Source organism: Sinohyriopsis cumingii, chromosome 5, assembly GCF_028554795.1.
Source record: "Sinohyriopsis cumingii isolate HCF-2022 chromosome 5, ASM2855479v2, whole genome shotgun sequence".
NCBI classification, from domain to species: domain Eukaryota; kingdom Metazoa; phylum Mollusca; class Bivalvia; order Unionida; family Unionidae; genus Sinohyriopsis; species Sinohyriopsis cumingii.
Window position 1 is genome coordinate 41797732 of NC_142965.1, and position 144179 is coordinate 41941910.

Sequence of the window (144179 nt, forward strand, 5' to 3'; positions counted from 1 at the left end):
AGTGAGGATCATTATCTTAAAATGAGGCAAAGACTGGTCTTTCTTTTCATAGATTTTCGCCCGTATCTTGCTACGAAGGTCCATGAGAGAGAGAGAGAGAGAGAGAGAGAGAGAGAGAGAGAGAGAGAAGGCCGTTGGGCATTTTCATATCTAATTTTTAAAAAAAATCGATTTTAGAACATTATAATAGGTTTCAGAAACAACAACAAAACATTAAATACATCACAGTATGTGTACCACGTAACCAATAAATTTAACGTATAATGGCGACAGGGTTTTCAACTTTGTATTATTGGTCATATAAACACTGTAGATAAATCCCAAGAAAAGTGCACACACACCGTTACGACGAACCATATTCTTGTAGGTTACTTGGTGGAAGTTTAATTTCAAGGTTTTCATCCTGTAAATTCTGTTTCTCTCTTAATCCAGATTTATGTGCATTTTGTCCCTTATGCATGAGAGGGGAAGGGGAACAGAAAGCAGAAAGGATTGCGATGAAATTGTTTATCATATTAGACTCATTTAGAAAACGGGGATTAGTAATAGTTTTGCTATCGTTATTGTCATACGTCACTAATGATTAATGAGTGGACAGCACTCATTTGCAAGGGAGCCGTTGCAAGATGTTTATCTATAAGGATTATTGCGCCATGGGCGGATCACGCTTTGATATACCAGTGGTGTTGGTATAGCACATTGTTTTATTCGAACACTCTATAAGCCATGTTATTTTTAAACTATGATATATATATATATATATATATATATATATATATATATATATATATATATATATATCTATATATCTATATATCTATATATGTATATATCTATATATATATCTATAGATGTATATATCTATATATGTATATATCTATATATATATATATATATATATATATATATATATATATATCTATAGATGTATATATCTATATATGTATATATCTATATATATATATATCTATAGATGTATATATGTATATATGTATATATATATATATATATATATATATATATATATATATATATATATATATATATATATATAGATGTATATATCTATATATGTATCTATCTATATATATATATATATATATATATATATATATATATATCTGTAGATGTATATATCTATATATATATCTATATATATATCTATAGATGTATATATCTATATATATATCTATAGATGTATATATCTATATATGTATCTATCTATATATATATATCTATAGATGTGTATATCTATATATGTATATATCTATATATATATATATATATATATATATATATATATATATATATATATATATATATATATATCTATATATATATACATATATACATATATATATATATATATATATATATATATATATATATATATATATATATATATATATATATATACATTCGGTTACAGTATGCAAGATTTAGATTCCCTACTGGAGAACGAAGATGTCTGGCTAGAAAGTACGTGTATTGGTTCCGAAACAAAGAGACTATAAAAACAGGCTGCCATGCCACGACTTATGTCACATGTAATTGAACAGATTCCGTGGAAGGAACTCAATGACCATATTCAAACCGTTAATCATTACCATCAATTATTACGAGAACTGTATCCGTTCAATTTGGGACGACGCATAGGGTGTGTCTTAGTGACTTGTTTTCTGGGATTTCGTTTACCAGCCGATTCTTTGTGGACTCTTTACGAACAGTACTTACCACCCCATTTAACATGAAAGTGGTGCCTTTAAATGTTCACGAGAGACTCCTTTTGCTCAAAGCCTTACGTTTTCATCTGCATACTTCCCGACCTCTACATGAAAAAAAGATTCGTCAACTTTTAGCTACCCAAGACGTGTATGACGATGTGTGTGTAGCTTGTGACTTACACCCCCACTGGACAGATGTCCGTGCCTGGAAAAAATGGGATTTTGAGGTTTTGATCCAAGAAGTGGCCCAGTATGCTCGAGAGTTGTGATCTTTCCTTTCAACGGTTAAGAAAAAAGTTACTTTTCAACCTGTGTTAGTGACAGTACCAGAAGAACCCGTCACCCAGGACAGGACTCTCGTGGACATGCCTGAAATACCCTTTCGGGAGGACACTTGTGTGACCTTACCCCCTATAGAACTGGTCAGAACATTACCCAAAACATGTTGTACAGACACTTGTGTTTATTCCACGTTGATGGTTATCATGTGCCTTTTATAATTGTACTTAAGCCTTTGGCTTTTATGTATTTTTGTCTTTCGTGTTCATGTTTAAAACATTCAATAAACGTGTCCTGCAAAAAAAGTATATAAACTCTTGTCTTGTCTGTTTTCGTGTCACAAGTGACATTCCTAACACTATGGCTACCTCTGCTGTCTCTGCTCCCTCTTCCTCTAGTGTCAAAGTCATCGACGAACACTTAGATCGTGCCAGTTGGGAGGCTTTGTATCTTCGCCATCCCTTTAACATGCTCATTGCTGGACCTAGTGGTTCAGGCAAAACCGAATTCGTCAAACGCTTGATCGAACATAAACATCATTTGATCGATCGACCACCTCAACGCATCGTGTGGTGTTACAAAGAGTGGCAATCGGCGTACGGCCTCTTGCGAGAAAGTCAAGGCGATTCCATCGTGTTTGTGGAAGGCATTCCTAAAGAAGAGGACGGCATCGTCTCTGACTCCCGTCAAACCCATTTGGTCATTTTCGACGACATGTTAGGAGAAGACGAAGAAGAAATTAAACTGGTTCACGCGCAAAGGGCATCATCGTAATGCCAATGTCGTTTACATTACTCAAAATTTGTTTCAACAAAGTAAAGCCCATCGCACCATCAGTCTCAATGCGCATTACGTGGTCTTGTTTAAAAGCCCTCGAGATAAATCGCAAGTGCAAGTCTTAGCCAAACAGTTGGGGACGCCTTGGCTGTCTCAGGCGTACGACGATGCCACTCAAACTCCACACGCCTATTTACTTGTCGATTTGAAACCTACGACCCCCGATGATTTGCGATTTCGTACCCACTTGTTTCACCACTGGTGCCAAGACGGAGGGCCTGTCCTGTACTCGTCTCCGTCCTCGACTTAACTTCACTCCACAAAAAAAATCTATAAAAGCCTCAGACCCTTTTCGTCTGTCTCACACAACATCAACATGACGTCCCTTCAGTCGCATCTTCCCGTCAAATTGATTCGTGCCTTGTATGGCATCAGTCGAGAAAAAAATCCACAAACACGAGCTCGTGTCTTAGAAGATAGTCTCAAAGAAGTCTTACGATGGTTCACGGTGACAGCACGTCAATTACTCCAAGGGATCATTCAGATTCCTCATCAAACCAAACGCTTTTTTGATCGAAACAAAGTCGCTTTGACCCAACTGGCCGATCCCCGCATCGACACTCAAACCAAAAAACAAATCATTTTGAAACCTGGAGGGAGCGGTACTCTAGGAGGGGTCATCATTCGCTCTCTCTTAAGATGGGATCCTAATGCCCCCAAAGTTCTCCCCAAGAAAAAAGTCAAACGAAGCTCCAAGAAGAAGAAAAAGACCAGGTCCCCAAGGAGACCCGTGTCTCCAAGAACTTCTCCAGTGGCGGGACCCTCCTCTTACCAGACACCACCCCGGAAAAAGAAAAGACGCCCCCAGAAAAAGAAACTGAGAAAAAGTCCCCAGAAAAAGAAAAGTCCACAGAAGAAAACTAGTCGCAAGAGAGGCATTTCGGTCAGGACGCAACCTTGCACTCGCAAACCACGACCTGCACAGGCGGTGACCGCGTCTCCGGCAGCCTCACGTTCATCCACTTCCCCGTTGATGACACCAAGAACTGAAGAGTACTTGGAGACGTTGATCACACCAAGAACTTCTCCGTTGATGACCCCAAGAACTTCCTCAGTGGCAGGACCCTCCAATTTAGTGGCAGTGGCTGCTGCTCACAAAGTACCTGCTCCCAAAATCAAAGTTCAAGAAAGATCGGGCATGTTACAAAGTTTACTGGATTTGTCCAAGCAAGAACTGGCTCGATTTAGTCCGTTACGTACCCCTGCACGACGTGTCATGCCTGTCCTGAAGTTGATACGACGTAAAGACAACCAGTGGCGACGCGTTCCAGTATAAAAAAGGCCTGTGACCAAGTAGGGTATCAGTGTTTTTGGTGCTGAAGACTCAAAAATGTCACCCTCCAGAAAACATCCCTCTTCTAAACAGCCCCAAGGAAAGAAAAGGAAAGGTCTGACTCCTCGTTTAGTCAAACATGGGGACATGTTATCTGTCCTGTCCAAAGCTTCTCCACCCCTACGAAAAAAACTCATTCAATCAGCCTCCAAAGAGGTCATCGATACCGTGTGCGAATGTTGTTTGAACGTCTTGAAAGGCACGATCGCTTTGTCCAAACACCAGAAACAATGCTTAGGCAAACATCGTCACGTTCTGCGCCAAATGGTTCGAAAGAAAATTCCCATTCGTCAAAAGAAGAAGATGTTGGTCCAACGTGGAGGCATTTTACCCCTCTTGTTAGGCCCCTTACTGAAAGGAGTCTTGGGAACCATGTTGGGAGGACTGTTGGGAGCAAGATAAAAGGCTCTCTGAAGTCCCAAGATCTCAGAATCGACCCCTGAAAACCCCATGGAAGGACGAAAACTAGCTTTAGTGCCTTACAAAGGATGGATGGAATACCATCGTTGGCAAGAACAACACACCCCGCATTTACCTCCCAATCCCCATTTGAGCGAGATGTCCTAGTTACAACACGAATTGCAGTCCTTGATGGATCGTCAAGATTTGTCCGAAACAGAAAAATCGCAAAAGTACGGTCAATTCTTTGCAACGACTGCAACTCTTTCACCAGAAAGCTTTAGACGAAACAGCTCTACCCACTCTGAAAGATTTTAAGACCTTGATGAAAAGTCAGCACCATCATCACTACCACCACCACCACTACTCCCATCCCCAGGGGTCACCAGAGATGCTACCCCACGAAAACCTGAGGACGAAGAAATGCGAGAAGTGTTTCAAACACCGTCAGCAGCTCCCATTTCAAGTAAGATTGCAGCATCCTTGTTGACCCCGTCCCTCACACCCCAACGAGAAGAAATGAAAGCTTGGGTTAAAAAGATGATGTCCACTCCTCCTTCGACACAAGTGAAAAAGAAAGAAGGGAAACCAGAAGTGAAAAAAGAAAAGAAGACCAAAGCCATTCCATTGCCACCTCCACCACCACTACCTTCGACTTCTACTCTCGTAGCCCAGCGGACACGTAAATCCGTTTCTAAACCACCCTTTCGTCCCACCCAAAGTAGTAGAGTGGGTGACTTATTAACACACAAACAAACAAAAAATAGAAAAGGTCTTAGCCAGCATTTACTACGATCCCTCCCATCCTGCAAGTTACGCAGGAGTTCAAAAATTGTATCGTGCTGCCAAAACTCAACTGAAAAGTCTCCGTTTACCTCAAGTGCAACAATAGTTACAAGAACAAGCTACCTACACTTTACACAAACCCATTCGACGCAAGTTTTCCAGAAGTCGCACCCGAGTGGAAGGCATCGATCATCAATGGCAAGCCGATTTAGCCGATGTCTCTCATTTGGCCAGCTACAATCGTGGCTACAAATATTTGTTTTGTGTCATCGACGTCTTTTCGAAATTTGCCTGGGTCGTGCCCTTGACTTCCAAATCGAACAGCGAGTTAGTGCGAACCCTGCAACGAGTGTTGAAACAAAGCGGTCGTCACCCTCTTCGATGGCAAACGGACAAAGGCACCGAATTTCTGAACCAAGCTTTCCAAAAAGAATTAAAGAAACGTGACATTCATTTTTTTACCACCGAGAATCCAGAAACCAAAGCTAGCATCGTGGAACGTTTTCAACGCACTTTGAAAGAACGCGTGTGGAAATATTTTACGCATCACCACACTCTGAAGTACATCGACATCTTACCGCACCTGGTGCAAGCGTACAACCAATCTTACCATCGAAGCATTGGACGTGCCCCGCAAGAAGTGACTCCCGACAACGAAGTGCTGGTGTTTGAGCGCCTGTTTAGTACGTCCCCGACGAGGGCTGTCCCCAAGAAAAGCGGAGAGTTGACCGTAGGACATTGGGTGCGCATTGGCAAAACCAAACGCACTTTCGACAAAGGTTACTTACCTAACTGAACGACCGAATTGTTTCGTGTCACTGGACGAGTGCATGGCCGTGATCCTGCCGTCTATAAATTGGAAGTGCTCAAAGGAACGTTTTATTTGCCCGAGTTACAACGTGTCACCAAAAAAGAAGACGACGTGTACGACATCGAAAGCATTCTCGAACGCAGAACCCGTAAAGTGGGCAAACGACGTGTCAAAGAAGTCAAATACGTTGGAAAGGATATCCACCCAGTTTTGATTCTTGGATCGACGCTTCGCAAGTCATCGACTATAAAAAGAAGTGACCATCATGCCCTTTCACACAGACGCAGCTACGTCGACCACTCCTGCACCCGGTTCTTCTCTGCAAGATTTACAAAAACAACCCTTGTGGGTGTGGTGTGGAGAGCATGTGCCTAAAACGCAAATCGTCTTTTTCTGCCAAATCTTCGTCGTGTATTGTGTCATCGGGGCAGCCATCGCCAATTTGAGTTTGCAACAAGGAGACAAACAATTGTGGACCATTTTATTGAGCAGTTGCATCGGTTACCTGCTTCCCAATCCCTACCTGAAATTCTCCTCGAACGGGAACCACGGGAACCTTGTGTCCAGTGCCAGTGTCAGTCACCACTCGAACAACAACAACCCCATTTTGGGCGGAGACATGCCTCTGACGTCCTGTAACCCCTCGGACAGCAACAGAACTCTGGAATTATGAGTCACCAAAACCAATTTTACTTAACCTTATCCAGTGACAGTTCCATGGAGGTGTTTCCCCACAACACGTTGTGCTGTTACACGGCCAAATTACCTCAGGCCATCCCATTAGATCACGAAGCACATTGGGATGTGGCTTTGGTGGAAATGATTTACCCAACACAAATCAAAAACATCACTGAAACTCAAAACAATTTTGAGGTCGAAATTCTGGACCAAACAGTGCAGCAAACCATGAAGACCACTCCTCAACATAAATCATTTCTTGCGAAGACCCCAATACCCCGTAGCAGCAGTGATACTTCTCCTCCTTTTTACGTTTATCACTTTAAAATTAACCCAGGCCATTATTTTAGTGGTCAACATCTGGTGGAGGCTATCGCTGACAAATTCTATGCAACATTTGACAAAGTTCTGACCAAACTAAATAAACGTGTCACCATTGAGTACCACAAACTGTCTCACCGTCCACTCATCAAATTTGAAAGTGAGGAAAAAAGTATACATATTAAATTTTGCCCTGAATTGTATGACATTTTGGGTGGAGACCTCAATATGGTCACGGATAAGGAGGCCAATTAAAAAAAATTAAAATGGCAGACATTGACAACAACGGGTATTTTGCGAGGTATTTTCGTTTCCCGGTAGAACTGAACCAGGGACTGAATTTGATCTTTGTGTACTCCGATGTGGTGGAGTACAACGTGGTGGGACACACCTCCGTGCCGTTACTGCGTGTCATTCCTTTCAAAGTAAATTCTGCCACGAACACTGACGAGGAAGGTGGAAACACTTATCACGTTCACCGCGAATTTGTACATCCTCATTATTTGCCTGTCAGCAAGTCGTATTTGGACACGGTCAACATTGCTATAAAAGGAGATTTGGGACAAAATATTCCATTCACCAAAGGAAAAGTCACGGTGAAACTCCATTTTCGAAAACGGTTCTCTAGCGACTCGTAAGTCATGTATCCAGTGTACCGAGGGGTTGCTCGACAGCGAGTTTAGGAGATATGTTGAAATCGGCCTTTCGTTCGGTGGCTCCGGTGTTGAGACCGATGGTGACACGCGGATTGCATGCCTTGAAAGATGCGGCACTGACGCATGGCAAAGAATTTCTCCAAAATGTCATCATCGACAAACAAAACCCTAAAGAAGCCTTCATGAGGGCAGGCAAAAATGTCTTGCTGCAAACGGACAAAGACCTTTTGGGCCGACGAGAAACACCTATGAATGCCCTGCACGCTACCGAGTCAGGCATTCAGCAAGGACAAGGCAGAAAGAGACGACGAAGAAAACACCCTTTCACCAGACTTCACACGTCTAAAGCTAGAAAGGCAAAGAAAAGAAGAACCGTTCGAGACTTAGACGTTTTTGATTATTGAGAAACAGCAACAAAAAAAAAAATGATGCACCGAGAGTCTTGCGCCTGTTTCAAGTCGGAACTGGATCTGTTTGCCATGCCCCCCACCATGATGACCATGCAAGAATCCCAATGGGTGGAATTTCACCCCGTCTCCTTATTGGCAGATTCCGCTCCCATCGAGTTTGAAATCAAAGGACAGCCCGAAGATTACATCGATCTGAATAGCAGTTACTTGTGCTTGAAAGTCAAAGTTCTAGATATGGATGATAGTGGAGTGGAAGACAGTGAGAATATAGCTCCCGTCAACAATTTCATGCATTCCTTGTTCAGCTCAGTGGACTTGTACTTGAATAACAAACTGGTCAGCAGCAGCATGGATATTTACCCTTACCGTGCCTACCTGGAAAATCTCTTGACGTACGGAATAGATGCCAAGAATACTCATCTCAATGCCTGTGTGCTATGGGAACCTGACGAAGCGAAGAAGTTTGACACAATAAGTAAAAACACGGCTTTGAGGAAAGACGAAGCAAAATCTAAAATAAGAAGAGTTTAGAACTGATGGATCGTTTGCATTTGGACATGTGGTTGCAAGAGAAATATTTGCTGAACGGGGTAAATGTCCGCTTGAGACTAAATCGCGGCAGTGCCGCTTTTCATTTGTTAGCTGATAGTACTGCCAAAAGCAAAATCGAGGAGGCCAAACTCTACGTACGACGCGTGGAAGTGTTACCTAAAGTGGGAAATGACATCAGTAACACGTTGAGCAGAACGACCGCCAAGTATCCCATACGACGCGTGGAAGTGAAAACGTTCACCATTCCCGCTAACCATCAATCCATGATCGAAGATCATCTGTTTCAAGGACAGTTACCCAAGCGTTTAATCCTTGGTATGGTCAACAATGAAGCCTTCAACGGAGACTTCGATAAAAATCCTTTCAACTTTCATCACTTCAACTTGAAGAAAATCGAAGTCATTCGCGATGGCAAGACCTTGTGTACCCGACCTTTCGAACCTGACTTTGGTGACGCAAAGATGAATTACTTGAGATCGTACTTATCCCTGTACGAAGCCACTGGACAGTTAGGGACCAACACCAGTCACGGCATTACGTACGAGGATTACGCAGGAGGCTATGCTTTGTGGGCATTTGATTTCACTCCAGACCAAGGCAGCGACGAGGGACATTTTCACCCTATAAAATCAGGCCAGATTCGTGTGGAACTTCAGTTTACAGAACCACTGAAAGAGACAGTGAACGTTATCCTGTATGCAGAATTCGATAATACCATAGAAATCAACAGTTTGAGAGAAGTCATTCTAGACTATTAGAAGCTATGGAAGACTGTTATCCCTCTTTACCTAGTGGAGAAACTTTGGACATGGAATGTGAGGAGACCGTGGAAAAAGAATCTCAAGACAAAGACGACGAAGTTATGATGAAGTCTAGATGGCCAGAACAAGAAGCGCATTTAGTCTCCTGTTTTGCCAAACACTTGGTCGAAAAAATGACGGAATTGATCAAAAAAGATTGCAATGGATGTCAAAACGATCATCCCAGTCAAATTCAACACGATAAATGCCTGATGCTGAGTCAAGAAGAAAACTTGGACGAGTATCTGGACGAAGCTTGGAGTCTCATCTCGGACGAAGTCGTGTTGCATCAGTGGTATAAAGACTTTCGTATCGAAGCTCTCCTGAATCAGAGTGAGGAGACGAAACGAAGAAACGGTTATTTGTCAGACATTTTGAAGGAAAATTGTCAGGATCGAATTGATGACTTATTATTACCTGTGAAGAAGAAGAAAAAAAAACATGGATACCTGGGAACTTTATTACCTTTGGAACCACAGTTCGTACACGGCTTCTTGGAATCCTGTCGTCTGTGCTAAAGATGAACTCCCTCATCGCAAACCTCAAGACCATCAAGCTTATGTGATCAACACGGACGACAGTCATCTCCCAGGAACCCACTGAGTAGCCGTCTACTTTCCTCAAGAAGGATGTGCGGAATATTTCGATTCGTACGGATTGCCTCCTTTGGAAGACGATATCATCGACTTTATGAGAAGAAATGCTCAGACCACCCGATTCAATAATGTGAAATTACAAGGCACAGATTCCTTGGTGTGTGGACAATATTGTGTGTATTTTCTGCATCATCGCAGCCTGGGCTATTCCTTAGAACATTTAGTGACTCATTTTGATCCTCGTTCTTCTTCTAGAAACGATGTGAAAGTAGATCAATGGTTTTGTGACCATTATGCTTATCTTTTGTCTCAAGCTAGGAAACATAGCGTCCATCAATGGCCTAATGACTTCCAACAATGGAAATCACAGTTTCATTCACAACGTTGTCAGCCCTGTTTAAAGTAGAGTGTTAGTTGAAAAAAATGTTTGATGTTATATTGTTGAATTATTACTAAAAATGTTAGAGTTGTTTGTTAGTGTAAAGTGATTTTGAATAAAAAAATGTTGTGTTTTGAAAAAAAAATGCCTTTGTCTTTTGTTTGGCTATAGGAATCTTGATTCATGCTCTTTGACTTCTTACTATCCCTCTCATGACACTCATTGAACGTTACGGCTCGAAAACCGTAGAGGGATGTTTTCCTTCACGTCCGCTCTTTGACTTTAAGAACCGGGGCAGTTTCCAGTATAACCATCCATTGTCGACTCATCCTCCTACGAAGATGTGCTCCAAACTAGCTAAGCTAAACGAAGCCTACGTGAATTTGCATAGGGTCAGACACAGTCTGATACCGAAGCCAGAAGAGATAGAGAATGTGAGAATGTTAAAAGTCACTGAAGACCTGATAGAAGAGCTCTTCAGAGAAGAAGTGAACATGGAGGAAGAAGAATGGACAGAGAAGTACAGACTTCAGAGACAGCAGCAACAGCAACAGCAGCAGCAGCAGCAGCAACCTAAACCTGACAGAGGCTTTGTCGATTATCGTATCGACACCAAAGAGTTCTTCTCTTTCTGAAGAAGCAGACCTATCGTCAGAAAGTCTATCCTCAGAGGACGTCGCATTCTTAGAAACTAAAAGATTGCCATAGCAAACAAAAAAAACAGCCCTTTTCAGGGCTACCCAATACTCTAGAAAAGAAATGACGATCGATTTGCCAATGTGTGTAGGCAGAGTAGTGTGAATATAAACACTGACTCTTTTGTGGTATGAGTGTATGTGTTTGTGTGAATAGTAGATCATGATCATATTTTTTTGGTGTTTGACGTGCGTGGAGAGTAGATTTGGGGTTTGATTGAATTGCTTTTGCGTATGTGAATAGTATATTGAAGTGATTAATGAAAATTTTTAAATTAGTAATGGGTAGTATAAAAAAGTGAGTGAGTGTTTCTTTTAGGTCCGCGCGTTGTTTGGTCATGATCTAGGTAATATCAATTTTGTTTTAGGGGATGTTTTCCTTCACGTCCGCGCTTTAACTATAAATTGAAAATCGCTAGGCAGTCTAGGTACCCTGTTCATTCGTTAACAAGACAATGAATAATAGAACTGTAAAGCTTCTAGAACTCCAGATGCACCTGGAATATGCCAGGCACATACTAAATGAACTGGCCGCGGAGGCCATTGTCGAAGAGGTGTTTTTGCATCATAGGAATAATATTGATGATCGCGCAAGGATTCATCTTTTCTAACTGGTTTATCCATATCGAATGCTACGTTGGATACACGTTGAAACATCTTATTGTAATTGTGTTGATTTAAATCATCGTCTAACACGAAGACCACTTCCTGCTATTAAACTCGAAGTTATATTTTTTTCTGTTTCTTTGGAGAAAGGCACACCAACCTGTTGATTTATTAATGCTGCTAGTTTTTGATTTGCAGCCTGATTTATTACTTTACTTACATCCGCAGGCATAACCTCTGTGCTTTGCAATTTTACTGGTTGCTGCTGAACCATTTTTCGCCGTCGTAACAATTGCATTATCCTGTCTTTAATTGACGAAAACGCCTTGCCAGCAACATCACTGATCGCGCCTGGAGCTTTCTCGCGAATAATATCAATGGCTTTTGCCGATAACTGTTTTGCAATTGGCCCCGCCTTTGGAGCTATTCTTGTAAATAATCCTTGAATAACATTTCCAAGTCCATCTCCGTAATACGCACTGTAGACAGGATATCGCGAATTTACCACCCTAACTCGTTGGGGCATGTGATGAGAGTCATGTATAATCATCTTATCTAATTATTATTTATCTAATCGCTGTAATCGTCAACGAGCTCATCAATAAATTCTCGGTAAATATCAGCCTCAATGATACCACCTTGAAATAATCGTTGGCAGATATCAACCGCTTCATTAATTATTTCTGGTGAGTTATTCCCAGCTCGTTTTCCTCCTATGAGAACTTCTAGCCGTTGCACATCATTAATGATATTGTTAGGACAATCAATGAAACCACTTCCTAAACCAGGATAGTCAATAAAACCACTTCCTAGACCTTTCCCCTTTTTTCCCTCCGCTGTGCGATAAGATTTATATCTTCTGACATCTTGCTTAAATCTTACGTAATCGGGATCATCCAAGTTAACATTTAAATTTCTAGAGGCGAAAAATAATGCAGCCGGCCAGCTTTCATCTGTTACTCTTTCAACGTCTTCAGGAATCATAAAATTGCGTCTGTAAGGATAATATAGTGCAGCAGTAGCAATTAACTTACTCCGATCATTACAAATATTAAGAGCCGCATTGGTAAACAACACTTCAGGTCGTTGTGGTAACATTATAACGCGAGGTTGGGTTGAGGTTGGGGTTGGTGTTGGGGTTGGGTTGGGTGTTGGAGTTGGGGTCGGGTTTGGGGTTGAAGTTGGGATTGAGGTTGTTGCGATGGTGGAGATGTCTGAAGTGATGTATAAGGAGGTGGTGGCGGTCGCTCAATATCTCTCATTTTACCTACCAATTCACTATATTCTTTATTGCTGACTTTTGGCTTGTCGAAATACGCGCGATATATTCACTTTATAAATTTGGAATTACTTACCTTATCATATCCTGGTTTTAAAACTATATCTTTTCGTCTTAATTTTTGTAGTATTAGGAAGGGTAAATCATCCTCAGCTGTTGATTTAATTTCATCAAGTGCATCTTTGTTAAATTTGTCAATTAGTTTAACATCTCTTTTTAATTTTGATTTTGGCGCGAGTTGTTCTTTCACGCCAGCGTTTTCAGTACGAATTTGTCCAGTATCTTCAAATATTTCTTCACCGGGTTAAGGTTGAGCTTCAGCTATTTTAGTTGGAAGATCTCGTAAAATTCTTTTTGTCTTTTTAGTTCTCGCTGATATTTTTCCAACTTACTCAGCGGTCTGCTTTAATACTGGAAAAATACCTCTTCTTCGCTCCTCTCCCCAATATCTTCCAATAAAGCTCTTTCAGTGACCGCAGCAGCTTTTTCAGTAGCTGTTGTAGTAGGTTTAAACAATTGTTCCGCACCTGTGGCGTATTCAACTTGTGCTTCTTGCCGAGTTTGTAATTTTTGTTTTACTGAATCTCTCACAGGAAGAAATTTTTTGGTTGCTTCTGATCGCTCTCGAGCTAGTCTAGCGGAATGCGCTTCTCCGATATTTGACATTATTTGTTTGCAGAATGTTTTAATTGAGCAGCAGGGGAGGGCGACGACAACGAGTTTGGTTCATTTTTTTTTAATCGAAGCGCCATTATTAGGTTTTTCAACCAGAAACCGTATTTAGACTAACTCAGGAGGACCTCCTGGGAGGTTTTTCCTTCTAAAGGTTCATCTTGAAACGTAGTCGACGGTTTATTTCTGGTTGAAATCCTTTTTTTTTTTTTGGAGGGTTTATTTTGACATTCGGAACCCTAAAAATTTTGTATGATTCCCCCCCCCCCCCCGCTGCTAAAAGTCTGCTGGTCTTAGCTCAGCATACCGTTTGTAGATAGCAAGTGGATCTCTCTCTATTTTTGTTTTCATACATCTTAGGATTAATATCCCTGATGTCCTTGACATTGTCTCCTGTTCTTGTTTTTGTCTGCCTTTCATTGAGTTCAAGATACGCGAGGCCATTCACATCTTTCTTTAGTGTAACATCCCCCCATTTCAGATTGTAATATTCAGTCACTCCCCTCAAACCAAAATGCACAGAGTTGTTAAACCACAATGTGTTAACAATGGCTTCAGGTGTTTCCATCCCCATTAGTTTTTTACTATACAAGGCATTTATTTCTTCATCTGTGATCGGTTGACTCCGATTGGGTTTATTTCCTTTTCCTTTACATTTTAAATCTTTTTGCTTAGCCAGAAGAGCTTCCCTTGTTAATGCAAAATTTGTGTCTGTTCCTCTCATGATTGTACTTGCATATTTCTTGATTTTAAGGAAGCGATCAATGGAGCTGATGATGCTTCTTAAGCTGTTCGGTTCAAACTCAGATCCATCTTTTCTCCTAACACTGAGTATACAACAAGCCAGATGCTGATCCAATTCAGATGGGTGTATCTTGTCTAAATTTCTGAATTCATTTTTTGACTGCAAGAATTCTGTCACTAGCCTTACATCAAAAAGTGTCTTGTTTAAAGTGTTTGCATTCTGCTTACTTTCTATAAATTTCAGTATATCATCAGGCTCATGGTGTACAAATCTGTCTTCCCTAACACAATGATCATTTTCATTTACAAATGTCTCAGCCATGTCTGTATCAAACTCTCCAATTAACTCACAGTTTAGTAGATTAAATGTTGCTTCATCATCTTGCTCTTTATCTGATGTCATTGTTTTCTTTTCTCCACAGAGTTACAGTGTTTGATTTTTGCCAGAGGGAGAGACTGGAAACAGCAGTGTTGACAGAAATGACAGCAGACGACACAGGGTGGAGCTCAATAATATTTATTTCCTGAATTGAGTATTGTTGTTGTTTTTTTTTTTATATAAAAATGTTAGTTTCTATAAAAAAAAATATTTTACAAGAAAATCATTATCTTTGTTATTTTTTTTTCCTTTTTAAATGTAATATTACAAGAAATTCATATCCATGTTTAGAGAGTATAATAGCTATAAAAACATCTTCATTATGCATATTCATACGCCATGGGCAAATCACAATTTGATATAACAATACTGTTGGTATATCAAGTTGCTTTATACCAACACTCCAAAGGCCATGTTATAAATAAATAAATAAATAAATAATATATATATATATATATATATATATATATATATATATATATATATATATATATATATATATATATATATATATCACATACTAATCTAGCAGGAATGAAGCCCATGCAGCGTCTCGAATACAGCCATCATATACCACAATTCTATCTTTGAATTAGTTTATAAGCAATAATTATTTGAACTAACCCAATTTATATAAATGACATAATTTAAGGCATAGCACAGTTATTTCTCCCTACGGGCTCAACTAATTTTTCCGAATCATTAAATCCAGGGCTTCATATGCATCATTTGTGGAAATCCCGGCCTCAAATATTGAAAGTTCAAATTATTAAGAGACATTAGCTTTTTAAATGTCTTTATTGCAAACATGTTCGTTCACTGTACGTCGTATTTGAGATATACAGTGAGCCACATAAAGAGGTACGGATCACAGAGCATAGAAGATAGTCCATTGCTGTTTTGATTAAGAAAAAGAAATAAGGTCTCACTGGACATTTTATCGGGTGAATTTTCATCCGACGATGACCAATTACAGAAAAATGAGAATAATTTTACACTGAAGATACAAATAAAAACAAACTAATGATTTTTGTAGAAAGCATACATGTGAGATTTTGACTGCAGTAATCAGGTTAATTCCTGATGCAACTGGTGGTTTTTATACTGAACCAACACTGCCACCAACCCCTAAATTTTACATTCATTTTTGACAAGAAATAGCTATTTTGAATATTTTTCTGTGACAAGGCAGCTAAAAGAATCAGTATGTGCCTTATGCATGAATAAAGTTCACTAGTACTATAACAAATTAGCAAACTTTTCATCACCCCTCAACCATCTAGATTTTTAGATATTTACCTCTGTAGCAGACACACATAAATACGTAAGCCAAGTCGACAGCTCATTTGCAGCCCACGTTACGCATTTGATCTCCAATGCAAATCTAACTGTGACAGGCAGTCACCAACAAGCCAACCTATTTCCAAGCCTAACTCAAAGTAAATCTGAACCACATTATAGATTTAGCTTATGTGTGAATTTATAAATGCTAGGCTTGTGATAATTAGGTTCATGCCTTCTACCTTAAAAATTAGGGGGGGGTGTCAAAATACGAAACTATCCAGTGAGACCTAAAGGTGGTGGGCAAGTCCTAAAATGTAAGTATGGGATGCTCATCGGTGGGGAGCGGTGGGAATTTCTTTTATCAGACATCAGTGTACCAGAGTAATGAGAAGAACGATGTGTTATTGTTTTTATTTAAAAAAAAAAAAATTGAGAATGCACAAGCATCTAGTCTTTCGGACAGCATGTACTTGAACATGATAACACCTTTCTTTAGCGCAAATGAATATGTTATGATTATTTTACAAAACCACTCTAGAGACACGGATTTGTCAGATTAACGTTTCTAATAATAGACCAGTAATTATAGCGTTGCCATGTATCTTCCATCAGCATAAAGTATTTCCTTCACGGCTGGTACTGTACTATGGGACGGCTGCCCATACTGTACAATGCGTCACAGTTTCATCAATTTAGTTTCTTATTTACTTCTGAGGGCTTTGCTGATACAGCTTTGCTTAGTGTTTTTTCTTCTTCTTTCTCTTTTTTATCTACTGCCTCACATCCATTGCAAAGTGGCTGGATGGAATGGGTGGTCTTAAGGTAAGTTTTATTATTTTTATATATAATTACATTAGGCGTGCATCAACCGGGAAGTAAACAGCAAAATAATGATTATATTTTAAAAAAATATGAAAACAACAAATCAAGTTTTAATGATATTTTGGCCCTGCTGCACGTATAAAATGATGTTTAAAATAAAATCATTCTTACATGTACCTACTATGCCAACGTATTCCAGGGTATGTTCTTCGAATCATTATCTAATTACAGCTAATCAATATAGTTGACCCATTGCCAATATTGTTTTTGGGTTTTTTTTGTTTTATTTTTTCATACACGTATGAGATTGTTCGTATTTGTCAATGTCTAATGTCTAAATATTATTTTTAGGTACGGTTTGAGCTTGGGGAGGTTTCATCTTGGAGACCAAGCATTTAATTATTTTTTTTCGGCGGGGGGGGGGGCGATGATTTAATGAATTTGGGGGGACTGGTACCGACCATTTAATGAGTTTTTGGGGGAGGGGGAGGAGAGGACTGTGACAGACCATTTGATGATTTTGTTTGGGAGAGTAGGGGTCTGGGACAGACCATTTAAAAATTTCAAGAGGGTTATAGTGATTTTTTATATTAAATTGTGGAAAAAACGAACTGTATATAACATGGAAAAACATAATATCTTCAAATGGAATAAACAAAAAGAACAACACATGTTTGCTGAAAAGAAGCTCCAGACCCCGTTCTCTTCATGTATTTAAATGGTCTGTCACTTATTGATGATCATGATAAATTCGCTCAAACAACGCGGAACCGTCTGATAAACTGATTGACGGAATATCATATTTTAGACACACCTTCTTACCATCTCACACATACAACATGCTATCACAAGAGAAAGGGTTAATGGGTTTGAAGTTTTACTTGTCACCAACACACACATATGCACAGTGGCGTCACTCGGGTTGGTGTCACCCAGTGCGGTAGCTCATGGTGTCACCCCCATGGTCCTCCTTCCGTAACAGACCATACAGAATCCTTAGTAATGTCATTTTGGTGTCACCCCCTTTGATGGTGTCACCCGGTGCAGTCCGCATCCCCCTAGCGACGCCACTGCTGTGCCTGCTGGTCATGTATTTAACTATGAACGGTTATCCGCTTATGAAATCCGACTAGACCGAGCAGTGTGTGCTCTGTAAAATTTGCAATTTTTCATTTTGGTGTCACCCCTCTGAGATGGTGTCACCCGGTGCGGTCCGCACCCCCCTAGCGACGCCACTACATATGCACAAACATACACAAATCATATAACACAAAGTTGTTTAGCAAATAGTTGTTCACAAATATTAATATATATAGGTCGAGTTAATAAACTGAAAAAAGAATGTGACAAATTTAGATTTTTTTTTTAAATTCACTGTGTACAAGTAGTACACATAGATACAGACAAATATATAGCTAAATACACCACTGAAAGTATATTGTTTTCAAAATCACCAGCATTTACTTTATTTTTCGCAGTGTTTATCTCTCTCATAATCATCATCTCCATCAACTCTAAATCTAGCGAGTATGTAGGTTTCTATTTTATCTAGATTATACCGCTCTAAAAATAGACGCTCAAAACTGTTTTGCTTCTAAGAGAAAATGTCTTGCTAAGCATTTAAACTATTTCATCCCATCGGAGACATCAGTAAATACGTTGATTATCGCACAAATTAATGTGCAAGCATGAAACAATTATTAAATCTACACTCTGCACCGAGATTACCATTAGGAAGGGTCACGTGACCATATAACTTGATTACTATTTTATACGAGGAAAAGACTATTTACATGTACATGAACGATTTTCTCGGAACTAGTATCATTAAACACAAGCTTCATTTGACGACTTTGCGACATTTTCAATCAAACAGAAAAAAGCTAAATAGAATTTTTTAAAAATTTATGGAGTCAAGAAGCTGAATTAAAATAACTTTCTAATATTATATGCTTTTCGGAAAAGGGTCTTACCACTTTTCCGGAAATTAAAGCATTGATATACATGATACTGAAAGCGAAAATAGAATTTCCAGGAAGTAAATCGCATTGCGTAATGCATGCTCAACACAGAACAAAATGTCTTCATACAACACCTACCCCGACAAACATGAGAGCTGGGGAGGGGGTAGACGAACATTAGGGGTGAAAGAAATGCGACCATCTCAATTACGATTCACGCATGACAGCATATCCTGTCGGTTTAAAGACGGGCGTACTTTGGAAGAGTCGTTTAGACAACTGTTGAACGGAGAAATCAGCTTGAAGGAGGTCCGTAGTTTGGTGGCCATGGAATTTAAAGGGTACTGGTTCGTGGTTAGAGGCAACCGCAGACTCTACATCATGAAAAAACTGGAGGAGATTGGAAATATATCAACCGTATCGGTCTTATTGCAAACTTTCGATCAGCAGGTATTTATCAAGTAAGTAAAATTGATATTTAAGGAGGTGGTAATTCTGAATCATCTATTCGTACACTCTCCTGTTTGTAACAACCCGAACCCACCCCCGATTTTAAAAACGAAAAGCAAATAGGTCATAAAAATGCACAAAACTATGTATTTCATTCATTGATTTATAATATCTAACATGACTGTCGCCAAGGGGTCACTAACACTTTTGCAAAGAAAACGGAAGCTGGCGATGTAAACAAGCAGACAAGACTGCTCACTGTCTAGTCCTAGTTTCCTCTGACCATGGTGAAACCCTACCATCAAACTCGGACTACTCACTGTCCTCGGGTTTGTAGAACAGTCCATTGCAGTAAAAATTGTGTCATCAGCTTTTAAATTCAATGTTTGCTTTTAATATTTCTTAAACAAATTGAACAAACAAAAAGAGGTAAAAAGTCTATCTGTTCCTATGACACTATAAATAAATAAATATACTCCGATGGAAAAAAAAAAACAACATATTTTGCAAAGCAACACCAATATCAGATAGGAAACTCAAGTTTATATGAAAAGTTACCAAAAACTAAAAAGTGAGTGCTTCATGTAAATTTCCCAAATTATAACAATGAACCACCCCATAACATCAATAATGACATATCCACATATAACTTTTCAACATTATACAATATTCTAAATGTATTGCTGATGCCGTTAGCTATGATGATATTCTCCCCAGTTCACCCACATGAGTTCGTTACACAGAAAATTAGAAGTAACCGTCCATGAATCAAGGGATTGAGGGTGGAGCTATTACATTTTAGACCCCCCCCCCCACCTCCATCTCTTGATTCATGGACGGATACTCCTAATTTTCTTTGTAACGAACCCCTATGATTTTACCTGGACAATGGGCAACCTAGTAGTTTATCCTATTCACTACCACCCCAAGTGTCCATTTTGAACAAGTTACACTGAAGCAAAATCAGCTTATATGTTTCAAATATCGATACAAACAGAAAACATGAGTTGCCTTCTGTTTGTATATGTATGGTTTGTAGCCATATCGTGAGATGTTATGAGTTTATTTTAACAAGTATGGCTGATAATGACGTCATTCGGGATATATCTATTTGCCCGTGAGTACAGTTCGTAAGGATTTTTGTGAGGATTGACTGTTTGCAAAAAAAGAGATCTAGTAAAATTGAGTTTTTCATATTTTTTTTTTTTGCTTCGTTTCACAACTGATAATGATGTGCTTTTTGACAAAGTTTTCTGTTCTGTATGATTCGATATGTAAACAAATATTTGTGGTTTTAACATTATTGAGATGTGTTTTCTTGAGAACTGGAGTTCATGACATTGCGTCAAATTGGGTAGCGTAAAATAGGGTGCGGGACGATATATGACGATACTGGGGGCTAAGGAAACCTTTAATGTGATAAAAAGTGCAAGGAACTTAGTCAATTCATTCTTTGATTTATAGTTTCTGACCTGACTGTGAGTAGAGTGGCCCTAACACCGTCATCTTACGCGCGTTTCATGCTTAACGGAAGTTTTCAGTGCAATAGACGGACATACTCGGATCCATTTCCAGTTTCTGGACAAGTCCATTTTTAGCATAGGGGTGTAATAAGGCTATATATGTACATACATAAGTCGTCTGCTTGCGATATTTACAATGTTGAATCAAGCAAAGGAAAATGACAACTACGCTTTCGTGTGGATTTAACAAGCGGTTTAATTTCTATGTTCATGTATGCAGAGGGATATAATTCTAAACTCTCAACGTTATGTAATTTACGCAATTATTCAGCATTTGCCGAACAGGATGAACTACGTCATTATATTGTCTGATCGAAATCAACTAGCCTATAGTGTACGCAATTTGGCGCCGTGTTAGTATGGAAAGTCCGTTAAGCATGAAATGGTGCAGGGGATCCAGCATTATTGCCATCATGGTCAAGTCAGATTAGAAATTATAAATCAATGATTCAATTTACTTAGTTCTATAGACTTTTTATCACATTAAACTTCTCATTTTTGAAATCGGTAGGGGGTACAAACAAACGGGGATGTAGAGTCAGACTTTAATCTTGGATTCGGCCATTGTGGGTATTAGAAAGCTTGCCAGTAGCCTCTCGTGGATCCTATTGTAACATTTATTTATAATTATTGATGAAATACTATGTAAAAGGCAATTTTGTATATTCATATGAAGTACGTAGAGTTTCTTATAATGAAATACAAGCGCTCAGATATCTATGTAGCATAACGCATCTACCATCTCCATCTTTAAACTCGCGCTCGGCAGTGATCGGCAGATCCCGGGAAGACTGAGCATAACCTAAATTTGCATAATTATATGCTATATATTGTGTACACAGAAGCTTATGACGTAGAAAACCACCATGCAGCCAACCGCGTATAATGTCAACAACGGTGAGTGTTTTCTTCTGTTTCTGATCCATTTCCTCTATTCTTTCTTTGAAATTTATTTGGAAGTACTTTTCATAGCTGTATTTAAATAGTTTATGTTGTACGAGGATGATTTCAAGATATGTGCTTTGTAAAGTGCTGCAACAAATCCACTGATTGTCTTAGAAAGTGACATTTCGACCACAGGCACAAGGGGTTCGTTGTGTTATAACTTATCTTCTTACAGGTTCCTAATTTTCTCTGTAACGATCCCATGTGCTTCAACCATGTAAGTGAATTTTATATATATATATATATATATATATATATATATATATATAATAGTCCTACAGATCAGAAGCTGGTGTATTTTTTACCAGCTAAACATGCAGCAACAAATGGAAGAGAAACAAGATTATGCGCTTAAGATGACACTACTATATATTATGTTTTACTTCAATATGTTAATACCTTACAAGTATACTGTATAGTATTCAGGTACAGCTTGCCTTAGGTAGGAAAGGAGTTATGAAAATCTGCAAATGGAGTTGGGAATCCAAGCCCAAAACTTCAATTAAATTACAACCTCAGGTATGTTAATTTGTGACTGTTTATTAGCAGTATATTCATATTAATATACTTATGGATACACCAGTTGTAAAAATATGAAATACTTAAAAATATCAAAATTCATTACAGAGACAACTGGCACACATTAGCATTTGTCATGCGTAATAGAGTAGATACACACCCTGTAATCCACTCAAACATGGAAACTTTGTAATTACCCAGACTGAAGAAATAAGCTTGCATCAGAGTTCAGAATGACCTTTGAAAAGGAGAGAAAGGACAAGGAATAGAGCAAGAACCAGAAAGAGAAGAGGAGGAAGATATGCCGTGCAGCCAGCAGAGCTGACTAAACTCTATACATACTTGAAACAAGGTAGGCAAGAATGATGGCAATTTTTATTTATATCATGTAAAACAACTATTGGTATATAATGAAATGTGTTCAATAATTTGCACAGATTCAAATATCTTTATGTCAGTAGTGTTTTGCACATATTAGTGAATGGATACTTCCATTGAAGGACTCTCTATTGTACGAAAATGTGCATCTTTGAACTGCTTTAATTTTGGTAGACACTCAATGCAAAACCACCACCCCCAATTTCATTTCATAACGACAATGTACACAGATGCCATATCATCAATGTCAACCTTTTCTGAAATCAAGTATAATACATGTCATCAATTTTGTCTTCATCATGAAGGACTACCCTGTTTATATGGTGCAAAAATGGTCTCCTTTTAAGCTGGGGATCGCTGTATTTAATTATGTAGGTCTGTTGGTCTAGCAATTCAAGCAGCCATACTTATCAAAATACACACAATGGTGTAAATAAATGCTTGTGCTCGAAATTTAATTTAATTCAGGTACCATCTAAATATAAACTTGCTAAACAAATTTAGGTCAGAAGTGTTGTGCACAAGTGGCATACAAACAAATATTTAACATTGTTAAGGTTGACTTTCCCTTTTTACAATCTAAGTAAAAAATGTAACATTTATAAAAAATACAAAATGATAAATAAAGCCATACCATCTTACTTTGGAGTCTAGCAACCATGCTAAGTATCCTCATTGCAGTTAAAATAACATGAACCAAAACTACGTCTGTGCAAAATATTTAAGTCTTGCAAAGTAATGACCACGCTTTTATTCTTTTGTTTTAAACTTGATGCTTGCCTTAAGGAATATTTCGAAAACCCCAAAATATGTTAAGATAATACTCCATACATAATATCATGATAAACATCAGGACTTAATGAGTCATAAAATGTATTACTTGCCAGAATTTAGAATAACATGAAGGCATACAAGAAAAATGAAATTCCTTCAGATTTTATATAGCAATTAGGGTAATAATTTGAATTGTCCATGCTGTTAGGCATGTAGTTTTCCACTTCTGAACAGGCGATTACCGTAAATGAGATAATAAGAATTTTACTTGATGCAATGAAAATTTTGTAATTTCTTTAATTCTCTCAAGAACTTGTGTCTATTCCTTTAGTATGTGAGTGCCTAAGCTAACTGTATATGGGCTACATTACACAGCTGCACATTACACACATGTAACAGCTGCACATTACACACATGTAACAGCTGCACATGAATGTGAAATTTTCCCTCTGTAAAGAAAATCAAAATATGCATACATTTACACAACTATAGTAGCTAATTTTACAACACAACATTTGCAACCACTGGGACATCTATTTCAAAGGTGGAGTTGCAAAGGTTGATACCTGATGTAATTGCATGAAGTTTTATATATTGAAGTTTCCATGGTATTGTGATTTTAGCTTTAAAGCTTTTTTGAACCACGTACGTACATGAATTTTGTATGCTTAATATCTAAAACAAATTTCAGATCATGCAAAATGTGGAGACAGACAAGCTGAGTGAACTTTCCCTACAGATTTTGCAGTTACACCCCAGCCTTGTCTTTTATGTGTTGGAGCCAGGTCCAAGGCATTGTGGTGGTTATCATCCAGCACCGGACATAGCATATATGGAAAATGTAGGGAGATGCCCCCGGACCTAAAAAAATGGTGTGATATGAGAAATGGCTCTGTACATCATTTCTGCTGGTAATGAATATAAAAATTAGCTTTTGTGTGGAATTTGTACTGTCTCTTAATGAGTTATTCAAAATGTGCTAAAGAGGGTAGTTAACATCAGAATTTTCAAGACTTTTTACAGACTAAATGAGACATTTTATCTGGCTGTTTCTTTGGAAACACTGGCAATGAATTTTGAAATTATCAGCCATCCAATAAAACTTACGGACATATGCAGATGTTAAGGATTATTTTTTTTTTTACATTTGATCCTCATCTAGTAGATCCTTTTCACTACCTGGTTTCAATGTAGATACTGCAATATGCTGAACAAATCTAAGCCGATGATGAGCTTTTTGTTGTGTAAATATCTTCATATGCAATCAGAGGTTTCTATTTAATCCAATTGTTTGAGTGTGACTTTTTAAAAAAGACTAAGACACAATTTCATAATGAGGGTCAAATATTCATTTCCAGAACATTCAACTTGTGAACATGATCAGGAATTTTAACTGCCAACTAATGAGAAATTAGATGAGCCAAAATTTCCTAAGGGGAAACTCATGACCGCAATTATCATCCCATAAAATTCATCAACAGGGTTAAATTTTACACCTTGAAAGGTCTTAAGGCCACAATAACGTGTTTACTCAAATTAAATTACCTCATCCGAAAGTAAAAAAACCCAGTGGGCAAAATTAGCTATTTAATATGCTGTTTACTCAATGTCCCCTACAATCTGTAATCATAAAAATTATTTGCCTAATATGGGCATACATACTTGGAGCTGCCCATCGTAACATAAACTGTAATTAATATCAGTTCCATTGGGATGGAACTCTCAGTGCTCATAGAAAAATAAAAACCTTATGCAATTTGAATCCCATATTGATCCATGTTTATTTTAAAAGGTAATGTGGTGACATAACATGAATAAAATTTGAATAAGGGCCTATCTCAATTATTGTTTTTATTTATTTATTCTTTTAACATTTTAGGAATAGCATATTACATTGGAATAATTTTTCAGGATTTTCAAGTTCTAATCTTAGATGGGGCTGTCCTTGCCATAGCCAATATGTATGGATGGGATGCTCCAGCCCTTCATGTTGTGGTTGATCTGATGAGTACTAATAGACATGCTTCCTATGGGCAGTTCATATTGTGGAAGCATGATAGGCTGGGGTGGGGTCTGGATAGAGGCCTGGCAGATATATGACAAGTATCCTAATGCTTTTGGACCGTACACTGGCTTCTTCCTGTGTTTAAGAATTTGTATATACAGTAAATGAATACAAGTGACATTTTTTGTCTTGTTGTAACTTTACATAATATTACCTCTTTATTGCATCATATTATAATGACTTCATTTAGTCTGTTTCTGCCTATAAACTATGTGAGCAACAAGGTCAGATATAATCCATATAGAATGTTTTCAGTGAGTGCAGATACCATGTTATACTTTGTTTTCAACTTTCGTTATTTATAGGATATTATGTAAAGTATAATCCGCCATAGGAGACACAATTTCATATTGTATGTAGCTAATGTCAAAATAAAACATTTTCACAAAAACTTAAGTTGATGGCAGTTCTTGAGGTGCCAGGTTTCTGCTAATTCTCCTGGGATCATCCTCCTCACTTTCTGTTGTCCATCTCATAAACTGCTTTGATGATACCTGTTTGAAAGAGAATATTATTTTGTTAACTTGTGTGACAGATATCCTCATGCTAACCAATAATGACTTTTCATTCAGTATTAGAGCAATATTCCTACAATATTCCACATTATTCTTACTTGCCAATTAGATTACTTCTTATAGACTACATACCTGCAAGATAGTGAGATGTATAAATATGGATAAAATTAATATTAACAGAAATCAGAAGACAAGGATTATGAAATATAACTTATTTATCATACACAAATATTATATCACTATACAGTTGCAAATGTTTACATTCATCTGTTCGAAATGCAAGGAAATAAATCTCCCCAAAAATTGTTCATAGCTACTGGCAGTCTTGCATTAAAACCAAATATTATTTGCAGTGTCTTTTGACTATTGTAACAAAACCACATTTTCCTCTTTTTTTTTGCAATTTTGAAGTAAGGCAGGTAAAATAAAGTGTGCATGAACAGCAACGTTCAAAACGAAAATAATCTAACAATTCCAAAGGCTTCATCGCAGGAATGACTGGCATTCATTACACTACTCTTACTCAGTTTACCAATAGCTTGCAATAGCTGACAGATATGATCGTCAAGGAGTCAACAAGAGTCAGTTGCTTCTTTTTACAGCTCTGTTCTGGGGATTATTCTTTGGGTAAGTTCACAGTTCAAAAAACAAATACATAAATGTTCTCTGAATGAATAGGTGTTCACTATACATATAAATTATTGTATGTACTTCATTACTGGGGGGGTGGGGTGCCCAAATGGTCTAAAGCGCTCTTCGTTACGATCACTGCCATCTCACCTCTGTCTGTGTAGGTTCAGGTCTTGGATTCAGCCAATGTGGGTATGTGAGAAAGCTTGCCAGTAGCTTCTCGTGGGTCGGTAGTTCTTTCCCATGTTCTTCCTCCACCATTAATACTGGCCACCATGTATAGCTTATCGTGTGCTGAAAAATGGCGTTAAACCCTACAACAACAACATCATTACTTAGGGTACAGTGTAAAATTGGACATCTTTTAATATTAACAACTTATTTAGCAATTTTGTCACAGAAAGTAAATTTAAAACATTAAAAGGACTCTAGGTTTCATACTCCATTCCAATCCTGGGTCAGCTACCTTGATGTCGCCTTAGGAATGGCACTTAGCTTTTGATTGGCTCAACATTATCAAGCAAGTTTTTGTGAAAGTGTTGTTAAAATACCAAACAATTTATGGACAAGCAAACGAAAAAACAAACTGACTTGTCCTCAACAAATTTACTTGAAAGTAATAAGTCAACAGCTGAAAATTTCTTAAGCATGAGGTCATGTACTTTCATTCCCTTTATTTAAGTCTCTGATTGATGGGTGTAATATGGGTTATAGGGTATACAGCTTGACCTTACTCCAGATGTGCACCTTAAAAAAACTGCTTGCTCCACTTGGTCATTTTCACTTTCTGAACTTCAGAGGTAAATTGTACAAAAAAGACCTGATAACTTTTTATCCATTTTATATATTTGGTAATTCATTCATTGCACTTTCAGAAGCTGGTATTGTCTAGTCTTCATTTATCCTTTTTTAATAGCTGCTAAAGATAGTGTACTTTGGACTAATTCAGGCTGATTTTTTGACCACAAGGGAGCAGTCATTTTAGTTAGCAGCGTGCTTAGATCATGTATCATTTCCACAAGTCCAAAGAAATGTCAAACACATTATATCAAAGTAGCATAGATGTTTGCCAGCATTCTCTCCACTGTGCATGTTTCAAATACAACTTCACCTTACATACATCACTCTCTCAAAAGTACATAACTTGTGAGTGCCCTCTTAATGAGCGCATAGTTATTATTGTACGCTTTAATTTTGATTTTATGACTGAAACATTTAAATTGCATGCATCAAAATGGTCCTTTTGAATAATTCTTCTTTATTTCCCCCAGCAGATCAGTATTTATTAGTGTCATAGTCTCGAACAAGCCTAGCCCCCCCCCCCCCCCCCCCCAATAAATAGTGAGCTTTATTAAAAATGCATATTACATTTTGTCAACAAAGCAACCAATGTTATGCTGAAAGACAGGAACATGATACTAGCCAGAATTATTCCTGAGATGTCAACAATAAATTTTACAGTTTGTAAAGGAATGGAACAGATGAGGTTGATAAAGGTCAGGGGTTAACATATTTGCTTATTGATTAATATGGATGAAAGTGAATTTGCTTTGACATCATTTATTTTTAATTTCATTGCAAATAAATGAAAAGAAACATTTTCACTATTTCTTTTACTTACTGCAACAGTTTTAAAGTTAAGTTGGCTTTATTCCTATATTCTAAGACTTATGATTTCTCCATAATTAAGGCCACTACTCATACAAACTTGCCTTAAGGCATATTATGTAAGCAAGAGCAAAATAATCATAATTGGCTTATTTTCAGGCATAACGTTAATGTTAATATACCATTGTGTTCAGAAAATCATACAAAGTGATATGAAGACAAGAAAAATAATTGCATAGATTTTTATATTTGTTTAAGGTGGCACTCTACAGTTTCATATTTTGCATAGGGTTAGGATTTTAAAGAAAAAGAATTTCCCGGGGTTTCCTCACTGGTTATACTGGCTTTTTAAAAAAGACCTTGTATATCTTAGGTATTGTTCAAAGAACCTTTAATTCCTTTTATTTTGGTGTATGATTGATGGGTATATTATGGGTTATAGAGTATACAGCTTGGCCTTACCCCAGATGTGCATCTTTCAAACACTACTAGTTCCACTTGGTCATTGTCACTTCCTGAACTTCAGAGGTAAATTGTAAAGAAAATGAGCCGATAACTTTCTTTACATTTTATGTATTTGGTATTTCATTCATTGCACTATCAGAAGCTGGTATTGTCCATTCTGATCAGTGCCTGTCAAATTTATGACATTTACTGAACATGATCTGCATAACTGGAACCAACTTTGCGAGACATCACAGATAGGCCAAGGATCTTATATAATCATTTTAGTATCTATCAAGTTAAATAATTTGTCCTGCCTATGTCAACATCAGTCAAAGATACTTTATTTTCCTTTCCATCTATGAGATAGCATATGCTGCTAAACAATGCAATACTATTGTTGTTGACAAATCCAACTTTAATACCAGCAAAGTAATAATCATTGTCCTGCTGTAAATGTCCATCATTTCCAAGAAGTCCTTACAAAGGAGAAATTACTGAGTGTCATGCACTTACAGTTCTATTCAGTTTTGTCTTGTTTTGTTAGGCTCCTTAGCGGCTATGAATAATACTGTACTGAATATTTCTTTTACTTCGGTTTATCATGACAGGCAGCTTCGTTTCAAACGTGGAATCGGGTACTTCTTTGAATATTGCCCTTGGATGTAATTATGCATTATCAGTTCTAATGCATTTTTGGTGAGATGACTTTGTTGGCTTCATCGCTCGTGTACAGGCCCCGTTCGCAACCTTAATCACTCCCTATTGCCACATTTGCAATCATTGTATCAGCATTGGCTTGCGCTCACTCGGTCAGACATTGTTATATGGCTTTGTTGGTAATTTTACTGACCAGTGCTAGCATTGCTGTTGTTGATGGAAGTTAATCTGGGACCTTCGGTTTCAATGGTGAAAGTGCAAACATTTTGATTCTACCCACGGCCCCGATTTCTTAATCTTTGTAGTCGATCAAGACTCGAGTGGATTGCTTGCAAACTCAGATCATTTCAACAGGTCCACATCAAAGCATTTGATGTCAGGGCGGCGAGAACTTTTGGGCTCATGGGAATAATCCGCCTACAACATCACTGGGTCCATTTCCATATTAAGTCAGGTAAACGGGTTTCTCGAGTTAATAACGCACACGAACACGTCCACATTGTGTTCATTATCAGGGCAATCTCTAATATAAAGTTGTATCGTCGGCCTGGTCCGCACGGGGAAATTAAGATGCATCAACTGTTCACTGCTGATTGTAAGATAAATGGGTGTCATGGGAGTAATTGAGGGTAAATCACCCCGAGGTGCGTTATGGGAGTACCAAAGTAAAATGAAACCCTGCGACACGACGCTTGATGAACCAGAAAAGTTCGCTTGGTAATTGCCGCTGGTGGCCTCACATGTTAAATTAATCTGAAGCGTTTATGTGATTCTGACAGTACCTAGCATGTTACTGAATCCAACTGGTAAGATTCGTCCAAGCTCTGAAATTTTATTAATAGCTATCCAAGAACTTTTCTTAGCAAAGACTTTCGGATGTCAGCCGCGTACTGTAGAGATTCCATTGCTACGGCAGAGCTAAGTGTAGAATCATATTCGCGTATACAGATTTTAGAATCCTACGTCGAATGTTTTCTCAGACTGAATTACTGTCGTGCGCGCACTAAAATAATTCATTGTTATGCCACTTTGCACCACTGTCCGACGAGAATACGAACAAGTCATCCATGTTGAGACCCTCGATTGGCCGCGATCGGATATGAGGCCAACAGTAAAAAAACGCGTCATCTTCTGGTTTCGATGACGAGACTGAAAACAGCAAGGCGACGCTATGGGCTGTATGTGCAACACATGATCATTCGCGCCATTGATCTCACGTTAAGTAGAAGGCGCCTCAGAATTAATTTGCTTCAAATGCTTGCTTGTTCGCGCGGGACATGTTCGTGTTCAAACCCGCGCAATACTTGCACGGTCCACCACTCAGGTCAATCCTGAGGAAAACATACGGGTCCCGGGTGACCTCTTTGTACATATTCCGAAACTAACTCCACAAAGCTTCGGCGGCCTGTCAGATCAAATGAATATTTGCAAGGCCATGTGCGTAAACACCACGAAATAACATCAAACATGTTGCAGTTGTGGCGTATCACTTTAAGTGGACTTGTCTTGGTGTTCAAGCATCAATGTCATACACAGCAAGATTATTGTGTCCAGGCCAAGGTCATCAATGGTGGAAAAAAAATCTTTGATGGATGACATTTATGTCTTCGACAGCGTAAGTGCTTCCTTAAAGTCCTTGACTACGTCATAACACAGATGATCGTCCGCGGATGGTACAGTCATGTTCAATTAATCTCACGTTAACCATCTCATGATGAGATACATCAGCAGTTGAATTTTCATATGTCTGCCCGTACCAATGATCAATGATCAAACCGAATTTGAAAGTACATCGCCGTGAATGAGCAGCCTTTCCTTTGCCAAAACAGACATGTCAGTATGATTTTTCTCAAAGTGGAGCTTTTAAAATCTTATTTCTTTTTTGATGTCTTGTAAAATGTCTATTGTTTCCGAATGGTTCACCATCTTGTCATAGTGTGTACAATGACTCATAAAAAAACAACTACCGCAAATCCAACTTGGTTTGTAACACGTTATGACAGTTGCAATTGCCAGAACTTGTGCTATGTGTCGAGAAAATAAATTTGCATTTGGTTTCGGTGATAAAACTTCCGCTGTAACAAAGTTGCAGTGAATATCATGGAGTAGATATACTGGTGTGGGACTGAATCACGGCTAGACATGTGACTGTATGATAATCAACGAAGCCGAAGAAGAACTTGTAAACTACGTCAACTGGATCATGGATAGACATGTGACTGTATGATAATCAACAAAACTGGAGAAAAACCTGTAAACTATGTCACTGTTGCATGTTACCTACATAATCGCGCGTACAGAGTATCAAATAATGTCCATGGGCGTCAACAGGCCGATATTAATTACATTCATGAGGTAATGCAATCATTGGCAGGCCATCTGCGAAAGAATCGTCAAATGGACTGTTAAAGGAGGTATGAAGGCTAGGAATGCACCCAGAGGGAAAGCCTCAATGTAACAACCTTCAGCGAACATGTTTGCGATATACTTCAGTCTGCACTGTTAAAGAAAGGGTAAATCAGATGTTGGAGAGGTAGCCAGAGCACCAAACGTTACTTTATATATTGCCAGAACGTGATTTGCCAAACAAGCATTGAGGCAGATTTACTTACCCACACCATAGAAAATTTCTTGTGGACTGTTCGGTGTGAGGACCCTAAACCACGTTCACCAGGCTGATCTTTTATGTCTCCCACATGATCAAGTACGTGGACGCACCAGCAAATATATGTTGTGCATGTTGCTAGCAGGTACAACGAAGCCGAGTTTCTAACATCGAAAGATTCAACAAGTATCAAAGGCGCTTATCACGGTATCTATGCAAATGGAGTGCTAACTTGGCCGCCACTTCTGCAGTTGGATCCAGGCAAAGACTTTTTTCTGAGCTGTTGCTGTGTTGCATGTGAAGCATAATGTGCGGTTTCATCGTGGACATGTCAGCATTCGTCATGTTCAAGCTATTGTGACAGGATTTAACCGTACACTTGCAGAAAGTGATTTCGCTATCACCACGCGGATGAAGATTTTCGTGAATCGTGAAGCGCAGTGTCACGAATGGCAAGGAATTGCGGCTTTGGTCAGTCATAGAAGTGTTGAATATTAAACTACACATTATATTGGGTTAAAACCCAATGTAGCGATTCGGCAGTTATCTCTATATTGGCCTTACTGCTGAAACCACCCACGTTAGACTCATTTAGAAACACTTTGTTTCTGTATCTGTATGCAACGGGTGTTAGAATGTGAAGAGTGTCGTGCAACTGATGCGATCTTGTCCGTTGATTCATTTACAATCCCAGACCGAATTCACATTCCATGACTACCAATGCGCTACCATTTGCAAGTTATTCTCGCGAATACACAATTACCGCAAAAGATTTATATTAGGATATGCTCGTGCCCGTACGCGTAAATGGTAACACTGTCAGGGAAAATCCACCGCTTGATGTCCAACGGAGACAATCTTACCGATACATACCCACATACCCATACTCATACAATGTTTCCGAGACCAAATATGATTTGTTTATTGTGTGAATTCCAATCGTTGCTGAAGACACTACACCAGCATATTGTGCTAGAGATCGTTTTGCTTAAGAACCCGAGGAACTCCTTTGGCCTTCTCATTGTTTTTATTATTCCACGATCATGCCAAGATCGAGTATCAGTCCCACTTATTCATCGATGGGCTTTCCCGCGTACTTGTCCTTAAGTTTTCCAAACCCACGGCCATATTACTAAACAATGAACGATCTTGTGGCTGCTTAATGGTTTCAAGTCCATTCATCAGTGATGTGTAGCACATATCTGCAGTGCGATCGTTGGTAGTTGCATACATTATCAGTGAATCTTAGTATTTTGATTATGTCGCCATACCGCGGCTTGATCCTATAGGAATAGTCGTTCATAAGGAACTGGGACAGATCCAGCACTGTTGATCAAAATCAGTGTGCAGTTATAACACACTCTTGGTTTTCAATAACACTGCACCTCAAGTCATTCCCGGTGATGTGCGGGATCGAGCCTGTACACAGGCATGACTGTATAACGAAACGTCTCAAAGATATCCGCGAGCTGCATGATGTCAGTTTTTAAATTGCAGTTCGTAGAAATCTAGCGTTTTAGAACTAAATTCAGAGCAAACATTGTTTGTGTGCACGTGATGTGTTTCTGAGAACCCATCCCAGTTGCGTCATGTATTCACAGCATCTTTAACATTACAGGTTCGGCACTACCGTATTGACGAGTATTGCCAAAGCGATCATGGTTATCACCTGGCGAGAGGTTGTTGACCAGTTTATTCAGGCTGAATTTCAGAAGCTGCAGTGAATCAATAAACTACAGCTGGCCCAGACGAAATGTTACATATTCTCCCATTTTGTTTGAAAATGAGCTCATTGCCTCATTTGATGCTGCGGCAAATCCTTTCATTATTCAATGACCGTCATTCCTACGCAGGTAATGAATGACAACCAGAATTTGTATTTTGGTGCGCCAAATTTTCATCTGCAGGTTGCATGCTTTATATGTGACTCCTCAGTATGAATCTGTCACGTGGTAGTGGTTGTAAACCTTCATATCCAAGGGCACCATTAGAGATCTAGCAATGAATGGCTTCAGGAAACTCACTCGTGTCATCCCAGTGTATAGTCCTTCCCGGGTGACTGTATCCCAATCAAGTTTTCCTACAGATTATATCAATAACATACCTAGTATTGTGTAGGTTTCAGTGTCAACACTACATATTGTATTATCAACAAGCCATCTAATGTCAGCACAATGTCTTTTATAGGGTTTCTGCTGTAGTTTATCTTAATCATCCCACTTTACGGGATTTTTTTAAAGACAACTTGTACGACAATTAACATGTACATCTTCTGTAAGGATTGCTATGAACACAGAACAATGTATTCATTTACAGCTATTTGGAAGCCGGAAATTTTATTTAAAATGAATCCTTAGACCGTGCCCTAAAAAGTTAAATTGTTGGTCCCCTAATATAATTGCAGTATACCATGGTACTATTGCGATGTGTTCAGAAATACTGCACTACCCAACTGTGGTGATCATAGGAGTATAGATAATGATATGTGCTATTTGTGTTTACATCTCCGTTGATAGCTTTATTTGATTTTTGTAAACATTGTAATTTTTTTTCATTCGTAGGGTAATCATTGTAATAATGTGACCCCAACCCGGTTCATCTTGTTACACCAGACTAGCTATTAATATAAGCGGAATAGAGAGAAGTGTTCTAGCTTAGATGGGCATGTTAAGTTGTTGGCGGTTAGAGAGGTTACTCATGATTGGCTAAGCGAAACGAAAGGTGTGTGTTCCATGATGAAATTCATGGTTTTAAGTAACTTCCTTGCGAAATTCTGCAGTCCAAGTTTTTCTATGGAAAGGGAAGCTGAGTCCGAGATCAGTACAATGTACTTTCTAATTTCAGTTGTCTGAGGGACGAGGTCTGGGAGAAGTTGTGGTTTAGTTTACTTAGGCAGTCTAGTTGATCAACTAGTAATGTCTTTTAACAAGCTGGCTTGAGAAGATCCTGGTTTGTTTTAATGGGATTGTAATATGCTATAAATTTGCAAGAGTTGGCAGCCTTGATAGCCTATTTGCTTGCTTGGTTGAACTTTATGTAGTTTTTGTTCATTGTTTGCATGTATTTCATTTTTAGGCAATCAGTGATGATGCTTTATCTTTAGTTGGATTCCGGATCTAGGGGATTATGTACATTGATTCAGAGTCAGATTTGCAGTCGTGCATGGGAATCATGAATCGGGTTGGTGGTTGATATTTGGGAGTAATCATTTTTGTTTTATGCCAGAGATTTACCATTTTTGATGACGATGGCAGTAATCGTCAACATGTGAGGGAGAGAGACAAAGAGACAGAAAGAGACCGCGTTAATTATACGGTTAAAAATCTAACTAATGAGTTCCCAAATGTTAATATTTTTATCAAGGTGTGAAGAATTTCTTTGGCTTTCTCGAGTTTACACACCAACTATTGTAAGCAATCTTAAATGTTGTGCTCTGTAATGTTGAGATGAAAGCCCAGCTTATTGACGGTTGGCTCCTAATATATCTTTCTGAGAGTATGGCGGGGAGGTGGTGATTGGGTAAAGAAGCATACGATGGGTCTATGTGCCTGGACGCCTTGTGGATGCCCAAAGGGTGAAACCCCAGGTACGTCCTGTATTTTAATCGTTTTCAGGGGATACTTGTAGCCATCTAGTTGTAATGAAAGTTTACTCAAGTACTCTAGGAAAGATTCCATTGTTGGGCGAAAGATGGGTGCACCGGTCCTCTTCCCCCTTTCTCAGAACCGTCCCTGGTATTAGTAATTCCCTTTGAAGCTCGTATATGAATTTACTTTGACTTACAAAAAGTGCAAGACAACTTACATGTTTTTATACATGTTTCATCTACTCTAAAATAGGCTGTGATGGCTTTTTATATATAAAAAAAACAAATGAAAAGGACAAATCACATTGTAATACTACCATATGTTGGCCGCATCCTTCGGATAGCTTTAAGATAAGACCTTCACCAGACGAAATAACAATCTGGTTTTTAATTATATGTCGAAATCTCGGTTGACCCATATTAAATATAAACATTACTGAGTTACATTTTTAATTAGTGTCCCACATTAAATATTAACATTTTTGGGTTGCATGTATAGCTAGTGTCCCACAATAAACATGAATATTCTTATTTATAACTAGTGCATCATATTAAATATAATGTTTCAGTTTCATTTATAACTATTTTCTCATATCAGATATGAACATTCCTGTGTGATATGTATAACTAGTGTCCCACTTAAATATGAACATTTCTTAGTTACATTTATAACTATTGCCCCACATTAAATATAAATATTCCAGGGGTGGTGTCTTACATCAAATATAAACATTCTTAAGTAAACGTGTATCGCAAGTGTCTCACATTAGATATGGACACTCATGAGTCACACTCATCAACGATGTTCAAGTATCCTATGGCCTTTGAAACTTTGTTTGAATTTTTTATTTTTTTTCGATATTAATAATATGAACATATAATCTATATCGGAAACAATATATCTGATTATGTTTCCATATCATCCTTAATGTGGACTTATTTTTTTAAATCCCAAAACCAACCTCTTATCATTACGTAAGCATTAGCATGGAAGTAAAATGTTCCAGAAAATTAACTAAGCAATACAGTTAGAAAGATTCAGTTATAACAGTTTGTTAAAAATGAGATTTTACCTTGTATCTGGGAGATTCAATCTACCATCCCACTGGAATACCTGGACATACAATAAGTGTTCCTTTGACCTGCTTAACGCATGTATACATACCTATACAAGCGAATGAACCTTTCCGTCGTGTGATTATACTTATGAAACCTGATATTTTATTTAACAATCTAATTATTAAATTGTACAAACACAGTACTACAACTCATGTACTCTCAGAGTAAGTGACACAATTTGGTATGAATCAAATCTGAGATTTGCATTAGGGATCAAAGATGGATTGATGAGGGAAGGCTTTTATCAAATTATCCAGGTCATATGTAAACGAACAAATAATAGAAGAATAACGTGGATAAAATTAAGAAAAGGTAGCGAACTAGTTAACCTTTAATTAATCATTTAGACTTTGGCTTATTTGAAAGTTACAAAGCAAATTGGAAATATTACTGGGACTTGAAGAAACGTTGATAATGAATGCAATATGTCATCGATAAAAATCAGTCACCAAATGATGATGGTCAGATAATTTGATAATGTACTAATCGTTAAATAGCGTGTTTTAATTCATCTGAACTAGAATATACTTTGTTTAAAAACAAGATGATTTATTTATATGACCTTGAAATATGTAGAGAGTGAATTCATATTTTTCAGCACATTGTCATTGGTCGTTACCTTACTTCCCAGTGGATCTTGTTCAGATCATATTAATACTGTTGTCAAATTTTCCTTTGAACCCGCCAGATACATCAAAATTTAAAGTTTACTTTTCCAAATAAAGTCTTAACAGGATTTACTTCAGCTTCCCTTTGGACAATACTAGACTAATTTGGACATGCTTGAATAGGGATCAGAGGTCTTGTCATCGCGTACTATTAACGACTATGAAACATAAAAAAATGTACAACTCGATGCAGCTGTAGTTGTTTACAGTTTACCAAAGTAAGGCAATAGTGAAACAGTTGTGGAAAGAAGGAATAAAAATGAGCATTTGTAACCTTCAATACCATTATCATTGCCAATGAGTTACTTCAAACTTGTACACAAGGTACATCTACTTATCGTGTACGAACCTATGACAATCGTGTTTCATAGGAGTGATAACAAAAAAATCGGCCTCCATCCGCGGCAAGCGGTTTGAAGGCAGTATTTTCAATAATAATCTCTTCCAAGCTAACTTAATTACTGATCCATCTAGCTCGTTTGTGTATCAAATCAACTGCTGTTGTCCAGTCGGACACTTCTAGGTATCCAGTCGAAAACTACTATCCAATCTGAAACTTCTGGGTATCCAATCAAAAGCTATTATCCAATCAGAAACGGCTGGGTATCCAATTGGAAAATTCTGGATATCCAATTGGAAACTATTATCCAATCGAAAAATTCTGGGTATCCAATCATAAACTTTTATCCAGTCGGAAACTTCTGAGTATCCAATCAAAAGTTGTTAGCCGATCAGAAACTTCTGGGTATCAAATCGAAAACTTTTATCCATTCTGAAGCTACTGGGTATCAATTCAAAAATAATTATCTAGTCGGAAACTTTTGGGTATCCAATCTGAAATTATTTACCATTTTTAAGCGCAGATTAGTATTATGTCAACCTCACTTTCCTGTGTAACAACTTTGACTTATAATCTCTCTTTTTGAAAACTAATATGACGCCATTAGACCACCTTGATTGAATAAGAAACACAGGAATTCGTTATAAAATACTAAGAGGTTTACTGGAAAATATGCTAGTTTGTATGATCATTATTGCCTTTTCTCGCATTGTTGTAATCTTAATTTCATTTAATTAATCTCCCCAATTAACACGTTCTTAGGTTTTAAGTTTAATCTTCCCTCAAATCTGTATTATCTCTTCATAGTCTACTTCTGAAATAATCCTTATTGATAAAGAATTAATAGAACTGACTAGCCACACTGGCCAAAATATATCACTCACCTCTCTCTCTCTCTCGTTAATGTTTATATGTTGAGTATATGTTTGCATAAATACCTCTCTTGTTTATATATTCGCATTTGCATAATTAAGAGGACAAGGAAATTGAAGAACATTTTTCCACTCCTTTTGTCGTAAGCAATGTTACCATTTTAGGCAATATAGAATGTAGAAATGGAAAACTTTGATATGTATGTAGCCTCGTAATGACCAGATAAGTTGGTGGGGGAATGAAATTGTTATCAGTCTTTATTTATATATATATATATATATATATATATATATATATATATATGGCCATGAACTGAGTAACAGAGAAAAGCAAAACCTACAAGTTTTGTAAATTTTAACAAACAATTTAATTATCAAAAATATAAATGACAAATCTCCTAGGAAATTAACTAATCCTAATAGATTTCACAGAAAATCCTAAATGAATGAAAGTTCTTTATACATTTCAAAACCAGAAATGTACTGGTTCTCCAGAAACCATGACGTTATCAAGATGTCGTTGTCAATAATATCTTCGAACAAGTTACAACAGTTCCAGAATTTTATTATAGTCTAAATAACAAACACTCAGTTTCTACTAAACAGTCCAAATAAATGTTTTTCGTCTCAAATAATATCTAAGTATAACATAACACACGTCTGGAGACGGACAACAGGAATACAAGAAATGTGAATGGCTCCAAAACTGAAACGAAACTGATTGCTCATTTCTCTCTTTATAGACACTGTTTATTGCGACTTTCGCAATGGACCTCACATTACAGAATATACTACTCATTTTGCGTCAACTTTCCTATTCATGTGACCTAGTCCCTTTCCTATTCATGTGACCTAGTCCCTTTCCTATTCATGTGACCTAGTCCCTTTCCTATTCATGTGACCTAGTCCCTTTCCTATTCATGTGACCTAGTCCAACCCTATGGGAAGTTACTGAATCCTTCTAGAAACGTCGAAACCCCATCAGTCCACAAGAAATTAAGCCAAAGGCGCCATTTAAGTTTTATTATTAATATTATTATTAATAATTGTCAACACATAGGTAAGCATCTTATTTATATATCCTATGCAATAATATGATCTTGCCAGATTCAGGTCATGTAGGCAAAACTAATTAAAGATATTCCGTATAAATTTACTGCTATGAATTAAAATAAAAGATTTAAAAAAATAGATAAACTCATGTACAATTAGTTACAAAAATATAGATATACGTAACTACATATATCCTGGTGGAGAGTGACAGAACCAAAGATGCAAATATATACTAAGTAAAATGGAAAGTTCTACCGTGGGATCCTACAGGAGACTGTGATATTGACATAATTTACAAATATGAAATAATATTATCATGCAGGTGAGAGAAGTTTTAATTAATTAATTGATTTGCGTGTGTGTGTACACACTTCAGATATCCAGACTGGGGCATACAAAAAGATTATAGTAATGGGCATGACTTCAATACTTTTTGAGGTCCGTTGAGAGTCAGTTCTATTTTACTTACGATAATATCAGCACATGTTATTTTGTTTAAATAAAATCATGTTTCCAATTGTCATGTTATGATCTTGTGCTTTATTTTAAATGATTGTAGACTTTTGCATTGGAATGAAAGCAATTTATATTTAACCATTCAATTTTAGACAGTTTTCGACGAAAAACATGGGACTAAGCCTTAAAGTCCGAGGTGATCCATATATTGAGCAGACGCTGAACCGAATAGTTTCTGAGTGGCGCAGGTATAGTGGAAGCGGAGGCTTAAACAGAGCGAGTCGACTAGGTATCTTTGATTCAAGACCTTTTTTTATTTTGAACTCTGATTTAAGTAATAGTCTTTATTAGTTTGAACTCAGTTTGAGGTAATACCTTTTTAAGTTTGAACTCTGCTTCAAGTAAGACCATTTTAGTTTGATCTCCCTGATTCAAGTAAGATCCTTTTTAGTTTGAACTCTCTGCTTCAAGTAAGATCTATTTTGGTATGAACTCTCTGGATCAGGTAAGAACGTTTTGTAGTTTGAACTTTCTATTTGAAGTAGGGCCTTTTTATTATGAACTCTATGTTTCAAGTAAGAGCATTTTGTAGTTCAAACTCTCTGATCTAAGTGAGACCTCCATTGTTTGAACTCAGGTTCGAGTAAGATCATTTTTAGTTTGAACTCTGATGTATAACCTTTTTAGTTTGGACTTTCTGGTTCAAATAAGGCAATTTTAAATTGAGTAAAACCATGTTTAGTTTTAACTCTGGTTCAATTATGCCATTTTTTACTTTGAACTTTCTGGTTCAAATAGGACCTTTTTTTAGTATGAACTCCTTGATTCAATGAAGACCTTTCTTGGTTTAGACTGTCAGGTTCAAGTAAGACCTTTTTAGCTAGACCTTTCTGGTTCAAATAAGATCTTTTTTAGTTTGAAATCTCTTATGAAGAAGGACCTTTTTAAGTTATAAGACCTTTTTTGTTGAACTCTTTGGTTCAAGTAAAGCTTTTTCGTTTTAACTCTGGTTCAGGTCACATCTTTTTCAGTTTGAACTTTATGGTTCAATTAAGTCCTTTTTCAGTTTGAACTAAATTTATGGTTCAAGTAAGGCCTTTTTCAGTTTGAACTTTATGGTTCAAGTAAGACCTCTTTAGTTTAATATCTGGTTCAGAGTACAGCTTTTATAGTTGAACTCTCAGGTTCAAGTTTGACCTCTTTTAACTTATTTTTTTTAAGTCTAGGTTCACAATGAGCTAAGTAACTCAGAACATGGTGTGAGCTGAAGTTCATACTATTTCAATTTTAAAGACATTCCTTTAGTTCGGCAGTAATTTGGAAACTCTGAAATTTCCATAATGCCCATATGTTTCAAGTTTACTAAGGTTTACTATAATAACCTTTACTTGTTTTAGTAGAGACACTAGAAAATTATCATCAGCTCTAATCAAACTTCCACCTGTTGCGGCACCTAGTCAGCATTCTGAAATTCATGCTGGTGGTGTGCGAAAAAGGCCAAAACTGGGATGGTTAACCACTGTTAAAAAACATTGAACCGATACATTTTTTTATTGTTTACCGCTTTTAGACGGCACGTTATTGCTTATAAGAAGCAGTTAAGGGCCTTTACATAGGCGAACCTGGCTAAAACTAAGGGTTTATCATTATTTTTGGTGAATACCAATATATTGCTAACTCAGATTACTGCTTTTCAACGGCATTAAACTGGTATCTTCGAGATACACACCATCCAATCAGATATATCTTATTTCGATTACTGCAGAAATGGATGTAGAAATCATTGAAATAAATCAGATAAAAGAAAATATAGATATATTTATGTTGTAAAGGCAGAGGTGGATAAGCAGATCCATAAATAGTTAAATCAATAGATTAGCGAAAGAAAGAAAGGAAACAAATTAACAAACATTTACTTTAAACGACCATAACATATGTCCACTCAACAGTAAGGCTGATTTTTTTTTTAAAAAGAACAAAGCAAAACAAAACAAAAAACAATTCACACGTAGATGTTAAGGTTGTGTCATGTGGCACATTTTAGCTACTGAAGTACTGAAGCAGTTTGATAACGTTATGGCTTGACATACCAGTATTCTAAATCCTCGCCTTTTAAATAACCATTGAATGTGTAATGTTGGGTAATATATCTGAATACCCATAATACACCAGGTTCATAATCTCACGAGGAATAGCATTATGTGCTTGATTAACTCTATGGTCGGTCCGGTTTCTGTAATAATATTTGTATTTTATGAAGCTTTCTATATCTTTGTGTTATTTATTTTTTTCTGCAGAATATGGGGAGGGGGGTGAAGAAGAATAATAAGTAGTACATGGAGGAAACCTTTCAAATTCCGAATGCTTTTCCCGTTTTATGACAGAGAAAACAGATCTCGATATTGATCTCAAGTACTGTATTATATAAAATGATTATTATTAGTATTAGGTAAACTTAATCTTCTATTGATCAATATGCCATGTCATCGTACCTGCAAGTCTGTTTCTTTCTTACCTTCTCTGCAAAAGCTGTCTTCCTTGTTGGTATTTACTATGACTAAAAACGTGAATTTGTCTTCGCTGTAGTAAAGGTTTCCTCCTTATTAATTTTTTTTTTATTACTTATTCCTGAACCCATTTATTACATTTCTGATGCAGAGTATGCAATTCTATAATTCTGTAAAAGAAGAGAATAAAGACTTGATACAAATTCATATGTAATGCTGTACTTTAAGCGCTCTAAAAAGCGATAAATTTCCACAATACAAGTCAACCGCTTTTTAATAGGTATTAAATGATACATTATGTGAGTTTTCTGGTAATTCAGCGATACACAGTGTTCAGACAGTGATTGGCCAGTACTTTTTTGGTTAATTACAGTGTATTAATAGTAAAGAACTATTTAAGGTATGTAAAGCTCTTTATGAAAGTACTGAACCGCTGTCTGAATATAATTTATCCAGTATCTATTATTTTACACTAAACTGTCTAATGCTATTAATTTGCAATTCAGCGCTTTTTTGGTTATTCAGAGCTTTTAAATAGGAGTTCATCACTTACAAATAACAGTTCATTCTTACAAATTAGCGGTTCACTGGTATATTTGACAAACTACTGGCTAAGCCCTATCTAAAAGCGGTTCACTACGTTAAAATAGCATTGAACCGGTGTCTTTAAAATGGTTCACTACGTTAAAATAATGTTGAACCAGTGTCTTTAAAATGGTTCACTACGCTTAAAATAGCATTGAACCGGTGTCTTTAAAATGGTTTACTACATTAAAAAAGCGTTGAACCGGTGTCTTTAAAATGGTTCACTACGTTAAAATAGCGTTGAACCAGTGTCATTAAAATTATTCACTACGTTAGAATAGCGTTGAACTGGTGTCTTTAAAATGGTTAAAACTCTAGCCATTCAGATAACTGGTTGCATGCATTGCTTCAATTGATGTCAAAAACAGACAATAGCTCCAAAAGGATCCATTATTGCTTACATTCAGTGGCAATGGTAGACAGACATGTGCATCAACCAATTCATACATAAAGTAAGAACAAAAGATGAAAAGAAAGCAAATTAAATAAATAAGAGTGTCAGTGAAAAAGTAGATTCTTTTGAACATACTTTTACTTGCTACCTCATTCTCAATCAGTTAGAAGATTATATATATATATATATATATATATATATATATATATAAATGAATAAACTGACAAGGAACAGTGCATAACTGTTTCAGGGATGTAAAGTTTTGCAAACACAATGGTTTTTGTGTTTTATTTGTATATCTTCTCTACATTTTGTATTTGCCTTTGAAAAAGACTCATTATGAGTTGAAAGCACTCGGGCTAGTTAGATACTAGTTTTGCACTATTTGTTGTCAGTTTCTTGCATTTATCGTAATCAATCCCCGACACACGTGAGCCCTTGCTGGATCCAGTGCACTAGAAAGGACTGTTATTTGCCGTATGATTTGTATTCTTTTTATACGTGTGTGTGTGTGTGTTTGTTTGTGTAGAGAGAGAGAGAGAGAGAGCGAGATATTGAAAAATGAAGAAAGTTAATCAATAAATAAAGAAATAATTCATTGTATTTATGACGACAACAACAGAACTTGAACGACAATTACAAAACATGTAAATATAAACATGAAATGGAACTTAAATTGCTTTGTTTAAAAAAATGTACCACATGTAACTAATCGTCTCAGGAGAAAATAATGCTTGCCTTTGCAGCCTTTGCAGCAGATTACAGTTACCTAGGACAACAATCAACCATCCCTAATCAACAAGTCCGATCAACTGCAAGTAATCCGTCAACAATTGTCCGTCAAACTCGAGTCAGTACCCCTGAACCTGCCAAGGATACCAGCTCTTCAAAAGGTATTATGCATTACGTTCTCACATTTACAACGGTATTACGACTTTATTGCTTTAAACTAAGTAGCAGAAAAAGCAAAACCAGCAAGTTTAGTTAAATTCAATAAGTAATTTATTTCCCTTGAATATACAAAGTGAAAATTTAAAAGGAACTTTAATTATTGTGAGCTAAATCCATAATAGTCCTAAACGTTCTATCCTAAATCCGAAAGTTTAAAGTGTTCCAAATAAATTCCAGTTGTGTTATAAATTAGTTCCAATACTGAATGTGCTGTTCTTTTCTGAAGAAAAAAAAAACTCGTTATCTTAATGGAAAAATTCTCCAAACTGTAAACTAAATTCGTTTCTAGAATCTTCTAAGGTCTGAATCGAGGCTGTGTCTAGAACGCAAACCCATGGAAACATGTTTAGAAATGACATTAGTCCGGTAGGCCGAAACTATTTCTCTCAATTACATCACAATGATACGCATGACAGACATTCAGTTTTTATTTTTACATGTTCGTAATGGGCAAAACTTCGACATTTTAAAACCATTTTTATTGAAATTTTCTTTACATACGTACTAGTTCAGTTTGGTGTGTCGAACAAATTTTTTTAATTTTGTATGATGTAGTACGTAATTGTGCAGGTGTAGTTTTCCTGGCATGCTAATGTATAGGCGTTGTTGTCCTGTTATGCTAATGAGTAGGCGTGGTTGTCTTTGATCTAGCCTTTGATTATTTCTTTCATCAAAAAACAGTTTACACCAAGACGTTAGATATATTATGGTTGAATCTAGCTAGTAACAATTTATAGCTTTCAGATAACATGCATAATTTATAGGGTAGTTTCTGATAACTTGTAACATCATGTGGTAAAAATATTTCTGATACTATTTCACACTACATGATAATATCACAGTCTATTACACTAAATATTTTATGGTAACATCTCTGATAGCTTGTAACAATATATGGTAACACCTCTTTCAGATAACACATACCATTATATGGTAATATTTATAATAGCATGTAAGATTTTACGGTAATATCTCTTATAACATGTAACAATATATGGTAACATCTCTTTTTTGGCAACATGTGACAGACCAATTCAGTAGACTTGAAACCAATTTCTTCATGTTTTAAACTTCATTCTCTCTCTCACAATTTGGCTTTGAAATACAGTTATTTATACGTGTATAAAGCAAACTTGATTTCCCTTGGGTATAAAGCCATGTTATGCAGTATGTCATTTTTCTCTTTTCTCATAAAGTTGTGTTTTGTGCCTAGATATGACAACTATCGTCTCCTGTGTTGTTAGCCATTGTACTTAGATTTTAAAGGTTTCCACCACAACATTGTTTGATATTGTAGATAGTGCTTAAAAACTCTACTTGTATCAATCATTGGGACTGGCTGCAAGATGGCATCCCATCACTATCACATAATGATGATCTCCTGTACTGCGAAATACCGTTAAAGGCTAGTTTGATTGCGTTGAAGCACTTGCTATACTCTTACCTTGAGGTTATTGATATTTGCAAATTTTTCGTCTGCCTCTCCATCCATCAGTATTTGAGCTCAATATTTCATTTCTGTGAAATAACTCCACCATGGATCGATCATTACCAAACTTTGTAAGTTGTTTTTATTTTTTGTGGGGGGTGAGGGGATGGAAAAAGTCTCTGATTTAGCGGTGAAAAGATCAAATTCACGGTAACAGGGACCGAAAGAAGGAACTAAAAACTTTTCAAATGGAGTTTGCATTCGAGATAAGAAAAACATCTAATGATTTGGGTTTCCAAAACTAGGTCACATTAACTCAATGAAGATACATTTTCTGCATGACATCTTTATTGCTTTCAAGCCTATTTTGACCAAACTTTGTAGATTGCTTGCATTTAAGACAAGGAAGTGAACAGGGGACCAAAGGCCGCGTTAACTGAAAGAAACAATTTTTTTGTTGTTGCTCAAACTACTTACGTTCTTTATCGACAAAACTTTGTAGATGGCTCGTATTTAAGATATGAAACATACATTTTGAAGGTGAAGTTAAGATAGTGAAGGTCACGGTTAGAATTACTCAAAAAAAAAAAGAAAACCATTTACACCAGATAACTGGAGCCCTATGCCACAAACTTTGAACAAATTTATGGTTGACTTGCAGTCGAGACAGAAAAAGGCACCTATATATTTTGGGGTCAATAGGTCAAAGGCGAAATATATAATTTTGACCTTATATATACACCATACCTGTCTCCTTAAACCAATTGTCTCCTCAATTTTCTACTTTGTCAATACAAAATGAGCGTGTCTGAATGACTGTTCCCATAATTGTCTTGAATTGAACATGGAAAAGCTGTTACATAGTGACCTACCCTTAAGTACATCTTGGCATGGTATAGGCTTTGTATTAACGACAGAAGTATGAAATGACAGGAAGAAAAAGTTCAAGTGTTAAGATAACTATATAAATTTAAACCTACCTTTCTCCCGACGTAGGCCGTTATGTTAGTGTTGCAGGGTGCGTAGTTGTTCCTTGTGCAGTTGGATATAATAAACAAACAAGCATGTGTCCATTCGATCCAGAATCAAACACAAAATGTGTTATCTGTGCTACATTTCACTGTTGGACTCTAGTCCAACATACCTATCCGACCTCACCCATGTGTACACACCAACAAGATACTTACGCTCCTCTTCTGACAATCGTATACTCATTATTCCCAATATGAAAACAAAGTCATATGGACAACGTTCGTTTGCATACCAGGGCCCAGCAACGTGGAATGAATTGCCCAATGAACTTAGACACAAAGACACAGTGATCCCATCCAAGAGTGCTCTCAAAACTCACTTATTTCAACTGCAAGAACAAACTTAAAGACCTAATAATGTTTCCTACCTTAAATATTATCAGCATGATTTTTATGTTTTCAAATTAAATGGTGTTTGTTTTTGTAACCATATCATTATATGTTTTTTTATCTTATAGGTGTTGTCTAATGTTGTAAAGCACTTAGAGCTTCTAAAGATTAGGCGCTGTACAAAGTCCTCATTATTATTATTATTATTATTATGTATATCCTTGTAAAAAAAAACTGTTTTAGCGTATAACTGTTAAGTTGACCTTCAGTCTACTGACCGTTATCATCATGTATATTTTTACTAGTGTCCAACCAATGAAAAGGCAGCAGAAATCGCGTGCACTGTACAAGTAAATGATCAATCCTATTCTTTTCAAAGCTGCACATGCTGCGACTCGGCCCATTTAATTTCTTTTTCGAGTGCACCTTGTAGCTAATATGCATGCATCAACACAAATGTTCGCCTGAACTTGAGATGTAGGTTACTTTTGGGGTCCAAGGAGTAAATTTTGCTATGTTCTCAGTACCAGACCTTTCTTATGAAACATTGTAAAACTAATTAACAGACAATTTGTGTATCTTTTTTCATAGGACTAGCACTTATTTTATAGGGCTTTCTGTGTAAAAATTTGATTTTAAAACTATGTAAACATGACCTTTTTAACTGGGTCTTATATTTTGTACGCATAGATAAATTAGGTTCTTTATTTTGTATGAATAAATTATATAGGCCTTTTTTGTGCGCATAGATAAATTAGGACTTTATTTTGTACGCATAGATAAATTAGGCCTTTATTTTGTATGTATAGGTAAATTAGGTCCTTTTTTGTACGCATATGTAAATTTGGCCTTTTATTTTGTGTGCATAGATAAATTAGGCCTTTATTTTCTACACATAAAATATGCCTTTTATGTTGTACTCACATATAATTTAATCTTTTTGTGTGCATAGAAAAAGTCCTTGCACAAGGCTCTTTGTTCAAATGCAAGAAGCCCTTCAAAAAAGGATGCAAGATGAATCTGTTGAAATAGGATGACTAGAATTTAAAAACATATTTTTCATTGCCTCTCCCCCCGCTGTCTCTCTCTTCATTTATTTATATCCACTGTTTGTAATTTTATAAATAAATATATGACTTTCTAAATAGCTGAATTGTATCTATTTTCAGAAGATGGGAGCTGGTGCGTTATTTTGTAAGTGGAAGGCAGCGTAAAGAGACTGAAATGACTTATGCTCAGTCATGATAATGACAAGTCGACCGAGCCAAATTTCAATATCACCAGGGATGAAACCAGGCATCTTTTCAAATTGACTAGTTGGTTATGTGAGTTTACGTGTATTACCTGGCTTTCTTATCACTACATTGTAATGAATCCTATTAATATATATATATAGAGAGAGAGAGAGAGAGAGCAATGACAGTAATGATTACATTGTTTAAATTAATCGTTACAACTGACTCTTCATGGATCTTCGGGTATGTCATTCACTTGTCAAATTGATATTGTTGGGTTTATGAAACTTGTCTCTTCTTTCTTTTGCAATAATGAAATCTCATTTAATTTGATGTTGTACATTTTCTACTATAATCGTGTTATTACTTACACTGAGAGCAAACCAAAGTTAAAATACGAATAAAGACGACAATAAATAGCTCAGTTTGCTCATTGTTGTTCTATGTACACCAGTACACGGTGCGCCACACTGATAAATGTACAGATAATTAATTACCGCTTTATTTACTACATACATCATTCACAGTTCTGAGGAGGCTGTGATGAACCATAGGAGTTTTATATTTTCTCGAACTTAAATGATAACTTAATAGGGGCAAAAACAGTCAACAAGAAATAGTTAAAATATTTGCCAAATACTATAAACACATATACACCCCAGATAACAAGCCAGTCTTGAAATATATAGTGCAAATAGAAACCATGCTCTGCTAAAAACTTTACTGAAATAACAGATCTCACAAAAGAACATAAGTTACACAAAAACATGACAACTTTTTGTGTACAAAGTATTTGAAAATTATATATATATCCCAATATTTTTTTGCTATGTAAAATTCCTATGACGTATGACTAAAGACCAATATCATAATGTTACGCCGCACGATAACTACCTTGCAGGTTAAATGGAATTATCCATGTCCAGAGTTTGTAATCAATGTTGAGACATTTATGAAATTGGGATTTGATGTGACTTGGCTCCAAAACCTTTCAAACTCTGACCAAAATACTCAATTTATCCCAAATCCTGCATTCCCATATAATCCCACTCTGGCCAAAATACTCATTTTATTTCAAAACTTTTTAAACTCTGGCCAAAATACTCAATTTATTCCAAAACCTTTTAAACTCTGGCCAAAATACTCAGTTTATCCCAAATCCTGCATTCCCATATTATCCCACTCTGGCCAAAATACTCAGTTTATTCCAAAACCTTTTAAACTCTGGCCAAAATACTCAGTTTATCCCAAATCCTGCATTCCCATATTATCCCATTAAAATGTTGAGATATTTTGGGAAGAAAATTGACCCCATTTTTTGTGTGTGCTAATTTTACCTTTGTCTCTTCTTGGAGACCATAGACAAATCACCTTTTTTAAAATCTCATTAGACGTTTTTAAAGTTGATTAAATCTCTGTAGATCTATACTTAGTACTTCAATAACACACTGTCATTTTTTCAGTTGATTCCTTGTTTGTCAAATGTATAAAATTAATTTTGAAATGCAGTTATAATTTTATTCTTTTATTGTTTATCAATAAAATAGTTTTTCTTTTCAAATGGATTCTCTTTTTCCTCAGTCAGCATTGGGCGCATACATGAAGAAAAAAATGAGTCAAAGAGTAGCGTCGGGCCTGTGCAGGATTGTTATATATTTATATACGTCTGTCCACCGAAGGCTATATCTAACATCAAATTATGAACTATCCCCAGAGGACTAGTGATTTTCATGAAAAATTATACACAATTCCCCATTGCTTTAACATACTAATCACATTTACTTTTGAATGGTATAATTTTGGGTACACATCCCGTACAGAAATTTCTCATGGATTCCATATGGAATACTTGTGGAATCCGTATGGAGGAGATATGGACTGAAAAACTTATGGAATCAGACAATTTATTTCATATCAATTCCATAAGTTGTTGTTGTTGTTGTAGGGTTTAACGCCATTTTTCAGCACGCAATAGGCTATACATGGCGGCCAGTATTAATGGTGGAGGAAGAAACCGGGAAATCCCCGGAAAGAACCACCGACCCTCGAGAAGCTACTGGCAAGCTTTCTCACATATCCACATTGGCAATTCCATAAGTACTTCACAGCAAGTGAAATTCCATATGGAATAAAGTTGCAATTTTAATCCATAAGCACTTTTTCCATATGGAAAGCAGGCTCATGTATTATAGCATCATGGAAAATACTCTCTGAAGAATTAATAACCTAAACTATCTGATTCAAATAGAAATATTGGTGGGAGTTAGAGTACATGTATATGTCAGTGTAGCTGATGTGGAAGGATGAATATATACTCATATAAATTTGAAGAAACACATGTATGTCAGTTTTCTTTAATTTATTTCCACAGATGTTTAAAAACAAAGACATGACCAAAAAAGTAGAGAAAATGTAAACATGATCAGAAAATTAATATCTGGTAGTACAAGCATAGATGAATCTTTGGACTTAGAAAATTTGGTGCAAGGTGGATTTTGGGCTTGATTTGATGTTTATTCTGAAAAGTAATTTTGTTGGCTTCCTATTAAAATATGCTCTACAAAAATCATACCCTAGTGAAAATGTGACTTAAATTTCAGCAAAATCAATGAACATTTATTGACATTCACTCAAATGTCCTTTTTCACTAAAATTATGGTATTTTAGGAGATTTTACCAAAATTTCTGAAAATATCAGTGAAATTTTGTGATTGAAATTTCACTGACTCTGCCAAAATTTCTAAAAATATCAGTGGGAATTTGTGATTGAAATTTCACTGAAAGTTTGTCAAAAATTCTAAAAATATAGTGATATTTTGTGATTGTAATATCACTGACATTTTAGTAAAAAATATCAATAAGATATAATAAAATTTATTTTTTGTTTCTTGTACAATTTGAATGATTTTCAGCAGCATTTATATTCCATGTTTCTGATAGCTGTAATTGTGTTATTTATTTTGGGCACAATAACTTCTTTCCACATATTTCTGTATTATATTTCATTATCAAATTTTGTTATTGTTGTTGTATTTTTTTTAACTTAAACTGGATTTAACTGCCCTCAAACAAGTTTTCTTATTTTCTGTTTAAATCAGAATTTCGTTTTTATGGATTTATCACTATTTTATTAAGTGCAGTCTTTATTGAAAATACAAAATAACGTTGAAAAATGGGAACCAACACAAAGTAATAAAAGAAAACAGCAACAAAATAAACAAACAAACAAGATAAACAAAATAGAATGAAATTCTCAAAAGATATTTTTTCCATCATTAGAATGTATGTTGTTTGTGCAAAAAGAAACACATACCTGAAAAAAGCGGCTACGTGTTGTAACAGTGTTCTCTCGATTGATCCATTGCGATGGCTATAATGCAAGATTTGATCCTTTTGTGTCTGTAAGTCTTCGCAAAATTCACAGGATTGTAAACACATGTCGTGCTTCAGTAAGCATCAGACGCAATCATATTGCTTCAATATGGAAATACCTTTTGAAATATTTTAGAGGACTTTCTCTACTGACATGTAAGGTCGATAGTGTTGAATTATTTTATACTTGTTGCCAGATTTATTATCTATGGACGAAACAGATATAATTGTATCTTCGAAGTAAATGACTAGCAACACGCTTTATACAAAGCGTGTTTGCAGTTGATCAAAGAAGAATGATACACGTTTTTTTACTTCTTCTACACTGTCTAATCATTTTATAACTGCTGCAACATTTCGTGCATTAGTCGTGGCAATGATACTATTATATCGACGTCGATGTTTGTGTGTGCTTGCGAGTGCGTGTGTGCGTTGGGTAGCTTTTCTTGAGAACTAGTCTTCCTATACTATTGTAAAAAATATAGTTTAAAATTCAAGAATGTACTTTGGGTGGAGTTTCACAAAGTTTTGGTAAATGCGTTCTCTCAACTGCAAACGTATATTCCAAATGTACTTCTAAACTGCATTTACTTTAATGTCTTTTCAATGATAGTGATACATGTGCCAAAGGGAGTTCACGTGTAAACATTTTTCAACAAACTGAGTCACTAACTCGCACACGAAATGTCGTGAAGAAGTATCATCGTCGGACAGTACTTTTCCTGAAAGTAGTTTACAATTCTCTAAATCTTTAAGAGTTTTACTGACCTCATTGCAATGAATTCGGTGCAGCACTGCTACACTGTATTGTTGAAGTCATGGCATTGAAAGTCTTATAATGGTTACAAGGACTATGCTATTGAGAATGCTGTTGTTTGTTTTTTTTACTTGAATCTCTATAAAAAGTGGTAAAGGCGTTCTCTAAGCTCTTTAGGATACCACGAAGCTTTTCTCCTAATACAACTAGTAATGCCTATTACGATCACTCCTCATCCTTCGTTCATTTCCACTTGTTCTGAGCCAGTGCCTTGTATGGATTAATACCATTTCCAAAGTGTGTCTTTTCTTCGAGTGTGTGACTCCTGAAGGGTTAACAACACGCTTAATGTTTTTAAAAACTCTGTGAAATATGAAAAAGATCCAATAGTTATGTTTGAGGAAAGTAAATTTCGTATCATTTTTCGTTGCAGTGATGAGGTGAAATGTATGGTACAAGTCATAGTCGGTGGAAGAGTTTTATGTTTGATTAGATCTTCGTATTGGCAGAACGGTTCTATGTCAGTGTGTTCTTTGTTGGAAATAAGGTATATTTACAGATTGAAGAGTACAGAGGACACTCATCGATTATTTTATTTCTTCTCTTTGAGATTCATATGGCTTGTAGAACTGGCGTGCCACACTGGACCGTCCTCCAAGCAAACTAACGCAAGGATTGAAAGGTTCGATGTCTACCACATCATAGTCTTCCAGGACCCGTCGAAATTCTGAATCCGCTTTAAAATAAAAATAGGAATTGTGTTCCCACATGGTCATCAATGTATACGGTTTTTTCAGTGCTCGCTCAGGATAACGCGTGGAACATATATGCCATTAAATTCGTACATGATCTGTGTTTTCCATTTCATGAATATCGACGGACCAATTTTCTTTTCTCCACCATTTATGACATTGTAGCTACTTGTCTTGGTCAGACACAGCTACTCCAGGCAACTCAAAGCTTTGGTAGAAGCTTCCTTCTATTTACCGGTACACGAGCTTGAGGAATAACTGTCGAAATATTCTACAACATCATCGTAGAATGTCTACATCAGACCAAAATTAATTCTGCATTTCTTCTTGAATATCAAAAGAGTGTGATAAGTGAGCTTAGCACCAGGACTCTCACTGCTCCACTAGCATATCTCCTGGGTCGTAGTAGTGTGCTTGATCTTGATTTTCTTTTGCATTCAAATATATAGTTACATTAAGTTCATGCAAATTAGGTCCAGTTAATAAAAAGATACCTGCAAGATATAGTTTATCTAAGGTAACTTCATATTACTTGAATCTGTGAATTTAGTGTTTCCTAACTATTGGTACACGTATGTAAAAACAATGTAAATAAGCATGTCTGACGAGTCCAGTTTCGAACATAACCATGCACATCGTGTTTTCAAGAGCTCAACGCCTTAGTCTTTGGAATGGCACGCGCTGAGATTAGTGACATGGACCGTTTATAATAATAGTTACGGTGTTTTAAATGGCATTTAACCCATGTCCTATGCACGTGTTTGGTTGTCTGTTTAGTTATATACTAGTTGATTATACTCTAGTTGAGATAATTACTCAAGAGAAAAGATACAAACCATTGTGTTGAGCTCAGAAATCTACCAATGCCTAACCCAAGACGACTCGTAATGCGTGATCTAAAATCTTACAAGGTAATCGGGTCGATCTACATGGGTTATAAGGGACTAAAGCTGACAATTCTATTACCTCAATTTTATTGATGTTTAAAGCTGCAATCTTAAGAAAAAAAGGAAATTTTGTGATGGTAGAGGTTTCCTTGTTTACTATAGGTATGACCTAAAGTTAAAACTGTATTCAAGGTGAATGAGAATTCGTAGAGTTCCACCTCAACAAACGCTTGAGACGTTTACTATGCATCTGCTAGAAAACAGGGATACTATATTAAGCCTTACATTTTTTAAACCAATTTTGGAAATTTGTGTTTAACTTGTCTTCTCAACTACATTATTTTAAGTACGCAGAAATGTCAAACCCTTTTATTGAGTCACTTATATTTGTTTACCGATGTCATAGAAACCAGACTTTCAGTATTAAAGACTGACATGTCTCCCTTCGCTCTCTTTTCATGGTAAATACAACTGTTACTAATAACCGAAATTTCTTTTGGCGTAAGAGAAGCGATTGGAATCACATCACATCGAAAATATTTAGACAGTTCCATGTTTCAAAGTAACTGGAAGAAAAAAAATCACTCTCAGAAATTTTTGAAGGTTAGTTGGGTATAATTTTGTTGTTAATCATCCAGTGTAATTTTGTTTGGGTTTTCAGACTTGTATATACTTTTGACAGTAGAATAAATCCTTTCCACTAAGTTTTTTAGACGATTTGCTTCCCATTTTACACTGAGGGTGGACAACAAGGCAGTTGCTTCTATACAACGTTATCAAGGTTTACCATCTTCAAGAATACTTGCTGAGGCTACATCAGTTACAACTCTCTCTCTCTCTCTCTCTCTCTTTTGGTAGTCTCTCGAGCCAAGTAAATACAAGTTGTGCGATCTCATTGACGGTGGACGCGCATGTGGCTACGGAGTCCAAATTCCGATGTACACAGGTGGGGCATGGGACACCGGTGGTTGTGGGTGGCTGGGATACAGCTATGTGACATTTCTCATGAGCTGCAGCAAGACGCTAGCGGTGGTCAACCTCGAAGGTGGGCGCAGACAACTCTTTGAATTTAATTTGCTAAATGGTACGTAGTAAATGCTTTCGTCCTACGAGTTCGAACGTACAGTGCTTATAACTCAGTTAAAAGTTAATACTCATCTCGATAATATCGCAATTTGCATTCTTAAAATGAGACAAGCAGTTTTAGAATGGCATTGCTCCACTTAAGAGACCAAAATTTTTATTTTGCCCCTCTTCGTTCTGTCGTTGGTGAAAAACTCAACCAGTTGCACTCATGGCTTCACCGTTAGTGGCAATATTAGGCTCTCACCCACTCAATGAAGTTTATCCCTTATTCGAGCAAATATATTGACTAGTTATTAGTCTTACTGGCTTTAACTGGACATGTGTCAGTTGATCTGGGATTTGACGCATTATATCTATATTAACGAAGTCTGCCTCAATCTGATCATTTGCGTGACTAACATAAACCCATCTTTATTTGAAACATTATTGGTCTGTTTGTGTAATAACATGTAAACTAGTATGTCTTTAAATTCAGGATATTTAATGGCACTTAAAATTGGTTTGCTATCTTAACACTTCAACAAGCACTGACAACTCATCTTATTTATAAAAAATTAGGTCATAACCGTACGCTACGTCATGTCATGCCTATGATGTGAATGAAAGTTACACTCTGGCGTAAACATGGGTTTTACCTTTCTAGGTGATAAAGCTTATGAATTGTATCGAAAGCCCTGTATGTACGAGAAGTTTACATCTGACTTGTTGCACATGTACAAAGTAGGCGTACTTCATGTATCAAACTTTTCTACTTACGTGTTGAAGTTGGCAACCTTAATTTAATAAAATATATACATTTATACCTGTCTAGGTGAGGCTTAAATTGTATGAAGCTATGAAGATCGTTTATCAATTAAATGGTTAATATTGACTGAAATATTACCAATCAAAACGTTATTTATCTCAGCGATTTACCAGCCGAGATGTAAAAATCAATTTTCATATCAATTAAACATGATAGTGTTAGATAATGAGTTTGATGGTGAAAGCGCTCAGAGCATCAATATAGTGTTAGATAATAAGTGAGATGGCAAAAGCGCACAGAGCGTCAGTCCTGTACGCCATGGTTAAGCGATCTGAACAAAGTTTGAGCTTAAATGCTTTGCATATAGGATTGTCACCTTAGTACCCACGGCAAGCTGCATACAAATTAGCTGAAATTCTTGCGCGCAAAGATTATTATCCCAATATAAATAAAATAAAATACATATAGCTGAAATATGGTGAAAGTTTACACAGAATGTTGTGTTCGCTAAAATAAGACAACAAAATATAATACACCTTACGTATCAGAAAAAAGGACACGGAGTAACGTTTTTGAAAAAGAAGATATTTATAGGGTCGGTGGATTGCACAAATTTATCATTCTGGTCCTCAACGTCATCATTATTACAACCGCCACCACCACCACGGCCATCAATACATTTTATTTAATTTCTATTATATTGTCTTTTGTGGCTATTGTATCGTACGTATTGGTCTTCAATGCCTCGTCTAATGATCTGCGGGTTCCTTACTATGTTGAATACTCAGATAAATTGGGTTGAACACTTGCAAGGCAGCGTTGACAAGGAAGTTAAGTGTGTGTCCTGCAGATTGCTAATATGATATATACGTTGTGGCATTTGTTATAACACCGCTTTATTAAACATGTTTCCATATAATATTGAAAATTATTAAATTACCCAATGAATATTTCCCTTGAATTTAACCTGGTTATTTGATGCCGATATAATATCAATTCTAAAAATACTGTCACCAATTTTAAGTGTTTCAAGTATCTTGTTTAGTTTAAAGACGTTGAATGTTTTTAATATTCATTTTGTTATTGTCTTGGGATTGATTCAGTTAGGTTTGACATACTGTTATCCCAAATGAAAGATCCTGCAGATGGAGTATAGGTCACACTTTAATAACAAAAACGTTTCCTCCCAGGAAAACGTTATAAATATGTCAAATATTTCTCTTTAAAACATGTTCTATCTGTTTTCGTGACACAACCTGCTTTAATGTGTTAATTTTAACTTATATTTTTTGGCACGATTCAGCTCTTGTTCATATCTTTGGTATCCACGGATGAAAATGTGTTCTCCTTTCATGCACCACCCTTCAATTACGTATAAGGCATTTTTGCAATATACCTCGCATAAGATATTAAAGTGGTACAAGAAAATGTTTGTCACTTATTCAGGTAAACTAGAAGTTTAATGCATGATGGCATTAGTCATACGCTTTCTTCAGCAGTAGGATCCCTCACTCAGTACACCATGCCGTCCCTTCTCCCGACCCACACCATCTTCAGGGGATGAATAAAACTTCGTAATCGTTGTGTACATTTGTGTACGAATCTGAATCATATCATAACGTTTCTCTATTTTAAACGGTGAGGACGACTTGGGCGATGTTAGAAATGTCCTGAAATGACAACATTTTATACAGAATAGCACGTAGTTAAAAATGCCCTCCACCTCCTTCAACCCCATCAGCAGCAGAGGGGGTGAACAGACCTTTGTCTGAAAAGCGTCGAAACGTCGAAAATAAGCCTTCCTACGAACGATCGAAAAGTAAAAAGCGTCAACGTATTACTCTGTCGTTGGTGATTTTTTCTGCAAATTACGCCTTAATTGAGGTCTGCTGCTATTAATCTATCCAAATATTTTATCAAGTCCAATACGATATCTTGTTCTAGGATCGTACAAATTTATTGTTATAAACCCGTGCAGAGTAGTTTGCGCTCGTGAAAAGAAGTTTCTGAATTTAATTAACTCCATGTCACCGCTGCACCAGGTTTGATGAATATTTCGCAACGTTTGTGTGTCTACGCCATTAAACACAACCAAAATATTACAGTTATCTCTGATCACTTTTGGTATTTGTGTGTATCATTGAGTAACATAAATAACATCGGTATTTTTATGTCTACCACGGGAAAAAATCCTAGCTGGATTTGACTGTTTATCTAGCATCACATCATCATACACAACTAAATTATTAATAAATCCGTCTAAAACATCAACGGACGGTGCTTCATCAATATCTGTTATAAACTCTATAACATAATTATCTTCGTCTGGTAATCTTGCATTTTCGTTAAAATCTTTAAGTACTTCATAACATCGTTGATCATCAGTGGATGGTGCTACCAAATACAACTTATCCCATTTCAACCATCTCATTATCAGATTAAGTAATAACTGCGTCTTACCTGATCCAGATGGTCCTATGATAATCATTCTGATGGAATTCGGTAGCGCAGGATGGTGTTTAACTGGCTCTCGCTGCCGAGTTGCTGAGAAATCAATTATATCCATATATATTATAACATGAATTTATATTGTTTACGCTGTAAAGTTAAAACTCCAACCGCTGATTTAGCTACGGTTATAACAAAAAATAAAAAAATAGCGTATGGTGGAAAATGTTCTGTGTGCGGTAGAAAGAAATTTTCGCTTTTACCTAATAAGCGCAGTGGTGATAGTGCTAATTTGATGTCAAAGTTTCCAGGTACTCCGTGGGCTAAATACAGCAGAGAAAAACACCTACCAGGATATAATTATTGTGGTCCTGGTACTCGACTCGATATCAGGCTTGATAATCAGGATCAACCAAAACCAGGCGAGGAACCAATAAACGCTATTGATCGAGCTTGTCATGCTCATGATGTTGTGTATAAAAGCAATGATCTACAACGTAGGCATGTTGCAGATGTGAAATTAATTCATGCGTTAAATGCTATTAAAAATAAAAATATCAAAGAAAAATTAGCTAATTGGTTAGTAAGATCCGCGATGAAGGGTAAATTAGCACTAGGGGCTGGTAATATATAAATGTAATCGATTTATTATTCACCAATTGGATACTGGAAGGGTAAAGCAGCAATTAGTAAACTCGCTGATGCAGCAGCAGTTAAACATTCTACTGCTGAAACGTGGTTGTCCAGGCAGGCAATATGGCAAATTTATCTACCGCGTCCTAAGCAAATTCGATTTGCACATTTCAGTGTCAGTGTTCCTAATGAAGTTCATCAAGCTGATATTCTGTTTTTACCATATGATACGGTACGTAGAAAAACATACAAATACGCGCTAACTGTTGTTGATGTTACAAGTAGATATAAAGATGCAGAACCGTTAACGACTAAAACAGCTGCTGAGGTAGCCGATGCGTTTAAACGAATTTATCAACGAGGACCATTACGATGGCCACAGCTGCTACAGGTTGATCCTGGCAGGGAATTTCTTGGTCCAGTATCATCGTTGATGAAACAACATAATACCAAAATACGACGAGGGCATACTGCAATTCATCGTGATCAGGCAATTGTTGAGCGATTTAATCGAACACTTGCTGAGCGGTTATTTGGATATCAATACGCGAAGGAATTTCTTCAGGATACGAGATCTCGTGAATGGGTGGCAAGATTACCAAATGTGATAGCAGCGTTAAATAATGAGATTACTCGAACGACCAACATGAAACCTATTAATGCAATTGCAAGCGCGCACATACCTACACAACGACGTGATCTTTCAGCACAGCCAGTGTTAGGTAATATCAGTGTAAGGTATTTATATGAGCCCGGCGAACTCGAAGGTGGTAAAAAAAGAGCGACTGATCCTATTTGGAGTGTTACCACACATAAGATATCCACCGTAACTAGATCCTCAGGTAGACCCGCAATCTACAGACTAGATTCGGCTGCTCCTCAACGCGGATTTGTACGTGAACAATTACAAGTAATTCCTAAGGACACACAATTACCACCCAAATCATTTAACTAGCACCACGGCGTCGATTACATTCAAGACAGGTCAACATGATATTTTCTCGTGTATGACCAAGATTGTTATTTTTTCTATCTATGGTAAATTGTCTTGGATCATTTTTCAGATACTGCCATAACATTATACAATTACAACTTGCACAATGATTATTCTGTTGTTGTTTTAGCGCAATGACAACGTCAGTGTCAAGATCAAATTCTCGATTATTTTTTTTATCACACTGTTTATAACCAGCTAGTTTTTTTCTTATTATATCGCTTTGACATTCGTCAAAGCCTCGATGATCGAGGTCATCATTGATTGACGAGTCCATGACGATTCGTCTCAATTGAGATATTTTTCTAACTCGAGACACTGCAAGATAAACCAAGTTCGACCATTCGATACGATCATCAACGATCCAAACAACTGTATCAGTAATAGTTAATCCCTGAGATGAATGAATCGTCATCGCGTATCCAAGCGTCCACGGGGATTTATCGGCACGTAGAGCATCTTCAACAACATCAACATCAACTGCAACAATATCATTCAATACAAGATTCTGTTTCCTTGACTCGGTGTGTCCTGGTATATCAACGTCGATATTTTGCCGTATCTGCTGGTCGATAACATAACGGAACTGACAACGTTGGAAACTTTTCTCATTGTAACTGAAACAACTCCCGTTGAAGTGTATCACGAACTATCTTTCTACTTGCAACTATCAAATCGTTTGGTCTCCACGTTTGTAGAAAGTCTTTCCTGGGTGTTTCTGAAGTTATCTCGCGCATTACTTCACATTGAATTTTATTCGGTTGTAGTCTGATTAATTTTTTAAATTCCTTCAACGCTGCATCAAGTGCTCTATGATCATCAGTTATTTCTTCAGCGTGGTCAACGAAATTTTTCAGCCATCCATGTGGAGATGGTTCAGCTACAGGTGGTGGTTGACCGTGATCGCCGCACATTATCACGGCAGTATTTCTTGTTAACAACCAATCAAGAAATGTTTTTAGTGTTTCTAGCGGTACAGTGCATATTTCATCCCATATTATAATCCTTGGAATGTATTTCTCGCCCATCCTTAAAGATGTCCATGTATCACCCTTCCATCGAAAAAAGCTGTGATAAGTACAGGAATTAACACCGCGTTGTTTCATCTCTCGCGCGAGTCTATGTATAGGTGTTAGCACGATCATATCTGAATTCTGAAATAGTTCGATAGCTCGAGTGGTTTTACCAGAACCCCAGGTCCGTTTAGATAAACCGTTTTGTGTCTAGTTATTGGATCGTATACCGATGGTAACAACGAAGTTGTCAACGTTTGATATTTTTCACAGTAAATATCTTTAACCGCAACAGCAGCGGATTCGGAATAATCGAGCATATATTCCTTTTTTATTCTCCACGAACCCCACGATGCATACGTGCCTATGTTTAATTTTTCTAACAGTATTGAATGTTTTTTACTTATATAAAACGAATCAGTGGCAACTCTGACGGCATGCGTAGAAACCTTATTTATCATCGATAATAGATTTATTGAAACATACGCGAGCATCGATGATCTTAAATGAGTATACTGAGGTGACTCACCGTCCATGTAGCTCACAATGGTACCTAGTTTATTTCCATTTGACAAGAAAACTGTTTCTCGACTTATAAACGTGTTCTTGTTCGTTGTATCAGCGATTATAAAATCTAACTCAGCGTCGTCCATGATCAATCTTGTACAATATCGTCTGTGATCATATGCTCCTCCTTGGGTAAATTTGCCAATTATTTTTCTACCAAGATCCTTCAAATCGGTTTCATCCGAATGTGGTAACCAAACTTCGGTTTGTTTTCGATATGATATAATTGCTTCGCTGATCGTCAGCGATATTAACATCGTGCAATCAAGCATATACCGTAATAATACTATTGGTGTCCACATTTTTTCTGATAAATGTTTTCCAAACCAAACATAACAAATTGCATGGAGTCCTTTAGACATTTCGAATGACTCGATACGAGCAAATCCAGTCAGGTCAAAATCCGGTAATGGTCCATTTATCGATACTCGCGTCATTTCGTGCGTCGGATGACCGAATCGCTCAAAATACACAGAACAATCTCCGTATCCAAGAAAACTTCCGGGATAACACGCGACCATATCAACTGAAATAACATCTCTTTGATTGTATTTAGTATTCCATAGTCCGCCGTGTCCATATTCGACACAACTCAGTATTATGTCATTGAGAAAATCAAACCCAGTTGGTTTCCACGAATTTTTCTTTCTAGCAAAATGAGCCGCAACTGACGGAACAGTAAAACAGTTGCTCAATAATTCGTCAGTGTCATCAGTATATTGCAGTGCAAGAGTTTTCATTTTCTCGTGAAGAGGATTTGTTCGATAAATAACGCCATTTGGTCTCACAAACTGATCAAATTGATTTTTTTCTTCCACGCAAGACTGAAATAACCATACTGACACAGGATCGTTTTTACTTATTTCGTTAATAAAATCAAACATGTCTCCGGGATAACATTTAACAGTTCGATCTCGTGGAAATATTGTTACTGCGTTAGTCCACGCGTGTGCGTTATGATCAATAATTTCGATCGAAGCTCCTTTTGATCTATATTTTGATTCATACAAAATCTCTCCTGTTATCGTCGCTACGGTTATTGGAAATTTTAATTTTTTTCCTAACTCAGCGACATCTTTAATAGACGCACCGGTATCTTTAACCATTTCTCCCCACGTGTTTATTATTTTACGTCTTTTATCCGTTAGACCGTTTCCACGAGTCGAAACGGTAAAATGTTCTGTTATTCGTTCAGCCACACAATTTATTTTTGAAAATTTCATCGGGGCTAGTTTATCAACGCTAGGTTTTTCATTTATCACATAGATTCCATAAATAACAGCGGTCACAGGATATGCTCGTTCATAATACGGTTTGTCATTGCCAGTCAATAGACCTGGTTTGGAATCTTTACTTAGTACGACAGTTTTTTTATTACCGTGGACAGGATCATATTTGTCACGGATAATCCAATCATCTGTTTCTGTCAACACGACGAATTTTATTCTGAATAGATATTTGCGATTATCAAGATAGTTGATGATAATTGCTGCTCGTTTGTCGTTCATCATAGCGTTAATGATATTTTTGTCGCGTATAATCTTGAACGTTGACCAGACATGAGATGCACCATCTGTGTGAAATTCTTTCTTGGCGTCGTGAATTTTATTAATCAAACCCTTGTTTTTTGGATCAACCAAATCTTGCATCAGTAGGTTAGGAGATATTCTGTCGAGGTTGAATTTATCCACGCTCCAGGGCTTTATTCGGGATAATCTATCGAATTCGTTCATACTATATTTCAGACAAGTATTTAAATTAAAATATTATGTATACAATGTCTCAATGCAGATGGCTCATGGTGGGTTCATTGACTCGTTGTAATAAATCCTGTAAAAAGGAATTCTGCGGACAACACATGCAGTGCGTTAACCGTGGAAGCTTAGGACCAATACCATGTCTGCGATGTGGTACTGGAGTGCGAGGAAAAACAGAATTATGTGGAAAGTGCGGTGGTAAACGATACAGAGAGCTTAAAAGATATTATGACAAAAAAATAATAATAGTGAAAATGCTATAAAATCCGTGGAGGATTATCTAAGTTTTCAGACAAACAATGATTTAAACAAATAATATTATCATATATGGAGCAAAATGAATTTGTCCAACATCCTACAATAACAAACTACGAATCAAATATTGATGGTATGATCAGAAATTGTCAATTGAAAAAATGAGTTGGTTTTATTAATAAGCATGGTTATCTCATATTTACTGTTGGGAAGAAACATTATCGCTGTCATCGTTTCACATATGAGTGTTTCAACGGATTGATCAAAGACGGTCTTGTGATCGATCACATTGACGGGAACCCTCAGAACAATAAATTATCCAATCTTCGAGCTGTCACACAAAGCGAGAACTCTGCATGTGGTAATACTGGAAGATGTAAGACAGTTTCTAGAAGGGTGATCAAGGCTACAAATACAGAAACCGGTGAAGAGATTATATTTCGATCGATGTATGCAGCTGACAAATACTTTGATATTAATACACGTTCAGTACAATTTGTCGCGAAAAATATATACAGATCTGCTTTCTCAAAAGTATATAAACAGAAAATCACCTTTCAATATTGCTAATGAGATAAACTATCATTATTACCTTAAATTATATTTATTATTTGGAGTCGCTGTATGTCCCCCTTATACTACTGAATTTTTAATTATGCAAAAGGGAGATTACTTTGTAATATATAGTTCTCTTCGTAAATTTCCGATTTTTATGGTCGTAATTGGTTAGTTTAACCATTTACGTCGTAATTAATTACTCGTAGAAGTATATTTATGGTTTCTAACTTACAAAATAGAAAAATAAACGTATTTCCCATCATACAATATAGCGAGTTATTTTTAAACCTGTTATGAGAAATCGAGGCACAACACGCTGTTTTTAATGCAGATATTTACAATCTTACAGAAATATTTTAACCGATCTGCAGGTGGTGGTGCCGTGCTAATACAAAACACGCTGTTAGTGCAAGATCTTGGCAGAAACCGCTGTTTTTAATGCACAAGTATTCATGACCACTGTTTATAATGCAGAAATTTACAATCTATTCAGAACCGCTGTTTTAATACAGAAATTTACAATCTATTCAGAAATACAGAAATTTGCAATCTATTTATAACCACTGTTTTAATACAGAAATTTACAATCTATACAGAAATTTACAATCTATACAGAAATTTACAATCTATTCAGAAATGCTGTAGCTATATATTAACTTCCAAAACATATAGTGTTAGATGAATTCGATAGCTCAATCGGTATCGTATTGGACTGTGACGCTCGCGGTCCAGGATCGAATCCCATGACTAACAATTGGTCGGGTGGTTACGCATATTAGCGATTTTTATAATTAATTGGGGCTCCGCCAGCCCCTCTCCGCTCTCAGAACACCCACCCACATATCAACTGGTGGTTGATACATGTTTTTGTATTACCACGGGCTGATTATTGGGGTGGGTGGTTCTGTTGAGCGGAGAAAATGACCTCATTCATTCATTTCATCTCATTATATTTCATTTCATTCATTCATTACATACTTAAAGACGCATTCATAATATATGTTTGTGCCGTCCTCCTTCTTGGGCCTCTAGACCGTTGTTTGACGGGTTAGAGGCTCTCGTAGAGAGAATATTTCGTGTGCCTGATGAACTTGATAGAATGCGATGGCAAGCTATGAGTTCTTGGTTGTACTGTCCTTAATTAAGATTTCATTCATTCATTGCATACTTAAAGACTCATTCATAATATATGTTTGTGCCGTCCCTGAAACATCCCGACGAACTCGCTAAGGGTTCTATAGGGATAATTTTTTTTATTTTAAATATATATATACTAAATAATGAACCATGAAAATATCAATGATGTAATTGTTGCTATTAAAAAATTGGAAAAAGATGAAATTAATATATCCGATGCACTAAATTCTGAAAAAATAGTTTCTGATTTTGAAATTTTACAAGAACGTAAAAACCAAGGAATACACATACTATCATCTGAATACAAGTTCATGAAACGGATTCAGGTGGCGATGTTTCAGTCGCTAGCTACCGTGGAAGATAATCAGGTGAAGGAATTCGTTCCTCTCTCTGCCACAGTAGAAAGAATTAGATCGCTGTTATCTCACGAGTACGAGGAAAAGAAAACAATTAGTACTTGCATAAGACTATTAAGAAAAATTATGTTAGCGAATAACCTAGTTGGTGAAATGATCCAAAGTAATTCTGATGAAAATGAAAATGACTGCCTGAACACGTAGATCTTTGATCAGAAATGTTATATTTATTCTAAAATATTTTATTTATTTCTCAATTATTATATTTTTCTGAATTATTATTTATTTTGTACTTTTGATGGGTTAGATGGTACTCAGATTTATGCAAATCAATCAATTTTGTAATTTTGATGGGTTAGTTGGTACTCAGATTTATGCAAATCAATTTTGTAATTTTGATGGGTTAGTTGGTACATAGATTTATGTAAAATGATCAAATTTGTAATTTTGATGGGTTAGTTGGTGCTCAGATTTATTTCTGAATTGTTGTTTATTTCTGAATTATTATTTATTTCTGAATTCGATGGGTTAGTTGTACTCAGATTTATGTAAAATGATCAAATTTGTAATTTTGATGGAGCAGCAGGGGGGGCGAATCCGACATTTTGTCCAATCGTTATTTTGCTTAATTATTACTTTCTGCAACTCAACGATCTAGTGTCGTCAGCGCCTGGTAAAAAAAAAACGATGTCGTCGTCGAGGGGATCGTCCGAACGTCATTTGGTTTAATTAACACCTTCTGCGCGCCGATCCCAGCGTCGTCAGCGTCCGGTAAGCACAGCGACGACCGCGTCGATGTCATCGCCCCCCCTGCTGCTAAGTGGTTATTTACAATGAAAATTATTTACAACTAACCGAATATTTGGTCAAGTCCGATACGATATCGTGTCCGAGGATCATGTAAATTTATCGTTACAAATCCATGTGGGGTCGACTGAGCATGACTAAAAAAGTTTCGAAAAACATTAAAGTCCATGTCACCGCCGCACCATGTCTGCCAAATATTTCGTAGCGTGTGTGTATCAACGCCGTTGAACACAGCAAGAATATTACAGTTATCTCTGATTACTTTTGGAATCTGAGTGTATCGTTGAGTGACATATCTCACGTCAGTGTTTTTATGCCTGCCTCTGGAAAATATCCTAGCTGGGTTTTTTTGATTGTCTAACATAACATCATCGTACACGACTAGATTGTTAACGCCGCCATCAATATCATCGATACCCGGTGCATCATTGATATCCGTAATAAACTCAATAACATTTTTTTTTAGCGATCGCTGATGCATTCTCGTTGAAATCTTTCAACACCTCGTAGCATCGTTGATCATCTACGCTAGGAGCAACCAAATACAACTTATCCCACTTCATCCATCTCATTATTAAATTGAGTAACAATTGCGTCTTGCCGGATCCAGATGGTCCGATGATAATTATCCGGATCGAGTTTGGTAACGCTGCAACATGCTTAACTGGTTCTCTTGTTTTAGTCGCTGAAAAGTCAATTATATTCATGTCTCTATACATAAATTATGGATCTATATTGTGTGAAGTGTAGAGTGCGTACTGGCACAAATGATATGACAACCGTTACAACAAGAAATAATAGATCGGCGCTTACTGGCAAGTGTGCACAATGCGGTACAAAGAAATTTAGATTTATTTCTATTAAACCCGGAGATGTTTTAAAAAAAAGCGAGGAGGTGATATTGCAGCCAAGTTATCAAAACTCCCCGGAACCCCGTGGGCAAAGTATCCAGGAGAAAAGCACCTTCCAGGATATAGCTACTGTGGCCCCGGAACACGATTAGATATCAGACTCGATGATCAAAATCAACCCCGACCCGGTGAGTATCCAATAAACGCTATCGATAAGGCGTGTCATGCTCATGATGTTGCTTACAAAAGTAGCGATCTGCAACAGCGTCATATCGCGGACGTAAAATTAATTCACGCGCTAAATGCTATTCCTGATAAATCCTTCAAAGAAAAATTGGCTTCATGGTTAGTAAAATCGGCTATGAAAGGTAAATTAATGATTGGAAGCGGAGCTTCTCGCGCTGGTAATTGAAAACGCTAGCGTTTATAATAACAACATGGAATCCATCTATTATTCTCCGAGAGGATACTGGAAGGGGAAGGCCGCAATTGGTAAGCTTGCAAGCGCTGCAAAGGTAACGAGGGCCGTTGCGGCTAATTGGTTATCCAAACAGGCTATATGGCAAATCTATCTACCACCGCCTAAACAAATCAACTTTTCGCGCTTTGATGTCGGCGTGCCTAATGAAGTTCATCAGGCTGATATACTATTTTTGCCGCATGACAACGGTTACAAATACGCGCTAACTGTAGTTGATGTTGCGAGTCGATACAAACAAGCGGAGCCGTTAAAAACAAAGTCAGCAACTGAAGTAGCCGGTGCGTTTGAAAGAATTTATCGAAGAGGTCCTCTGCGCTGGCCAAATCTGTTACAAGTTGATCCTGGTAGTGAATTTCGCGGCGCTGTTTTATCAACGCTGAAACATCATAGCGTCGCGGTACGACGAGGTCATACTGCGCTACATCGTGATCAGGCAATTGTTGAACGATTCAATCGGACTCTTGCTGAACGGTTATTTGGATATCAATACGCGAAGGAATTCATCCAAGAAAAACGATCTCGTGAATGGGTCAAAAGGTTACCAGGCGTAATTGCAGCGTTAAATAACGAGATTACCCGAGCAATTAACATGAAGCCCAGCGACGCGATTAAATACGAGTATATACCCGGAAGATCAAAAATAGATAGCGTTTCCAAGCCTATTCTCGGCGATGTCACCGTGAGATATCTGTATGAACCAGGAGAGCTTGAAGGCGGTAAAAAAAGAGCTACTGATCCTATTTGGAGTGTTACCACACATAACGTATCAACGATAACACGATCAACTGGTAGACCACCGATCTATAGACTGGATTCAACTGCTCCTCGGCGCGGGTTTACACGCGAGCAACTACAAGTGATACCTGACGATACTCAATTACCCCCGCGTGGTCTTAACTAGCGCCGTTGCGTCTATTGCACTCAAGACATGTCAACCTCACATTGTTTTTGACATGACCGAGACTGTTATCGATCCTGTCCACGGTAAATTGGCGAGCGTCTTTATCCGAATAACGCCAGCGCATTACACAATTGCAACTCGCGCAGTGATTATTCTGTTGTTGTCGTAACGCAATTATTAATTCGGCATCAATATCAAAACGCCGATGTTTTTTTTTATCCTTTTGGCGGTAACCCGAGAGTTTTCTATCAATGACGCTTGCATCGATGATGTCGTTGTCATTGGTGACTCCGTCACTGACTTCGTCAACAACAATTCTTCGAAGCTGATTTATCCTCCGTACTCGGGACACTGCAAGATAGACTAGATTCGACCATTCGATGCGATTATCAACTATCCAAACAATTGTGTCCGTGATGGTTAGTCCCTGCGAGGAATGTATTGTTGTTGCGTATCCTAGCGTCCACGGGGATTTATCTGCACGTAGCGCGTCCTCGACGACGCTGATATCGACAAGCACGATATCATTCAGCACGAGAATTTGTTTTTTTGTCGGGATTTCAACTTCAATGTTCTGCCGCCGTGTGTCCGCGGGTCTATAACATAACGGCACTGGACGCGTTGGAAACTTTTCCTTATGCAACGTAAACAACTTCCGCTGAAGTGTGTCTCTGACTATCTTTCTGCTCGCTACAATCAAATCGTTTGGTCTCCATGTTTCCCAGAATTCATTTAACGGCGTTTCCGGAATCACCTCGCGGATTATTTCACATTGAATTCTATCCGGCTGTAATCTGATTAATTTTTTAGCCTCGCGCAGTTGTTCATCAAGTGCCCGGTAATCAGTATCGGTTTCTTCATAATAGTCCACAAAACCCTTTAACCAATCATGTGGACCCTCGCCGACAAATGGTGGTGGTTGGCCATGGTCGCCACACATGATCACCGCTGTATTCGCGAGCAGCAACCAATCAAGAAACATTTGTAAAACATCTAACGAAACAGTACATATTTCGTCCCAGATGATAACTTCAGGAATAAATTTTTCCCCCATTCGATCAGGAGTCCACTCACCGCCGCTGTATCGAAAAAAGCTGTGATAAGTAACGGCGTCAACATTTCGTTGTTTTATTTCTCGCGCTAGTCTATGGGTCGGTGTAAGCACGATTATACTTGCCCGCGTTCGAAATAATTCAATTGCCCGAGTCGTCTTTCCTGACCCGCCACAGCCGCTTAAATAAACCGTCTTGTGTCTACAAATTGGATCAGAACACGGTGCTGCATTAGACCATTCCGATAATTTATCACCGCGTAGGTAATTGTTTTCAACGGTGACATCTGCTGACGGGGAATAATCGCGTCGTATTTCATTTTTAATTCTCCATGTACCCCAACTCTCGTCCGGACTAGTAAACCCGGCTACGTTTTCCTTATACGCTACGTCAACATAAAACGAATCAACGGCTACTCTAACCGCGGTGACAGGAAATCTATTTATCATCGAGAATAAATTGATAGCGGCGTAACCCAGCATAGACGCCCTCAAATGTGGATACGCGGGGCTGTCTCCATCGCTGTAGGAAACAACTGTACCCAACCTTGTTCCATTGGACAAGAAAGCTGTTTCGCAGTTCACGTATCTATTTTTCGCCACTGCGTCCTTGATTACGAAATCATATTCTGCGTCATCTATAATCAGCCGTGAGCAATATCGTTTGTAGTCGCAGTTTTTTCCACCTTGTGTGAACTTACCGATTATTCTTCTACCGAGATCTTTTGCCTCGTGGTTTCGTTGGTTGAATATTCTCCTGGACCATTCGACGATATATTCCTCGTCGGCATCGATGTGTTTTCTGGATTCGTCAATTATGCTATCTAGACGCTCCGGTTCTGGTAACCAGACTTAAGTCTGCGCCCGGTATGATATAATCGCGTCACTGACAATCAACGAAACTAGCATTTTACAATCAATCATATACCGTAGCAGCGCTATTGGCAGCCACTTCTTTTCAGCCATGTGTCTACCGATCCAAATATAACAACAGCGATGAAGTCCTCCCGCGAACTCAAATGATACTACGCGAGCGAATCCGGGTAAATCAAAATCGGGCAGTGGTCCATTAATAGCAACACGGGTCATTTCATGTCTGGGGTGTCCAAATCGTCTAAAGTACTCAGCGGCGGATCCATACCCGAGAAAACTCGCTGGATAACAGGCAACCATATCAACGGAAATCATAGCGTCGCGGTTGTATTCAGTGTTCCATAGTCCACCGTGATAGTATTCCAAACAACTGGATTGTACATCCGATAGAAATTCCCTGCGCGTTGGACTCCACGCATTTTTCCTCGCTGCAACATGAACTACAACCGATGGAATCGTAAAACAATTTGTTAGCAGTTGTTCATCATGCTCTTCAAATTCTATGGCGGTTTTTTTCATCCTGTTGTCAAATGCTTCAGTGCGATATAATTCACCGTTTGGTCTTACAAACTGATCAAAGGTCTCAGCGCTGCGAAGTAACCACACTGATACAGGGTCGTTTTTACACAAATAAGCGATAGCATCAAATAGTTTCCTCTCCGCGAGAAACCCGTTCTCTCCCAGGAATTCCCCCGGGATATACTTTACCGTTCTATCCCGTGGAAACACTGTGATCGCGGGCGTCCATGCGTGTTCGTTATGATCAATAATTTTGATTGGGGCCCCATTTGATTTGTACTTTGATTCGTATAATACTTCACCGGTTATCGTTGTAACGGTTATTGGAAATCTCAACAACGTTTCTAATCTCGCTATGTCGCTGATGGTTGCTCCGCGCTCTTTTACGGTTAGTTCCCACTGGTTGATTTTGCTACGTCGTAAATCAGTCAATTTGTTTCCTCGACACGCATTTGTAAAATGCTCTATTACTCGTTCCGCTACACAATTTATCCCCGTTGACTGTTTCATCGGTTTCAGTTTTTCGATATCAGGTTTCTTATTTAACGGGTATATTCCATAAACAACTGCTGTTTCAGGATACGCTCGTTCATAGTATGGTCTGTCAATTCCGGTTAACAAACCCGGCTTGGAGTTTTGGCTGACAATGACTGTTTTCTTGTCGCTGAGAACTGGTTCAAATTTATCACGTATGATCCAATCACCTGATTCCACCCGGACAATGAATTTTACTCTGAAGAAATACCTTTTACCGTCAAGTTGTGATATTATCGTTGCTGCGCGGTTGTCGTTCATGGTAGCATCAACAACGCCATCAATTCGAAATGTTGACCAACTATGAGATGCGCCATCACGCTTGAATTCATCGATACAATCGCGTATTTTACTCAACAGGGTTCTATCGTTTATTAACGCTTTTGGTGCGTCCTTGAGGACTCTATCGAGATTGAACTTAATATTTTTCCAGGGTTTAATTGCTGATAATCTCTCGAACTCATCCATATAATTAAAACAAGTATTTAAATGAAAGAATATAGTATAATGAATCACTGCAAATGGTTGATGATTGGGTCGACAACCCCGTGCAATAAATCATGTAGAGGCGAATTCTGCGGGTACCATTTACAAAGCGTTCGTAATGGTTCTCTTGGCCCCCTCCCGTGCTTGGTTTGTCACGTCGGTGTAAGAGGAAAATCGCAGTTGTGTATTAATTGTGGCGGAAAGCGATACAGGGAACTAAAACGCTATTATGACAAGCGAATTAAAAACGTCGTCATTGACCCTACCGCTGACTTCGTCATCAAAACCCCCCAGGACTACGTTGAAAGATTCATAATTAAACCAAATAATAAATTAGACAAGTAGTATTATTATACAAATGGACCAAGAATTTCAGCCGCATCCTGTGCTCGTCAATTACGAGGCATCTCGCGACGGCATTGTTAGAAATCGTAGACTGAAGAAGCCGGTTGGATGGAAAAACAATCACGGGTATTTAATGTTTGGTGCCGGAAAGAAGAAGTATCTTGTTCACAGGGTGGTATATGAAGCGTTTAAGGGGCCAATCGAGGATGGTTTCGTTATTGATCATATTAATAATAATAAGACTGATAATTCTCTTATAAACTTGCAAGCTATCTCTCAGAGTGAAAACAATAAAAAAGGCCAAACCGGTAAATACCCAAAGAAAGCAAGGGGCGTCAAATCGTTTGATACAACAACTCACGAAGAAAAAACATTTCAGTCGATGAATGAAGCCAGTAGATACTTTGACATTTGTAGAACCTCAGTTCGAGATGTTGCAGAGAATATAACTAAAACAGCGATCTCAAAAAAGACGGGCCACAGAATTCGATTTTTATATATAGATACGAAGTCACCGGCGCCCATGGCGCTGACGAAGTCGCCATGACAATAAATTGTCCATTCCGGAAGAAAACGAATTATTAAACACCTTCGGAATTGATACACGGGGGTTTCATTTTTTTTTATTTAAAAATAAGATGTTTTATAAGAATAATGAATATCGAAGACATCAATAATATATTAGCCGAGATTTCAAAATTAAAAAATCAAGGAATTGAATTATCTGATGGTCTCGACAGCGAAAAAATATTATCCGATTATGAGATTATTAACGAACAATCGAAACGGGGGCGTTTTACCCTGGCCCGCGAGTACTTTTTTATAAAACGATTACAACATACGATTAATGAAAACTTGTACCACAATGACGCAAATGCATTCATTGGACTATTCACTGCCGTTGAAATAATACGAAAAAAACTTGGACGTGTTTATGAACGACGCCGGGAGATTTCTAGCAAGATCAAAAACATTAGAAGGATTATAGACGAAAACTCCGGCGAGAAATTAGAAATTGCTTCGCAATTGCAATAATGGTAGGTGAATCACTCACTACTCGGCTAGCCAGAGAGCGGCTAGCAGCGCTTAAAAAGTTCATACCGTTACGAGACAGGGTCCGAGAGCAACTTCAAACGCGGCAGCAACTACAAACCGATTTTACTGTTGGAAGCGAACAACTCTTTGCCCCGGTAACTAAAGCGACCAAAGATGTTACGGCGGCAACTGTACCCGTTCTCGATGCGCTTGAAAAGATAGCGGCGGAGACAAAAAAAACAAAAAGGTCTTTAGCTACAACACGGAGGCCACCACCACTCGCTATAACCGAACCACAAGGACCTTATGTTACAATGGCCGACGAAGAAGAACTAGGTGCTACCGCAAGAGAACCAGAAGAAGAAATACCGGAAGAAACATCGGAAGAAACATCGGAAGAAAAAAAGAGAGAGGGGGATATACCCAGTAATATACTCAAGAAGGGCACAATAGATCAAATCAGGGCCTTCAGCGATGAAGAATTAATTGATTTTGCCGCCAACAATTTTGCTAAGAATTTACGAGATAGGCATATCAATAGCGGCTACGAGAAAAATATAAAGTCGTTAAGGGGTTGGACAAGAATAGTGTATTTAGCGAGTAAATACAAGGATGCATTACTACGTGGTGATGGCCCCGATTACGACGCATTCCACAATAAAGTCAAAAGTAGAATACCAAAAAAAGGAAAAGGATACTCTGTTGGTAAAGAATCCTACGGCGTTACCTGTCCTAACAGTGTTCTCAGTGATATATCACGGCTAGAGGTACTAATCGGAGGAAAACGAGCCGGAAATAACTCTCCGGAAATAATCAATGAGGCCGCTGATATTTGCAAGCGGTTATTTACGGGCGGTATCATGGACGTTAGTGCGTATCGAACGCTCATAGACGAACTCGTGGATGATTAAAAAAATTATCGTTTTGTTAATTCTGACCGTTTTTGGTCGTTTTTGGTCGTTTTTTGACAATTTTTGACAATTTTTGACCGTTTTTGGTCGTTTTTTGACAATTTTTGACCGTTTTTCGAGGGCAAAAACCCCAGGAAATCATTTAGAGAAAATCGATGTTTTTGCTGAAAAATCGAAAAAAAACGACTATAGGCAACAAAAAACGACCAAAAATGACTAGAAATCAGGAAAAAACCGGAAAAAAACCGGATTTTTATCGAGGGCAAAAACCCCAGGAAATTTTGATAAAATTTATTCCGGTTTTCCACACGGCGGTGGGGGGGGGGAGGGTGATGATCACAATCACTAATTGGAAAACCGGTGTTTTTATAATAAAGATGATTATACACTACAACCACGATAAACCAGTACTCGTCTACGTGGTAAACTCGCGATTGCCTGTTTACCGCGCGTACTATGGAGATGGTCTCGGTAGCACCATTGCGGGGTTATTTACAAGAATGGCTCCAAAAGTAGCGCCGTTAGCCAAACAATTAGGAATGAAGGCTATTGATGTTATTCGTGATAAGGGTATTAGTGCTATTGGAGACGTTGCCGGAAAGGCGCTTTCAGCCGCGCGGGACAAACTAATGTCGTTGGTGAGAAGAAAAAAGCAAAAACCACCGGTGATGCCATCAACGACAGTGATGCCTGCAAATGTCAGTAAAGTAATAAATAACGCCGTGGAAGAAAAACTAGAGTCGTTGGGGGCTCAGTCGTCCACCAACGCGCCCATGAACGCAATAGCAGGGCAGTGGTCTTAAACAGAATTCAAAGAAAATCGCAATTGAAAACATCAACATGATAAATAATAAAATGTTTGCGCGAACCGCTGATCCCGCGTTTGATATGGATGCCCCAGTGCGCAGGGATGATTCTGTCCGCGATTATCAATATTATTCTTATTATGCAGCGCAACCTGACCTACGATCGCGAATTGAACTTCAAGTCCAAGATACCAGTAGATACTTTCTGCCATGTGAAGCGTTTATCGAAATTGAGGGAGAACTCGTGACAAATGCTGCCGATAATGCACCATACGCAGATGACGATCATGTTCGAGTTGGTTTCGTCAACAACGGTATCATGGCGTTATTTGAGAGCGCCAGATATCTTATTGACGGGCGAGAAATTGAGTCAATAGAACGCGAGGTTGATGTTGCAACAACGATAATTGGGTTAGCGAGATACTCGGACGATTATACGAGATCGGCGGGTCCATCTATGATGTTTGCGAAGGACACCACCGATAACGCTGATCATTTTCAGTACGTTAACGTGCTGGCGAAAAAAGATACCGCAGGTGATCAGGCTGAAGCAGCCAATCCAGACCGCAGAGCAAAACCGGACACTGATTTCACTGTTATGAAAAGTATTAACAGTGATTTCAATCTAGGATTCGCAGCACGAGTAGGGATGTTGCAAAGACCACGCCGACAGTTTTCATGCGCGATTCCACTCCATCACATATTTGGATTCTGCAGAAATGTCAGAAAAGTTATCTATGGGGCTAAGCATACAATCGCGCTAACGCGAAGGGGCGATGATAACAATGCAATATGGCATGCTGCTGGCGTCGCTGCCGGTAAGGTTGTTTTAACTAAAATGGCATTGTGGATGCCGGTGCTGACTCCATCAGTTACCACGGAAGCACGATTGTTAGCATTTATGGAACAGGGAGGAAAATCGTTGTTGAGTTGGCTAGCGGTAACAACTGATGCTAAAGAGGATAACGTCGCCGATACGTTTACATGGCACTTGGCATCAAAACAGGGTGTTTCAGCCCCGCGTCATATATTTATAGCACTACAGAATAGGGAACGATTGGGTAATCAAGAACGCAGCCATATGATATTTGATCAATTAGGAGTCAGGGATGTTTCGCTGAGAATAAACGGACAACAGGAACCATCCGAGGATATACAGCTTAATTACGGCGACAACCATATCGCACGTGTGTACCATCGATTGCTGTCATATATGGGTCGTGATCAAAACGTCGACACTGGTTTGCAAATATCACAACTTGATTTTAAAAAGCTGTATCCGATTTATTATTTTTCGTTGGAACATCTTGATTTAACGAGACAATCCGTCGTTGATATACACTTCAGAGCTCGTATAGCCCCGGCTGGTGCCAATTATAGAGCGGTTGCTGTCATTCTCAGCGATAAATCAATGCTGTTGGAAGGTGTTGGTGGACGAATGAGAATCATTGATGCACCAGTGGAAAACATGTAATTGAAAGCACAAACACGTTTACAATAAAATGTCGTATAGTGTCGTCAGTGTAGAGTTGACTGATGGTCAAGTCAAGAAATTACGATCAAAGTCGGCTAAACAATGCGGAACCACAATAACGCTGAAGCCGTCGCAGATGGCGGGTGGTAATCATAAGATATCGTTGACGACGCGTCAAATAAAACATTTCAATAATGCGATGAAGAATAAAAAGGGTGTTCAGATAGATTTCTCGGCCGCAGCGATCAAAGACATGGAAAAGACCGGTGGGATATTTCCGTTGTTAGCCGCGATTCCGGCATTGATTGCCGCGGCGGCCCCAGCAGTGGCTAAGGCGGCTGCGTTAGGGGCCGTTGGTACCGCGGCGGAGATGGCATTGAAGAAGGCAACCGGGAAAGGCTATAAAAAAAAACGATCCGTGGCCGGAAAGGGTCTAAGACTACCGGGAACCCCGTATTCATGGTACTCGGGAAAGGGTCTAAGACTACCGGGAACCGTTTATTGACCCGGGGGTCAATGACTCCTATGTCTAATTTTGATTTAATAGACGCCGCAAACGCGCTAGCGATAAAAAACTTCAGAGGTGTTTTTATGAGGGATCAATTACCGGCGGCGCCAAGGAATATTGAAACAGGCATAATTAACCTCGATGGGTCCTCCGGAGCGGGGACTCATTGGGCTGCGTACGCGATTGATCCGCGTGCGATCGTCTATTTTGATTCATACGGGTTAGCTCCGCCGAACGAGTTCATGCGGTATGTCCGGGCGTGTTCAGCCCGGGTTTTTTATTCCACGCTGCCAACACAGCGATTAAGCGACCCACCGATATGTGGCCGTGAGGTATTGAACGTACTCGCGGCGATTTCATCATCGCGAAAACCACCTCATGTGGTTGTAAACGAATACACTAGTGGGGTCGTAGAAGCTCAACGGATTTTAGAGAATAACATTTACAATAATAATGATTGATATCTGGGGACGACCGGTTTCGGCGCTGAAAGAATCCACGGAAACGCTCGCCACCGATGACATAAAAAAACTAATTGAGGATGAAATCGCTGATACGTTGAATCTAACAAGTGTTGACCCGGAAGAAATAGTTGTATTTCAAGACCGCCAGGGTAAATTGAAATCCAGTAATGTGTCGCTGAATGACGTTTTAATACGACTACATGATACCTCCGAGGGCAATATCGCGCTGTATACCAGAGACGGACGACTCAAACCGGGTGAACATATATCGGCGGTAATGTATAGGATAACATTAAGCCAAGACAATTTTATAAGGTTGAATGGATTGGTGACCGAACTTGACGCGCAGGTGAAAAAATATGCCACCGATATACAACTCACTACCGCTAGTTTTTTTGGGGCCCCGACGGTAACCGAACCGAATCTTGCAACAATAAAAAATACTATTTCGGAGTTTACAACGCTGTCGGGTCAATTTTACACGTTGCGAAAAAATTTTAACAGGGTCGATAACAACTTTGATAAATTCTTTGGTAAAAAAAATACCAAGCTGGATGAGATTACAACAACTATAAATGATATCACTGCGTATGGACAGGAAATAAAAACAATCAAAACCGAGGTTGAAGCGAACAAAGAGAATATAGACGCGCATACAGGGGAAATAGGAACGCTCAAAACCGAGGTTGAAGCGAACACAGGGAGTATAGACGCGCATGTAAGGGAAATAGTAGCGCTCAGAACCGAGGTTGAAGCGAACAAAGGGAATATAGACGAGCATGCAGGGGAAATAGTAACGCTCAAAGCCGTGGTTGAAGCGAACACGGGGCATATAGACACGCAGATAAGGAAAATAAATACACTCGCTGTTAATACTGCAGTGAGCAAACAAAATATCGACGGGCACACACAGGAAATAAATACACTCATTACTAAGGTTACAGCGAACAAAAAAAGTATAGACGGGCATACACAGGAAATAGGAACAATCAGAACTGATGTTGAAGCGATTAAAGACGGACTGCCGAGAGTAGCAGAGCAATTCGAAAAAATAAAAATCCCTCATGAGAACATCATCAACATAGTATACACAATTCGGCATGGATCATTCGATTGGACTCCTACACAGAATACAGTAGATATCACCGCAACTGTTAAGGGCATTTATCGATTGACATTGATTTCGGCGATGCAGTTTAGTATATCATCGTCGAGTTCATCTGGGTTTAACAATACAGTGTCAACAATCATTGACAAGAATACAATTGAACGGTTTGTAATTAAGGCCGTTGATAGCAGTCTATTTAGGACAAACATCACATGGTATGTGGAATTTGTAGCGGATCTAAGTAATTAAAAACACTAGCTCTTTTAAAATAAAAATGACCACCAGGGTAATTGAATCAGAGGTATCACCGACGTCACATCAATATCGATTCGATACCGCAAAAGAGTTCTCCGCGAATTTGAAAACGCTTTCCGAACAATACCGCGCAAAAATAAAAAAATACCGCAGAAAAATAACCACCATCGACGCGGTCGTGTACTCGGTATCGGGTATAGTAGCCGGTACCGGTGTTATTTTATCCACGGTAACCACGATAGCCCCGATTGCTGTTCCAATCGCTATCTCCGCGATGACAACAATTGCTGGAGTTGCCAACGCAATCACTAAAAAGATATCATCGTGTTTTCAGAAAAAGCTCGACGAGTATACAGTAAAACATCAAATAGTATCCGACGCGTACTCGAAATTATCCGGGTTGATCTCATTATCGATTGATAATTTGTTCATATCCGATGTTGAATTCTCCACGATGGTCCAGTTGTATAGCTCCGCGATGTCAAAAATCGAAGATTTTTAACTGGAAGCCGGAACCACCTGGTTGTTGAAATTAGACACTAAAAACAACGAATAATAATAATGTCGCTGAACCCCGAAGGGTCTCAATTACTTCAGCGGATCGCGGAGAACACCACTCCGGTACAAACAAATATGATATCGATAACGTCAACGAAACCCGAATTCAGTGTGAACTTCCCATCGCCGGTTCCAGTAAAGGAAATAGCGCTGGCAAAATTGCGAGTATATCACAGTTGGCCTAATATCCGAGCGGACGCATTTAACGGACAACAACCTAATAACTCGCTGGTTTTTGCGTGGACAAATAAGCCCGATGGGACCCCAGACTGGAATGAGGTTACAATACCAACTGGGTCATACCAAATAGAACAAATCAATGGAGAATTTCAGCGCAGGATAAAATCGATCACAGGAAAGGAATCAAAAATAGCTATTACGGTTCATGAACCGACGTTATCGTCGACGATTGAAATAAGCACACCGGGGTATATGGTTGATATTTATAACAGTTCAATAAGAACCATACTAGGATGGCCTAAGAATCCACCCGCGGACTTGCACACGAATGAGAAATCGTATCATGAGATTACCCCCCGGTATCTAGATAATTTATCTATTATAAAAAAACACGTTATCACCCAGTTGGTTTTTATTTCAACACAGGAATATCATGCAGTGGTATTTTCAGCATAAGAAAACTACTGAATCGGTCGCCATATTAACATTTATTTTAAGTAATATCACTGATATGTTTGCCGAGATTAATCATTATTACCAATTACAACTAGAACAGCTACGGGAAACAAAAGAACGAAAACACGTTGAGGTGTTAAATCAACTTATATCAGACATGGAATATATCAATGAACGAGTCGTTAAAATGATATCCGATAACAGCGATGGTAGTAAACAAAAATTCCTAACCGAGTATAATATCACAGAAGCCGATTTACCCGATTTCAAGTTTCCAGGATACAACGCGCCAGAACTAAGAAAGTCTCTTAATGATTTTCTCGGTCCATCAACTTATATCCTCAAACACGATAACGGAGATGGTGGTAGGCATATTGCTCCATACAACGTAAATATTGCATCGGTGATAGCGATTAATCTAGTGTGTGATGTTATCGAAGGGAGTTACCAGGTGGATACCAAGCAATCAAATCAAGCTCAACAGGGGTATATCCTTTATTCGTTTTCACCAACAGCCCCTCCGGGATTTTTAATCATTGAGAGTCCGATTAATCCGGTCTATATGCGATGCCATAATCGGTTTTTAACGAGAATTAATTTTAGAATTACCGATCAGTCAAATAACCTAATTGATCTGCAAGAGGAGGAGTTAGTGATCACTCTGTTTGTAAGATCATAGCAGCAGGGGGGGCGATGACATCGACGCGGTCGTCGCTGTGCTTACCGGACGCTGACGACGCTGGGATCGGCGCGCAGAAGGTGTTAATTAAACCAAATGACGTCCGGACGATCCCCTCGACGACGACGTCGTTTTTTTTTTACCAGGCGCTGACGACACTAGATCGTTGAGTTGCAGAAAGTAATAATTAAGCAAAATAACGATTGGACAAAATGTCGGATTCGCCCCCCCTGCTGCTGATGGGTTAGTTGGTACTCAGATTTATGTAAAATGATCAAATTTGTAATTTTGATGGGTTAGTTGGTACGCAGATTTATTTCTGAATTATTATTTATTTCTGAATTATTATTTATTTCTGAATTATTATTTATTTCTGAATTTGATGGGTTAGTTGGTACTCAGATTTATGCAAATCAATCAAATTTATAATTTTGATGGGTTAGTTGGTACTCAGATTTATGCAAATCAATCAAATTTATAATTTTGATGGGTTAGTTGGTACTCAGATTTATGTGAAATGATAAAATTTATAATTTTGATGGGTTAGTTGGTACTCAGATTTATGTGAAATGATCAAATTTATAATTTTGATGGGTTAGTTGGTACTCAGATTTATGTGAAATGATCAAATTTTCAGAAAAAAAAAATATTTCAAAAAAGATGAATTTTTCAACACAATTACCTCATCAGATATATTTTGCACCAATATTTATTATTTTTTTAAGTTGATCGACTTTAATACAGGAGTGTGCATAATTTAGAATCTGATCTCTATTACAAATGATCTCGATAATATGTTCTCGACGGAGTTCATCTAACTGTTCTTGTGTTAATAAGAAATCCTCGTTTCCGTGTTCATCAATAACTAAATTAACGTTAAATTGCTCTGTGTTTTGTGAAAACGCTGTTCTGACGGCGTTTTCAAGTGCTTCTTTGTCATGTATAAAAACCCTCACGTGCTGGTACATTATATAATATTTACTGGATCTTTAAAATCAAAGATCTACGATTTCACATGCAGATTTATTACAAGCTCTTCTCCACGTAGGTCAATTAAGCGATTAAGGTGGTCTGTGAGTTTGAAATTTATTCGTGACAAATACTGATTATGTGTGCGTAGATAAACAGGATTGGTTGGTACTTGCACGATCAAATCGCCAGGGGGAACTTGTGGTGTGAACGTGTATAGGATGTATCCCTGTTGAGCCTGATTTGATTTTCCAAGATCTATTTGATAACTGCCTTCGATTACGTCACAAACTAGATTAACCGCGATTGTCGACGTTATATTAACGATTCCCGGAGATACGTGTCTGCCGCCGCCGAGTGGATCATTATTATATCTAAGAACAGTATTTTAGAAAAGAACTCATCAATGACATCATTGACAGATTTTCTTAATCCATTTGGATTATAATCAGGGAACTTAAACGTTACAATGTCAGCTTCGGGTATTTTGTATTTGGTTGCGAAAAACCTTCTATAATCGCCTGATGATTCAAAAACCAGGTTTATGATTCTGTTATGAAAATATTCAATGGTATCAGCTATATGATTTAAAATTTCTATTCGTTTAATAATTTCTTCACGCGTAGATGTCAAATCAGACAAACATTCATGAAAAAGAACACGTAAATTATCTAGTTGTTCTTTATGGTCTGAATTTATGATATCAATGACGTTATTGATATTTATATCGTAAAATGAATTATACAGGTTATTACCGTCATCAGCGTTGTGTAAAAACCAATAGTATTCACCAGTTCGCTCGACACGAAATTGATCACGTTTATCAAATACCCGTTTTTCTATGTTCCACCAAAACCTTGTATAATTCATTTTAATATTATGATGAAAACTTTTCATCGATGTAAAATCAGCCCGAGTTGGTTCTAGTATCTGTGCAGGTATTTGTGGTGTTATTTCAGGCCAGCCTAGCACGGATCTGATTGAAGATTGATAAACATCAACTACGTAATCAGGCGAGTTTATTTCAATCGTCGAGGACAGCGTCGGCTCATGAACATTAATCGATATTTTTGCTTCTTTTCCTGTTATTGATTTTATTCTACGCGCAAATTCATCATTTATTTGTTCGACCTCATAACTACCAGTTGGTATTCCAACAACAACCCAGTCAGGTGTTCCATCGGGTTTGTTTTTATTAGCAAATACAAGCAAATTATTTGCTGGTGTACCATTAAATGATCTCGATCTGATATTTGGCCAGCTGTAATATACTCGTAATTGGGCTAGCGCAATTTCATTCGCGCGAATTGCTGTTGGAAAATTGATGTTAAATTCAGGATTAATCGAGCTTAGCGAGATCATCGTGGTCTTGTGCGGGGTTGTGTTCGTCACGATCTGCTGCAGTAATTCCGTCATTATTGATACTCGTACCTTTAATACCAGCGCAATTGTATACGCTAATCATCATTGAAAACACAAAATCGGATATAATTCCAAAAATTGAGACTCGCTGATAACAACGAGGATAACCTCGTGTATGCGACAGTTGCTATGTGTAATTTTATCTTGTAATTGGATAATTTTTCATTCGTGCAAGTACATATTTTTTTTGCAATGATATTAAGCACACCTGCAATTGTCGTAGTTGCACAAACACAAATAGTCACAGCTACTGGTGCCATCATTGTTACCGCGGATAATATTATTCCAGCTCCAGCAACAACAGCGGATACTGAATAAACAACAACGTCGATGATAACTAATCGTCGTTGATACTTTTTTATTTTTACTGTATATTGTTCGACTCGATCTTTCAACGCTGCCTGCCATTCACGGGCTTGATTGTACCTAAATCTTTGAATGTCGATAGTACTCATTATATTTTATGCCGTAACCAATTGAGGTGTTTCAGCTACAAATTCCAAACACCACCAGAAGGATGTTGCGGTTAATTTCTTATCAGCTGCTTCCAGAATAAATATTTCCTCGGTTCCGTTATTTAATATAACAGATACAACCCCGGAAAACTTATCAGTTGAATGACGCCATGGATACGTTGTAAATATTTCAAATTTTGCAGCACTAAACACAGACAGCCTGTACACGCCAGTGACTGTTGCAGCATATCTAATGGTTTTATTTTGCTGCGACCATTTTGCAAATCCCGATGATACCGTGCATACGATGTTGGTAATATGCCCGGAAGTTATTCCGGCTTGGATTTTAATCAGACTGGTTTTATTAACGATCTCAGGAATTCCCGCTACGATGTTTTGCTGTGTTTGTTTGATCGTGTCTAGGTTAGTTTTGATATCAACGAGTTTCATGTCAATGGCGTGCGGAGTGCCAAAGAATTTATCTATGGATTCGTCGGTTTTTTGAAAATTTCTTCGAAATCTTCCAAAAGCGCCTACGTGAACGTCATACTCGGCCCGCAACGTGGATAATTTACCATCTACGGTGCCATAGTTGACGTCGACGTATTTTTTTGTTGCTGCGTCTTCGTCGGATGTTGGATCTCTTAAAACCACTATCTTATTTCCGTTCATGCTAAGTTCACCTGTCATTGTGTCACCCGTATTTTTACGCGATTAGCAACAGCTGCTGTAATTTGATTTCTGATGGTTGTAAACGACATACTTGAATCCCTAATTCTGCCGCTGTCAGTAAACACGGGTATATTATCCGTAACTGCACCAAGTACTCGTCGAATTATATCATTCTATTTGATATTGCTCGTTTTTAGTTTACCATGTCGATCCTGAAAAATAACAACCTCATCTGGGTCAACTCCAGCCAGGTTCATAATATCAGCGAGGTCATCCTTAGTCGCGTACTTCGACAGATGAACGTCGCCGGGTTTTTTCTTAACGCGTGAAGAAGATCTTCCGTAAATATCAGCCATTATAATCTAAAGATCTGTTTTAAACGCTTTACGCGCGACGAAGCGGTTGCTTGTATGATCATGCACGACTTTATGTGGCGGTTTGGATGATTTTGATATAGCATCAAGTACATTAATTACTTCACGGCCGCATATTGGCGGATCTGTCATTGTTTGTGTGGGTAGCGTTGAATACCAAACTCTACAACCAGAGGTTCTTGCGTGAAGTGGTGCAACATACTTGATAAATTCAACAGGTGGAGCTAACCCGTATGAATCAAAATAAACGATTCCACGTGGATCAACCGCGTATGATACCCAATGAGTACCAGGTCCGGAATGTTCGTCGAGATTAATCTTACCTGTTTCGAGTTTGTTTGGTTGTTTTGGTAATTGATCTTGCATGAAAACACCTCTAAAGGCTTTTATTTTTAATCGTTTAGCAGCATCAAGTAAATCAAAATTTGATGCTGGAACGTCTAACGTGGAAGCCTTAGACCTCTTCCCCAACGAGATCCTGGCAATCTTAAGCCGCGTCCCTTTTTTTGTATCCATTTCCTGTTGCTTTCTTTAGATCCATTCCAGCAGCTGTTCCAACAGCACCTAACGCGGCTGCTTTTGCTACGGCTGACGCGGCAGCAGCTATTAACGCCGGAATAGCCGCGAGAAGTGGAAAAATACCGCCTGTTTTAATTGAGTCTTTAACCGCACCCGCAGAGAGATTGAGTTTGACGCCTGTTTTTGATTGTTTAGCGTCGTTGAAATGTTTAAGCTGGCGTTCTGATAATGATAGTTTATTTTGACCACCCGTGATCTGATCTCGCTTTAGTGATATTTTCATTCCGCAGTTTTTTGCTGAATTTGATTGAAGGTTTTTAATCTGACCAGGAGTCACACTGACACTAACGTGATGATATGGCATTTTATGATTATACTTACCACGCTCCAAATGGTGATTAAATATTTTCCACTGGTGCATCAACGACTCTCATTCGACCACTACCACCTTCAAGTAACATGGCTTTATCGCTGAGTATAACCGCGATTGCTCTGTAATCAACATTACCTTATCTAATGTTGCTTTAAAATGTATATCAACGACAGATTGTTTTGATACATCAAGATGCTCCAGTGAGAAATAATAAATCGGATACAAGGTTCTGAAATCATATTGTGATATTTGCAACCTAGTATCTACATTTTGATCATGTCCCATGAATGACATCAAACGATGATATGCACGTCTTATATGATTTTGTACATAATTTAGTTGTATATTCTCTGTTGGTTCTTGTTGTCCGTTTATCCGTAAGGAAATATTTGTGAGACCTAGTTGGTTAAATATCACATGAGAGTGAGTTTGTGAGTTTAAACGATTAGTTTCCTGAAACGCAATAAAAATATGCCGTGGTGCAGAAACACCTTGTTGTGATGCTAAATGCCATGTAAACTGACCGTTAACGTTAGTTTGCATACTATCTGTGCTTGTTATTAACCATGACAACAAGGATTTACCACCTGTGTCCATGAAAGAAATCAATTTTTGTTCTTCTGCGATCGTTGGAGTCATTACCGGCATCCACAGTGAAAGTTTCGATAATATTACTTTACCAGCATCACCAGCCGGGCGCCAAAGTGCATCGTTATCATTAACCTTTGTTACAAGAACAACCGTGTGTCTAGCTCCAAAAATAACCTTTTTAACATTCCTGCAAAATCCAAAAATGTGCGATAGTGGAATTGTACATGAAAAACTTCTATTGCCTCCTGACAACATATTTCTACGTGCTGTAAATCCCAAGTTGAAATTTTCATTAGAATCATGAACCACTGGCTCCACATCAGCATCAGCGTTATTGGCAAAATTTCTTGGTCGTCTTATATTATACGGATCGCTTTCGGGGTTATCAGAATTATCTTTCATAAACATCATTGTGAGACCTGCTGATCTTGTATAATCATCAGAATATCTTGCTAATCCTATTATTGTTGTAGCAACGTCTACATCTTTCTCAATCGATTCGATATTTTTTCCATCAATCATATACGTGGCACTATCAAATAATGCCATGATCCCGTTGTTGACAAAACCAATTTTTACTGGATTTAAGTAATTAGTACCATCCGTTTTTATAATTGTACCTTCTACCTCAATAAAAGCCTCAGCGGGTAGAAAATATCTACTTGTGTCATGAACTTGTAGTTCAATTCTTCCACGTTGATCTGGTACTCGTGCTTCATAAGAATAAAACTGATAATCACATACCGATTCATCCTTAAGGACAGGTGCTTCCATGTCAAATGCTGTGTCGGATACGCGCTTGAACATTTTATTATAATTATTTTCGTCTAACACGTTGATTACCGCGTTCGGAAAATTCCACCTCGGGAAATTCCACTTCCGGATATCAAACTTGAGATATTATTTCCCGATTCACCGAGTCCTTGATCTGCTAACGCTGCTAGTTTTTGATTTGCAGCTTGATTTATTATTTTACTTACGTCTGCGGGCATAATATCAGTACTTGCCAGTTTCACTGGTGGTTGTCGTTTTCGTCGCAATAATCGTGCTAGTCTATCTTTGATCGCCGAGAACGCTTTACCAGCAACATTGACAATTGCACCAGGAGCTTTTTCACGAACAATATCAATAGCTTTCATCGATAATTGTTTTGCAATAGGCGCTGCTTTTGGGGCTAACCTTGTAAATAATCCCTGAATGACATCACCAAGTCCATCTCCGTAAATAACCCTATAGATTGGTAATCGTGAGTTTACCGCTCTGACCGATACGGATTTACGATGATTATTCTGTACGATCATCTTATTTTATTTACCATTTATCTAATCGCGGTGACTAATCATCAGCGAGCTCATCAATAAGCTCTCGGTAAACACCAATATCCATGATACCACCTTGAAATAATTGCCGACAAATATCAGCTGCTTCATTGGTTATTTCTGTTGAATTATTTCCTGCACGTTTTCCCCCTATAAGAACTTCTAACCGTGACACGTCATTGATGATATTATCAGGACAAACAAAATTATTTTTTCCTGATGCAGTCAAAAAACCACTTCCTACAGCGCCAGGAGCATCATCGTCAGCATCTCTTTCTTCACCCAGTGAACGTAATTCCTTCCCCTGTTTAGTTTTTTTCTTTATTCTTTGCTTTACTTCTCTTGCCACCTGTTTTATTTTTTCAAAAGGTGATTTCAACATCATCTCTTTCTGCGGTGAAGAAGATTGTTGTTGTTCTATTTGTTGCAGAGGTGGAGGAAGTTGATATGAAGGTTCCTGCTGGGAGAGTTGTTGTTGTAGAGGTGGAGGAAGTTGATATGAAGGTTCCTGCTGGGAGAGTTGTTGTTGCAGAGGTGGAGGAAGTTGATACTGAGAGAGTTGTTCTTGTTCTAGTTGTTCCAGTCTCTCTCTATAAAGTCTTTTTACTTCTCTACTAAGACTTTCGTATTCTGGACCTCTAGCTTGTTTTTTGTTGTAATATACGCGATATATCCATTTAATAAAATTATCATCACTTACTTTTTCATGACTGGTTTTTAAAATACCAGATTTATTAAATATACTAAATAATATCATTTCAGGTAATTTTTCTCTTTCAGTATTTCTAATGTCTTCAACAACCCCTTCGTTAAATCTTGCAATCAATTCTAAGTTTTCTCCTACTGGTTTGGATTCAGATGCAAGTTTTTTTCTCACGTCGGCGACTTCAGTACGAAGTTTTCCAATACTTTCAAGTATTTCTTCATCGACAGGTGGAGTTTGAGCTGCAGCTATGTCAGTTGGAAGGTCTCGTAAAATCCTTTTTGTCTGTTTAGTTCTTCTTGCTATTTTTTCAGTCTGCGCTACAGTTTGTTTTGATACCGGAAGAAGATCTTCTTTGATGACAGTTGTAACTTTCTCAGTAGCTGCAGTGACGGGTTTAAACAGTTTTTTAGTTTCTTCTTCGTACTCAACTTGAGCTTCTTGCTGCGCTTGTAGATTTTTTCTGAATGAATCTCTAACAGGAAGAAATTTTTTAAATTGCTTCTAATCGTTCTCGAGCTATCCTTGCAGTATGAGATTCCGGATGTACCATTTTATTATAACATAATGATTTAATTATAGCAGCAGGGGGGGCGATGACCTCAATTAAGGCGTAATTTGCAGAAAAAATCACCAACGACAGAGTAATACGTCGACGCTTTTCGACGCTTTTTATTTTTCGATCGTTCGTAGGAAGGCTTATTTTCGACGTTTCGACGCTTTTCAGACAAAGGTCTGTTCGTCCCCTCTGCTGCTCCATCTCATGGTAAATGTGACGGAAATAAATTCTGAAAGTGTTGTACACATCTACATACCTGTCCCATTCGTATGCTAAAATACCAAGCCTGTGTCTTAAATGCTGTCAGAAGAGCTGAATGGCATTACTCCACTGACAGGAAGAAATACATACTCTCTAAGTTTACTTCGAAAGCAATAAGATACATAGATCCCTGAAAAGTAACTAATGTGATATCATGTAATATCATATCCTTCCCTCATCTAGAAGATAAGGAGATATAAATACAAATTAGTGCGTAACCTGATGCAAAGTGGGATATTAAAACAAAGAACTGGAGATAAAAATGACCCTCATTTAAGTACTGTTTGGATAGATGGTGCAGTCGATTATTTTTGAAAACAAGAGAGAAAAAATAGAGGTTATAAAACACAGACTTTAAACCGTACTGCGCATCTCGAAGAATGTCCATTTAAATGATATAGCCGATTCAGATTTATTCAGAAAAGACAAATACGAATAAAGGGTCATAAAATGAGGCCAAAACGCGGATAATAACCTGGTATTGATCTGTAACACCTATAGGTCAATACCCTGATTATTACCAACCAGAGTATTGTTCTGTAATAATTAAAATGCTTACCGGCGTTTGCAGTCATAGCTCAACTCCCGGTTAGGATATTTGTAAATGAATCCTTCAAGTTTTAAAAGTGTATAAGATTATGTTTTATTAAAAGCTCTTTACGTTGTTCAGATATTAATTTTGACTGATCTTTTTATATCAGAATCGTGTTATTAATAGACTTAATAAGTTTTAGATTCATCTATGTTGTTTAGAAGTCGTGTTGTTAATGATGTTGCTTATTTTTAGAAATACTTAGTCCCACAATCAACACATTTATAATGTAATTCTTGATTAGGCACAATCCTCAATGGTCATTCTTACTGACGTCTTTAGCTGCTTGTAAGATTATGGGAATTCAATCGGATATTATATTTGTTATTTGACAAAATGATTGCATGTGACATTTGAAAAGGTTGGCATTGGCGTTCTTCTCTCTATTGTGTGATGGCTTATTATTAACGAGAAAATGGCAATTTGATCATAAACAGCCAGTAATGACAAAAACGAGAGGCATGCTTCAAGGCATGCAAGTTTTTTTTTTTTTTTGTTTTTTTTTGTTCTCTGCCTTGTATTTCAGTTTCCAAATATTCCACTATATGACTGCCACAATAAAAATATTTAAACTCTTGTCCCTACTTCTCCTGTACGGTGGTTTCACCAAAAGACTTCTAATCGTTTGTAATTTATCCTATATGAAAATTGTGCCGCTCATACTGGCTGTGGCCGCCAAGGGGGTTAATTTGAAACCGAGAGGGTTTCAACATCTTGCAGTTTAAAAGAACTGGTTTAATTTTGAATTCCTGGAAATGTCTTTTTCTTAGATTTAAGCGTCAGTCTGTTTGAGAGACTCCTATTGCTGGTAACCTTGATACCATATTGGTCAAAAATCAATTACACTTTTATATATATATATATATATATATATATATATATATATATATATATATATATATATATATACACACACACACACATACATACATACATATGCATTAAAATCCTGCGATATTTCATTAAGATGATTTCTCTTGTTCCTTTAAAGTTAATATAGTCGATTAAGACGTCTTATTCAATAATTTTTGGATGTAAATTCATCAAAATGCAACTAATTATACAAAAAGAAATTAGAAAATATACACACTGGTAGCAAACTGACACCCAATGCATAAATAATATTAACTGAAATCTTACTGTGATTGGAAAATAATTAACAAAAGAAATTCATCGGAAAAGCACAAAAATATCCATGTTTAGTGGCAGTGTAATTATAGCACATGTGTTTTATCCATTCTACATTCGCTTTTCACTGATAGCGCGATGTAGCATCGAGCGTTATAAGACTACACGTACCATCGAGCGTTATAAGACTACACTTAACTTCGAGCGTTATAAGACTACACGTAACATCTAGCGTTATAAGACTACACGTAACATCGAGCGTTATAAAATTACACGTAACATTGAGCGTTATAAGACTACACGTAACATAGAGCGTTATAAGATTACACGTAACATCGAGTGTTATAAGACCACACATAACATCGAGTGTTATAAGACCACACGTAACATCGAGCGTTATCGCTGCTAAGGCAGTCTGCACTAAAATAGAAAATGAAACGAGGTCCCGGATATCTTTTCTTTTCAATATTGTAAGCAGGTGTTTTTATTTGTTAATGTGATCTTTTGATGTTATCTAATTTGATAAAACTTACACCATCAAAACATCTTTTACAGGTGATAGAATATATACCGCATTTACCCGTAAATGGTAAATACATTGCTGCTCACAGCGCAAATCTGGGTCTGCCAATGCATAATTCCCAATCAGATCAGAGTGAACTTTGATTACGAAAAATGAGTAATAGAGCGAATTGCGTAGACCCCATTATGTCATCTTAATTCGCACTGGCAGTTCATGGTCTTTATAATTTGGGGTTTGATGAGCGTTATAGACATTAATATGGTACCCACGTGCACGTGAAGAGTATGTTTACCGTACTGAAAAAGAGTCATTGGATATTGTTGTGCTATTTAAACTTTTTATCACATTATTCTGACATGTTACATTAAATAGTTATGGGTCCATAAGGTTTGGAAGAAATTATTTCCGAGTTGCAGATGTTGAGCACGCCGAACCTCTCTCTTCCCCCCCCACCCCCCGTGTGCAAAAAAATAACAAAACCCACCAGCATATTGTGGGCTCACGAAATATTTAGCGCCATGTATAGGGGGCGCTCACCAATTAATATGTACTTTAGAGAGAGTGACGTATGTAAGGTGAAGTAGTTCGCATTTAAAACATGCACAATGGAGAGAATGTTGGCATACCTATATGCTACAGTAATGTAATGTGGATGATATTTCTTTGGATATTGTACTTATGGAAATTTTACATGATTTAAGCAAACTGCTAACTAAAATGACTGCTTCATTGTATTAAAAAATCAGCCTGAATTAGTCTAAAGTACACTATACATAGCAGCTATTAAAATAGGGAAAATGAATTTTGCCAGACTAGACAATACCAGCTTCTGAAAGTGCAATGAATGAATTACCAAATATATAAAATGTAAAAAAAGTTATCGGCTCTTTTTTATACAATTTACCTCTGAAGTTTAGGAAGTGAAAATGACCAAGTAGAACTAGCACTTTTTTGAAAGGTGCACATTTGAAGTAAGGCCAAGCTGTATACTCTATAACCCATAGTACACCCATCAATCATACACCAAAATAAAGAGAATTAAAGGTTCTTTGAACTATACCTAAGATATACAAGGTCATTTTTAAATAGCTAGTATAACCAGTGAGGAAAGCCGGGGAAATTCTTTTTCTTTAAAATCCTAACCCTATGCAAAATACGAAACTGTAGAGCGCCACCATAAGGGAATGTCAAGATTTCTTTCCCCTGCCATCTTATCCCCATCTGCAGTGTAAAGCAGATTTGTCTCCCTTTCCACACCGGTCTCATGAAAGAAGACGGAGATTTAGCATCTTCGCTACCCAACATTCCGATATGATAACCCTATCTACACCTTGGCGTACCGAGCAGATACTTTTGTGCATCAGGTCTGTGATTTTCATTGGATGCGGCGGCAAGACACCGCATCCAATCAAAATTAAGTTGCTCAAATTTGAACACTGTTCATAATATGATCGAGACAAGGGGAGCACACAACTTGAATGGACTGATAAATAACCATTTTTCCACTTCCGGTCCGCGTTTGTACAAATACATTTCACTCAAATACGCATAGAATGGCTTCGCTTTGGTATACAATCATATTTTCTTTGTTAAACCTACAAAGTATCTTTTTAAATCATCATTTCGGCCGATGTACAATGCACCGCTGTTACTAGTTAGTTGGCATTACAGACATTAGTAGGTAAATCATGAAATACAGTAGATGTCACTAGGACAAAGCACTTAAATATCTGTTCGATTCGCCATGGTGTAGATAGGGTTATCATATCGAAACCCTTGGCTAGCGAAGATGGGGTTTCAGTTAGTGAGTAAGTTATGGAAGATCAAATATATTGTAACGAGCTCACCCCGGTTTAACTTCCAAGCGCAAGCCCACTTATATTTAGAAAATTTCTTCCCGTTTGGAAACTTCGGCAATCCTTAAACTGAGACCTTGATTTGGTAATGTACTGGTAGTATGTAAAACATCGTCTGATAACTGACGAAATCCCAGTAGAAATAATGGCTTCTTATACTAGCTACTTATATGTCAGGAAATTATTTATCTAAGTATATAAACAACGTAAAATCTAAATGAGAAAAATATAATATAACTCACATATGCTCTTCCTAGTCAAGAAATAAATTAATATAACAGAATGTGCATATAATTATAACCAACAGTCTCAACAAATTGTATTAAATAATAATATTGATCAAATAGAATTTAATATAATAATTTAAGACTATTCATAGGGGTGACATTAAAATCCCAATACAAACGAATTTAAATAAGTAGAATTAACGGGTGACTATTTCTATTACGACAAAAATATAAAATATACAAATGTACTGAAATAGCGTTATGGAGGCCATATATCCCTACGTAAGAGTACCCAACGCTTTAGCTTTGATTTTCCTTAGCACAGAAATTTGCTATTAATTATTATATTGCAGAAATTAATGTATATTTTCTAATGTGATTATTTCCAGTTAAATTCTACTTAGAGAATGATAACATTCCCTCTCACTTTTGGAAGCCGATTATACATTATGTATTGCTTTTGTATACGAACCCGATGCCGGTTGAAGGGAAACTGACTGGTGTGCACGACACCCGTATTTATAACCTTCGGTTGTACTACACAGTGTAACACTCTGCCAAAATAGTAATTGCTAACAGGTATTTGAGACTCAATAAATATTAAATATAGTTAAAACAATGAGATTCAAAACAAATACTGAATGCTAATTATATTATTACACTCATAATTACAAACGTATGATCAAACACTAAAATCATTGTGTCACACGACACGTATAAACAGTAAACATTGGCCTCCAAACAAGTTTTTGGTGCGGGAAAATTAGAACATGCACTATCCGGATGCGTTGTCCTTGAAGAAGACGGTAAGTGCATTATATTATTGTTGAGCATAACTTATTTTACGTAAAAACTAGTTACATCAACGGTTTATTGGTGTTCAATAATGATTGTATACACCGCGCAGTGGAAATCTGAGGTGCCTCCAATACATAAATTGCCTCCTAAAGAAAGATGGCGGACATCGTGAAATACATTTCATGTTGTACATAATATCAATCATACAGAACATTTGTTTTGTAATACATCGAACTTAACATAGTCTCAGAATATCTTTCCTATACATGAAACTATTATATGTGTGATTTACAGCATTGAAACAATGTAAACCTATGATATGACACACGGGAGGTGCCTCCAATACATAAATTGCCTCCAAGACAAAGAAGGCGGGCATCGTAAAACATATCGAACGTTGTGCATAATATAAATGATACAGAACATTCTTTTGCAAAACATCTTACTTAACATAGTCTCAAACTACCCATCTGGACATGAAACTAGTATATTTGTATTCATGTACTATTCGTAACAATATTTGGAATGGAAGATATTCATTGTAACAACATAGACATTATATGGGGCAGTCTGAAATCTATGCAATGCCACCTGAAAAACGCGAAGCAATTTGTCATACTCTGATTTTCTTAGATTTTTAGCATACCTTATCAAGTGAAAAATTTCTAATCTTGAACACTTTTTGAAAAATTATTAATTTTAAAATGTATTTGTGATTTCTGAGTCTAATTATACATCTTTTCTTGCATATCTTTATTCCACTCTATTATTATATTGCATTTATTTTTGTACCTTTGCTTTTTTCTTTCAATTGTGCCACTGACAAATACTTTCTTAACTTTAAGCAGGTAAACTTTAATGACGTCAGGAACAATGATATTAATGGAATGATTTCATTTGAGTATGTATTCAGAGTCTCATCAAATCAAACAATATAATTTTGTTATTTTTTATTATAAAAGCTGTAATTCTCTTCAGTGCGGTGTGCAAATCAATACTCATGCTGATAAATGGAGAATGGAACCCAATAGTAATGCTGATATAAAAAACAATACTCGTATTGATAAATAGAGTTTAAAAGCAATGATCATACTGATAAATAGAGTATAAAACAATACTCATACGGTAAATAGAGTATAAAACAATACTCATACTGATAAATAGAGTATAAAACAATACTCATACTGATAGAGTATAAAAACAATACTCATACTGATAAATAGAGTATAAAACAATACTCATACTGGTAAATAGAGTATAAAAACAATACTCATACTGATAAATAGAGTATAAAAAATACTTATACTGAAAAATAGAGCATAAAACAATACTTATACCTATAAATAGAGTATAAAACAATACTCATACTGATAGAGTACAAAAGCAATACTTCATGCTGAAATATGAATATTAAAACCAATATCATTAGGTCTTGTATTATTATCAGTGAATTGTCAATACAAAAAGATACAAACCTGTATCAAACAGTCTCATATTGTAATCTCAAAATGATTATTTTATAACAGCTTGAAAATAAATCTGGAAAAAAAATATTTCTTTACCCTATAAAATCTTGCTGCTTGTACTAGTCCAGAGAAACTATAGAAGATTTTAAATCAATTATATTCCAGACAGATCAAATCACATTTTCGCAGCATGAGTATTAGTTTTATACTCTATTTCCGCAAGAGGCGGCCCAATAATCAAGACAGGTATTCAATTAAAAAAGTTTGACACAAGTTACCAATAGCTATTTGGACCTATGTGTCTGTGTATGAAGCATGTATTGAAATTGAGTTTCATTAATGTATACGTTCCCTTATGATTTTAATTCAGAATGTGCATGTATCCTTGGTGAACAGGAAAATAAAATCAATTGCTAATTGAGTAACTCCTGAATTCCATATGAGATAGGATATGCGAGTGCTAGCTGCGTTTCAGAAAGTGCATTGACTATCGTCTTTTTTTCTGCGCTGATCGATTGTACCAAAATATGCGTATTTACTGATATATAAAGAACGTTCTGAGAGACATTCGGCTGACTCCCCTCACGACGACGGAACGAGCCAGTGAGCCAGTCGTATTTTACATAGCGTGGCCATTATTTGAGAGCCCCCTAGACATTCTATCGTTCATATACCAGATTTACCAGGTTAGTGGTACATTAATCATCCATTTATTTATTTATTTATTTATTTATTTATTTATTTTATCTCTCTCAAAGCCGTCAACATTTGTCACGGTATTAAATAAGCAACCACTATTTCTTTGGATACTTTTGTTATTATGCAAAGACTTAAACGTAAAATCTTCTAAGCAAGATCTAGATGTTTCAAAATTTAAAAACACTGTAATATGGTCATATATTCATTGGTATTAGTTAATATTGATTTTAAATCGATCGTTTCTTAAGAAACTCCTACTTTCTTTTATTTTAAAATTTATTGTGTCATGCAACATTATCTTTACTTGCAGATATAGATCACGTGTGTGTCGAGGTCTTATTCCGAAAGTCATAATTGTTATAAAAGAAAAGGCAATATAATTAAACACATTTTAATGTTTTATGAGATCAATTACATGTAAAGACCATTTGTGTATTGAGGTCTTGTTCAATATGCCCTTTGTACGTTAATCAGTAACATTCACAACGCTTCTAAGAGGTCTCCCAGAAGAGTTTTTATGCAATGGCGTAGCTGTGCATAAAATCCCGCAATTCCAAAACACCTACTCATAACACATAAATACCTGCATACTGGGTTTCATATATATATATATATATATATATATATATATATATATATATATATATATATATATATATATAAAAGCAGATAAACGCATTGCATACGTAGATTCCTATTTCACAACAACATACTGAATAGCTGTCAGTGCTGTTATAATTTTTTCCCACCTTCTTATTTTTCTGCCCTTGCCGATGTGTAGACGTATGTAGAATATAATTCCAGATGTTTATAATGTTTGGTATTTTTATGCAAGCCACAAAACTTGGAATGCAATTTTAATTTTACAAGAATAGATGTATTTGTATCAGAATTAATGTATGTATTTTTATCAGAATTAAGCATGCAATAATGATCTCCAGTTCCGGTGCATTTCTAATTCCAAATAAAATGGTATCGTCAGTTAAATCTAACTCAGTATTTAAGAACTGACTTAAAATTAACCCATACCGTTTGTGCAAAATTACATTTAAAAAATAATTGAAACAGTCTCTTCAACTTCATTAATGATAATTCAGAGATTTTCATTTTAAGCAATCTACTCTTAGTACACATAATTTGGTGGAGAACTTTGTACTGAAAACTCTGAAGTCCTTTATCCTCCATGGTAGAGAAGGGATGGAAAAGAATTGATTCCCAATCTTCATGCTAGAGAATGGATAGAAAAGATATGATTCCGAATCTTGATTTTAGAGAAGGGATGGAAAAGAATTGATTCTCAATCTTCATGGTAGAGAAAGGATGGAAACAAATTGATTCCCAGACTTTATCTAGTTTCCATTTTTTGAACTGGAAGTCTTTCTTTCCTCATATAGAATGTGTCAGATGATTCTGCAATTTTTTCCTGCTTCCTGAGACATTTATATTTTCATGTAGAGGTTATTCTAATTTTTCCAAAGTATTTCTAATAATGTTTTTCCAAGGTCCCGGTATTGCGTCAAGAACTCCATAGAATCCTACATAAGTAATATTGATATTAAAATTTTGTATGAACTCTTTGTATATAAGGAACACGCCATCTTCCTGAATTATGTCATTAATAAAGAATGCAGACGTTTCACACTTTTTCTTCCGAAAGAATATATTATCATTTATCTTGATATATTATTATACCTGAGTGAACTGATGAAATGTGTGGAGAGTTTGTAGTGAGATTGTCATCCAATTCCGGTCATGCAAAAACACATCTTTCCAAAACTTGATAAACTTCCGTGAAAATATGTAAAAATATTGTCTTCTCCAAACTCTTCAAGCGTGTCTTTAAGAACTTTCCATGGTGAATGACTGAGTGGATCAATTGATCTTAATAAACGTGACTTTAAGTATATGACAAAAAGATTGAAAATGTGGCATCATTAGGCCGCCATCTTTGATAGTTTTTGACTAGAAAATTCCTTTTAATTTTATCACCTTTACCACTCCAAAGGAAGTTAAAACAGGATGGTCCTTTGGAGGGTTAAGAAGTACATTAAAACAGTTAACGAGCACAAGCCAAAGATTTGATTACTGTGATTTTTCCAACCTTGGACAGATTTCCAAAAGACCAGTTCGTAAGTAACGTTGCAATTGATTCAAGTTTCTCTGCATAATTTACTACAGTAATATTGCTTTTGATCAAATAAAATTAATTCCAAAAGTGTAAAACAACCAGAGTGATTCCGTGTAATATGTTTTGCTGTTCTTAAATTATTCACCACAACTCCTGTCTGCACCTGACCATATGACCTAGGTTTATCCAATGTTTATCTCCAATCCAGAGCACCACATGACCTAGGTTTTACCAACGTTTATCCCCAATTCAGAGCAGCAGGAACAGCTGTCTAGAATATCTAAAGCAGTTTTGAGGGAAGTGTCGCCTTTGTCAACGACACGATCGAACATGCCATCATGGAATTCCCAAACTATCATAATCCTCCACGGATTACTGTGTGAAAGACATTCATGACGTCGATGAATGTCAATGACAGTTTGGAGGTCTTGTTTTCCTGGCATTTTTCCTTGTGTCGACGATATTCATATACCATATCTGTCGTCTTTCGTCTTCCATGGACCCATAACCATTCTCTGGAATGTGCCCTTGATAAATGTTATAAACAAAACGATTATGCAGACCTTTGACAATCTAGCAGGTATGTTGCCAGCTATTGACAGAAGGAGATGCCCAGATGGTTGTCTCGCGATGTTCTGTTGCCTTTCTGCTCGTTCAAGTGGACGATGAATGAATTCCTGTACTGATGTAGTATAGTTTCCTGAGTACACTTTGACTGGAAGAGTACAGTCTTGATGTTGTTGAAGGCTGCCCTCCTAAATGCTGACGTGCTTTCTTCAACGTAGGTCTTCTGTAACCAAAGCATCTCATTAGAAGTCTCTTATGGCAGTATCGTTTTCATCAGAACAATTTTGATATTTACCTGGGTTGTGGACAAGGATTTTGGATACAGTTCAGTACACAGAGTATTTGAAGGATGCCCAGTCTTTCTCGACATTCTCAGCCATTACATGGATTGTATCCAGCTGGCTGCACAGTTCTAAGACAAATGCCTGTTTAATATTCTCCTGTTTCAGTTCAGATCCATGATGCTTTCTTGGTCACGGATTGCCCTGTAGACGTCTGCTATGTTGAATCTGGATGCTGATCTTAAATGTTATGAGCCTGTGGTCAGTCCATCATAGAAGCTAGTGCCTGAAGCGTGGGTGCATCCAATATGATTTGTTGCGGTTTAGCAGGCGGAAAAGTGTGTTTTACGATTAGGAAGACCTTTGCCCACTTTGAGCTGTCTGTTGTTGTTGCCTATGCCATCTACAATTTTGCCATTGACACCTGGCCTTGTCTCGTGATATAAGGTCACCTTTAGCATTGAAGTCACCAAAGATGATGAGTTTAAATGCCTTCGGTATTTCTCCAGTAAGAGTCTACAGGTCTTCACACATAGTATTCCTGATCTCATCTGGGTTGGTCATGACGGGTGTCATATCTATGATGTTGCTAACTAGCTGTGCCATCTACAATTTTGCCATTGACACCTGGCCTTGTCTCGTGATATAAGGTCACCTTTAGCATTGAAGTCACCAAAGATGATGAGTTTAAATGCCTTCGGTATTTCTCCAGTAAGAGTCTACAGGTCTTCACACATAGTATTCCTGATCTCATCTGGGTTGGTCATGACGGGTGTCATATCTATGATGTTGCTAACTAGCTGTGATTTGATGGGAAACCGATCACCAGCTTCTGATCGCTCTTCTTTACTTTGGGCAGTTCAGAAGAAGGTGTAGCCTGATCCTACTTCGGTGTGTTGTCCCTGCACAAATTTGCGAGTTTCGGGCTGCTATTTAAACGTTGAGTCTGACCAGTTCTCTACCAACACGATCTGTTCTTCTGTCAAGTCTGTCTGCTGTTGTACTGTCCATTAGTATGTGAATATTTCAGACACCAATGGTGAGTTGCGTCACAGTTGTGTTCCTCTAGGATTTTGACCGCTAAGTTAGAATTTCCGTCAGCTGCCATGTTCTGATCAGGGTTAAGGTGAAGGATGCGGTAACCTCTTCTTCGTTCTAAGCAGGCTTGCAGTGTGATCGTAAAAGGGTTGTTAGGTCACCGAGACGGATGCCGAGTTCCACTTCTGCCATCTGCTATGACAGATAAATACACGTAACAAACAGAAATATAAATATAGGGCATGCTCGAATTTCTAATCCCTCAGATACGTAGCAGGACACAAAACTATTATAATAGAGTGTAGATCACTGAAAATATGTCACGTCTGCTATATTTACCATTTATAATTATCAGTTAAAATATGCATATGTTGTTCTTGTTGATTTTGAATGTATCATCGGGCCATAAGACTGACTGTATTATGCAGTAATCTTATATTTCCCTAAACGTCGGAGATTCGTTGCCAATGCTTTACGTACCTTAATGGCAAGCACAATCAATCTAGACGATAATGATGTGGATCTGTACTTTGGGGCATTAAACACTTTGGACTGGCAAATTATAATTAGATAGGTAGGAACAAATCTACTCGAAATAACAGTGATGTCGGTTGGAAGCTAATTTGGAAATAAATATCGAGTTATATTATTATTTCAAGGTCTCTCAATTTGTTAAGAGAAATTTAATTTCAAAGGAACACATTTTATATTCATTGAAGACGAAATTGACCGATGATTACAAAGATACAAAACCAACTAAACGAATACTCTTCTTTCACATTGAAATATAAAACTCAAGAATGCGAGACACAACATATCATTAAAGTTGTACTTGCAATATGTTGAAGACCGAAAGATGCACAAATGTGTATTTGTTTGAACAAACGTTTTGTTACAATTTTGAATACTACTGAATATAAGATTTAGGTACAAGATAATAATAGTTTCATTAAACAGGTCCACAACCTATGAAACAAGTCAACAGTCAAAATATGTTCGAACCAAAATTTATTTTTTTTAAATGAAAAATATGTATGTCATTCACCACTAGGACAATAGCAAATGGATGTGTGGTGCTTGAATGGTTGAGAAACGAGAAAAAGGTATTCAAACAGATTTATGGTAGTGAAATAACTAGCATAATCAACCTGTTGGCTCTTTCTTATCTATCACAGAAATCATTAGATCAGCTGACAATGTTCTCCAAGAGCCAAAGATTTATTGTACAGTTTTGATGTTAATCTAGCAAGTATGTGTGTATTCTCATAATGCATCTCAGGTCATAATTCTGTGAAATTCAGATATTATGTAATGTAAATTGTTTTATGTCAATGACATTATATGTTTTATTTGAAATCATTGTTATATGGTTAAAAAAAGAGAAAATATAATAAACACGAAATGTGTATACAGGTTTAGATCAACTGTGATCCATGTTTGTGTGTGAAATTCATTAATGATATCCCACAAGGAAGTGTTGCCACCAACCCTGCTTAGTTTAGTAGATGCTGCAAAGTCCATATCAAACTGAAACCGATATCTTTAAAAACTTGAGTTTCAGAAATGTAAATGACGAATCTCATTAAATAATGTGCTAAGTTGCTTGATTAAGGTGAGTTAACCAACTGAATGCATTCCACTGAGATATAATACAAGGGAACGATGAAATACATATATTCGTTTATTTTTAAAATAAAGATCTGAAATATGTTTATCTGCGATAAAATCCTGCTTTGATAACTAAACCATTAGTGTTTTTAACATTATTGACTTGTACGTATATATGAGCCTCTGGCTATTTTCGAGTTTTTGGGGTGTTATGTTATCACAAACTTTCAGAAAAAAAGCGTAACCAACCTTATTATATTCCACTCCCCCATTTCTGTACTCATAGAATATTAAGCTGTAAACATTTATGTTTCAGAGTTAAAGCGTTCGTGGATCAAACCAGATCGTAATCACCTTACCAACGCAAATCAAATCAAAACCTTGGATTCTGAACTAGTAGCCATAAGAAAAAAAACTTTTATTGTCTTCATGGATCTTCACTCGTTACCAGCAATGAATGATACCAAAGCCGTAGAAATCTCTGATGGAGATTTGGTTTGGTCCTATGTCTACCTGGTTATAGCCATGGCAATTGGAATTCCAGGGAATTCTTTGATTTTGCTTGTTGTCTCTTCTGTTCATTTAAAGAGCGATATAGACATTTATATCCTATCCTTAGCAGTAAACGATTTGGCGTTTTGTTGTTTGTGTATGCCTACTGACATCGTGCTTTTCACTGGCTACTTGGAATCGTTTAACGCTAGATCCGTGGCCAATATATTCTGCAAGTCCAAAGTTTACATACGATGTGTCCTGTCTACAACAGAATCACTTATTATATGCTTGATAGCTTTAGATAGATATTACAGAGTGGTGAGGCCACACAGCAAGTTTTTCCTGTCATCAAATGCAAAGGCCGGAAGTATTGGATGCTTTTTTATTGCTGTATTTATTGCAGTTCCTAATGTAATTATTGCATGGGATGCCACAGACCTTCAATGCCGTCCGGGAGAGCATGTTTTCTCCAAACTGTATACCATGTTCCTTTGTGTGCTGTCCTTATTTGTGGCAGGTACGATAACATTCTCACATACTTGCATTGCAATGGCAGTACACAGGGCAACTAAAGTAATGAATGTCGACAGGGATATCGACAGAGCTGGCGATGACTTCACTAATGGAACACACAATCCCATAGTACAATTTCAGGCGGACACCAACGTTGCAATCTTCTCTGGAAAACGATCCCAGCTTCTTCGTACTACATTCACATTGTTCATTTTTTCCTTTATTTATGTGTTGTCCTGGTTACCATGTTGGATACAATACATTCTTTACGCAGCTACATCTTACAGGGATGCCTCACTTGATTTTCTTCTCACCAGAGGCTATCACGTAAATGCGTTTGCAAATGCAATAGTGTATATTATCTGCAACTCATCCTTCAGGAAAAAGACCCTTGATACGTGTAGTTGTTTTTATTCATAATCGTAATATTATGATTTAGAAGAGATACGAAGAACGGCTTAATGGGTGTCTTTCTTTATCCGGTGGCCAACAGTATAATGTGCAGTGTTAAGTCGAAAGTTTTTATGCAAAATGACCATCCCCTTTCAAACTGAACAACATTTGATTTTTCGGATACCCGATCTACCCTATGAAAAAGCAAGAAACATGTAAGTTACCTGAACAAATGGAAAGTTTATTTTAGTCATCATCCTATATGCTTTTTATAGAATGAACATCAAAATGACGTTTTCTTGACGTGAAGAAACTGCAGTCTCAACATTTACAATTTATTACGTTTTCCTGATTTCCCCCTACGAGACATGTTTCACCAGTTAAAGAAAAACTGAAAGGAAAAATAAACGTGCAGTTACGTATATTGAATCTGCTCGTACAGATTGAATTTGAACATTGAAGAGATAAATTTAACATTTTCAATATTCCAGGGCTTTTTACATCCTTTCCTATTAACGTTTGTAACTCTTATGTATATCCAAGTATCACTAACCAAATCCATAGTTCGTTATCAGTGCATTAATGTTATGAATATAAAATGCAATAAACATTAAGTACCTGTCTATTTTCTTTATCCGTTCACGTCTACCTTGATATTAGGGCGCATTTCGGATAAATTAAATTGATATCAAATGCATCGTCAAATGATAAAGCCAGAAAGAGTGGTCATTAAATCATGCTTTAATAGTATGTTATTGAAATAGAAACCTATTGAACTCATTCACAAAATTTTGTACAGTCCCTTTTCATGTAATTCACAGATTATCTTAAACATATCCTAAGTGACACGGCAAAAATAGATTACACGAAAGGCACGTCATCTTGAGTGTTTATCTTGTGCAAAGTATATACTGTTACAAATAGTGGCTACAATGAGACTTTATCCAGAAGATTTTATAGTGCGAAAAATGGATAAATTTAAGTTCAAGATACAAACCTGAAAGAGCATAAAGAAACATAGTTTCGGGAATTTAAAAAGCACATTAAAAGAATATATACCGGTGTCGGTTATGGCCTCATGTTCTGCTTTGTTCGGAAGGGAGAATTGCTAGTGGAATGGACTTTGTGATAAAAATGAATTACTCTGATCTGTAAAATAATCTGTGAATTACATGAATTACTTTTAATGGGTACAGCAATGGGTAGTCCCATGGCTCCTTCATACGCTTCCCTTTTCATGGGTAAATTAGAAAAAGATTTTCTTCAAAACGAAAAGTTTAATCCATCTGTTTGGTTTAGATTTTTAGATGACATATTTATGATCTGGAACCAGTCAAATGAAGAACTGAAAAAATGTATTGATCGCCTGAATCATTTTCATCCGACAATTAAATTTACTTATACTGCATCAAGTACGCATGTTTCATTTTTAGATGTAAATGTAATAAAAAATATTGATAACACTATCTCTACAAATATTCATATCAAGGAAACTAATATCCACCAATATGTAGAATATTCTTCATGTCATCCCATGTCATGTAAAAACGGTATACCATATAGCCAGGCCAAAAGATACCGACGCATTATTTCAGATGATTGTCAATTGCAAAATTCTTTGAATAAATTACGAACTTATTTCCAAAATAGAAATTATCCTACATACATAATTGATTCTGCACTGAACAAAGTCTTTAATCTTACTCAACATGAGGCTTTAAACACAGCAGAATGTAAAATAGAGAGAGATATAATTCCTTTCACAATACAATATAATCCTTCATTACCTAATATGGGTCGTATAATTAATAAATAGTATAGTGTCCTAAATTTATCCAATAAAACTAGCGTCAAATCACTTTTCAAAGTTAAACCAGTTCTCGCTTATAGAAGACCCAAGAATTTACAAGATTTTTTAATCAGAACTAAACAGACAGAAAATAAAAAAATACACTTTTCGTCATCTAAATGTAACAGACACCGGTGTTCTCAATGTACAAGCATAAGAGAAAGTACTTCTTTCAGTAGTGCTAATACAAAAGAGGTATTTTCTCTACGCGATAACACTAACTGCATATCAGCTGATGTGATTTATTTATTAACCTGTAAAAAATGTAGCATGCAATATGTTGGACAGACACAACAAGTTTCTAAGAGAATGAATAATCATCGCTTTCATATAAAAAATTATAGAGATCCTCAGTTTTCCTCTAATGTTTCAACACACTTTAACACCAATAATCACTCTCTACTTGATTTTTCTTTCATGCCAATATATATTGTGCATGGTGACATGAATAGACTCATAAAAGAAACTTATTGGATTCATAAGTTAGATACTCTGCATCCTAATGGACTTAATGCTAATGCACTATATAAAATTGTATAATTTAAATTGATATATTGTATATCCTTTATAACAATATCATTATATGTATGACTGTTTGTCTCTAGTTTATTTTAATATTTTACTAGTGTAATGGACGTCATTAGTACCATATGAAAATTCTAATGTTTCGGTCTGAATGCTGCAATTAAATACTAGTGTCTATTTCAATACACTTGCTAACCAAATCCTTCTAAATATCATAAATATGCCCCAAATTTATTTTAATACAGTCATAGTTGAGTCTCCCTTACCATTGATTAGCTATTGTCTTAGCCTCGATTCCCAAATAAAAAGGTCCTGCAGATGGATTATTGGTCACATTTTAAAAACACAAATGTGTCGCTGCAAAAAGTACAATATAAAACTGTCGAATATTTCTCTTGGAAAAGTATCATGGCTGTTTTCGAGACTGTTTTAATTTGCTAACTTTAACTAATAATGTTTGGGCACAAATTCAGTTCCATATGTTGCCCTGCTTTGTTTATGTCTTAGATATCCACGGACGAATATGAATTCTCCTTTCATGCAACACCATTTATTTTAGGTATAAGCCATTTTTGCAATACAGCCGGCATAAGGTATTTATAGTGGTGAAAGAAGACGAATGTCACTGAATTAAGGTAAAATATAAGTTTAGGGCATGATAGCAATTTTTATATGCTTTCTTCGCAGTAGGATCCTTCAGCCAGTGCACCAGGCCGTCGCCTCCCCCGACCCGCTCCATCATCAGGAGATGAATACAACTTTGTAACCGTTGCGTACATTTTCTTACAAATCTGAATCATATTGCAGTGTTTCTCTATCTTTAACGGTGTTGCCGACTCGGGCGATGTCACATATGTCCTGAAATTACTGCACATTTTATAGAGAATGGCATATAGGTAAAGATGTCCCCACCCCTACCCCATGCTAAATGTGACGAAACCAAATTTTGAAAGTGTTGAGCACATCTACAGACCTGTCCTATTCATATTATAAAATATAAAGCCTGTGTCTTACACTCTATCGGAAGAGTTGCATGGCACTTCGCCAGTAGCCACTGACAAGCAGAATCTAAACTCCCTAAGTTTACTGTGAAAAAATGCGATAGATTCTTGACAGAAATAACTAATCCGATGTCATTTAATATCGTATCCTTCATTAATATAGAGGATAAGGAGATATAAATACAAATTAGGACTTAAACTGATGCAAAGTGGGATAATAAAACAAATAATCGGAGATGATGATCCTCATTTAGGTACATCTTGGATATACAGTACCATCGATTATTTGGAAAACAAGAACAAAATAGAAGCCATAGAACACGGAAATTAAACCGTACTGCTCATCTAGAAGAATATCCATTTAAATTATCAGAATTATTCAGAAAAGACAAATACGGATAAAGGATCATAAATTTAGTCAGTTTTCAGGCAAAACATCTGTAGGATAATAACCTAACAGTTTATTTATTTATAACACCTATAGGTCAATACCCTGATAATAACCTAGCAGGGTATTGATCTGTAATAGTTATAATGAATACCGGCCTTTACAGTCATATGTCATAGGATATTTGCAAATAAATCCTAAACAGTTTAAAGTCGTATAAGATTATGTTTTGTTTAAAGCTCTTTGGTTTATTCAGAAATTAATTTGAACAGATATTTCTATCTCAGAATCTTGTTATTAATAGACTTTTTTAGGTTCGTTTACTTTATAAGTGATGTCGTTGCTGATACAGCTATTGTTAAGAAATACTTACTGTCTGGTAAGTTTCGCTATCACTATTCTCAAAATATGATTCATGATTAAGTATAATCCCAAGTGGTCATTCTTACTGATGTCTTTAGATGCTTGCAAGATTGTGGGAATTCAAATCGGATTTCTTATTTGTTATTTAAAAATTCCTACATACGACAGCTGCATAGATTGCATTTTGCGTTCTGCTCTACTATGTGATGGTTTGTTATTAACGAAAGAAAGGTAATTTGGTCACAAACCGCGTTTCATGACGAATATTGAGTTACGTTTCAAAGCGTTTTTCCCTTCCTTGCATTGCAGTTTCAAAATATTTAAATGTACTCACCGCCTCAGCCACCACCATTATTCCCGTCCCAACCTCTACCCCCACCGTCATCTTTCTAGCTGTAACAATCCTTTTCTTATAAATGAATCTGGCATGAAGTTGCTACGTTTGCTATATTTAGAACCAACGTAGAACTTATAAGGTTTTATCGTGACTGTCAATAATCTATACGAGTTTCAGTCCCTTTAAAATAATGGGTATGTCATAATTTGTTTATGTTTCAAATAAGAAACAAACGTTAGCTTTCACAAATCATGCCCAAATAAACACTATTTGTTATCTGTGAAGGCTTAATAGAAAACATAATTACTAATCTAAAAGTCCCAACGTCCTTTCCAGACGTTTGCTTCAACAACTATTAAGGTCATTTTATCCAGATTGGAATGGGTACCTTCTTCCTCTGTACTGCCTATATATATATATATATATATATATATATATATATATATATATATATATATATATAATACCTCTGCAATCTATGTCGATATATACATGGTTCTTTTCTTTGTCGATATTGTATGTCTTCGTTTATTGTCTTAGATCAACGATGCTTTAGCACTACAAATTGTTATCGTCTGGTGTTCAGGCTAGCAACGATAGTCTATAATATAAAACATGAAATTGAGAACTCCAAGTGACCCTGAATTGCAGTTCTTCCTAAACAGAACCTAATACCGACTCTCCAAACAGAACCTAATACCGACTCTCTAAACAGAACCTAATACCGACTCTCTAAACATAATCTAATACCGACTCTCTAAACTGAACCTAATACCGACTCACTGCATCAATTGATGTGCCAGCACGTGCTTGAGCTAAAACGAAAGAATGAATTTCAAAAAAAAGATTCCTTCCTGCGAAAACCGTGCTGGTCATCAACATAGAAAACGAAGAAAACAAACAAAAATATGAGGTAATTTATTCTTTAACTTAGATACCGTCCTTCCACAACCAAGACAGGCATTTACAATCTTTACATTGAAACAATAATTGTTTGAATTGTGGATCTGTTTTGTTCTTGTTGTTCACTAATTATGCTAAAAAGTGGAACATGTTTGACATTAATAACGTAGAGCTTTAGATAACTGTAATCGATGTTTAAACAGACTCGTCAAGATTTAGATGCAATTGCCTCTAATACATATTGCTATTTAAAGTGATTTATATCCAGATGGCATTTTGCTCTCTCGTGTTCTGTAATCCCAGGTCCCGAAGCTGAAAACTACATATCGCAAAGGAACAAATTATGATGAGGTCTGATACAAGAAAATATTTCATGTAAAGGTAACCTGATTGACTGAGTCAGTTGCCATGGCACGATACAAGCAATGCTGGTAATACTTTTTCCATACTGACTTAAGTGTCAAGAACCTACGTTGCAAAACAAAACAAGCTTATAATAGAGCAATATTATATTGATGACGACAATGAGGGTTTCAGATATCCTACACTTTGTTAATTGTTTTCTTGTTTCCTAAAAAAGAAATACAGCTATTGAAAATCAGGCATTAATTATATAAATCCCCCCTTTCTGTAAGTTAAACAACGTGATCAGATACAAAATCCAAAATCAATAAACTCTATTAATGTTCAACAAAACAAAGCTAAGAAGAATGTACTCTAACACAAATAGGACAGAATTATAAAACGTGAATTCCAAACAGGAATCAATATGCTCAAAATTACAAAACACCAAAAACAACAACAAAGAATAAATATAAAAACAAACAAAATATAGACAAACACAAATCGCAGATGAAAAATTATTGATATTAAAAATACTGAAAGAATGGGGTGACAGCAAGTACGCCACATAATTGATGACTATTCTTTAAATATAAACAGAACGAATCAAACTAATGCAAGAGTGGAAAGGCAAAGCTAGAAAGAAATAAGGTAGATAGTATCTACTGCAATAACAGTAAACTAGATAGGCCTCACTTTGCTAAATCCCACAAAAATGAAAGCTTAGCGGTCACAAATTCAGTTGCGGATCGTTTTAAGACGGTCGAGGTCGGAAATAGTTTCTAGTATTCCAATAATTTGAATTACAAGCAGACATTGTGTAGTGAAACAAGCCCCAAGAATGGTTTAGCTTCGTGAAGAAGTAAGGAGAGTTCCTATCAAATGCTCATAATCAAGTTATTCCAACATATATTTAGCAAATTTGTCGGCGGTTTCACATGCATGTATTTTGTAAACACTTTTCCAATAGCTCCCTCTCTATTTCTCCCTCTCTCTCTCTTTATCTATCAAACAGCGTTATGCTTTAAGCATTGCAAACTCATACAAATAATTGACGATATTTGTTAAAGAGTCAGTGTTTTCTGTACATATATGTGCTTTATTTGCATGAATTAAATTTATTACATTACTGAAACTACAAGTAGCCCACATCTTGGTCCTACAGTCCCTTAACGTTGAGACATTTTGGGCAAATGTTTTCAAATGTGGCAGAGCTTGCCTTTGGAAGCATATATACCCATATCTGTAGCTATATATGAAGTTACATTAGCACATGGCCGACGATCCTTACACAGTTTAGGTCACAAATATAGTAATACGGGGCTCAGACGTTATGAATATTAAATCAGGTGCCAATGCTTATAAATGATATATTTTGCTCGTTTGGAACTATGGGAAGGAAAGAAACCATGAATCTAAAGCTTTTGATGACTTTCGTGGCTTTATATTTTACGAAGTTTCATTGAACAAGGATTCTACTATTGTTTATCGCCTCAACAATACATTTCTTTTTCTATATTCGCTGTTTCTAAAGTATCAATTGAGATTTCCGAATCTCTTGTTGAATGTGGCCGAATTAAAACATATGCGCTTTGTCGGAACACATGAGCAGTAAGGAATTTCTTTCTTTGGGGAGAGGGGATACGTACTCGTAGTGACAACTTTTCTGGACGAGAAACTGGTGAGAGTCAGAGTCAGATGGTTTGCAATACAAGTCAGTCTCTATGTTCTCCTCCAGGACGACAGACTATATCCATGAAGATTTTGAATATGTTTAATGATTCCGATCTAAATTTCATCTTAAAATGGAATTAATTGGCAAATTAAAAAACAAATACTATTAAATTGTTGCCGGTTTCAATCCATATTGATTCTGTTTGGCAAGTGAATCTTCACTAGCTGCGAAGTGTATGAGTACCTCATTTGGGGGTTTGGGTTAGATTCTTTGCATGAAAGTATTATTATTCGTCGGTGCCATATTATGTCCCTTGCATTTCCATTGATTTATAAGAATTCTTTGTTGCTGGATACAAAATGTCTGTCTGAATATCTTGTCCAAATGCCTGTGCATATGGTTTGAAATGCAAGTTGGATTGGAGAAGTGTGGGTAATTCCTGCAGCACCGTTTACTGACGGTAATGAGGACATTCAGTAATGACTCTATATTTTGATTTTTCTCAGATGCACAAACACGAGGGAAGGTATGAGGCTAACAGAGGTATTTAAAAATTGTCTTACCATAATGAGCAATTCAAGCAATGATGCCTTTCACATTAATGTTTCCGAGAATACATACTAAATACCATGATATGAAGAACTGCAATTCTTTCGAAATTCATCCTGCATGTGAATTACTAGATGATTATAAACATATGTGGGTGGGCGAACCATGTATCTGAAATTAGACTCAAGCAACTATACGTTCCCAAAAGATATTAATTCAGAGTGTATAGGAGGAGTTCATTGTGAACAGGAATATTAACTCCTTAAGTCCCAGCTATCTGCATTACTGAATGTTCAGATGAATAGCGGCATTGACGTACCAACGCATGCTTAGTTACCGCTATATTAAGATGATTCTATGAAAAATTTCTTATCTCCAGGTAGAACATGACAGTTGCATTTGTACATAGCGGGACCATTTTTGAACAGCTCTCTGACAATTGTATCAGATAAATTATACATATGTTTACTAGGTTAGTAGTAAATAAATAATGTTATCTCTATCTATTCCTGTCTGTACAACTTAAGAACAGCCATTTGATAGCCCACTGAACACTCGTCATCAGCGGGTACCTCAGGTTGTCGACATTTTCTCATAAGGACCACATTTTTTACAAAATAACACACATATACTTGCGTGGTTTCGACATCGCTAATAGCTCTCTGAAACAAACAGGAGATCTCATAATCTTGTTCCTGTTCGGCAACAAATAATTGACTTTTGTCACTCTGTTTAGAATAGAGGGAATGAGTAGTAACAAAGGATTACTTTGATAGATGTATATTGAGTGAGCATACATGAGTTTATCAAAACACTGATCAATACATCTGGCAGGTAAAGAAATAATTTCCTGATCAATGTCTTTCTCAAGGGCTTTTCTCCATAGCTCTGGTAACTGCACAACAGTATCCAAATCACGATTCTCACTCTTAATTGGATCCGCCTTTTGATCCAAAAAGGTTTTCAGTTACAAGTAGATAAACCACAATCCAGATAGATCATTGCCTATGAGTAAATGAATATCCTCAATAGAGACTAAATCTGATGCCAAAATGACACAATAGTGCAGATGCCAAAAGGACACAATGCTAAGGAAGATTAAAAACGCCTCACTCTAATTCCTGAAAAACTTCTTTTACTAGAAGAAGACGTCTCAGACAAATGAAAAGTACATGATTATAATAGAACCAGAGAGGCTCCTGTATCCTTTGATGTTTTAAATAGTAATAGCTTTAGGAGAATTTCCTATAAGTGATTTAGAACCTTTCGACATGAATGGATCATAATTGTCCAAAATATAGGCATACTGGGTTTTTATTTGACCCAACACATGTATTGATTTCAATACAAGACCGTGACACTGACCTTTATGATAATACTAATATTTAGAATAGCTGCCTTTATTAAGTTACTTATTTTTCCAGCCTGGCATTTATTTTAACGCCTCGTCAAATTTTTTTACCAATCAGTTACACTTAGGTTGATACAATATTGTACGCTTAATCGACAACAGCCTACACAATTCTGCCACAAAATCTGAGATACATTGTGCTCCACAATCAGTAAGAGCCTCCTCACCCCGACCCTGCTGAACATGTCAACAAGGGTTCGGTCACATGATCGATTTCGATTGATGGCAGGATACATAGTCGCTTATCTAGTAGGGTGAGGATGTATCGGTTTACCCGATTTGTAATTGGGACTCTATGTCCAACAATGTCGACGCCCACCCTTACAAATGGTTTATTTATTAGGGCCATTTGGCCTAAATGTACCCTAGTTATTCTTCCCCTTGAGAATGTCTTTTTGCAGACATTGCACGATCGACAAAATCGTGCTATGTCGCTATTGACTCCAGGCCAATAAAATTTGGGTTACGCTCGATCAGTTGTTTTTTTTTTTTTTTTTTTATACCAAAATGATCTGCCTTACTGCATTCTCACGCTACTCAGAGTACAAATGACCTAAAATTCTGCAGGATAACTAGTTGGAAGAACTTCCAGTCATCCGACGTGGTAAATTTACTATCCCTCAATCCTTTCCTGAGCAAGAATTAAGAGGAACCCACCCACTCCGCTCTTACAATATTTCAAGGTACCGGATATGATTATTTTTTTTCTCTGCAGTCGCGTTCAAGGACGAGTCATTGCTCTTGTTCGAGCAAACTTTCATCCCGCGTTATATCTGTCGCTGCTTCCGGAACCCTCAAGTTACTCAGCGGTTGTTTCCAGCTTCTCGCCGGCGACTTACTTTCCATCGCTTGTGTAACGGGAAACCGAAAATCTGACAAAGTTGGGAGTCTTGAGCCATAAACATTCCCAATTTCTAATTTGCAAATGAGATTGTCCATACACAGTGTTTCGACGGTTCTGGTCAGGAACCGCGTTTTGATTTCTATCCTCATGACTGGAACACGATCAATCGTTTGATCTATCAACATACAGGTGGATTTCCAACGAAGCATTTGGCCATCCTTAACGAGGTTCCGCTTCACATTGACAGCCGTATACTTGGTGTCGCGTAAATCTGTTACTTCGTCTCCGTCTACTGTACCATTTGTTATAGGTACCGTCGTCTTGCAGAAAAGCCAAGTACCGAGCGAATAAATAGCATCACGACCGATCTGGGAACGTAGCAACCGTGACTCCCTGGACAAACCCCCTTTATTTAGAACAATAGTGCATGATATGGCCCAACTCCTTGCACGAGTAGTATTGCCTCTCCTTACGATCTGGCCTCTTGGTAGATTGAAAGTTTCCTCCTCTGTTCGTAATAAGTTTTTTAGGCTTGATGGGGCTCTGGTTTTTAGATAGTTTCAGGCCCTTATTATCGCGCGAGATCACGCTCTTGGAACCTTCCCAAACATTGGCGAAATAGTCTTCCTCTGTGGTCATGTCAAATATATTCGTGAAGGACTTTTATCTCAAAAACAGATACAGCTTTTTTCCAACAGTTGTCAGTAGCTGGTCTCTGAGCAAACATCGCTGAGACCCTCGAACGTATTTCAATCGTACAAAATTCTACCCATCGCTGAAAATAATATCCGTCCTAATCAGTGTTATGTATATTGTTTTTTTTCTGTAATCCTTGGTACATGATTATGTCTGTATTATGTATAATTCTTGGTACAAGATTGTGTCTGTATTGTGTAATTCTTGGTACAAGATTGTGTCTGTATTATATGTAATTCTTGGTACATGACTGTGTCTGTATTATATGTAATTCTTGGTACATGATTGTGTCTGTATTATGTGTAATTCTTGTTCTTGACTGTATATTGTAATGATCATCTAGAATCAAGATATTAGATAGTTAATTTTTGTACACAGGTATATAATTCTATTTTAAGATATTAACAGTGTAGATTGCGTAGGATCTATAAACAGTTGTTGGCTTAGGTTTTAACGATTATTAATAATATTATTAATTAAACATGTTGACACATTTAGGGCAATTTCTCATTAGCTGGTGAGGTCAGTCGGGTTCTTAGAAGAAATAAGCAGTTTCCCATTGAATGGGTAAGGTCAGGTGTTGGTTTTTTTTTTTTTTTACAATGCTGAATATTTGCAAAAGTTCAAGTGTATAATCGGAGCAAAACGCGTTTTGACCCGTGGAGCTGGAAAAATTTTCAATCTTCTATCTTATGTTCTTGTTGTATTATCAGTCTACAGACGTATTTAATGTTCTGTCTAGATAATGTTTGAGAGGAAGCAAATGTCCGGATTATTCGATGGAGTTAGAAACTGCTCATTGGATTAAAATATTATCCTGGGACTAATTAAAATTATTCAAAGAAGTACTGCACAATGCCATTTTGATACATCATGACTGTTGGCATACCAGTACATTTAAGAATCTAAAATTCGTTCGGAACATTCAGTTTCTTTTAATTTGAATATAACTGTTTGAGATTATTTTTGGATTCAGATCTGTATGTTCCTCTTATATTTTCAATCAATAACTATAATAATTTAATTTTTTTGAAGTTTTTGGAAAACGTGTTTGTATTGCTTCTTTCTGTTTCTTAAAGCTATGTTAAACATCCAAATCACAGACACACACAATCTCGACGCGTTGTAATTTAGTGCGTCCTTCGCAGGTAAACGAGAATATACAACTTGCGCTTTACTTTTCAGTAAATCTCTGAGATGGAGCGGCTAATCACCAATGTTCCACATCTGAACAGTGGTATACCTCTTGAACCTATTCAAATTAATGTCGATGTTATCTTTATCATCTTCAAATGGGGCTAATGTTTGGTCATCATAACTTCCCCAACTTAGAATATTGTTCAACCTCCCATTTAGCTTGTAATGAAACAAATTTTCGCTGAAGATCCCATACATATTTCTGCCCTCTAACTCTAGGGCTTACAACTTTGCTTGTTTTCCTACCTAGCTTCCTTTCTCTACGTCTCTTACACGATCTTTTCCTTCTCTCTCTGCTTCCCTTTCCCACCATGTTCTTTCGTTCTCTCTAATTAAATTCCATTCTTTCTCTCTCTACGTGTTTCCCCTTCTCCGCTTGCTTTTCTAATTCTATCTTCTCTTCCCTGCCCGCTTATCCAATTGTATCTTTTCATTCTCAGCCTCCCTTCTTTCACTCACTGCCTATCGATCTATTTATAATTTCTCACTTTCTATATTCCTTTTATCTCTGGTCCCTTTCCCGAGCCTGCTTTATCTTTACGAATTTCCTAAAGGACTTGCCCTCAAACCCAAACAGCTTGCTAATCTTGTAATGTATATAAATTGGCATTCTTTGTTTGTTATTTATTTTAATTTTTTATTACATTACATGCTATTGTAATGTAACTTTGCATACTGAACGTGACCTTGTCCAAAATTGAGTTCATTTTTACCTGACCTGAACTGACTTTATTCTGTAAAGAACTAATCCATAGTTAAAGTATTCTCTATGTGTATGGGTTTAAAATCAGTGTTATTATTAATAGAAGTAAATATGTTTATTTTAATTAGGTACAGGTTTTGGAATTTCCTTATTGATTTGACATAGTCCATGTCCTGGTTTCTAAACGTTTTATTTTATAAATATCACAATTATTCCAGAAGGTTATTTTCCATTAGCTAATAGTTTCTTGTCAAGTAGAGAACTATATAAACTTGTAATTTGATTGGATATTTCAGTTGTGCTTTAATATCTAGCACTTTCAATTTGTATTATATGTTGCGTCCAGTTTGGATGAATTGTATTTCTTCAAACTATGAAATTCACTTGATCGTTTTGTCTGGAAATAAAATAGTGCTCTGATAAAATTCTTGGATAGAGCCAATTATTGGAATTTATAATGAATTCAAACCTTGAATTATATTACTGAGATTCAACGAAAGTCTGTCTGCACATCAACACTCTATGAGATATCGTAGACACATCATCACCTTCAGTTTTGGATATAATTTGGACTTCTACTAAATTGTATTCATCACTTTAAATTATTAGCACTTGTGCCTGTAATTCTCAGATTATTTTGGGATTTAATTCGCAATACCGTACGTACTTTTTTCTCATTTTCACCTTGCATTCTAGGGAAATAAACTATTTGTTGAATTTTACAAAGCTTGTTGCTTTTCACTCTTTCTTGTTATTTATTTAAGAGCATAGAAAATATCCTATATATAGTTTAGTAGCGACGTGTTTTATACTGTACATATCGTAACCAATCCTAAGTGCACTACCATGCGAAATACACAATTATGGAATTTTCCAAGCAGTCTTGTCAGGAAGGTCACAGTATGAAACACAGCAGAAAAACATCCAAGACCTAAAGTATATTCAGTGCTCCGTCTAATATAAGTCCACTCCTGACACCATTGTAACAGGACAATCCTGGTTGGGACTAGATTTGAGCGAAGACCATAAAAGCAATTTCGTGAGCAGCTGTTTATTTATATCGAGATGGCAAAATGATTAAATCTGACACAACAATCAAACAATGGATTTAGCAAAATTTTACCGAGTTAAATTGATACAAGAAAACTAATATTATTTCTAACTGAACGAATCATAACATGCACCTTCAGCAAGTAATAAATTATAACTAATGAATAGAAACTATAAACAAATTATGATTGATTTATGAATCAATCACAATAGATTATCAATGTTTAGAAATTAACCCAAAACGAATATTATTGCATTTACCATTAAGGGAATCAAAGTACAAATTTACACAACTTTAAAAACGTGATAATTTTTCACCAAGGATGAACAAATATATGCAATTTGTACAAATACAGATAGAATAGGATGTATTCAAATATATGTGATTTTCACTCAAATAATGATACTGTATAAAATTTAGATTTTCATTCAGACACTGATACTAAATACATTTGTAAAAAGGAAGTAATAACTTTTTACGTTCAGTTGATGACCGAAAAATTAAGTTCTCCCCCACCCCTCTGTCTGTTGATCAAGGAGCCACAACGCATGGCCCGCCCCACCCAATACGCCGAAGGATCCCTCAAGAATCCCCCTTCTTCATTGCAGATCAGTTTGTACCAACGTTTTGGTCCGTCAACACGAGATAATCAATATTCTCCTTGTATCAAACCTCATCACCTTTAGCATCAAACAAGTTTTATAACAACCCACTGAGAACAACAACTCTGCATCCAAGCTTTAAGCTTTACGTTACAATCGTACCTCCGAATTCGAGACAGATCCAAATTATGAGGACTAAAGCCTTCTAGTACATGCGACACCGGTCGTGTACAAATGCAATGATGTGCATTACGAATGTGCTCACGTGGAGGTGATGTTTACATAATAAAATCATTTCATCGTAACTATTGTACATGAGTATTATCATAATAACCAGGTTCGTATGTGAATCTGTATCCGACAAGAATAATGTTACAGAATTTTAAGAATTCTAACATTTTCTCATTCTTTAGTACATGCAACAAAAACGTTCACCATATTATATGACATTGTAAATGCTTAAATTTTTCTCAAATGTTTGAAATTGAAATCTTTACCAGGGACAATGAAAATTCTGAAACAAAGTGCATGTATATTTTTGAGACAATTTTAAACTATATCCGAAATGTTTTAAACAAATTCATATCCCGGAGGAAACCACGATTTCTGCTACGATTATGCGGTCTTAAAATATGTAACAGAAAATATGTGAAACCAATAATGTGAATTAAATTCAAAGTGAAAATTCGAAAGACAGTATTGTGTATTAAAGTCCAAGTATTCCTAAACGTTTTATCACAAGTCCAAAGGTACTGAATTAGTACAGTCTTAAATATCACGATATATGACATTGTTATAACCAGAACATCTTTCAATGAGTCCTCAATAATCCCAACGAATTGTATTAGTCCAAAAAGGAAAATGAGCAGTTTGTAATTCCAATGAATAATTTAAATAAATAATACCTCTAAAGTTTTATCTGACACAGCAATAAATTCTGATCACAGATGCCCATAACCTGATATTAAAACAAAAAGAATAATTGTCTACCATGTCCTATATATACTAATTTCACTTGACCTAAGACAGAATAGAGTGCCCTGGAATCTCCTCGTGACATATCTCATGGAAAATCAATCAAATTGTAAACACGCACACTCCAGAACATTCAAAGTTCTTACAATAGTTAGGTCGCCTTGAACTCTGATTTTACTGGACATCTTGTTTACTTCTTAGAATCATGTCAAAAAATCAGATAAGCATTATTTCCACAAGATTAAATCATAGAAAAAGCAATTAGACATACAACATAGATCTACATAACACTCCATCATTCCTATTGATTGACATATGTGAATCATACTTGTTTATGAATTTGATACATTGGTCTAATGTGTCGATAGATCCACATACCAACCATGCATGTGTATAATTCCATATATTAGTCACATTTTGTGATTGTTCCATGGGTTGATCAAATCTGTTTATATACATGATCATTTGTGCCTATTTGCTGACAGCCCATGCTTTGTTCGGTTCTGTTTAAGTCCGATATCATTTTCTTACAGCGATTGTTAAATTTTGTTCACATCATTTTTTTATATCTTAGATATATGTCAACCCCTTGAGATGAAAACCTGTACGTCAGATCAATAAAAACCTCACAAAGACCAAAAAACCTTACATGAAAAAATGTATTCATACACTATATAAGGTCAACAGTTTTAAAACAAAAAATGCTATACAAAAAATTATTATGACACATATTTACATAATTATTTACATTTTTTAAACTTTATTTCATTCTTTTTACTTATAACAATATCATCTTCCTGCTTTGGACGAGCAAAGAAGATTTTGATGGATGCTTCCTTCTCCATTTCAAAATTTCTTTGATGCAGTTTTGTCCTGAAGTGTTCCTCCGTATTATATATGTACGACGCCACCACTTTAATGTCTTTACTGCATATTTTACAGAAATCATGGGAACATCCTAACTTGGATACATCTACAATGCCAGGAAAGACTTTAACCCAAACAGCCTGAAACTTGCCACGACCTCGGTCAGTGTCTTCAGGCTTGCGTTTCTTTGAGTTGGGCTCAGCCATTTTATGGATGGAATATTTCAACTAGATGTGAGAAATAAAAAAAATTAAAAATAGATTTGACATGCGATAGTGGAAGATCTCCCGATTACAAATGTTTTACGAATTTATATTTTCCTCATAAACCCCAAGATATTACGCCAGGAGCTATCCACAAACTGAAATAAAAAATTTAAATAAAAAAATTGAAAAAGTAGCAGTCTAGAAGTTTATACCTCGTAAGCTGTTGATGATTTCTATTAAAACTGCGTATTTGGTGCTTGAAAAGATATGAATTTGCTATTTGGTGTGCCCATTTTGGTCAAAAATTTGATATAAATTGGCAATGTTACATGTTTTAGAGCCACGAGAATGACGTCACTCAGTATCTGTACTACTTCCGTCATCATGGTAATGCATTTTCCTGTTTGCATTACGTATCTGACAAACATGTTTTCAAAACTCTGACAGCACGAGAAAATGCCTGTGCTTAATTCAGCAGACTGTTTATATTTAATTAGTATATTGTTAAAAATTTTAATAAATAGACTTTATCTCCACACAGAAAAAACGGACGAATTACGGTTACTGGAACATCATGAACATGACTGCCACAGTAGGTAAATTATGAAAATTGATGTAAAATTAATGCATTTGATAGTAATAAGTATAAAGAATAAAATAATAATGCATAAAATAAGAAAACATACATACTACACATGTAGTTAGTCAATATTAGAAATCCGAGTGAGCGTCAAATTTCAGAGCGATAAAAGACAAGATCTTCACACACAGGAGTTGAACCATGAAATGAAACTGGTTTTATTATCAAAGGAAAAGCGTGGTTTTTAGTATGATTTGGTTGGTTGTTTCGGGCCTCTCTGATCTTGTTGAATTCTCGTTCTAAAAAAATGTATGTCCAGACTTCCGTATGCACACAAAACGAAAAAAAAAATTGTTTACGAAAAAAAACGTACAAAACGGTTGTACGGCAGTACACTGACGAAAATGGAAAAAACAGCATAAATTACGGGCAAACTGTACAAGTTGACACCTAGATAATCTATTGTGGACTTTATTTACATGAATATAGTGTTAAACTCCTTTATTATTTATATGTATTATTAATAAACATTTAACTCACATAATTATGTTTAGTGATCTTGCTATATCCAGTTCAAACTAACTTCAGTCCTGTTACACCCATAATCCATCAAGTATCGGCTGACCGCATGGAACAGGTCGGTTACATTTTTATGCATAAAATCCTCAATGTTGAGCACTGTCCTATCGCACCAAATAGACGTCATTGTGAAGCTAGCCAAGCACAGACATCTTATGCAATGAGCAGTTTGATGCATGATAGAGAAGAGGGAGGGCTAAAGGGGGCTGAATTCACCTTTAATATTATATGTGGGCTTTCTGGGCAGCATGGTTGACAAGCCTTGTCTCAGTGCTACCTCAGTCAAAACATGTTTAGCCAATCAAATCCTGGCAGCATGCAGCTTTTTTTTGGTAGCTACTAATCCACTCAGTCTGATAGTCCAGCTAAAAGTTCGCAACAATGCAATCACAAAGGAAATTTGGACCGGAGTAAGCATAAAGCTATCTGATTCTCCTAAAGCAGAATGGTCCACGTATTTGTTGAGAAGGTGTGACCTTTCAAAACCACAACTCCTAAATGAGGGATTTACGCCTAGATTTCCTGTTCGGTATGAGAGTTCTATGTCGTCCTCCATATAAACACAAAATCTCAAATCAAGTATACAAAAAGAAACTAAGCATTTTGGACACAAATTACTCAAGAACATTCTGCGGCAATATTTGCTGATCCCTTCAAGCACTTCCCACCCACCCCACCTTCCCATTCTATCCAACATAATATTTTTGCTTAGTTACAATGAAAACAATTGGTCCTTTCAGAATGATTTGCCAGTTGACGCATCCTTATGTCTGTCTCAAAAATAATGGTATCTTTTTCTGCAAAACATTCGATTCAGTGTAAAACCGTAGAACATACAATAATGTTCATTACGAAACTTGATGGAGGTTGAGTTATAACTAAAAGAAAGACACAATATCTTTAGAATTGTTGCATTATGTCACACTATATGATGTAGATTCAGCTGTCAGTGTTAACTCTACACTATTGGAGATTGCTTCTCACAAGTTCAAGCGGTACATATTCTGGATTAATATACTGCTTTTGGATTCCAGCTATATACATGTAGTAAGGAGAAATTGGACACATTCTTAATGCTCCTGGATCAGTACAAATTAGTGCCCTTTGTAAATTTATATGCTTGACTAAACATAAATATTTCAATTTTAAATTGCATCAGACAATTATGGACAATTCATAATTTTTTCATGCACAACATCACCAAGTCACTGGATATAAGTATACTTTTTAATCTTGTTTCAAACAAGGAAACAATGGTAGCTCATAATCCAACAGCCATACTTTTTTTTATTGCCACCATTCTGCATTCTCTTCTTGACTTTATTCATAAAACTAACAAGGTTGTAAAAAGCAGCCATCTTAAAAGAGTTATTGTTTTATTATTGACATTTATATTGAACAAGATATTGTTTTTTCAGTTTACTTGAAACATTAGTAAGCACTACAAACTCTCTTCTCTCCAATTATTTTGATAGTTTACCATTAAGAATTGAATCAATAAAACATTTCACTTGCTTTTAAAAACAGAAATTTACGTATCTTTTGGTCAACGCTTAGTAAGTAATTGTATACTTGTTCTGATTGAATGATGGAACCAAAGTGAGATTGAGAAAATAAAAATCTTTCTTTGAATTTATTTTCAGGAGGAAGCAAATATCAAATGAACTTGCAAACAATTTAATAAACAGCTTTCTGTCAATTTAAATTAAAGAAAGAAAAGAAAAGAAACAAATCGCTAATTACACAGAATTCCCCATCACTGTTATGATATATAAATATTACACTGCCAAATTTAAGTCATAAATTTAGAAACCAGAAATGGACATATACAAACATTCAGCATATCTACCTACGGGGAATTGTCCAATACATCTGGAAAGCTGAGTTGACTTTATATAGTAATACATTTTGGATGTTGCACTTAGGTGATTTGTGTTTAACTTCCAATTCCACTTAAACAAATAAAAGAAAATTATCAATGCAAGGTTTCTCTTAAGGAAGATCCCAACATAGTGTATACCCAACATCTTCCCAGCACATCCAGAATTCTATCACTAGATGGCCTTGGGACTTCCCTTTATTGCACCTATACACTCAAATGATACCCCCACCCCTCTCCATCCATCTCAGAGGTCATGGCAAGAGCATTGCTTAGGTGGCGCTCACCAGATAATATGTACTTTTGAGAGAGTGACGTATGTAAGGTGAAGTAGTTCGCATTTAAAACATGCACAGTGGAGACAATATTTGCATACCTCTATGCTACATTAATGTAATGTGGATGATATTTCTTTTGGATATTGTACTTTTGGAAATTTTACATGATTTAAGCACACTGCTAACTAAAATGACTGCTCCCTTGTGTTAAAAAATCAGTCTGAATTAGTCTAAAGTACACTATACATAGCAGCTATTAAAATAGGGAAAATGAATTTTGCCAGACTAGACAATACCAGCTTCTGAAAGTGCAATGAATGAATTACCAAATATAAAAAACATAAAAAAAGTTATTGGCTCTTTTTTATACAATTTACCTCTGAAGTTCAGGAAGTGAAAATGACCAAGTAGAGCTAACACTTTTTTGAAAGGTGCACATTTGAAGTAAGGCCAAGCTGTATACTCTATAACTCATAGTACACCCATCAATCATACACCAAAATAAAGGGAATTAAAGGTTCTTTGCATTAGACCTAAGATATACAAGGTCTTTTTTAAATAGCCAGTATAACCAGTGAGGAAAGCCGGGGACATTCTTTTTCTTTAAAATCCTAACCCTATGCAAAATGCGAAACTGTATAGCGCCACCTTATACAAAGTGCTGACAACAAAGGCTGTAGATTTCACAACCATACTGGACTGCAGACTTCAAAGTGCTGACAACAAAGGCTGTATATTTCACAATCATACTGGAGGGCAGACTTCAAAGTGCTGACAACAAAGGCTGTATATTTCACAACCATACTGGACAGCAGACTTCAAAGTGCTAACAACAAAGGCTGTATATTTCACAACCATACTGGACTGCAGACTTCATAGTGCTGACAACAAAGGCTGTATATTTCACAACCATACTGGACTGCAGAATTCAAAGTGGTACATACATTCAATTTGGTAAATTCAAGTTATCCTGAGACTGATACCACCCAGACTTGAATGCCATAAAAACCAAGAAAAATAACCCAACTTAAGCAAGAACTATACAAGTCTGTGCAGACAATGTGAAAACCTTCAAACATTAATGAGATTTTAAGATTAAAATATTAAATAGATCTTAGAATGTCATCCTGAAACTAACATATCTATTCATAAAAATATTTTCAATACATAAAAATTTATCACATACATGTATGTGGAATCGTTACTGAAGGTTGGACTAATAAGAAACTTTATTTTGTATCTTGTTTATTGTAATGAATTACAGATTCCTAAATTCATCAAATGTTTATTTTAATTAATTACATTACATCATTCTATATTGAAGGAATGTTGACCAACATAGTGTTATTCTAAGTAGACTTCATTCATAGGAAAAGGAATGCAATTTGTATCTGTTTATATAGTAATGATTTTGATTTGGTGTAGGGAAATATTTTTTTTGATTTTATTTTCTTTGTTGTGGTAATGATTTATTTATTTAATATTTTTAACTATCTGGAAGTTCCATTTGATGAACTTGCGTGAAAACATAAATTTAACTTTTATGTCAACTTTCAAGTGTGTGTGTGTGTGTGTGTTAAGAGAGATAACAAAGAAACTAAAATTTTATCAAATTTAAGTAAGTGCAATCATTGAACATCCAGGTTTGAGGCATGGTACTTCAGAATTTCAAACAAATAAAGTCCAGAAATTTAATGGAACACCTCTGAACACCATGCAGTATGACATACATATATGTTATTGGATCTTTGAACTTAATAAATTGATCTGGTAGAAAGTATCTTCTTCAAACAATTCAAATCAAATTTATTTGTATAAATATTGCACAATGTCATTAAAATGTCTGACACAATTAAATACAATCTTTTTATTACTAAAATGGTCTCTTTAAAAGTTTTAACTAAGAAAACAAAAAACAAAAATTGAAATATTTTTTGCTTTTAATGGCACTTTTATAACACATTATTGACTACATTATTGACAACACACCAAGGTAGCGCCAACGTGGGTATGTGAGAAAGCTTGCCAGTAGCTTCAAGAGGGTCAGTGGTTCTTTCTGGGGATTTCCCGGGTTCTTCCTCCATCATTAATACTGGCCACCATGTATAGCCTATCGTGTGCTGAAAAATGGCATTAAACCCTACAACAACATCCAAGGTAGCTGACCCAAGCAGGCCTGAGCAAGTATTGAACCCAGAACTCTTAGATTTTGAGTCCAATGCTCTACCTAATGATCTACCTTGCCTCCTTCCTTTCTGTAACAAGAACTAATAAAATGAAAATAATTTCTCTTAGATTTGGGATTCAATTACTGCCAGAGAGAGGGTAAATGTTAAATGACTGCATACAGAAATTTTTGACTGGTGACAGAGAGAGAAGCATAAATCTCACTGTTTCTTTAATAAGTTGCTGATTACAATGGTTACAATGCACTTTAATTTAAGAGGTAATTAATTATAAAAGGTGAGGCAAAGTAATCAGCAAGCAGGTAACAAGACATTACCCATCACCCAGCCACATAATATAAATAGGACTTGAATAGCCGAACATTATTTTGCAAATGCATGAAAGTATATAACATATATATATATATACTTTACCTATATGCCACCAGTTATCATAATTGAAATTCCAATAAACCCTTTAATTATCACATATTAATTTATGTGTTAATCATTATGTAGTTCACACTGACTTAACTTCATTTAGCCGTGAAGTGGTATTATTCATCATTGGTTAGAGACCTAGGTAGTTTCCAAATTCATATTGTTTAACTTGGATTAATTTTCATTGAATATTTGTAACATTTTCAGTACAAATTGAAAATAACATGGAACTAGTAAACACACACACACATATGTATGTATGTATGTATGTATGAATGTATGTATATATGTATGCATGCATGCATGCATGCATGTATGTATGTATGTATGTATAACAGTTAATTTTATAATTTTATACATAATACGATGATGAGTAGACAAAGTTATGTTTTATCAGCTGAAGTGTCATAAAAAAATTAACTAATACACCCACAAATTATACAACAACACTGTACCATTGTTTAGGACAAGGACAAGTTTTACATGCAAGTGAACAAAAGTGGCATAGCAATTATGAAATCAAGTCACATCTGTCTAAAAGTTTACACATGGCATATGTTAAATAAAAAAAGTTAAACTGTTAAGATTGAAATAAGTGTCACAAATTTTGGGCTAAATACTGTCACAGAATTCTCTGTAGTAAAAGCTATGCATTATAGTCAAATAAAAACTTACTCTGATTTTGTTGCCATGTACGGCATTACAACTTTATTTTCAACTTTAGCTATTGCAACATACTAAGCTCAGTTCAAGTTCATCTGATGTTGCATGAGCAAAGTGCTTGCAGTGGGAAACCCCAATGACCTCAAATTCTCTGGCTGTTGACTTCACCATAACCAGGTTACTTAAGAGTAAAGTCTGACTGTAATATCACAACACAATGAGTTTTGTTAGGAAGCTGTCCACTTTACAGATAGCTTCCTGAACAAAATAAAAAGTCTGCAAGGCATAATATCGTACAGCAGGCTCTGCCTAACCTAACCAGGTATTCATTCTGTGTTGGAAAATGCATACACCAATAAGCTTTACAAGAGCACTCTTCAGCTGTAAATTTACATTCTTCTGTGATCTGTTTTTTATGATGCAATTGTTATATATACTGGATGTTTCAGAATTTATTCTAATTTACAGTCAGATCTATGTCATATAACGCCATGTGATCAGTATGTTTCTAATTACTCATATTTTTATAAATAGACAAATTAATTTCATCCATACGTTGCATGCAATAAAGCATAGTAATGTTTGAGTTCTTATAGTTCAACTAGATTATTCATTAGGTACTGATTCAGGTACAAATATGGCTGTTACAATGATAATCATGTACAGTAGTTCTGATGAAATGATCTAATGTGTAATGAAGCCAATTCATGAGGACACATGCATAATGTATTGTATTCATGCTTGACCATGGTAGTCATTAAATGTTTAGCTATTTTTGTGACCAAGTCACAGAACTTTGTGGGGATTTGTGTCATCTATATGCTGTGGTCGACGTTGAGGTTGGCTCAGAGGATGGCATTGAGGCTAGCTCAGAGAATGGTATTGATTTACTCGCATTGATGGACTAAAGTTTCAGAACCAAAGGTTCTGCAGGCAATAAGGAGGCCCTCAAGAGATCTTTAGACAGACTGTAAGGAGTGAGCCATACTATATTCAACAAGAGCTGTGGAACCAGAAATACTTCATGATCATCATCTGGATGCCACAAGATACATGTTCCATTTTTGAATCAATATTATTCAAAATTGCTATACAAGTGAAATCAATAATTGATACATCCTACATGTGGATGTTACTGTTGTATGTTTAATGCCTTTGTCAGCACATGGAGGCCAGTACATCTTGAGGAGGAAGAACCTGGGAAAACCCTGGAAGAAACAGTGACCCACAGGCAAGCTTTCTTACATACCTCCATTGTCCAAACCCAAGACTCAAACACAAGCAAACGGATGTTAAATGTCAGACGGATGTTAAATATCAGTGATCTGTTGAAGCAGGCACCTTAGACCACATGGCTACTTGGGACAACCTTCTGACAGAATCATATATTGTTCACATTTGTGTACAAATCCAATACTTTGATGCCCTTGGTGATAAAATCATGTCTTGCTCATATTTGTGTATAAATTCTATACAATGAACATTGATGGTGATCACTCAATACATCAATTTTATTTTTCGTTCATATGTTCCGTATGTTCATTCTTATTTGATTACTCATTTATATTACATGTTCTAATTAGTTCATTTAGGAACAATATCATTTCATTATATCAGCTGATGGTCTCTGTGTGCATCTCATTAAGGAACAATATCATTTCATTATTATCAGCTGATGGTCTCTGTGTGCATCTCATTAAGGAACAATATCATTTCATTATATCAGCTGATGGTCTATGTGTACATCTCATTAAGGAACAATATCATTTAATTATATCAGCTGATGGTCTATGTGCATCTCATAAAGGAACAATATAATTTCATTATATCAGCTGATGGTCTCTGTGTGCATCTCTCATTGTTGGAATTTATGTGCACTAGTTTCTGTGTCAGATTCATTCATTATTCAATTATAAATATACATCTCAACTATTAAACTGCTTCACTAAATCCAATCCCAAATCGGCTTCATCCTGTTACAGAGATAAGTTTAATAAAGTGTAAATCATACATAAAAATTATTGTTGGTGTCTTATTTGTAGCTGAGAATGTATTTTTTTAATATATTTATTTATTTTTGGCATTTTTTAACACATTATATGCTGCATCATTTCAAGGAGCTAAGTGCTTTCCCCAAAAACACTGAGGCAGCAGACCCAGTCTGGCCTATACAGGTATCAAACCTAGAAACTTTGGATTAAGAGTCAGATGCTCCACCAAATAAGCTACCATGGTTCCCTTGTCTCAGAAAAAAAACAGAATGAGGAAAAAATGTCTAACTGGCTTGTAGGTAAAGATAACCATTAGAAATTGATACATGTTTATATTCATAGTTTTTTCAGCTTTGAAAATTGTTCCTTACAATTATTCCAATCACTTTTTGTTGACTATGAATCTTTGTTTATGTTATATCAATAAGACGAATCAACTGTTACAACAACTTCCCTTCAAAATAATTTTCACCATTTAGAATGTCAAGAATAAAAAATTCAGACTGAGAAAAAGATGTATGACTTTTCAGCATTTAATACTGATGAAACATCTCATATATACATGTATATACATATTGGTTAGAAAAACATATTACTACAGAACATGCTTTGTGTGAAAGACAAATCTGACAAAACGTAAAAAATTATATGTGTATTATCATTGCAATCATGTAGACAGAACTACATTCATGAATGTAATTATAAAGTAACATTACCATGCTAAAACAAAAAAAAAAGACTAATTTTTTATATTTACAAAAGAACATTATCAAGGCATGCATTTGATGCAATTATGTTAAAATCAATCAGATATGCAGATGTGGACAAAGTGAATTAAAATACCCTACCGCCAACAGTTTCTCTGGAAAGAGCACAACAGATGTCATGGCTTAACGGTTCAATACAAGTAACTATATCCAAAAGAAACAGTTTAAAATTGTCACATTCATCATAATTGGATCCAGTTGTAACTGAATCCATTTTAAAATTGTCACCTTCATCATAACTGTCTCCAATTGAAACAGAAACCATTTTAAAATTGCCACATCATCAGTGTACATGATCTACTTCAGCTATGTTTAAGTAACTGTATTGATTTCATGGCTAAAGGCCCATCATTAACCCACAAGTTAACAAAGTTTACGTTTGTAAAACCTGCATGCCCCTGCATCAGGTAACAAAATTTACACTGCCACAAGGTACAAAGTGAATTAAAGAAATGATTGTCTCAACTGCCTAAAAGTCTAAAATGACCATCTAAATACCATATATACTTATTTGTAAGTGGAGTCCAACTGCCAACTGTACAGACACAGAGCTGCCATCACATAATACAAAGACTGACCTGGGTCTATGCAGTTTATTAGAAGTAATCAAAAGAACAAACAACACAGATCCTGATCTACTGGCACATTATGCAATGGCAGATCATGGCCTATGTTGATTGCAGTTGGATTCAACTTATAAACAAATACATATGGTAATCGTCTAGCAAAACAAATGAAATCAAAGCAATCCTCTCTCCTAAGTAAAGTGGTCAGTACCATCACCCACATGCTTGACTGTTAAATGTATATATTGTTACAGTCATATACAAAATGTGATGCTGTCATACAATGCAAAGAGATTATTCAGGTGACATAGCGGACCTGATGCCTGAAGTTTCACCCAAATATGTAGAGAAAGAAAAGTTCAATATCAATTTGTGGTGTTTCTTGTTCACGCAGAAAAATATGAAACCTTTCAAATATTAATAGCTTTTATGCTTTTTTTTTAAGCAACTTTGTGTCAATTTAATTATTATTTAAGTCTAAAATTGCGTTTCTATTGAAAAGATTCCTGTAAAAAAAAATTCACAACAAGCTTAAGTGAGACAAATTCTGTGCATTTTCAGCCCAATTATGAGAAGACTATTACACTTTGAGAATTGTAATGCAAATTTGATTGGGGAGTGATTGGGAAGACTAAATGATTAGGATGTGATTGGGAAGGCTAATTGATTGGGAGGTGATTGGGAAGGCTAACTGATTGGGAAAGATAACTGATCAAGTAATATTAAGAACAGAGGACTTGCCCCTGTATATTTAAGTCTCATTTTTTATAGCAACTAATGTTCAATGATACTGTCTTTTGCTACAGCCAAGTTAAACAAATTTGAATCACACAATGAAAATGTTTTAAATTTTCCTTGAGTTTAATGAAAAGTTCTTTTTTTAATTATTTGTACCAAATATAAAGTAAACCACATTTGATTCTTCATATGCTCTAGAGACTAAAGCAACCTCTAACCTAACTATGTCAAAAGCAAATAATGATAATGAAATAGCACAGGAAGTGCATGGATTTTCCCCCATTATCAACAATAAAAGTATTTCATTTACCTTATATACTCACTTATAAAATCAAGTCCAACTGCAATCTGCACAGACCCAGATGATCTGCCACTGCATAATATGCAAGTAGATCTGGGTCTGTGCAGTTTATTAGGAATAATCAGTGGAACAAACAACATATACCCTGATCTGCAGGCTAATTAAATTATGGCCGATCTGGGTCTGTGCAGTTTATTAGGAGTAATCAGTGGAACAATCAACATATACCCTGATCTGCAGGCTAATTTAATTATGGCCGATCTGGGTCTGTGCAGTTTATTAGGAGTAATCAGTGGAACAAACAACATATACCCTGATCTGCAGGCTAATTATATTATGGCCGATCAGGGTCTTTGTTGTTTGCAGTTTCATTAAACTTATAAGTATGTATATATCATACATCGTTTGCACTATTTTCATCTTATTTAAATCAAACATTTTACTGCTAATAGTAAGTGATATATTTGGGAAATTCATAACATGTTTTTTTCTGACATCACATTTCATACTGATTTAATTTGAATGATTTGCTTGATATTGATCTGAAGTTTATATTTATTACATATTATCTAGTGCCCCAGTTACACGCATGTATGACTAATTCAACTAACAATACATCTGATTTTTAAAAGAAAAATAAGCTGGGGAAAAAACAGTCATTAGCATAGACGGCCACAATCAAAGCATTTCTGAAAAACAGAAGGTTCTGAAAGAATGTCACAGATTTATTTGTCTTAGCTTCAAAAAGATTCAACCTGAGTACAAAGAAAATCCACCATGAGGTTTAAGGTAAGCAAATTTATAAACAAAACACTAAATACTTGTGACTGTAACTATGACCTGAAGTAAGTGTTTTGTAGAATTAACCGTCTTAGTTTCAAAAATAATTTTTGCCAAGTATGATTTGAATATATCAAGAGGTTTAGGAAATAAAAGCAAATGGAAAACGACTTTCACCAAAACCTTAATACAAATCTTCTATGACTATGACCTTGATACCAAGGTGAAAGGGCCAAAGAAGCAGGTCATAAAATGAATTCTTTCCATGTAAGAAGAAAATCTATCCATGGGTTCAGGAGATATAAGCGATGAAAAATCTTACCCAAAACCTTAGCATATAATTTTTAAGAATGTGTCTTTGAAGCCATGTTAAATGGGCCAAGACAGCATAAAATGAATTATCTTAGCTTCATAATGATTCATGCCATGTACGATGAGAATCTATCAAAAGCTTTATGATGTATATACAAAAGAAGAAAAAACATTATCTAAAACCTTAGAAAACAACTGACACTACCACTGTCACTGTATGAAATGTGGCTGCCATGTCTTGTTTCTATCCAACATGGGCCTAACAATAAAGTATAAATGCTGGAATATTAAGAACAGAAATCATCAGATACTGAACATTAAAGAAAAGTTAGTGCACTTTTTCCTCCACTTTCCTCTATCCTTCTTGAAATTTCCATCCAAAAACACAAATTAAGTGTATAGTTAAATAAGAGACCTTAAAAGTGGATTATTTTCTTATGTGCTGTAAATCCTATTTTCTTTCCACCTTTCTTTCTCTTTTACAAAAAGCATGTCCATTCTCTAAAAACGTTCATTTTACAAAAAGCATTTTTATTCTATGACATCCTTAAAAGCTGCCACTCAAAACTGTGTATTAAATTTTAATGATCATCAAGAAATATCTCCAGAAGCCTTTCTCTTCAAAATTACTACGATTATTCAGATTACAGCATAATTTGTGATATGCATAAAAATGTTTGTAATTTGTAATAATATTTTCTCTAAGTTAACTACATTATATACGGGCATTCACAATTGTCATTTCTACAGAAAACTGATGTCACTACTCAAAAAAGGATATTTTTACATACATACATACAAACACACACACACACGTACATACATACATACATACATATATACATAGATACATACTAGATGAACTATCTAAAAAGTAAATCTTATTTAATTAAAGAACTCAAGGCCATGCTATGAACACAACAAATTATAATGAAAACAGATATGTTCTTTTGATTTTGAAATATAAACAAAACTGTGAGTAAAATATAATAATAAAAATCACAATAAATAAAACTGGGGCTATTGCATCGAGTTCACTGATCATTTTGTTCTAACAGTGGCCTGCCTTGTTACAGAGTCTGAGTCAGCATTTTGCAAAGATGTGTTACATACTGAACAAATGGTTTCTTGTATCTATGTTATATAAATGGTAAACTTTAAGATGAAAGTAATCCCTACATAAAACTACTAGTGATCGCAGTGTCCCTGTAATGATATCCTGTAATTGTATTAATTATGACAAAAAAGCATGCTTAGACTCATGAAGATAACTGCATATAAATCCAACAGTAGGGCTGCAATTATTGTAACATTTGTGGAACACAAAATATTTGCTGAGATACAAGTTTGCATGAGTGGGTTTAGTTTGCCTCATCTGCCATATAATCAGACGTGTGGTTCATTTAAGCCTTGTGACAATAGAATGAGGTTCATATAAACCAAATGACACATGAATGAGTTTAATATATGCAAAATGACACATGAATGAGGTTCATATAAGCCAAATGACACATGAATGAGGTTCATATAAGCCAAATGACACATGAATGAGGTTCATATAAGCCAAATGACACATGAACGAGGTTCATAAAAGCCAAATGACACATGAACGAGGTTCATATAAGCCAAATGACACATGAAAGAGGTTCATATAAGCCCTACAACACATGAAAGAGGTTGCGATGATATAAAGCATTATACTGACTGGAATAATTTTCTATCTGATGCCCATTTTTTTTTCTTCTATCTTTTTTTCTCTCTTAAGTACTTTATTTCTACCCTGATTGTTTCTAACATGATTTTAAAACAGAAGCTTTTCATAAAGTTTACACATTACAGACATTACCCTAGCCAAGATTGGAAACATTCTGCATAAAACATGACTTGTCTGGAAAGGGTTTGTATGGAATGAAATAAAATTCACATCTCTGTTCAAATATATTTACGTGCTTCCAAACAAGCAGTACTAAATTTCACTCCAAATTGTTCAATTTATTCCAGATTATAGTAGCAGTTTTTGTTGCTCTTCACATGATATAGCACTATTTGAGAGAAGTTTGTGAAAACCACATCCATTAAAGTCATTCTCAATGGGTTATAGTGTGAATAAAATATACCCTCATTATTATACTGTCCATGGTATCCACAGAGTAAACAACCTTATAGTGAGACTGCCTTTTAATGAAGTATATTATAAACAGAATTCACAATGCAACTGAATCCATGACCATACCTGCCTTATAGCAGGAATGGTATTATAATGAGGGACCTTTTAGCGAGGGAGTAAAACTATCTTAATAATCGTCCTCATACTCCTGATCTTGATCCTCAGAAAAAGCATAATCACTGGAATCGTCAAATGTATCAGCAACAACGTGATCTACAATTGGATTATAATCCTTTGTCCTACGCTTCATCTCTCGAACTCTTTGAAAAAATAAGTCTTTGGCATACTGATAAAGTTTTATGTCAAGTCTATTTACATCTAAGATCTTCTTCTTTTGCTCTTCAGTGATTTTTGTCTGGTCACTTCTAGTGACGTTAAATTGCACAAAATCATTGATAAATTTTAAATTGAATGTGTATTCAAACAGTTTCTGAGTATATCTCTGGAATTCTGTGATTCCAAAGAAGGATAAATCCAACAGATTTTCCTTGGCGCTAGCAAGCATCTTTTCATTCCTCTCTTCTTCTGACATTCCAGTTTTATTGTAACAATTAATTTTGCTCAAATTCGCCAGCATCCGAGTTTGTCTATTTCTAGCTAAGTTATAGGGACAGTTTAAGAAGTCATCTAATGATACACCTCTCCAAGATGCATCTTTATAACAAAATGGAACTTCTTCCAGTGATGCTGAACGACCACTGCACTTCAATTCAGCTGTTTTCCAAGTAGCACCTCGTCGTACATGCTTCCACTCACTCAAAAATCGCTTGACCGGATCTCGAAAAATACTGATAAAGTAATATCTGAAATAGAAATAAAATAAAACTGAAAGTACAGACTGAGACACAAAATAAAAGAAACATCATCCAAAACTGATAAAATGTTACTAAACAATTTTAAACTGTTTTCTATTATAAAAATTAACCAAGCAAGAACATACAAATTGAACATGTACACATAATTGGTTAACTGATGCTATTACCTTGCAAGTCATATAGTATCTTCAATTATCTTTAAGCAATTCCTCAAAAAAGTAACCACAGCAGCAATTCAACATGAAAAAACAAAGCTTTCAAAATCTCATAAAAGAATTTTAGGAAACAGTCAATAACAGGTTTTTTGATAAGACCAAAACTATGATCATCATACAAGAGACAACTGATCTCCACATTTTAAACACTTTAGCAAAAATTGTCATTAATGAACAAAATTAATATTCCTTGTTAAGTTTTGAAGACTTCAGAGAAATTTGAAAAATCTATCATTTCGCCTGCAATGTCACAGCAGCTCCTAAAACATGACAAAAACTCCTGTGACCTTTTAATCAACCCATCTCTGAATATTTGACAAGTCTTGATAACAATACACATAAAGAACAGAAGATATTGCACCATTATGCAGCTCTTAACAATTCACCCCCCCCAAAAAAAATTCAATGACCTTTTTATGCCTGCATATATCATCACCATAGATGTGCCATACTACTGAATCTGTTTAAAAGTTTAATATCGATTTACAAACTCATGATACAAGCTTTTTTTCACAAAAGGTATAAGAAAATATGAACTACAATTGTGACCTTTTGATCTCCACACCAACAGCAATATTTATGGAATCTTAACATTGACGTCAATGCATATGTGGCAATAAAATATTGTACTACAAGATCCAAAACTTCAACCATTGACCTTCAAATTAAAATTAAAACAAATGTACCATGTGAACTTGACCTCTAATCTCCTTGGCCTCAATTCTTGGGGTATTTTTACCCCCTCCCCAATGCAAATTCTGATGATGATCCCATCATGACAACAAGATATGTAAATAAATAAACTGAAAGTTGATGTCAGATAGTTGGATGGAGATAGTGACAGCTATGTCCTAACTTTGAAATGTTTCTTATGTATGAATAATAAATGTATACACTTCATATCTGAAACACCAGATTTATAAACGGACGTTATCTATGTCTCCTTTGTTACATCTCAATGAGTATAAACTTGTAATGATGTCAGCTAGAGGAGATGAATGTCACCAATTTTTGTCTGGACAAATTCTCCAGCGTTCTGTCCAATCTCCAGCATTTACAAGAAATGTGTTAATTGTTTGACCATACAAACTCAAAATTAGTGCAAAGAATAAGGGTAACTCTGCATCAGATGGAAGTAACAATTTTATGATTTTGGGGTTCTTACAGTGGGCCAGTGTTGTGGGTACATGTGCACCTGACACAACAAAGTATGGTGGTTGAATCCCATTGCCCTACTTTTTTCCTATGTAATGTTATTTAATTCCCTTGATCTTGTCAAATGCTTCATTTTACATAATCTGAATGCTGTGTGCCCATATAAATTATTATTAAGTTTAATGCCTGACTCAAGATACTGGCTTATCAATTAAGGTGTTGCCTTATCAGTTAAGGTGTTGCCTTATCAATTAAGGTGTTGCTCCTGTAGATACTGTCTGCAGCTTTACAGTAGATGCTAAGGCTAGGGGAATGAAAAACGCCATTGCTGCAACACAGCAATTGTTCAATTTTAATTTTAAAAAATGAGTATTTATGTGGTCAGCTCATCAGCACCGAGTACCAGAAATCAAAATGAACAGGAATGAATTTGCACCAACCTGCAATAATCTAGGCTAGAGATTGATGGGTTCTGATGACAGATTATATTAATTTGGGTTACATAAAAGTACTACACAAAACTATACAAATTAATGAATATATAGTGCGACCAACATGGATGACTGTTTTATTGCCAAAATGTGTGGCCTCTATACAAATTATATCCATCAAATATATAAAATAAAAGTACTTTTAAATTGATATAAAGTTCAAATATTTTTACTTCATAATTTTAAGATGACAAAACTTTCAATAAAATGACAACTCATACCTACTCTGATTGGATGTACAAGTATAAACTTCAAAATACAAAAGTTCAAAATCAAATAATTTCTCAAGACAAAGCATTCTGAATGTATCTACATTTTTGCAACCAATACCACACATACTTAGCAACTAATTTACACAGCGTAAAATCATTAACACGAGTTACCAAACATAAAGTAATTAACACAAGTTACACAGCACAAAATCATTAACACAAGTTTTAGACCTAAACAATTTGTAGTTGCACATGCTTTTATGAAATAGGATGAAAAAAATAACATGTTATTCTTTAGAAGTTTAAACACCCCTATATCAAGATATACTATCAAAGTGAATTATTTTCATTTTCTTTGGCAAATGTGACTTAAATACAAAATGATTTTAAATTGGACTGAAAATGTCTGCAAACTTTATTAGTGAATCAAGTACTTAAATATGGTAATTGACTGATATATTTTTTTTCCTGTTAGTCTTAATCTGGATCAGTTTAGTGCACCATCATAACATCTTTGCACCCAGCAGTGTTGACCTTTACAAAAACGTATTTTTGAAAACATGTATCCATATTAATTTTGAAAAGTTTTCAATTTGATGTTCTGCGGATTCAGCTGTTGTGATTAATATTTGTGGTAATGAATTCTAGTATTTGTTGTTTGTGTGTCTGTGTGATTTGGATTTTTAACGTAGCTTTAACAATTTTTCAGTCATATCACTACAATGTCTGCAGTGTGGCAGTTTACAGTGATGTCTAGCACTGGGGCATCATGCCGCAGACATGTAGCATGATGTCCCACCCAGTCACATTATCCTGACACCAGGCCGACCAGTCCTAACACTAACCTCTTAATGCTGAGCGCCAAGCGAGGCTGCTGTTAGTACCATTTTTGTAAGTCTTTGGTATGACTCAGCTGGGGATCGAACCACCGATCTTCCGCATCTGAGGCGGACGCTCTAACCACTAGGCCACCGGAGTGGTGTTTGTGTGTCTGATGACCTTCTAATTGTTTCAAAGTCTAAAACAAACTGAGACTTTAATGAAGACAGGCCTCTTGGGGCATTGGTTTTTTGAGGATTTAGTTCAGTATATTACCTTCTTTTCCTTGTAAACCCCTCCTTCCTATTCATTGCATCTTCAACACATTCCTTCAACTCTGTCCAGTCAGCATGCAAACCACATGCCCACCCAGTTGAGTATCTGCTGAAAAGCCATATAGTGTTCTTCTTCGTTAAACAATCACATCTTTTTTTCTTTTTCGTACAGACACAAGGTTTGTGCAAATCGAGATTGCGAACTAAATGCCGACCAAGTGTGGTCCCTCCGGTTTTCTGCATATGCAGGAAGACCATAACGTCTGCACCTTCTACATCGAAATGATAATCACGTTCAATTTCAGTCTCTGAAAAATTGTTTTGAGGCAGCGTTCCTCTGAGATAGGGCTCAAAATCTGATTTAGCAAGAACACCGTACAGATCTTTCATTTCATTTACGTGTAAATTACTGAAGTACATGGAAACGACGACAATACAGATGCCTACGAACAGTGTAGTCCAAATGATCTTTCTGTAAATTTTCATGATGAAAATATGAAAACAGGATTCTCAACAATTCTCCAAGCTAAAATCTGACATCTAGATAATTGAAAACGTGAACCGCTATGCAGAATTTCTACAAATCACAAAAAATTATTTAACAATTTACAACAAATTCGTCGAGCTTTATCTGCCATTTCGCGGAATGGTTTTACTAAAGTTATACTAATAGTCATCGTGTAATAAATATAGATTATCCTTTACCAGTCTGAACATATTAATCGGATCAACTTCGGTCTTTTCTGTCAGTGCAATGTTTCACAAGACAGAATTGAAAATTACGGGGCCATTTGTCCGATTGTATCATATGTGCCGATCAGTACGGGTTTCAGCTGGCCTGTCCCAAGGATTGATAAAGATACAAATAAAAACTAACCTTTCTTTGTGAAACCCAGCGTGCACTATTTTGATTAATTACACAGATTTTACAATAAACCTGCCCAAACTACCAGAACTAGGATGTAAGACAGCACGTTTTGTTTTACTCCACAACTATCACCCCCAGAATGAAAATATCGGGTGATGTGTCTTACGTTGTATGACTAAAACTACCCTAATTCTTTCCTACAGTAGTGTTCATTTGTTTAGTCAAGGGTAAAGACAACCACTGGTACCACCGAAACTTACACAGGTCATAAGGTACCCTGCATACCGAAACGTACCCGTGTCAAAACACACTCATAATTCAAAATGTTAACAAACCAAATTTTAACCGATTTCATGTGATTTATTGCAACAATTTGTATATTTTGGGCAGATAAACAACCAAATAAAAAAAAGAAAATTATCACCTGCATAAAGAAAACAATTAAAATTGGGTCCATTAGGCGTTGATCACATCTATGCAGCTGAAGACTCATGGGTGATAATTTTCTGCTGTCTCCTTTTGTTTCTAGCGATTTTACGGAGTAACATCAAAATATTTAGATGCATTGAAGTCCACATATTCCTAAAAACTTTTTACAGTAATAAGATCATCAATAATGCAACAGAAACAAAATTAACTTTTGGCAACTTTTGATTCAGAGCAATGATTACATGATGTTGTCGGTGTCATAACTTTCACTTCATTCATAGCCGTTATCTGTGCGGATATACTAATTATTATTTTTAAAAATCTCATTGGGGGACAATTTTCTTGCATTATGTACTCTGGCATCAGTTTATATGGAAGCCCTTTTACATTAATCAGATTTATTACAAACCAACAAGTGAGCTGTAAATATATGCTGACTCACAGGCAAAATCCCACTAAATCTATGGCACTTTCTCTGGTTTCAGTATTTTCTGCATTTGTTTTATCATGAGCAATTAATTGTTACAGATTCTGAGTCACATAATGCTGTCAGGATCGTATAACTTAAAAACTTCCATTGTTTTTATCTTTGCATGATACTTGTATCTTAATTTATTTTGGACTTTAATAATTTGAAAATATTCTATTAAATATTATTAATCGTGAAGTGAAGTGTCCTTCAGTGTTGTTTATCCTCGGGTGTGTATATTCCTTCCATTGTCATGTAAATCTGAGTAACCCATATTTGTATCATTCTTGTGTGTTGCTATATAAAAACACTTGTGTTTGATGTAATAAAAGTTTTGATTTGAATTTGCTTTTTTCATAAGCCAGATCTAATTCAAGAGTAATTTTTCCAAAGTTATGTCATTTTCTCTGTCTTAAAATCCAACTTATCAATTTGCCTTCTCTTAATATCCCTTACTGATGGATTTTATTTGGATGTTACACCTCTGAAAATAGTGAGTTGAGTTATTACAAATTAATTATTTAAAAGGCTCTCACTATCAAAGGAAATTACAATGGCCAGGTTGTTACATTATTCAAGGTATTTTGTCTACAATTTTTAAACAAAAAAATTCTGAAACCATCTTTATCTATTCAAAACTTACTTAGAAGTAGTATCTACTGATATATGGAACTTCCAGCATATTAAACTAAAACAATAAACGTCCAAACCTCAGTATGTTGGGTCAAGCTTTTGTTTTGCATATGTTTTGTCTTGGATTCATTTTGGCTGGGATATGTTTCAACTTCAGTATATTTTGGCATGCTTTCACATTTGTTTCCAACAGTCAGGAGCTATATTTAATATCTTCACCGACAAGGCAGCTAAAACAAACAACATGGGCCAAATGCACGTTTCAAGTTCATGGTTAGTATAATAAATTGGCATGCTTCTCACAATCATTCATTGAAGTAATCCTAGTTTCCTTTGACCCTTTCCAACCCATTTTTGATATATGGACATTTATGTTGGGGTGCAGGTATGTCTCACTGGAAGGTTATTAAAGTTTTCTAGGCCGGTTAGTAAGTGGCTGCCCTATGCTGGCACCACATGGTGCATGTGAATTCCAACTTCTCAGCAGGCAAATGACTCTGAGCCTACACCCCAACATAAATGGCCAAATACAAAAATGGGGTGGAAAGAGTCAGTGGAAACTCGGATTAGATTTTAAGATATTTACAGCTTTAGTAAATGTATATAAACTTGTTAACCAGGCTAGCCTTTCATTTGAAGCACAAGTTATGCATTTGATCTCCTGTGCAAGTCAAGCTATCAGAGGTAGTCACTAAATCAACCAACCTATTTTCAAGCCTAATTCAAAGTAAATGTATCAAATATCAAATTAAAGATTTAGTTTCTATACATGTAGGTTTGAGCTTGTGGAATTTACTTTAAAGGAGCATTACTGCATATATATAAAAAAATATATATTAAATTCCAGAGAACTCTGGAGTGTTGTCCAAGTAAAAACACATAAAATACATATAAAATTCCAGAGAACTCTGGAGTGTTGTCCAAGTAAAAACACATAAAATGTATGTCAGACATATGGATTTGAATCGTGTAAGTCAAACTTTCAGAATCCAGGAAAAAATGGTCCAAATTAAGACTTATTCTGTCAATGATTTTTTTTTTTGGCACAGAAAAGAAGCAGTAGAATATATTGCCTTAAATTAACTTTTAAACAACGAAAGTTATGTTTATACTTTAAATGCAGCACAATTTATATTTCATTCTTTAAATACAGTACAATTTATACTTTATTCTTTAAATACAGTACAATGTATACTTTTATAATACAGTACAATGTATACTTTATTCTTTAAATACAGTACAATGTATACTTTATTCTTTAAATAAAGTACAGTGTATACTTTATATACTGTACAATGTATACTTTATACTTTAAATACAGTACAGTATATACTTTATATACAGTACAATGTATACTTTATCTTTCCTATATGCAGATGACTCAAAAGTTGCAAATATTGCATTTTCTGCCCATCACATTAGCAACTACCGTAAAATATAACTTCTATAATGCAATTTTCAAATAGGAATGGTCTATATTTTGACATTTTTGCATATTTTTTAATATCAGAAAGCTAGAATCATCAGTACATTATGAACTTTCTTTAAATGGTTAGATGAGAAATAAAAATGATTGCTGATATTACACTAATGTAATTTCTTGGATGTATAACATCCACAACCAGACAATGAGTGATATGTACCTCGTTCCCACTGAAATTTGTTTTGGACATTTATGGGTCATTTTTCATACTTTAAGGATAAATATGTCTACTTATCAGAGAAATTCATAAAGTGTACATTTTCCTAAACTGTAAGAAGAAGAAATGTGTTTTGTGGAAAATTCACATGTACAGATTGGATTAGTTTGATCAAGAAGACAGAGAAAGTAGAAATAGAAGACATTACAAAAGATGCAGTGGAGCTAGATGCTTACAGCCTATATTAAAAATGGCTTCAAGTAAGTTCATATGAGAGAATAAAGGTTGTCAAAAACCATTAAACACACTGGATTATTATTAAACTAGATGGTGCTATAATTTCCAGTCAATGCTTGCAGCAAAATTTAAATGAGAATGCTATTTTACACTAATGATAAAAGATTAGCATTCAGCATAAAGAATAAAGCTATATCTATTCTAGAAATTAACATGGAGATTGAAGGCATAAATATATACCCTAATCCTACTGACATTTTATAACTGCAATGCATGCAGTCTATAAACCTAGAAACTGTTTCTAATTAATATAATAGAACCTGTCTTGAAAGACAATCCTTTCTGCCCAAAACTTATGGTCTCTCAAGGCAGGTGGTCCCTCATAACAGGTCACAATGCTATATGATCAGTAAATTTGTGCATTGAGAATATGGTCTCTCAAGACAGGTGGTCTCAAATAGCAGTGGTCTTTCAAGACAGGTTTCACTGTGTTACTTAATTCAGAGAACTGTTACTGTTAGATCACAATTCAGTTGCATTACTAAACATTTCTTTGTTGAGCACTGTATGGACTGCAGGACAACATACTTTATGAATTCATTTTAGTTTACATTCCTTATTCATTATCTTTTATTAATATTTTACGACATAAAAGACCTTTAAAATCCCTGTTTAACATAATTATTCAAGCCAGCTTATCAAAGGCCTGGCAGTGATTCACATACAATAGAATCTAAAACTATTTTTGTCTGTTTAGACTTGGTGTGAACTGAGCTTACACTAAGAGAAGTGGAACTGTTATGCCAAAGGATTACACGTAAATATTTTCCTTGATCGTATCTATACTTTACCAAAGGTGCATACAAAGAATGGATTTAGTTTCTGTTTACAAAATACATGTAAATTTATTCTTGGAAAGAAGAAAATAATGTTTTGTAGGAGAATTTGCACATGAAACTGTGTTTCTGTCCTAACATAATACAGTATTTGTATTTGGCTTAGTAACTCATTTTACTAGGTATTTGGCTGAGTTACTCATTTTACTAGGTATTCAAAGTTTACAAGTGTTGGAAAACAAAAAAATTTAATATCCTCACTTCAGATGACAATCTGAAGGTACATATATTGCAATTATTATCTATACATGTACTTTCAAATCACCTACAGTTTCACACACAAACCACAAACTTTAAAAGCTTTTTCTCCAGTTATAAAACTGGAAGTAATTATAATAATAATAATAATCAGCAGTATGCATAGGTTTTTATTTGTAGTTTTCCTTTTCCCATTCACTACTTACATGTACTTCAATCCGTTCCTTCTACAGTTATGACAGTTACAATTGGAAAATTACATTTCATGAAAAATTGAAACATCATGTTAATATGGTATATGGAAAATAATGTTATAGCTAGAGTCTCTGTTAT

At 36.2% G+C, this 144179-nt stretch overlaps 3 protein-coding genes across 5 annotated transcripts; 2 read left to right on the forward strand and 1 right to left on the reverse strand.

The window, feature by feature from the left end:
* The first annotated feature begins 16884 nt into the window (after positions 1–16884).
* LOC149799020 (uncharacterized) lies at positions 16885–50236 on the forward strand. 3 transcript variants are annotated; one of them, XM_089957966.1, is made up of 4 exons: positions 16885–17042; positions 40366–40502; positions 44446–44592; positions 48610–50236. In XM_089957966.1, the coding sequence occupies exons 1-4, from the start codon at positions 17023–17025 to the stop codon at positions 48636–48638; spliced, it is 333 nt and encodes a 110-aa protein (XP_089814092.1). In that variant the 5' UTR covers positions 16885–17022; the 3' UTR covers positions 48639–50236. The 3 variants fall into 3 exon arrangements, with proteins under 3 accessions (XP_089814092.1, XP_089814091.1, XP_089814090.1); XM_089957965.1 differs by lacking the exon at positions 16885–17042 and adding an exon at positions 19072–19464 and having other exon boundaries at positions 44455–44592; XM_089957964.1 differs by lacking the exon at positions 16885–17042 and adding an exon at positions 19075–19464.
* Positions 50237–50376: 140 nt separating this feature from the next.
* LOC149799021 (QRFP-like peptide receptor) lies at positions 50377–105417 on the forward strand. The gene is made up of 2 exons (XM_089957963.1): positions 50377–55527; positions 102719–105417. The coding sequence occupies exons 1-2, from the start codon at positions 55380–55382 to the stop codon at positions 103828–103830; spliced, it is 1260 nt and encodes a 419-aa protein (XP_089814089.1). The 5' UTR covers positions 50377–55379; the 3' UTR covers positions 103831–105417.
* A 23965-nt stretch (positions 105418–129382) lies between these two features.
* Positions 129383–139114, reverse strand: LOC149799022 (heparan-sulfate 6-O-sulfotransferase 3-B-like). The gene is made up of 2 exons (XM_089957967.1): positions 138478–139114; positions 129383–135297 (listed from the first exon to the last, which is right to left on the reverse strand). Exons 1-2 carry the CDS (start codon positions 138960–138962, stop codon positions 134622–134624), a joined length of 1161 nt encoding a protein of 386 aa, XP_089814093.1. The 5' UTR covers positions 138963–139114; the 3' UTR covers positions 129383–134621.
* Between the last annotated feature and the right edge of the window lie 5065 nt (positions 139115–144179).

Excerpts from the sequence above, each read along its gene's own strand:
- LOC149799020 (XM_089957964.1), top strand. The coding sequence starts at position 19,121 with ATGTCTTCATACAACACCTACCCCGACAAACATGAGAGCTGGGGAGGG. Across the intron at positions 19,465-40,365 it reads GATCAGCAGGTATTTATCAA|ACAGTTTTCGACGAAAAACA; the intron begins GTAAGTAAAATT and ends ATTCAATTTTAG. Across the intron at positions 44,593-48,609 it reads GGATACCAGCTCTTCAAAAG|AAGATGGGAGCTGGTGCGTT; the intron begins GTATTATGCATT and ends ATCTATTTTCAG.
- LOC149799022 (XM_089957967.1), bottom strand. The coding sequence starts at position 138,962 with ATGAAAATTTACAGAAAGATCATTTGGACTACACTGTTCGTAGGCATC. Across the intron at positions 135,298-138,477 it reads GGGTTTACAAGGAAAAGAAG|ATATTACTTTATCAGTATTT; the intron begins GTAATATACTGA and ends TTTCTATTTCAG.
- LOC149799021 (XM_089957963.1), top strand. The coding sequence starts at position 55,380 with ATGTACACAGGTGGGGCATGGGACACCGGTGGTTGTGGGTGGCTGGGA. Across the intron at positions 55,528-102,718 it reads TGAATTTAATTTGCTAAATG|AGTTAAAGCGTTCGTGGATC; the intron begins GTACGTAGTAAA and ends TTTATGTTTCAG.